This window comes from Haemaphysalis longicornis, unplaced genomic scaffold (genome assembly GCF_048455015.1).
Source record: "Haemaphysalis longicornis isolate Haplotype H1 unplaced genomic scaffold, Haemaphysalis longicornis Haplotype H1 scaffold_2, whole genome shotgun sequence".
NCBI classification, from domain to species: domain Eukaryota; kingdom Metazoa; phylum Arthropoda; class Arachnida; order Ixodida; family Ixodidae; genus Haemaphysalis; species Haemaphysalis longicornis.
In genome coordinates, this window is record NW_027526295.1 from 249315613 (window position 1) to 249435368 (window position 119756).

At 48.0% G+C, this 119756-nt stretch overlaps 1 protein-coding gene across 1 annotated transcript; it reads right to left on the reverse strand.

Annotated features, from left to right (window-relative positions):
* Window positions 1-44646: 44646 nt before the first annotated feature.
* On the reverse strand, window positions 44647-111987 carry LOC144170362 (polyamine deacetylase HDAC10-like). The gene is made up of 18 exons (XM_077700123.1): window positions 111795-111987; window positions 105257-105332; window positions 100528-100615; window positions 100390-100430; window positions 99366-99465; window positions 95035-95106; window positions 89577-89707; window positions 80450-80518; window positions 72934-73057; window positions 67720-67785; window positions 66548-66607; window positions 64900-64989; window positions 55871-55974; window positions 54538-54605; window positions 54061-54101; window positions 49758-49883; window positions 44961-45089; window positions 44647-44863 (listed from the first exon to the last, which is right to left on the reverse strand). The coding sequence occupies exons 2-18, from the start codon at window positions 105316-105318 to the stop codon at window positions 44828-44830; spliced, it is 1407 nt and encodes a 468-aa protein (XP_077556249.1). The 5' UTR covers window positions 105319-105332; window positions 111795-111987; the 3' UTR covers window positions 44647-44827.
* Window positions 111988-119756: the final 7769 nt, after the last annotated feature.

The following is a 119756-nucleotide window of genomic DNA, read 5'->3' on the forward strand; positions in this document are numbered from 1 at the left end:
CTCCATTTCGAAATGGTCGAAGCGAACGCCCAACCGCAGGGGCTGACTAGCGCCGTACACCCCAAACCCAACCGTTGAGCCTACGGAGTGCGCACCCGAGCCTTGCTGTGGATATTCCAGAAAAGTGGTGCGTACATCCAGATTAACACATACTCGCAGGATTTACCAACGAAAGAATCCATAACGAGAAAACTTCGCGTTCGACCATTGTCTTCGTTAAGCGGAGGGGTGCATCATTTTGTTCAATGCAGTAGTCCCTCGCTAACTCGAAGTCGTAAAATTCGATGAAAATTTCGAGATAAGCGGAGTTTCGAGGCAATCGAAATTGCCAAAATTTGTGGCCTGGTAACTGAAATGAGATTGTCTTATTTGTTCTTTTCTAATGCCGCGGTAATAAACACTCCACCCCACAAGTTGCTTTCGTAGCGAAGACTAAAAAGTTGGCAGGAAAACGAATTTTTATTATTGCGGAAGCAAGAACTGCGTGATGCTCGCATGTTTCGCCTACGCATCTGGTCCCAGAAAATCGTTTTCGAGCTGCTCAATGCATCGCATCAATTGTTGGTCGCCACCGCAAAGCAGGCGCGGCATCTTTGTGGTATCTGTCGTTGTAGGCACTTCTCGAGGCTCCTCTTCGTCCTCATGATCAGCTGCATCGTCCATAGCGCTCTTCATCGATGTAGGCGTCGGACAGCATTCCGGTTACGGGAACATCGGCCTTGTACAGGGCAAACTAGTGCAGCGTAATGCTAGGGGCACAGCACCTCAGCGCCCAAGAACACAGCCTCCCCTCCCACTCACCCACACATTTGTCGAAATTCTCCCAACTCGCCGAAACCGGCCCGGTGTTTTTATTCTGAAAGTGAAAAGTCCACCTCTCAGCCATGTTCAAGCAATCGACACCCCCGTGCGCGACGCCAGCCAGGCAGCGCATCAAAATCCTTTCTTTCTGCTCGGCGGCTTCAACCCCCCTAACGACTCTTGGAGATACACGCAGACTACAAAAAAGGGAACAGCTCTTCTCCACGCCACCCACAGTGACCTGCAGTTACTCCAACCAGACTGGGGAACAGTGTATTACGTAACATTCTATCCCCCAGACCTCACATTCGCTGCCAACGTAGGGCATTTAACGTGGCAAAGGACTCCAGACAGCCTCGGAAGTGACAACTACCTCATTCAAATCGTACTGTCTCAACTGCACACAGCCCGAAAATTGGAACCACGAAGATCTCTAACTGGCCTGCATTTCGCGAAGACTCCACCACCCTCCCTCCCATCACTGACAGCTTAGACGAGTGGACATTGATCCTTCAAAATCTCGCCCAGAAGCATACCGAAACTATTCCCCTCACCGACAAGAATGCCGCCACCTACACCCATTTGTTCCATCTCTGAGCAGCACGCCGAGGGCTAGTCCAACGATGGGAACGACAAAAGCATAACCGCACCCCCAAGAAACGTATCGCGGCAATCACTCTACAAGCGACCCAGTACGCCCAAACATTACACACTCAAAACTGGCACTCCTTTTGCAATGAGCTAAGAGGCACTCTCATAACCAAGCGCACCTGGCACGTGCATACCATGTCCAAGCGCATGCCATGACTGCAAGGCTCTCTGCTCGCTATGCGGGGGTGGGGCACCTTACGGCTACTAAGGGCTGCCCGAAGCGCTTCCGGGAGCCTTTCATCCTTCGTCAACGGCAGTTCGAGAGGAAGAGGATAGAGGAGCGAGCCTTTCGGGTGGACTAGCACTCCAAGCGGATCAGCAAGCATCGCAGCAGGGCCATCCAGCCTCAGAACCAGACCAGCAGGGGCGGCCCCGCGACCGATCCAGAACCCCATCCGCGAGGAGAGGAAATTCGAGCACGAGTTCCAAATCCGGGTCCCGCAGCCGTGCACGAAGACCGGGAACGACGGGAAACAGGTGAGCTGGGCTCGCGTTGTGTCTCCCACTGCTCGACTCGACCCCACACCCACACCACCAAAAAACACAGATTCCCGCCCATGTCAAGAATGTTCAACCTTTAAAGCACAGTTGACGCAACAACAGACCATAATTGCGTCGTTAGAAAAAAGGTTAGCAGAACTAGAAAGCTCGCGTGACGATCGGCTCCCAGACAAACGCAAACGCCCTTCACGCACCGCCGGAGCAAATTCGAATGCCACGGACACAGCTCCCTCCGTCCCTGCTGCTCAGGGTGAGTGCGCGAGTTTCTCTCCGCAAGCTGAAGGCGAAGCGTTAGGTGGAAACAAGACTTCATTGGAGCACACCACAGACCCCTCCTCGCAACAAACCCAGTCCCAAGGACGCATAACCTCCCTCGAAGACCTACTCAAAGCGCTCTAGACCCAGATACAGACCCAAACTGACCAATTTTACCGACAACTACAGCCGCTATCCGCTCAAGTAGCCCAGAACGGCGTCCAAATCGATCAAGTTGTAGGTCCGGTCGACCAACTCGGACTTCGCATCGACCGGCTAGAAGGCAGAATGGAGACGGTTGAAAGCAGCAGTCTCCGCAGAAGGCAAGCTCCGTATTACCGCCCTCCAGCGTCCGAAAGCAAGGATTAGGTTTCATTCCCCGATGAGTAAGCTACCACAAAGGCAGGACGTCACCGCGTTGCGCCAATGGGATTGCCACGGAAATAAAGACAAGTCAGCAGCGCTAAAACAGTATCTCGGCACACTCTCCCCCCCACCTGATATCATAGCAGTCCAAGAGACGAATGGTCCAACCAAGCTCCCAGTATACGTTACTTACACGGATCCGTCTGGACGACCTACGGCAACCTTGGTCAAGGGTAACATAGCAGCCACGCAGCATTTTATTCCACAAAGGGAATGTGAGCACACTCTAGTGGTACTCATTCCTCGGACAGCAAAATGCAGAGAGAGCATCTTTATTCTTAACGTCTACTGCCGACCTTCGAAAAAACGACCTGGTATAGAAGATACTGTGTGCGAAACCCTCCAACTCGCTGGTAGCTCTCCTCTCCTCATTTTTGGGGACTTTAGTTCCATTTGACCGCATCACTTGAATGCTAACGTGCAGTTAACGCACTGAAAATTATGTTTTATTGTTGGCCCGTATGACGTCATTCTTGCTCATAACACGTCACTGTGGCGCAAAATTTGAAAGTTTTTAAATACTCCTTGCTTTTTTTTGTTAAAAAAACTTATTTTGTGACTGTAATGAAGCTGAGAGAGATACTTAATCCTAGCTCTTTCAAATTAAACGAACTTGTATTTTCTTTTCATGGCTCCTTTAACCAACAACGTTTAAGTGACTTTTCAAGAAAGACATTCTAAAATAAAATCGTGCTGCACATAATCTATTTATGCTGGCAGTGGTATAAAATAGAAAATATTCTAATTTCAAAAGGCCGGGTCCGTTTACTTTTCGGAGCACCTGTGCGTACCCGAGCTGCCGAAAGCAGGCGAGTTATGAGCATAGTTCACGTACATTGCATTGTAAAACTGTAGATGTCTTGAGATTTGCGTTTATAAATGGTTTCAGGGTACACGTGTCTAATGAAGTCATTTTTTTTTCGTCTCCGGAGCCACGCCGCAAAGCCAAACAACAGTAAGCCACAAGAGATTCCAGAAACAAGACGGCTTGCGCGTAAACTTGCTGGCGGCAGCTTCACTTCGAACCGTAGGGTTTAAGGTTGAAAGGCCAAATTCTGTGTTCGATGGCGGTTCGCGTCGGGCAGGATCTTTCGCTTGTATTTGCTCGACAGTGCGGGCAAGTGTAGCCACCTTTTTCTTTGGGCAAGCCCCGAACGACGCGGCATGTGGGCCATTGCAATTCGCACACTTGGGTTGTTCGCGCGAAGTAGAGTCCTTGTGGGTGTGGTCCCCAGAACATATTTTGGAGCGAAGATTTTCCCCCTGCAGTTCGTGGTGATGTGCCCATTGACAATTTACACTCTAAACAATTAACTACACAGTGACGCCCCCGTTCGAATCTCAGTGTGCTGATACAAAATCAATTGTTGTACAAACGGTATGCGCCAGTCAAGAGGGCATCACCAGCGGGGAGCAAACGGCACAGTAAAATTTCGAGGACTTAGCACTCTGCTAACAGTCGGTACAAATGCATGATGATAATGATAATGATAATAATAATAATAATAATAATAATAATAATAATAATAATAATAATAATAATAATAATAATAATAATAATAATAATAATAATAATAATAATCAATCATGTTTATTTACGTGCCCAGGAACAGCCAGAGGCCTGAGTGCTGGCGCACGGGTAGTTACATGAAAACAAAATACAAGAAACATATAGCAAGAAACAAACAAGCGACAAGACACACACAAATTGAAGTAGTGAAAATGACAGAAATAAAGCACAGGCGGAGCCTGGATACAGGTAAAAAATAAAAAAAGAAGATGCCTATGTTGCTCTGCCCGTCGTAAAGGCCACACGACAGGCAGAGCAACAAAGTTTGACAGTAATACAACAAAAACAACGGCAAGAGTGTAGAGACAAATGAAAAAACGAACAAATGACAGTAAACAGTTTCAAAAATAATAATAATAATAATAATAGTGTTTATTGATTCCATAAAACAGGATTCCATAAAACATAAATATAGCGAACCTGCAGTTCAGGCTTACTGAGCCAGCCAGTTTCCTGCGGATGAGCCGGTCGTTGGCACAGGCATTCTCTGATACATTGTAGAACGCAGAAATCGTTCGCTCAAGCGTTCGTGGAAAGCATTGATATATGCGACTGCAGCTTGCCGAGCGATATTTTTTCATGGCCCACAGGCCTTGCTGGTTGAAAAGATAGAGGACAGGAAACGCAAACTACAGCAGTCGGAAAACATTGCCGGTGTATTTACTTCCTTCATTGCAATTCGCGTCCGCTTATTCTAGGTAACGCCCTTCCTCGTCCTCATATAGTTAACCTTCCCATCCGCTTCCCTTTGCCCCTCCCTCCTCCCATTTTCCTCCCCCTTTCCCATTCTTAACTTCACGCTTCCTTTCCCCACACCTGCGCACCCTCATGCCCTTCACCCCCCTCCCTCCTCCTCCCAATTCCTTCTCCCAATCTTCTAGTCTATCTCCCCTCCCTCTATACTCCAACTTTGATTGATTGATTGATCGATTGATTGATTGATTGATTGATTTGATTGATTGATTGATTGATTGATTGATTGATTGATTGATTGATTGATTGATTGATTGATTGATTGATTGATTGATTGATTGATTGATTGATTGATCATGGTATCCCCTTAAAATCGGGGTGATGATACGTGTCATTACACAAAAAGGTTACAGTAAACGTTATACTACTCGTTAAATTTTTTGCACTGCTCTTAGCGCTAGCCGCAACTTGAAAGGGCCATGAAGACAAAATACAAGTTTGTTTTATTCGAAAGATCTGGTGTTTCACAGTGCCCCCGGCGCTTGTCGGGCAGCAAACGATGCTTCATCGAGAAATTAAGCAATTCAAGCCGAAAGTTTAGTTCTCCCGCTTCATCGTGTGTTTGGTGCGTCAACGATGACGTATTCAGAAAAGGTTCTTAAAACGAACGGTAGTATGTTAAAGGGGCCATGCAGACAAAGCACAAGTTCAGTTGATTCGAAAGATTGCCTCGTTAAAATCGTACTGACACCACTTTTAACGTAAACCTCGTTAAAATAAGCTACATAACCAGGAAAAAAGGCAACAGCCATGCCTGAGCCCGGCAAAAGCAGACGCAAATTAGGCAGGGCCTATGGGTTTTCCGAGCGAGCTATTTGCGCTCAAATTTAGGGCACATTCTTTTCATAGCAGTAAGTATTGTGGGCTGAACAATTAAGGTTACGAACGCACACGTAAACACCGAAGCAGTTAATGCCGCACTTTGCCGGCTGACACCCCTAACACAGCCGTCGGAAGCGCTGGATTTTTCTCAAACGACATTAACCAACTGACACCAGCGGCATATGGTCGGTTTCGTCGAGTCATAGCTTATGTTTTAGGAAAGGATTAGTATGAAGCGTCATAAAAATACGGCAGGTGTAGAAAGTCCGGCCAAAAGCAAAGTGCGAACACTGGCACTTCAGCAGTGCTGCAGCGCAATCTATGAAAGTGGGCGATAAATAAGATAATCAAACGGGAAATTTTGACTGAAAATATTTAATTTCTCAGCGAATAAAGCATCGTTTGCGGTTGAACAAGCGCTTAGGGGTCTACAAAACACTAAATATTTCGAATAAAGCGAACATTTATTTTGTATGCACGGCCCCTTTAACTAAGGCTGCTGATAACGGCGAAATGTCGGTGATTTTCTTGCCTTCTTTACCATTTGCCTTCATAGACGGCGGGACAATACCGCTCAGGACCGCTGCCGGCACTCGCTTTGTTTTTGACCTGATTTGTCCCTGGCTTATTTTTGTAACGGTAGACAGTAACCGTTTCGTGAAACATTGGATGTGCTCAAAAAACAGGGTCACGTAAGACAATGTCACTTATGTAGTCGCCCATTGTCGTATCACACGAGCGCAACGCGCCGGGGCGGCTGCGCAGCTATGCGCTGGCATATAGTTAGGGCTCCGTGTTTTCGGTGTTTATTTTTCTTAAAAATCGGCGGGTGTTTATCGGAGTTTATATTTTTGGCGGAAATTCGGCGTTTATCGGAGTTTATTTCCCTTAAATCCCCGATTCTCCGATATTCGGAGTTTTGCATTATTATCAAAACCCAAAATCTTAGATCAATTCATATCTGAATACTAAAACGTGAAAACACACGAAGCACATTTTATTTTTTCTAGAAGGTTTCAATGCACAAAAACATATACGCACAAGCGAAATACTTGAACACACAACACCTGTATTTGTGCGTAAAACAACTGTAGAAAATAAAGGTGGAATGGGCGGTTGAGACAAGCGAAGGCAGGGGGCGTGGCACGATAAGAAGAAGATCGGCCGCGCTCGCGTGCTCGAGCTTGACAATCAGAAAGGAACAACAACAACAACAACAACGAGTGTTCCGTGACCACCACGAGAATCGGACGTCTGGGTCCTGCTTTCCTTGCTTGATCCGCCACACGCTGGTGCCGAAAACCCGCCCAGGCTCCCGGTTCCTTCCTTCATTAAGCACGAACGCCGAGTTCAGGACTACCCGCGCGCCGCCATAACGAAGGCGATCGCCTCGCTTGACGCTCTCCTCGAGGATCCCACTGCCCCGAGACCCGATTTCAGGGCTACGTCACCCTACTTACTGAGAAGCAGACAGAGCTGCGCGCCCTGGACGCCAAGATCCATTCTCAACTTTCGGACGAGGCCTTTCAGGCGGACTATGCCACAGCATGGGACTACGAGCACAGCATTTGCGAAATTCGGGCCCGCGGGCACACCGCCCGATCATCGCCTTCTGCCGTCTCCGGTCCCTTGAGCTCCGCTGCTGGTGGACATATACGCAAGATCGAAGGGTGAGCGAATCCATGGCTCCTCCAGCCGTGCCAGTTCCCCGCGTCGCCCTCCCCAATGGCAGATTGCACCATTCTCTGGGGACCGTCGTGATTGGCACGGATTATGGGAACAATTCGACGCCACCATCCATGGAAACCAACACTTGACGAAATCGATAAATTCAAGTACCTCCGCTCGTACATGACCGGCCCCGCAAAGACCGCGATTGAGGGCATCAGGCTTGCGGAGGATGGATACGACGCTGCGATCAAGATCCTTAAAGACCGTTTTGGCCGCAGAGACCTATTGATGGCGGATCATGTGGATGCCCTCCTCGCCATAACTCCGGTGAAGACCTCTACGGACGTCGCGGGGCTGCGGCGCTTGCATGACGACATCGGCTTTCGCCTAAACGCTTTGGAGGCACTAGGCATCGCGCCCGACCGGTACGCCGTCATAATCCACCGTGTCCTGAAGGCGTTGCCGCATGACATCGCTCTTCTTTACCGGCAACGGATGAAGGAATCAGCCGCGAATGAGGTGACCGCGGGGATGCCAAGCAAGTTTAGGAGATCTTGGATTTCCTCCGTATTCAGGTGGAAATTCGGAAAGAAGGGCACATGGACAGCACCGGTCCTCAGGTTCGACGCCCTCCAGCACCCCGGCCGACACCGCATGAGGAGTTTTCTCCACCGTCAGCCGCAGCGCTATATGCGGAGTCATCGCCGCCTCCTTGTCGTGACTGTTGTCCCCTTTGTGACGGGCCATGGGATCGCGCGACGCACCGCGAATGTGCCACCAGAGGAGAAGCGACGGCGACTGCATGCAGGAAGACATTGCTTCCGGTGCGGCAAGCAGAATCACGTTGCACGTGCTTGCCAGACTGCTAGAACGTTGTCCTGCAGCCGCTGTTCACGCCGGCATCTAACGTCACTCTGCGACGTGGCTCAGCCAGGTTCCGCGCACGCTACCAGGTCTGCCCACTCGGCTGATTAAGGGGGCCCGCCCACAGTGCCCAAACCGTCCCACGCGGCATCGTCGGTGGTTACAGCGTCAACTACAACCACGCGGCCCACTCCAGTCTACCTGCAGACTTGCCGCGCATGAGCGACGGGTCCCAACGGTCAGCTTCTGGTGAGGGTTCTGCTGGAACCGGGCAGCCAGCGGACGTTCGTTCGGCGGGACGTTTCGCGCGCTCTGGGCTGCTCCGTTGAAGGCCTTGAGTACCTCAAGCTGGTCACATTCGGCAAGAGCCACCATGAAGCAGCTGAAAAGTATCCTCGAGTGTCAGTCACGGTGGCCAGCCAGAACAACGGCAAGCAGGTGGCCATCAACGCCCTTGAGGTCCCAAGTATCTGCGTCGTTACGAGTCCCCCAATCACCGATGACACGCTTAGACTGATGCACGACCATGGTCTTTTCGCCGCTGACACTTCGCCCGCGTCGGCTTACATGGACGACCACATCAGAATCCTAATTGGGTCAGATTTCTACTGGCAAGTTACCTCGGGGAACATTTCACGGCTGACTCAGTACCTGACCGCCGTCGAAACAATGTTCGGCTGGACTCTCCAGGGTGCACACTCCGACGAAACTGGCTGGATTTCGGGATTATCTAGTGCTTTATTCCTGGCCCTCATGGACCCCTCGCTGGATGACGCAGCGGCAGATAACGAGTTATCGTCACTGTGGCGACTGGATGCTATCAAAAAGCCATCTCGCGCTCCCGGGGCCAGTGCATTCGTTGACCTGTTGACGTCTCTCGCTTCGTGCACGACAATGTCGCTATTAAATATGCGATGGTTGCGGTCTGCGAGATACTGTCGACGCGCGGTAAACATTCCATCGGTCAAACCAGAGGTTGTATCAATGAGCGCTTAGAACTTGCCCTTTGGATAAAGAACGGAACCAGGTCATTTTGGCCCTTGAAATCGGAGTTTATCGGATAAATCCGAATTGTCGAAAATTTTACCGGCGAATGTTTACCGGATTTTTTCGGATAAAACCGAAAACACGGAGCCCTACATATAGTGCGAGCAGCACGCACTGGTGCTTGTATGTTTACGTGTTCGTAACTTCCACCGTTTACCCTACCATTCTTACAGCTATAAAAAGAATGGGCACTAAATTTGAGCGCAAATATCTCGTTCTGGAAGATTATAATGCCTGTTTAATCTGCGCCGGATTTTGCCTGCCTCAGCCAATCGCAACGAGCTGCCTATAAATACGTCGTAAGTTTAGTGCGGAAAAGAACCGGGTGAGTCGCATGCCCGATCTCTGCATTCCTCATTATACAACTTCTTTGAGTGAAAGTGGTGTTATAAAAGGTGTCATTGTCATTATAACGAGGCAATCTTTCGAATAAATGAAACTTGAGTTTTGTCATCACGGCCCCTTTAAATTTTAGCCGTTACAGGTGGTAGCTGTTCTACGTACGTTATATTCTTGTCTCGGTCCTCCCTCCCCAATCACTCCCTGTTTCTCTATTTCACTTCCTCCTCTCTCCATCTCATCTTTCCCTCCGCCAGCTCCCTTCTGCTGGCCAATGGGTAGCTCACTAGTGAGCCACCGGAGGTCACTATGTGTGTCTCGGGTTACCGACAGACAGACAAACAGACAGACAGACAGACAGACAGACAGACAGACAGACAGACAGACAGACAGACAGACAGACCAAAGTGTCAGCGTTTACTTAGCAAACCAAATGTCGTCTTTCTTAGGATAATTAAAATGCATCTACAATTCACCCGCCGCGGTGGCTCAGTGGCAAGGCTTCGTGCTGCTGAGCGCAAGGACGCGGGTTCGATTCCCGGCGGCGGCGGTGGCCGCTTATGTGATGTAGGCGAAAAGCGAAAACGGCCGTGTGTTCGAGATTTCGGCGCATGTTAGAGGTCCTCAGGTGGTCAGAATTAATCCGGAGCTTTCCACTAAGGCGCGCCTCATAGACCAGGAGTAGCTTCGCAGCGTTAGAACCCTAGAATCACAATCTGCATCTGCATTTCGTTTTTCAATAGGATGCGTTCTCAAGGTAAATGCAAATTCAAAATAGCAACGATACATATTTCAGCACTGTTCGCTTGTGGAGTTTGAATGCGAATGATTTTTTTAAGGTGAACGCGACTGCAGGCGGGCAACTAGATGTGGCAGCGGCGTTGGCTTATGGAGTTTTCGCAGGGCACCGCCTCCTGAAAAAAAAAAAAAAAAAAACATACTGGAGGAGCAAAGATGCAGTTCAAAATACACGTCCCTGAAAACTTGCCGTGTTTAATTTCATACATCATACAATCGCTAATAGTGGTCTGCATGGTTGGCTTGTATCGGCTCCTACATGTTAATTATGTTAAAAATTCCACTGATAGTTATCTATGATACCAGCTAAAATAAAGCGTTTGTGGTTATGTTAGTCGTTTTAGCGATTCACAGTGATATAATCTGGTAAAACATAAATTCCAGCTGTGTTCTGGAACCATACTCCCCCCGCTCCTCACTGATGGCAGACGGGAATTCCGAATCATTTAAAACTCCCAACTGAACTAATTATGCATTGTTAATGTAACACGGCCTAATAATAGAGTCGTCCTAGCGGCCACTTTTAATACAAATCATTTTGGAATGGATCTGAGAGAGAGAGAGAGAGAGAGAGAGAGAGAGAGAGAGAGAGAGAGAGAGAGAGAGAGAGAGAGAGAGAGAGAGAGAGAGAGAGAGAGAGAGAGAGAGGAGAGAGAGAGAGAGAGGAGAGAGAGAGAGAGACTTTGAATAAACTTTTATTGAGACACAGGACATCTGGTGTCGCTGATGGGTTGCGTCGCTAGTCCAAGCGCCACTGAGCCTTGCCTTCTACCGGGCCAGGTTGGCCTGCAGATGGATCTGGTCTTCCCGGCTCGATCTGGCCAGGGCTTCCTCCCACAGCTCGATTTGTTCCCCTGGTCTCGAGTCTGCACTCCCACGTGATGTGGTGCAGTGTGGGAGTGCTGCTGCAGGTTGGACCATCTGGGCGGTATTTTCCACGGTACATGACGCTATACCTGCGGAGGTCTGGGCAACTGTTTGTTTGTACCCGTCTCCAGGAGGTGGCTCCCATAGCGCTTAGCCCCATGTGTGTGTGTGTGAGGGGGGGGGGGGGGCGGAGGTATAGTGACCTGGCTGCCCTGATTGAGCGCGTGTAGCCTTTCCTCGTACCCGTTGGTAAATAAGTTGAAAAGCGGCGTGTTGTCATCTTGCCGGTTTGTCAATTCACGGGCAATGGTTTTAGCCTCTTCGTTCCCCACCGGTTCCTCGTATGCGGGAGTCCAGGTCAATCTGTGCGTTCCATGGGGTCTTCCTTTGGTCTTGTTCAGCAGGTTTGCTGCAAACTTCTTTAGTGACTGCAATGATGTTCTCGCGGGAGTGGTGCCCTCTTCATGGGTATCCATGCACTGCCTTGGATGCAACCGCTGTCTCATCCAGCGGAAGCAGTCGGCGAGATGGGAGCTGGACATCAGCGTCTCTCACTGCTCTGTTACTGCCGTTCTCTGCAAGCATACTCCTCCCGTTCGAGCCGGTGCATTGACAGCCCATGAAAATTTAGAATTGTTTACGAAATGAAACTCCCCGCAATGACTCAGTCTGAACAAAGTGCACTGATGGGCGAGTCGGTGGTTGGCTATAGACAGTCTGTTTGCCGGCCAATTGCAGTAGGATTTTTTTCAGGATGTCTACTGTTGCGAACCAGGGTAGCGTGGTTGATGTGGGCCGAGGTTGGTGTAAAGCCGGGGCAGTCATGATGGTGAAGTTGACGGTGAAGAGAACTTTATATACAAGTATTTACATCTCGGTATTAGAGAACGGGCAGTGCGCTCCTGCGCGCGAGAGATTAAATAGGCGCGTCGGGTCCATTCCCCTTCACCCTTTTTCTCGGAAGGCGTCAGAACGCCCCAATCACCAAATTCATGGCACTGATAGCAGCGCCCCCACAAACAAACAAACACGCACGAGAGACCCGCTCCTCTCCTGCGCCGGTGAGCGCTAGGTTGCCGCCACCGTGGCAATCCGCCGTGGGTCAGAGCCCCCTTTTGTCCTGGGGATGTTGCACAACTAGCGTCGCTAAGTAAAGGCTTTTAGAGTATCGGCACTCTTTTCTCTCATTGTTATGTGCCGCCAAGATTTTCATTGGTCGGTCGGCACCACGTGATATTTGTTTACATATGGGCGCAGCCATTTTGTTTCTGGGTGCCCCTCCCCCCTCTCTCTCTCTCTCTCTCTCTCTCTCTCTAGCTCTCACTGCTGCGACGACGCTAGAGCGGCCGGTCGCACTCTGCCCGTCACAACCAGCTGCGGTTTCGCTGGGAGAGATGGCAACACCGCAAGCCAGAAACAAAATGGCCCTCAGATGCTTATGGGTGCACGAAGGGGCGGTACTCTTAAGCGTAGCTTATTTAGTGACGCTATGCACAACCATGAAGATGTCTTGCATCCCTCTGACGTGATATTCGTCGGGTGGCTGGTAGGACCACCGCTCCAGCGTCGTCAGACACCCCACAAAAGGGCATGACAATGAGGCGCGGGCACGCCGCCGAAGCTTGCAGTGCGGGGCGCCAACCAATGCCATTGTGAATATGTAGTTTTAATGCTTACAAAGTTTTCCTGTTTTTTGTACTTTTTTCACTATTGTACATGGCTGTGTATTTTGCTTATGCATTTCAATTGCTATTTCTTTTTTCATCTGAAGTCGCTTTTTGTTGTTACAATGGCATACGTGCTTTTAGCGTTTTTACATTTCTCCTATCTATAACATGCATGCAATTGCCAATTGCACGCGCAGTGCTGACTGATGTATCTTTTTTTTGTCACCAGCGTCTGTACAACGACGAAAGGAACCACTCGACACCTGGGTGAGCCGCATTAGACCCCTGCTGCCCAAATTATCACCGACCGAGATTCGCGACCTCGCCGACTCCGCTAGGCCTACATTGTAGGCCTAGCTACATCGTTTCGAACCAGCGCCGGTGCCTCGGGCCCGAGATGAACGACGCGCTTCCTCCACACGTATCGCCAAGCACCGACATGGATACTGACCCTGACAGCGGGCGAACCCTCCCGCCAGACAACCCATGGATTACTGTTCTGAAAAAACGCGCAAAGAAGACCACTGCTACCGCCACGACGTCAAGCCAAGCCACCGGCCAACCCCAAGTACCCAAAGCGCCGACCCCCAAGCCCCCACCCCGGGAGCCTCCGCCACGTCTACCGCCTACCAACTACACGGTCATCTTCCGCCCACGAGCCGGCCTCAACGTTGCTACCCTGACCACCGCTGCACTGACCGAAGCTCTGTCAACCAAATGTGAGCTGCCGCTTCCGACTTTCTACCGAGCCGTCACTCTCTTGGTACAACCTACTCCCAATGTACTCGTCGCAAGCACCGCGGATCCCGAGCTGGCCGTAAGGCTGAGTGAGATACAGCAACTGCAAATTTCAACTTTGACCTACGACCCGCCGCGGTGGCTCAGTGGCTAAGGCGTTGCGCTGCTGAGCACAAGGTCGCGGGTTCGATTCCCGGCCGCGGCGGCCGCTTTTCTGATGGAGGCGAAAAGCAAAAACGCCCGTGTGTACGAGATTTCGGCGCACGATAAAGATCCCCAGGTGGTCAAAATTAATCCGGAGCCCTCCACTACGGCGCGCCTCATCGCCTGCGTTGCGTCGGCGCGTTAAACTCCACAATCAATCAAACTTTGACCTACGAATTTTCTACGTATATGAAGCCACCGCCGGGAACTTGTCGCGGGGTCATCCATGGCCTTGACTCTTCGATAAACAAGGACAACCTAGGCGCCTACCTTCAAGGCAACTACCCCACCCTCCTCCACGCGCGCATCATGGGCAACACCCGCTCCGCGCTTCTCACATTCCAAGGGACTCGCGTGCCGTTCTACGTGAAGGGGGGCAGTATGCTTCTCCGCTGCCGGCCTTTTCGCCGCTCCGTGCAAGTGTGCCGCGTCTGCGGTGAATTGGGGCACCGCATGGACGTTTGCCCTAACCCTTACAGCCCAAAATTCCTCCACTGCGGACAACCGACTCCGTCAGCAGACCATGTGTGTATCGCTAAATGCCGATTGTGCTCCCAACCCCATACCACGGCGGGTAAAGACTGTCCACGCCGCTTCATCCCCAACTCGCCGACCAGCAAGACGTCCACGCAAGCCGCCGACAAGGTAAGCTGGTCTGCTCTTGCCTCTCGCGCTCCCACTGCTCGACTCCCTCCCCAACGCGACACACAAAACTATCCCCCGCTATCACCACTCACGCCACTTCCCGCCACCATTCCCCCCGCACTCCTTGACCTGATCAAAAACCTGCAACAACAAAATGCCGACCTCCTACGCCGGGTAGAAGCCCTTGAAGCAGAGCGAGCCCCCCAGTCCGAACCACCCCCGCCCGTCCCCGTGGTTACCCCTCCCCTCACACGAGCCGACGTAGAAGAAATCATCGACGCACAATTTACGGCCCGCAGCATCCCACAAGTTCAGCAGCTGGTACAGCAGTCTACAGAATACCTAAGCAAAATGATCACCGACTCCACCAAAAGTATCTTCGATCTGCTTTCAGAACGCATTTCCTTGCTTGAACGCGCCCTAGTTCCGGACAACCCACCTCAAGCCAAAAAGTCTAAACCTGATGACCAATAGACCCGCAACGCAAGTGCCCCTTACCATCTACCAATGAAATTGCCGATCGTTTAAAAGCAAAAAAGCAGCCCTCGAACTATACGTTTCCCCAAACCCGCCGGATGCCATTGTATTGCAAGAAACTGACATCCCATGCCCCAGCCTTCGCGGTTATGATACTTACACCAATCCTCCTCACAAGCGCACGGCCATCGTTATTGCCCGGTCACTGACAGCCCAGGTAATACCGATTACGTCACCCATCGATCACGTCCTCGTTGAAATCCTTCCTCATAAGCCACAAGCACCAAGCTTCTACATACTGAACGTCTACAGCCCGCCCACACAACCCCTATCCGCAATCGAAGCCCTCCTCAGTTCGGTGGTGCGGCACACTCGCAACAACCCATGCTTACTCCTGGGCGATTTTAACGCACCTCACGTTACATGGGGCTATCCCCACGCGTCCAAAAAAGGCACGGCTCTGCTACAAGCAACACAGCACCACCACTTCACCCTGCAGAACGATTTGACTCGGCCAACACGTCTAGGCACTAGCGTGACCCGAGACACCATACCGGATTTGACATTCAGTCGCAACACCACCGACCTTGTATGGGATCTGCTGCCAGATACTTTAGGCAGTGACCACTACATCATTGCTCTCACTGTCCCACTCACGAGTATCCGTCGCAAGATGGGCACGGCGCAGCTCACTGACTGGCAAGCCTTCCGCGAAGCTCCACTTCCAAGCATACTGCCGACCGATAACCTAGAACAATGGACGCAGCAACTCATTGATCTACAAAACTCACACACCAAGAAAATCACGCTCACGCAGGATCTACCGGCAGTAGACAACCATCTCGACCATCTATGGACGGCACGACGTAGCCTACTCAACCGATGGCGACGAAATAAACACAATCGCAAGCTTAAACGTCGTATCGCCCAGATTACAGAAGAGGCTCTTAAATACGCCAAACAACTGCAAGCCCAAAACTGGCGCGGCTTCTGTGACCAAATGAATGGCACTCTTACAACCAAGAAAGCTTGGCACATCCTACGCCACCTCCTGGGTGACGCCCCTAGCAAAACTGCCACTTCGCAAAACATAGCCCGACTTATACACAACCACTCTCAACCGCCTGATCAACTACTCTCCCAAATCCGCCACAAGTTATTCGGACCTGCATCATCCCAGACAACTTCCTCGCACCCGGACTACGTGGGCACTCCCAATCCTCAGCTCGATGGCGCTTTTACCATGGACGAGCTCACGCAAGCACTAACCCGGCTAACCCGCACAACAGCACCCGGACACGACTTAATAACGTACAAGCTACTTCGTAACCTTAACGACGACCACTTAGAATCCCTGCTTGCCTGTTACAACCATCACTGGACTAACGGCACAGTACCGCCCCAGTGGCGCCACGCAGATATCACTTTACTTCCCAAGCCTCACAAACCCATCACTTTTGACAACTTACGACCGATCTCCCTCACATCCTGTGTGGGCAAACTTTTTGAACATCTGGTGACTCGCCGTCTAACGGACTTCCTTGAAGACACCAACCGGTTACCTCACACCATGTTCGGGTTCCGTACTCACCTCTCGGCGCAAGACGTCCACCTCCAACTCAAAGAGCGGGTTCTCGACTGCCTCAGCAAAGTACATCCCAGTTCCGTCCTCGCTCTCGATATACAAGGCGCCTTCGATAACGTCACTCACACAGCCATTCTCCGCCAACTACAAAACACGGGCTGCGGATCTGCCACATATAACTATGTGAGAGCCTTTTTGACAGATCGAACTGCCACTCTCCACATTGGCCCTCACCAGACAGAGACCTTTCACACACCGGCAAAGGGCACTCCCCAAGGCTCGGTTGTCTCACCCCTACTTTTCAATATAGCGCTCATGGGACTCCCGACAGTACTTGAGCAAATCCCCCACGTGTCGCACGCCTTATATGCAGACGACCTCACCATATGGTCCAACACAGGCTCTCCCGGACAACAGCAAGACAGTCTTCAACAGGCAGTCGACACTACGCTCCAATACCTCCAAACCTGTGGTCTCTGCTGCGCCCCATCAAAATCCGCCTTACTCGTCCTCCGAGCACGAACCCGGGGCCGCCCACCAAACCCTACCCCCGACCCCTCACTCACTCTCAACGGGCAAGCAATACCCACCGTCAAGACCCTCCGCATCCTAGGAGTCCACTACCACCACGACGGCTCCGGGGCCGCGTACCTCCCCAAACTTATACAGACAGTCTCCCAACTTACACACCTAATTCAACGAATATGCTCTCGCCGACATGGACTCAAGGAAACAGATAACTGCCGCATCATTCAAGCAATGCTGATCAGCCGCATCACCTACGGGGCACCCTATCTTACCTTAAAACCACAAGAACATGCCAAGATTGATGTCCTAATACGCAAATCTTATAAGACAGCCCTCAGCCTGCCTACCTTCCCTTCTACCGACCGCTTATTGAAACTGGGTCTACATAACACCCTCTCGGAAATTATTGAGGCCCATCTCCAAAACCAACTACAGCGCCTACAACTCACACCCGCCGGTCGTCATCTGCTCAAAACGCTAGGCCGGAAGGTGGTACAAACTCCGGACTCGCCGCAACGCATACCTCCATCAATGCGACGCAACATCCATGTCCTCCCCATTCCGCGCCATATGCACCCTACATACAACGCCGGCCGTCGTCAGCATCGTACACGCCTCCTCATCAGAAAATACGGCAGTGACCCGACCACCCTCTATACGGACGCCTCTCCCTATCCTCAACGACCAGCTCACGTCGCCACTGTTGCCCGCTTCGACAATGCCTTCCTCACCTCGGCAACTGTCTGCACAGCGTCTACTACCACGGCCGAAGAAGCAGCTATTGCCCTCGCAATGACCCAAGCCATGAGTCCCAGCATAACGATACTGTCTGATTCACAAGCTGCCTGCCGTCGTTTTGCACTCGGACGAGTCTCGGCTCTTACCCTGGCCATCCTTTCTCAATGCCCCACCCTCCCTCATGCCCGCAGAGTGTGGACACCCAGCCACACTTCCCTCCCTGGGAACGAGGTGGCACACGCCACCGCCCGAGCTCTCCTTCACCGGGCATTCCCAGAAGAGGGCAACAATGCAGCCAGTATTACAAACTCCTTTGCGCCCCTCTCCCAAACATACACCGACATCCTCTACCACTACAGAGCAACCCGACGCACCTATCCCCCTCCCCACCCTTCCCTTTCTACCGCTGACGCCTGCATTTGGCGCCGACTTCAAACCAACACTTATTACAATCACCTCCATCTCCACCACATATCCCCTACTAACTACCCACTCAACTGCCCCCAATGCGATGAACCTAACACTACAGCTCATCTCGTCTGGACGTGCCCCACCAACCCTCCACCTCCCAGATCCCCTACCCTTGAGCAGTGGGAGTGCGCGTTGCAGAGCTGCCAGCTCGAAGACCAGGAGGCCCTGATCTCTCGGGCGAAGATGGCAGCCGCGGCACGCGGCCTACCGGAATAGGATGGCCGCCCACAGCTCCTAACTCTTTTTCTCCCCTACCCCGTCCCTGCTTTTCAATAAACGTTTTCTCTCTCTCTCTCTCTCTCTCTGCCTTGTACTGGCTGTCTGGGCCCCCGTCAAGCTGTTCCCACAGCTTCTAGCCCAGGAAGCCAACCAGTATTATCTGGTGAATAAAACGAATTGAATTGAATTGAATTGAATTGAATTGTTAGCACCGCCGCTGGCCTGTTGGCGCTTGAGGGGCCACGAGGTCGCTGAAAGGCTATTTATTGTCAAGTAGCCGCATAGTTGTGAACACGCCGGGTCGTGGAAAGTCGATGAGGGAGGGTCTACGGCAGGTTTTCGGTGGTTCACCCGAGAGCATAAAACGGGTTGCGTAACAGCGTCGCAACACTACATAAGCTTCAGAACTGCAGAGCATCCGCTGGAAAGTTGGCTCTGCCGCAAAGCACATTCCGTCAGCGGACGCCGGATGTTATTGAGGCATTGGAAGGTAGCCGCATCCAGCTCCGTTGTAAAAAAAAAAACTGTAGGGCTACGGTCACTTTCGCGCTTACGCTTAGGAAATCTGTCGGGCTTCGGCCGGGCTGGGGCTAATTTTTAAAAACCTCCGAGGATATCTAAGCCCAACCTGCTTGCTGTTAATTGGAAGGAAAATATCGTCCTGTCCCAGGATTTTTGTTCAACTGCGAAGTTTCTGAGAAAACTGCATAACTTTCCTTTGAAGCTGTGAGGCTGAATTTCAAGTGAAATGTCAAAATTCCCCTTCGCAGAAACTTGTTCCACCTTTGGGATTTCCCCCGACCTGGTCGATTAACGACGTGCAAATAACCCGTTCGGTTTCGGAGTGCTATCTTCTTCACAGCAATCAGAGCCTACACAGGAGAGTTGACCCGTCGAGTCATTTTGGTTGTTGTTGAATGGAGCATGGGCTCCGCGTCGACACAATAAAGCACAGCCGATTTGTAACAATGTTTACCGAGGTTCGGTTGGGGCAGACAGGGGGAGACTTGAAGGTCGTCGGGCGCTTTCGAAGCGCTGAGCACGCCTGGCCGCCACCGCCACGCTCGAGCCGTTAGTAGACCACGGAGAAGGCCCGCTTCTTGGAACTCTACCCTGATGGGACGAAGACACCGGACATTCCCGCGCGGTGCATTCGCCTTAAAAGGGATGACAAAACAGTTTTGTTCTCTCTCACTCTTCTGTAATCCGTGTGTTTACAACGTGTTTTAGCTGACGACGCACGTGTGCATTAGGGCTGAACGTACCATGCTTTGCCTATATTTTAAAGACGATAGTCTTTACTGGGGTACTTAAAATGAAGAAATTTTGGCCTGTCTGTCTGTCTGTCTGTCTGTCTGTCTGTCTGTCTGTGACTCGATTCAGCCACACGGCCAAAGTGAAACAGTATCTGCGCAATAGTCTTATATACCCGCAGCCAAACCTAAACGTCTAAGTTCGGTGGCAACCTTCATACTTGTCAAAATTGTTGAACAAGAGCAAAACATTACGCAAATGTGAGGAAGAAAATCAATACATAGGTGATATTTGTGGTGTTCCTTTATTAAAAATTCAGTGCTTGGTTTTTGCGTTATCAAATGAAATACTACATCAACTGCAGAAAACCGTCGCCGGCTGTTTCCCGCGCCACTATATCTTTTGGCGGAATTCTGAGTGATCAAACAGCGACAGTAACGAAAGGTTGAACTAGATAGGTTCCACGTTCCGCTTGGAATGGACGTGGAGCAGGACAACGTAGTTTTATAAACATTGAAGTAGGGTGCCTTGAATCACGCGCGTCTCCGCCGTACCGCAGCGCTGGAATCGAGCAACCCGGCCTGGAGCAGTAGAACGCGGTAAATTGAAATTAACTTGAGCAAACCTCTAGCATGTTATCTTAGAAGGAACGAGTCGGGAGAGGTACAGCATGAGAGGTGAACGGGAAAGAGAAGGGAGGCGTTTACATGCCAAGGGCGCCAGTCGGCTATCGTCTTTCGTCGACATCTGCAACGAAATGAGCAGACACCCTGCTATTTTTGCACTTCTTGCATCGATTTTAATTCATCTTTAATGACGAATTACACCATTTGTGCGTGTGTAGGTGTATGCGAAAAAGCTTTCCATAATTTACTGCATTCGCATCCCTTTCGGCAATTTAATTTAGGCATTGTTTCGACTTAGCAGGTTCTGATAATGTTAGGCATTGTTTCGACTTAGCAGGGTTCTGATAATTCTGATAAAGAAGATACTGAAGTTATGGCCAATAAGTGACAACATTTCCGAGGCACCCATTAAGCACCGACCTGCACTTGGCTGTAATGGACATGGGAGTTCTGAGACACCAAAACCCGGCGGTACAAGCGGTCGTCGGAAATGTCTTTGCATCGCATCAGGCAAACTAGTCAATGCGAATGCAGTTAAGAGTTTTTTGCGACGATAAGGAACAAATTTAAATAGCGACAGCCAAGCTAAGTGGAGCTTTTACTGCTTAATACCATTGCCCTCGGGTTTTCAGATTTTCAAAGAGACGCCAACCTAGGCATCCGAAAGCTCACATGAGTAACCGCCTAATTAGTTCGGACAGAAGCTTACTGTAGCACAATAAACAGATATTTTTCACTTTCCTCGGAGGTTTAACGTTTACTAACAAATTAACATAAGGAGACCAAAACTCTGCTACGAAAGAAATCACCGATGCTTCTCGGCTGCCGAGTTCGTGCTTCGAACACTCCTCATTATTACTCGAAAACGAGGAAAGAGAGACCTGGGTCGTTACCACGTACATCTATAGTAGGAAGCCATATCGTCGTTTCTCTCTCTTTCGAAACGGAGGTTCACGCGGTTTAAGTCCCAATAAACAAATTGGTGGCCTGCGCGACGGAGAAGCATGGAAATGCACCTCATGGCAAGTAATCGACAAGAAAAGCAAAACAAGGCAGATGTTTCGTTACGAAGCCGTGAAGCCAGCGAGCGGGTGATGCGTGTGGGGAGAACACATCGGACCACCCGACGGCGTGTCAGAAACAGAAGCAACTCTGAAATAACTCCTGCAGAAACAACTTTAAAAAATGTCATAACATTACCCGAAAACATAACGTTCTGGGGTAACATGAGTGCCTTTGTCGAATTTTATTTTTTATTTGTACACAAGCCTCCCACGACCCCGCAATTTTTTTTCAACGCTTCCTAAATTACCTCTGTCACACGCGTGACCATATCGAGTTTTCTAAAGCGCGGATGGGCAGACGCGGATAGGCAGAAAAAGCATACGAGAGAAAACCAGAACATCGCTTCCTTTACCTTTCAAACCGTGTCCCAGCCGCAACAGCCGGAAAAAAAGTGCTTGCTGTTGCAATAGTGCACAGGTGCCGTAATAAGTAACTGGAGCACGGGAGCTGTGGCCGAACTGTATCGGAGCGCCGTGTAGCTGCATCGGCGGTAAATGAAAGGACAAGAACACGCATGCGCGACTGCCGACGACGATAGCCCATCTATACCTCTCAAACCACTTTTTAAATTTGGCTTCGAGCATTGCTCGCACCATAGTGCTCTCGGCGACGCGCTGATAGCAGAGACGATTCTGGCAGCGTCTCAGGCGCACTTCCAGCTGCCGGAGAAGCGGCGCTGTCACAGGAATTTGCAGCGAGTTTTTCGTTCAAATATTTTTACGTGTGTACGCTATCAGCGCCATCGCCGAGACCAGTATGCTGTGAACAATGCTTGAAGCCATTCTCTTAGGCAAAAAGGACTAAAATAGGGACTAAAATACAGCCGTTAGTCTTCGCGGGCGACCATTCATCTTCAAAAGGAGTATCTGCGGCAGAGTACGTGCCGTGTGCATAAATGCGGACTAACTCTTCGTCCCCGCCGATCTATAAGGATTAACGGGAAGACGAAACGCATGCAGTTAGTCTCTTTGCTGCGTCGTTAATCCCCTAATGGCGTCGTCGTTGCCCTTTCGCGCATATGTCTGCGAACAGTTTTATATTTCCAAAACACAAGCCATTGCAGTCACTGGGTGCTTTAGATGGTGCCACGGGAGAAAATATTGATGTTAGTTATAAGAAAATCGCCTAGGGTTAGTAGAGCGGCGGGTAATGGCAAGGAGCGGCGAAGCGCGATTGCCATACGCTTCTCGGCGAGGTTATGTTGATACGCTGTGGTGCATACGATTCGTGCGAGGTAATAACGGCCAATGAAAGCTTTCAAGCGCCTTAACAGTAACGCAAAAATTAGTGACAATAGCAAAAGTGGATTCCTGAGCGTAATGAATATGTATATGTTTAACAGACGAGAAAAAACGCATATGTTGCTGATGACAACTGCAAAACCAAAATGCTCGCTACAGGTAAGCGTCTCGAAATTATCTTTTACACTCGGTACATAATTTCCTTGGGCACCAAAGCTATGACAATGCTGCAACTGCTGTAAAACCCGCTTGCATTTCCCAGTCGCAATAGTCTAGCGACGCGAATTTGAAGAATTCAGGCTAAGCAACACCGAATTCGCTTTCGCCGATGCAGGAAAATATGGCATGTTTGCTTATTCTGACACTCACACAGACGACACCTTTCACATACGTTACATAGAGCACTTAACATATGTATCGAACACTAATAAAGCACTTAGCTTGCGCTCATTTGTGCGGAAACAAATGAGTCGTCCGATCGCCCAGCTACTTATCTCAACTAGGCGACGACGAGTTGATTGTTATTTACGAGAAAAACTATGGTTGTGAGACTCTACTTCGAATGGAACTGAGCAATAGTCCCTAAACCTAGCAAAGCGCTAAGCGCAAGGCGCAAAACGCGGTCACGTTCGCTTGCACAGGTAGAAATTCGGGCACCAGTTGCAATGGATCAGTTGCGTTATGCACAGAACTACACGCTGTACACTTGAATATTATCTACCGCACCTACCACCCGGTGGCGTGGATAGCGCGTCAGGTTCCTTGTGTATATTTCCGGGCGTCAGGGGTTCGATCCCTGCCGGTGCCGGCGTTTTTTTTCTTTTTTCTGCACTCTACGCAGTTCGTCCTTGGGGAGTATCGGAACGGACCATCCGGGTGGGGGACTAACCGTTCGTCCCCTCGCTGTTAGTCCCCAAAGGGACTAATGATTGTGGCAGAGGCCGTTAGTCCCCAAAAGGACGAACTTTTAGTCCTTTTTGCGTAAGAGTGCAGGTTAAAAAAAGGGGTTTGAGAGGTATAGATGGGTTATCGCCGTCGGCAGGCGCGCATGCGTGTTCTCGCCCTTTCATTTACCGCCGGTGCAGCTACACGGCGCTCCGATACAGTTCGGCCACAGCTCCCGTGCTCCAATTACTTATGACGGCACATGTACGCCGAAGTTTTTGACATCCCAAGGAAGTCCCGGCCTCTCCCCACTTACTTACGTAGGCAGGACGAGGCCGGGGCACCGCATCCTCTAGCACACTTGCACCCTAGCACAAGCGCACTAGTTTATTTCACGAGGACGGGGAAAAATGCATCTACCGCTACCAGCCACTGCTTCCGGTGCCAGAAACAGGTCGGCATTCGCGGGACATGAAAATGCGAACAGCAACAGCAGGAAATACAGCGAATCGTTGAAGATGTACTGCAGGGTAGACGCGACTCCGGATGTTAACTCCGGATGTGTGCTCCACACATGGCCCTGTCTGTGGCAGCACCGACCACCTGCAGTTGTGCCGGGTAAAGGTACGGGTACTTAAAAATCCGAAATTCAGAGAAAACAAAAATATTTAATAATAAATGTACGTGACTCTTATAACCTTGCAGTGCAAGTTTTTTTTTTATTTCTTATCCTGTTCTACATGTAATCGTTGCTTAACCAAATAAGTTGACCAAATTTCAACACAAAATCAGAAATGTGCATCTTATGCATCTCGCCAAAACTCGAAAAATACGCGAAAAAAGTCTGCAAAAAAAATGTTCAAAATATGAACTAAAAGTTGAAAAAAGGTGAAAAACCGCGTAACGCCCGGAATTCCCGTGAGAATACAGATTTGGCGGAAGTTCCACATTTAGTCGTAATAATAGCGTAAATTGTATCTGTTTTATGGCGCAAGGGCAACGATGGCCAAAGAGCGCCAACGCAAATGTTGATCATTTTGAATAATGTTTTAGTAAAATTGTGCCTGTAAATGTGATGATATTAAAAGAGGTTAGTGTGGGGGTGTATACAGCCCCTCATTTAAAACAACAATAAAAGTGGGGATGTGGGGATGTCAGGGTAAGAATGTAAAGAATAAATAGACACTCATAGCTTCCTCCCACTCTCAGGGGCCCTGAGGTTACACGTGGTATGATATGCGGTTTAAAAAGCCAATGTCTCCCAGGTAAGCAAAAAGGCGTTTACTTGGAATTAAGGGTTGATCAGCTAAAAACATTGAGGAATGATAGCGTAAATTGAGATAATTGGTGGGACAGAATTTTGAAAAAGCTAAAAAATAGGAAAAATACAAGAAAATATTATTTTAACAAGAACGATCTGACGAAATCAGAAATATGCATCTGATGCATCTCACCCAAATACCGAATAATAAATGAGACAAGTCCGCAAAAGAACGTTGGAAATACTCATAAAAAATAGCGTAAACGGATCAACTCTGCAGTACACCTTGTATATTCGAGAAAAAAAAACGTACTTAGCGAAGTAAAGGCATTTCATCTCTATAATAGTGTAAATTTACATCATTGGCGAAAGGAAACAAAAGGAAACACAAAAAGAGAAAAATAATACAACGTCTTTCGATACTTACATATGGCTGTGAAGAACTCCCACTCTAGACAAGCGGCAGAAGAATGCTACGCATTAGTACACTATTTTCTGAATTTTTGCAGATTTTTTACTGGAAAAGTTGGACCTTTTAACGTTTGACGATACGTTTATCGTGCCGAATTCCGCAGATATGTTGCACTTCTTCCAATCAATTCCCTAAAAGTGTTCTGAGCTTTATCGTTAGATATTAAAGACCTATACGAGTACCTGCCACATGAGAAATTGCTTAATGTTATTCAAGAAGACATTGACGAGTTGGGAAGCGTGTCTTTTGAAAATGCAGCGGGTGTCACAGTTTGCAGTTTTTTATAACATTCAATCGATTTATTTCGGGTCCACGTACACTGAGTATGATGACAAGCTGAATCTTTAAATTTAGGGAATATGCACTGGCTTATGTATTGCCCCAATACTTAGCGACTTGCTTTTATCTAAACTTCACAATGGGGTTTCCGGCCCCTTCGACAAGATGTATGTAACCCGAGACTTTCGCTTAGTGGAAGAGGAGGACGAGGAGGAGGAGGCGAAGAGGAGGATATACTTTTATTCGGATTTCTGAGCGGCCCAGGGGAGTGGTTCCTTCTTCACGGTTGCCCATATGCAGTCCGTGCCACCTGTGCTCTGTCCACCAGCTGAAGCTGGGTAGGCAGAGACGATCTGAACAGCAACAACTCCCAATGTTCTACTTGGGAAGTCGGTGGGATAAGGGGAGGGTGTGCAGAGCTAAAGTTGCACACCCCGATTATGTGGCGGAGTGTTCCTACTTCTGAGCAGAATTTACATTCAGCGTCGTAGCGGTTCGGGTGCATTAAGTGAAGACGCGTTGGGTGTGGGAAGGAGCCGGATTGTATGAGCCGTAGGGTAGTGTGTTGTTCCCTGGAAAGGAAAGGTCGGCGGGCGGGGGGGGGGGGAGGATGCGGGGTAGGGTCTGTGTCTGAAGGCAATAATGCTGGGTTATGTCCCTGAACGTGACAAGTGGGTGACTGTCCTCGTGCAGCTCTATAGCCTGGGGAGGTAAAAACGCCGGCTTGTTGGTGGGCGTATTCGTTGCCCTCCATAGAAGCGTGAGCGGGCGCCCATACGAGCTGAATGGAATCGGCTGGGGAGTGGGTTTTCAGCACACACAGCGCAGCTCGAGACACCCTCCCCGGCTGGTAATTCCGGTAGGCTTGTTGGGAATCGGTTACTACCTTCCGAACCCCTGGTTGAGTGAGAGCAAAGGCGATGACTGCCTCTTCTGCTGCCGTCATGTCTTGGGTCTTGAGTGAGGCACACGCAAGGAGGTTGGTTCTGGTGGTAGCCACGATGATGGCGTGCTGCCGCCCTCGATGTTGGGAGGTTTCGGTGTAGATAACTGCATGATCCCCTCCGAGGGTGGTGTTGAGTGCTTGAGCCCGTGCTTGTCGGCGACCCTCGTGGTGGGAGGGGTTCATATTTCGAGGTAAAGGGAGCATCTTTAGTTCTTGTCGCCAAGAGACCGGGAGTACATCACGCGGAGTGACACCCTGTGCTGCCCAGCCAACCTGGTGAAGAATGCGCGACCCACTGCAGTTCTGCTCATTCAAAGCTTCGGGTTAGAAAGACGGCCCTCTATCAGCTCTTCCACCGTGTTATGGAGGCCCATCCTAAGCAGCCTCTCCCTGGACGCACTCATGGAAAGACGGCTTGCTTAACCGCCTTTGTAATCCTTATATTAAGCATCTTTATGCCCTCTTTGCCGAAAATAAGATGCGGGTGACGTAAGGGATTCTTGAGAGGCGAGAAAGAGAGAGAGACACCTTAATTGTGCAACAATGTGAGAGTAGTTCATCAGTCCAGGAGCCCATGTGCTGTCCAGGCTGCCGTAGCCCTGGTCACAAGCGGGAGCTGGTCCTCAGGTCGACAGCTGGACAGTCGTATCTCCCACTGCTCAAGGGAAGGAGATGGGTTCAGGGGCGGAAGGTCCGAGTTTTTTGCGCAGTCGAATTATTAATATGTGTGTCAGAGTTCCTGGTTCCTGGCAGAATTTACACTCATTAGAGTACTGGTAAGAAAGAGTAAATGCATAGGGATGGGGTGGGAAAAAGTGCCTCCTCGAATTTGTCTGAGCGTGATTTCTTGGCTTTTGGTCAAAGATGTGCGAGGACTGGGAAAGGACTGTCTCGTGGTTCGGTAGTATTGGGTGACTTCTTGGTAGGCGAGGAGAGGTGCGGAGACAGCCCCGGTCTCAGCGGCTTGGTGGATGAGGTCTCGAGCCTGTCGATGACCAAAATTGTTGCTCGTCATTGCACAGTGGGCGGGAGTCCAATCAATGTCCACCCAATGGGCAGGCGGATGTTCTTTCAAAAATCGGCATGTGGCGGGGACCACCTGTCCCGACACGTGCCTGCGGCAGGCAGCTTGCGCATCGGTCAATGTAATCTTAGAGGTGGTTTGGGTGAGGGCGAGCGGAACAGCTAATTCTTCAGCGTTCAGGGAGCAAGTTGTCAGGATTGAAGCAGTGGTGATGAGGGCGTTCTTAAAGGTTACCACTGCCACCATAGTTTTGTCATTTGCGTAACTGGCCGCACGGGAGGTTCCCGTTGGAACCCATTCCCATTTCATCCTTCCCGCTTGTTCCCTCCCGTTTCAGCCCAGCGCAAAACGACCTTCCCTTTTCACCCTTTCCCATTCCGCCTGTTCCCATTTGAACCCGTTACCATTTGAACTTTCTCGTTTGTTTCCTGCCGCTTCAACCCGGTGCTAAACGCCCTTCCCGTTTCGTATTTTCCTATATAGCCCCTTCCCGGAATAACAGACCCAGTTTCGACTCGGGTGACTCGGACCGAGGTGTGCGATTTTTTAAATTAGATTTGCGTGCGACTGTATTTCAAACCTCTTAAAAGACGTTACGGCTGACGGAACCAAAGTATGCAGACGCCCTATTAACCTACAACCTTTTTGCAATGGTCCGTTTTACGATAAGCGGCGCCAATTAAAAAAACAACACGTAGGTTCCTGCGTTGCGTCCGACCCGGTACAGCGTTGGTGAATTACAGCTGAAACCCCACCCTTCCGTCTGCTTCTGCGTCCGTAGCGTTGTTCGAGCGGTCTGGAACGTGTTGCTCGCATGCGTATTCCGCGGCAGCGGTGATGGTTCCAGTCTCTACGGTTTCATATACGAATGCCCATGCACTCATATGCAACACACACACAAAAAAGAAAGGACAAGAATTAACCAGTGTGGCGAACCGCAAAAATACCGGTTCGGTTACGGTTCTGGTTCAGGCGAAATCATATCGTTCCGATTCAGTTCCGATTCGACAAAATCACGTACCAAGCCGGTTCGCGAACCGGTTCGGCAGCTTGAACCGGTTCGCGAACCGGTTTGATGAGTTGAATCAGCACTGAAATTAAAAAAAAAAACATTTAGTAGTTTAAAACGACAGTCAAATCAGAATACAAACAAAATTTCAAAATGCTGCTGTTCCCCAATGGCAGTGGCGCAATTGCAAAGCAAACTTTCAACGATTACGAGATATTAGAAAAACAGATGAAGTGGCGACGAATTACCACCTACTTGCTCGCCCAGACTTGATGTTGTCCTAGCGACTATTCATAAAGCCACCATGACATATGATGGTGGGATATATTTTCTGCCCTTTCCTTTTTTGTTGAAATCGCAATCGTCGCTATGGAATCGTCCATCATGCTTACCTTGAAGCCTTAAATTTAGGCCTGCGTACTAGCGCATTCAAATACCAGGGCTTAATACCAATGGCGCACATTTTTTATATTCGTAATAAAACAGAAAAATCTACAACAGGCAGGCACATAAGTACTGCCAATGAATTAGGTTATTTGGTCACCCTGATTAATTGGTTAGTTGTCACCTTATCGAATGTGTTAGCCGCACTTTTGTTACAAGTAAGTTTTAGTTAATTCTCAGTCACTGCATTATTGCCCTGACCACTGCAATTGCTTTTGCGATAGCTATACCTGATGTGTGCATTACAATCAGCATGTCATCGTATCGCCTGACCCCCGGCCATCGTTCCGTAGGCTACATTGCAGAATCTTATAACAGATTATGCTGTTACAAAATGAAAGGGAAATTTGAGGAGCATGGGATGGGACTTTTTCGGGTAGACGCTCTTTAATTCGTCCACAGCAGTACTCCCCTCCGGAACGAGTAGCAGTAGAAGTAATGTAGCGAGTTGGGCAGTCAGCACAAGTGCACCATCGAAAAAAAAAGCAAACCTGAAAGAGACAAAACTGCAGAACAAGCAGAAAAGATGATTGCTGGGCGAATGGGACAGTGTGAGGTACAGGCCTGTTGATCTGCACGTGTCATGTCCTTTATTACTGTTTCTGCTTCCAAGACAAGCTCGAGGGCTGCAATTTCTTGCCAAGGGATTAAGTGCGCACCTTAACAGTTTTCCCTGACATTTCTGTTGTTATTTGTATCTGTAAAAAACGGAACTTGTCCACTGTACTGTCCTCAAAAACTGACCACGGAACTCACTTTCTTCGCGTTGATGACACATTTGGTTGTAAAAGGCAGGGCAAAGAAAAGTATAGAGCAATATCCACGTTTTGGTGCTTTTTTTTTAGTTATTCCATTTTACTAACTTTTTGCGTAATATTTTAAAACATCGTGATTCGCCTTTTATTTTTGTTGTTTTCCGTGCATAAACAGAATTAAAAAAAAACTGGCGCATTTGATGCCCCGCGCTATATCTCTGCTCCGAGGCGCAGCTTATGTTGCAGGCCGGCAGACTTATTTTAACCAGCTGGTGATATTAAACGTGGATCAAAATCTCGATACACGCACGTTCTCGATTTCCATCTACTTCAGAAAAACAGTCTTGGGGAAGGGAGATCGAGGCAACTTATGGTCAGCAGCAAACGGCTTAGCCACTGAGCAGCTCCTGCGGTCACACTCGTCAAGTATTAACAATTTGCCGGTGTAGGACCATTTAAACAAATTATGAAATGCAAAAAGTCTGCACGCATCGGGTGTGGGCTTTCGCTGTTGCGCAGTGGAGCACTCCTGCAGCCTGATTGCTCCAATAAAGTCGAAGCTAGGGAAGGGCGAAGCCGTTTTATATCCCCTGCAAGCTGCCGATAATGACATTTCGTTTGGTCAGCTTGCACTGCACTCGCGCTTCCAGCAGCGGCAGACCATTGCTACATTGGGGCTCATTCATTTCCCCTGTTGTTACATAGAGCGTGATAGTGTTCATTTGTCTGGAGGGGAAAGTGCGCGAGCGGGTACGAAGTTGATGGTACGTGAAAGAAAAAAAGGCCTGAATTGCATTGACTGTGCAATATCAACAACGGAAGGTCGAACCGTTTCGGCATGAACCGGTAACCGTTATTTCTTTTTTCGGTTCCGTTCGGGTTCAATGTGCTAAAAAAACAACGGTTCGGGTTCGGGTTAGGGTTCAGTTCCGGCAAAAATACCCGTTCAGTTCCGGTTTCTGGTTCGGTTCGGTTCCGGTTCGACACCCTGGAATTAACAAAATAAAGCCTTTCCGCGGTCGCAATGCCAGTTTGTAGCGACCGGACCTCCTGCCGAAAATGAAGTTGGGTGTTTTAACAAATGCGACTATTAATTTATTGGCGGTAATACAGGGCTACTGTTTTTTTTTTCTACGCAGGAAAAAGATCTCGCGAAATATAATTACCAAATCTAGCTAGAAAAAACGTATGTTATGAACGCGGTAACTATTATGGACCAAGCCAGTGGTACGGTTTATTTTAATGACTGGCTAAGGGTCACTTTATATGCAAATATTTGTAAAAGAATGGCCATTGAAGTCTAAAGCTGAAATTTTTGCTTGGATGAAATGGTTTGCCCACATTTTTCATCCAGGCGTTAAGGACACCCCAAGCTGTATTCGCTTGCGTGTACCTTTTACGGATAATACATAGGCGGGCAAACAGTACATGGAGAAGCAAAAGCAAACATTTATGTAGTTGTTCATCCATATTAGAGAGTTTTCGCATATTGTTATCGTGTTTGCGTCACCACTTACCGTGTTACCTGTTAGAACAGCGTTTGCGGATTGCGTAGTCCGGCCGCCGCGGCGCAAGTAGCGACATCTATGAATTAGTCTCAAAGCAAATCACGCATAATTTTGTTGCTCATATCTAGTTGCTTTTGTTTAAAGTAGCTTGAATATTTCACTTTTTCGAGTGAAGTGTTCGCAATAACTCTAATTGTTTTGAGAATGCTGTAGCCATCGCCTGTAGCGCTTTAAAAGGAAACCGTGTTGGTGGCGCCATCTACCGAGTAGAGTAAGAGACAAGGTAAAATATAGTTTGCCTCCGCGCTAAATAATTAGGTAATAAATCAGTAAAAATGTTGTATTACCTACTCAATAACCTACACTACCTTACCCAGCACAAGTTTGGAGGCTAAAAACTCACTGCGAGCTCAGAAACTTATCTATTTCAGGCGGGCGTTTTGGGAGCGAGTTAAAACGGGAAGGGTGTTTTGGGAACGGGTTGAAATAGAAAGCGGTCAAACGGGAAGGGCGTTCTGGGAAGGGGCGTACACGGGATGGGCCAAACGGGAAGGGTGTTTCGGGAAAGGGTTCGAGCGGGACGGGTTCAAACGGGAACGGGTTGTTTCGGGCTACACCCGGCCGCACCTGTGTAGATTACGTCGGATCGCCTGCTGTAAAGTTTTTCTTGGGATTTTCTTCGGGCTTCCCTACGACCAGGGTGGAAGTCCAGATGCATATTTGTGGGAAGGGGGCGCACAAAAATGAAGTGGCACCAAGCGTCGGGGATGGTCACCAGGTGGGTCTGGTAAAGGCATGAAGGCCCTCAGCGAAAGCGGTGGTGGGACAGGGAAATCAAAGAGGCCCTTGAAAAGCGGCGTGCGGCAAACCGGGCACACAGGCATGCAGTGAAAAATCTCACAGCCAGTGAATGCCTCCTAGCCTGGGAAGAGTATCTGCGCTGCAAACGAGCAGTGCAACAGCTGGTCCAATGCAAAATCGCAGAAAACGACCAAAGGCGACTGGAGGAGACCACTGCAGCAGGCCGCAGCAGCACCCGGAAGTTTTGGACCTATGTTTCCTCACTCGACCGCAAATCGCCACTGCCAAAGCTCCGAGATGAAATGACGGGTGACACAGTGCTTGATATACGTCGGCACCTCCAATCGCATCTTGAGAGAATCTTTGACCATACACCCAACCAAGGTGACGTCCAGCACAAAGCCAGCCCGGTAGGAGAGCCGCCAAGTGAACAGGACTCGTAAATGGCTGACTGCCAATGGGAAGTGACACCGCTGGCTCTCAAACGTGCTCTTGCTCGCATTGGGGCTCACACGGCAAGCGGACTCGATGGCATCCCTGCGGAACTGGTCAAGTGTCTGGGGGAAGTGGCGCAAGCACACCTTGCAGCAATCCTCACCGGCATAATCCACGACGACCCCATCCCAGAGGCATGGCTACTGGGAAAAGTGTCATTAATACCAAAGAAAGGCGGTGGCAGCAGCCTTCTCAGGGATCACAGGCCACTCACAGTCACCAGCGTACTGTATAGGCTTTTTGCCCAAGTGCTTAAGGCCTGGATGAGCGCGTGGGCGGAGCAAAGTGATCACCTGACGGAGCTGCAAAATGGATTTAGACGGGGTCGTCGGGTGGAGGACAACCTGTTTGTACTCTCCCAGTGCATAGAACTTGCACGGAAAGAATCCCGCGGCCTGGTGACATGCTTTCTCGACGTCACTAAGGCATATGACAATGTCCCACACGGCCGTATGCTGCAGCACATGAGCGACCTGGCTATGCCATCCAAATGGATTGACCTTCTGCGGCGCTTATACACCAGCAACAAGGCAGTGGCATGCTTCGGAGAGGTCCACACGGAGCCAGTGGCAATACACCGGGAACTGAAGCAGGGGTGCCCGCTCTCCCCGCTGCTATACATGCTGTATGTAGCGGGGCTAGAGAAAGTCCTTATTGCGTCGGGACTTGGTTTCACGCTGCCCTATTCTGAAGATGGACTCCCGCAAATGTGGACACTACCGGGGCTGGTCTTCGCCGATGACCTTGTCCTGCTCGCTGGAAGTGTGGCTGAGCTACAGGGACTTGTCACCGCCTCGGCTGAGCATCTGTCAACACTGGGACTGGCCTTCAACACGCGCAAGTCAGCGGTCCTGTGCTTCTCCGACCCAGAGGACAAAGCTCGCATTGTGCTGCTGCCTGGCGGTGAAGAAGTTCCACCGATGCACAGCTATTGTTACCTTGGCATCACTTTCAACACCACTGGCGACAAGTATGCTACACACGAGGCTTTACTGAAAGAAAGGTCGAGACGCGCCAGCTGTATCCTGCGCAGACGGTTCTTATGGGGGTGCAACCGATACCTGTTGGTCCGTGACCTGTGGAAGTCGGTGCACGTCCCATGTCTCACCTTTGCGAACGCTGTGGTGTGTGTGTCGGCGCCAAGACGGGGGTGGCTCGAGCGTGGTCAGCGAGAGGTGGGCCGCCTTGCCTTGGGCTGCCATGGCCGAGTGGCTGTGGAGGCCATACAGGGTGACTTGGGATGATCAACATTTGAGGCTCGCGAGGCCACCAGCAAAATTGCATTCGAAGAGCGACTCCGAGTCATGAACGATGAACGCTAAGCGCGGCGACTTTTCCGCTACATGGCATTCAAGGGTGTTCGCACACAGTGGTGCAACCGCCTCTACCACCTCCGTCGAAAATTCGGCTTCACTACAAGCCCGATCGAGGTGGGCCCGCCGCACAAGATCACGGAGAAGGTGCGCTCCAGGGTGAAAGAAGAGGAACGCGCTCACTGGCAGACCGCAATGCACCAAAAGTCTACCCTGGAACTGTACCGCAACCACAGGCAAGATATAGGCCGGATGCGTGTCTACGACAACAGCAGCGGCAGCACACTCCTCTTCGAGGCCCGTGCGGGGGCACTGCGCACGCTGCTGTACTGCCGGCACTACGACAGCACACCAGAGGTTCAAGCAGCAAAGTGCAGGGCATGCGGCGACCACGAGGAAAGCATGGAGCACCTGGTGCTGCACTGCCACAAGCTGCGCCCACCCGCCAGAGTCAACGCCACTATACAACAGGCGCTAGGGTTCGAGGAGGGCGTCGACAATGCCATGGACGTACACACGACGAAAGAGCGACTGCAACTCTGGCAGCGCTCGGTTCGGCTGGGTGCGGCTGTGGTGACGGTGCAGTGAACGCATGAGTGAACTGCAGTGAATGGTGACAGTGCAGTGGACGTACATACGCATGCAGTGTACCATATGCACAAGACTGCAGGAAAACTGCTACCTTTAGTTTTCTCGCTGGTGGGGACGGTGCAATGACTTTAGGCATTCAGCCGGGTTTTTTTCTTTTTATATGTATTTTGTTAACTTTTTCAACTGGCTTGGACATTTCGGTGTCCGCCCGATACAAAGGGTTTCTGGCCACAACGATCATCATCATCATCACCGTTGATTATTCTGAAGGACCGCGCGGCCTGACTTGGTTTGGGCAAGTCGAAGGTGTTGGCTTGAAAGGTGTCCTTCGATGAGCTCATCTGTGATATTGTGGAGCCCCATGCATGCTAGGTGGTTTGGCCGTGGAAGTTCATCGGGAGGCCCAAAGCTTGTTTTGTTGCTCTCCGGATGAGGCGATTGCGTTTGTCGGTGTCGGTTCGAGTTGAGACAATGTATGGCGCGACGTAAGTGAGGCGGGAGATGACAGAGGCCTGAAAGAGCCGAAGAGTATCTTTTTCTTTCATGCCTTGGTGCCGGTTGGTAATGCGACTGATCATATGTATAACCTGATCAGTCGCTTTACTGAGGTTTTAAAGTGTTTTGCCATTTCTGGCGTTGGCTTGGATAGTGAGACCCAGGATCTTCAGGGCTCTATCCAGTTAAATAGTGTGCTCATAGAGGGTAACCAAGATTGTGTAAGGGTCAGAGTTGAGGCTGTGCTTACAAACTATAATTGATTCTAGCTTTTGACTAGAACAGCGGATGCCATTGGCTTGGGCATACGCGTTCACTGTGTCCGCAGCACGTTGGAGAGTTTCTTGAATGCCCCCGAGAGAATCGCTCCCCGCCTACAGGATAATACCATCCGCATAAAGGGAATGTCAAAGGTTAGGTATTTGCTCTAGGGCAGCGGGAAGGCCAATAATGCGATATTAAACAGGAGAGGAGACAATACAGACCCCTGGGGCGTGCCGCGACTGCCGAGTTGGATTGGTTTAGAGGTGAGATGCCCTAGTTTGAGGATGGCTCGGCGATCTGTGAGAAAATCGGTGATGTAGCTGTAGGTTCGTTCTCCGCAGCCAGTCTGATGAAGGCGACCAAGAATCACCGCGTGGGTCACATTATCAAATGCCCCTTTAAGATCCAGCGCAAGGATGCCTCAAGGGGAGTGACGGGGGGCTGGTGCGATCATTTCTTCCTTCAGTTGAAGGAGCACGCCTTGGGTGCTGGGGTTGATGAAATCCATACATGGAGTCTGGAATCTGTCCCGTATCTTTTAAATTCGGCTGGAGTCTCTTGAGGATAATGCGCTCTAGTAATTTTCTAATACAGGAGGTGAGTGAAATCGGTCTAAGGTTGTCGATATATGGGGATTTGCCTGCATTGGGTATGAAACGTACTTCAGCACTCTTCAGTTGTGTGGGAAGCTTCCCAGACGACCAGAACTCATTGAAAGGAGTGAGCAGGCTCGCTTGTGCTGCGTCGCCACTGTTGGCGAGGACCTTATAAGTAACCTGGTCGGATCCAGGAGCGCTGTTTTTCTTGCATTCCCCCCCAGGTGGTCCAAATTAATCCGGAGCCCTCCACTACGGCACGCCTCATCGCCTGCGTTGCGTCGGCACGTTAAACCCTACAATCAATCAATCATTCGAAAGTTGTACACGTTGTGGTGCTTAAAACGTATTACGGATGACAGCACACCGGCTGCCGCACGCAGAACGACCCATGTGTTTTTATCCTTACTCGCGGTATCAAGTAATGCTACCATTGCCACTTCTGTTTGTTGCAATATTGCTCTAAACACGAACTAACGATGACGCATCGGTGGTCATCAGATGGAAGAAAAATATTTAGAGCCCTTTCATTTCTGGGAAGACGGAAGGCCAGCGAAGCTGCATTAGTAGATAACTCTATTGACTTATGCATGGTGATTTACTATATTGGTTAAATAGAAGCGCGTGCTCATGACTTCCTTAGAATTATTTCTAAATGAATTCTTGTGTAATTTGTTTCGGGATAGTTTCGGTTAAGAAAGTGTTAGAGCCGTTTTCTATAACCATACTCCATTTGTCGACGACCATGCATTGACAGCGGACGGGAATTCTGTAACATTTACAACTTCACTGTGAACTAGAGTAGCCGACCCATTTTTCGGACCTGGAGGAGAACGAAAAAGAGCAGCCTTGAAAATCCGCGAGTCACAAAAACGAACTCTATTTTGTTTAATTAATACTGAAGAAGTCGCGAATGGTTCCTTGGCCTTAATGTCCTCCTCCATCTGAGAACGTCTGCTGGCATCTCTGAAAGCGTCACGTTTTTTGGATAAACATACAACAACGCCAAAGCGTTGGCACTGTCTTGCGTTAATGGTTGTGGGTGGTCGGGAGTGTCTTCGTCTTACTCACATTCGCTTTGCGGCAGCGCGGTCACTTGGCGCACGATCTCACGAGCTCATAGAATTGGTACTTCAACTACGGTCATTGTGCTTTTCGAAGGACACAAGGTACCGAACTATGTTAAATACGGCCCCTTATTGCTCGAACGCAGCCTATACCAAAACATTTTGATGTCTGCAGGCAATGCGGAAAAGTAGGCCATAGAAGCGATGTATGCCCATTTCCAGACACAAAAGTTTGCATTGCCTGCGGTTTAGAGAACCCTAACAGTGAGCATGCCAGCCATTGCCAACCCAAGTGGAAGTTATGTGGCGGAAGTCACATGACCGGGGCTAAAGCATGCACCAACAAATTCAAAATCCCTTACGTCGTTAAAAAAACACAATGGGCCCGCAAGTTCTCGGATGGTCAACAGCTGCGTCAACAACAGCTGCGCGAATTCAGCGAACTTGACGCAACAAGCTTCCCGCCTCTGAAATAGCACTCAACTGAAAAGAACAGTAGGAGTAGATCTACGACCAGGAACAATAGCAAGAAAAGATATGGTACCAGAGCACCAGAAGTGCTAGTAGGCAACCCTCTCAAAGACGAGAGAGAGAAGCCTGGGCAGGCCCCCTTAAAACCCCACCTAATAGAATGGCCCCAAAAGGTTCCGACGTATCGGCCGTTCTTAAAGCCCTTAGAGCCGAAACTGAAAAATTGAAGCAGAGAATCGCAAACCTCGAAATGACAAAACAGATCAATTAACGAAAAGTTAGATAGACTCCTGGCGCGTCAAACCCGCGAGCAGCAGGCGCCACCTGCCCCACGTCCTGTTCCAGAGCAGGCGCGCACTACTGAAACAGAGCCGACTAGCAAGCGCAAGGCTGTTGACCCAGCCCCATCGAATGGTGCTATGTCTACCCAAGACCGTAAGCTGCGACTCCGGCAGGATAAGCTCGAGGAATGACAGGCAAAGATGGAAGATCAGCTCGATAAATTCATCAAGACCACAAACAAAACGCACCAACAAGTACAAAGTATCCTCGTCCAAATTCAAACACAGCTGGCCGCAGCTACGGAAAGACTCAACACCGCCGCCCAGGCAGCAGAACAGCACATAGCCCAGGACCACCACCACTGTCGGTCATCCAACAACCACAGCCACTACCCATCGTCTACCAGTCATGGTCGCCCCAGTAATAGATCTCATATGTCAATGGAATTGTAACGGGTATCAAAGTAAGAAAGCGATCATACAGCAGCATCTTAAGAACATCAATCGCAACCCGGGCGTTATCATGGTACAAGAAACCCTCAGCGATACCCCACTAAAACTCTGGCTACCGCACGTATACAAGCCCTCCAAGCGCCCGTGCGGACACCAAGGGAGTAGGACGTGGGGTCTGCATTTTCATACGCAAGGGGATCACCTATATAGAACACGACTTACTCGGAAGTGCCATTGAACACTGCGCAGTAGAAATTGTCACCGGAAAGAAGCGTAAGGCCAGCACCTTTCTCGTCACCTTGTACAGTAACCCTGCACATCACCAGCAACGTTTTAGAGCGCTTATGCGCAAGGCGTCGCGATTGGCCCACGATAACACACTAATAGTCGGGGGAGAATTTAACGCTCCGCACCAGGACTGGGACTACCCGACATCGACCGCCAAAGGCCGCTTCTTGATGGAGGATGGAACGGAAGCCGGTATGCACCTGATCACAGACAACACTGACCCAACACGTTGTGATACATCTGTAACAAGGGACACGAGCACGGACCTCACTTTCGTCAAGAACAACGCACGGCACATCCAATGGAGAAACTCTCAAGAAGAGTTTTGGAGTGACCACTACGTCCTGGAAATCGTCGTCCCCCTTTCTGAAAGGACGCCAGCACTTCGAAAACACAAGATCATGGACTGGGTCGCATTCCGCTAATCCTTACCCCAAGAGCGCATGGAAATCGACGATATTGAGTGGTGGGCGAAAGCGGTCGTCCAAACGACCTCGAACGTAACCAAAGAAATAGAGACTGACGATAACATCACACAGATGGACAGCCACCTGGCCCATCTACTTGAGGCCAACAAATCTATAAAGTCCCGCTGGAAGACGCAGCATACTAACCGTATACTCAGCAAGAAGGTGGCACACCCAGCAGTAGCACGGAGTCTGCAATGCAGCCGACGGGCAGCTCCACATGAGCAAGACTTGGAACCTACTTAGACACCTCCCGGACGAAACCCGGACAAAGTGTCACCATCACAACACGCTCAATCGAATGCTGCACAGAGCCGTGGTAGAAATGGGAGAAAGTGAAGTGGAACGCCGGCTGGACGAAAAGTACCTGCCGACAACACCTACCGACAATCCCCCGGAATACGCTGGAAACGTCAATGAGGACTTAGATCGCGATATAGAGGTCTGGGAAGTTCGAGCGGCCTCACAGACACTGAACTGTAAATCGGCAGCGGGACCTGACCGGGTCACTAACAAGGCACTCACAAATCTCAACGACCCTGCGATCGAGGCTCTCACGAGGTATTGCAACAAGTGCTGGCGTGAAGGCTGTCTCCCATGACAATGGAAGACTGCTCGCACCATCCTAATACCGAAAGCCGGGAAACCGCCCCGAATCGAACATCTCCGGCCTATCTCTCTTACCTCATGCGTCTTGGAACATGTATTGCTGAATCGTTGGCAATGCTACTTGGAAGACAACGCACTCTATCCCAATACTCTTGTGGGCTTTCGAAAAAAGCTAGTACCCAGGACGCAATGCTGCTCCTCAAGCACGAAATAGTGGATAAAACCTCCACCAGAGACAATAGAGCAATACTAGGACTTGACCAAGAAAGTGCATATGACAAGGTTCGACACTCTACAATCCTTCACCAGGTGTCCAAACTGAACATGGGCAAACGCACATACAATTATATCCGAGACTTCCTCACTGAGCGCTGCACTCAGATCTGCGCAGGTCATCTGGAACTACCCGAAAAGCAACTGGGCAGCGTGGGGACCCCGCAGGGGTCTGTCGTCTCCTCGCTTCTCTTTAATCTGGCCATGATTGGCGTCGTCTACCGTCTCGAACAAGTGAAGGGTGGTCGGCACACCATCTATGCCGACGATGTCACCCTTTGGATCTCGGGAGGCAGCGATGGTCACATTGAAGGCACGCTACAGAAAGCGGTCGATACAATAGAGGAAGAACTAGAGGGTTCGGGCATTGTCTGCTCCCCGGCTAAATAGGAACTCCTGATCATATCGCCAAAGGGTCGGAGAAAGAAAGACTATGCCCATGACATCTAGGTGCACACAAAGGAGGGGCGAGCAATCCCAGAGGTCTCCAAAATCAGAGTTCTGGGGCTTCTACTGGAGCGCGGCTGCGATAACAGCGCCACGGTCACCAAGATCACATCAAAGGCAATATCTGCATCCCACCTCATCCGACGCGTTTCAAACAGGAAAGCAGGCATGAAGGACAAAAGTTTGCTACGACTTATACAATCCTTTGCCATGAGTCACATAGCCTACTTAGCCGCGTTCCACAACTGGAGGCGGCAAGAACAGGACCGACTCAATGCAGCAATCCGTAAAAATACAAGCCCGCATTAGGCCTCCTCCAGAGCGCCAGCACTGAACGGCTTCTCTCCCCAGGTGTACACAACACTCTGGAGGAAATTGCGGAGGCACAACGAACTGCGCAGCTAGAGAGGCTATCAGCAACACGAACGGGTTGATACATTCTCCATCGACTGAACTTTGCACCCACGAGAGAAAGAGAGGCAACTAAGAATAAGACACCGGAGGAGATACGCTAACACTTAGTGGGGCCCCCGCTCCCGCGAAATATGCACCCAGAGCACAACCGACAAAGGAGGTTGGCCAGGGAAAAAGCTCTGATCGACCTTCACGCCAACGACAACGGGGCTGTATATGTCGATGCGGCCCAGTATTAACAGAGAAATGCCTACGCAGCCACGGTGATCACGGCAACGACAAGCAACGTCAAGATCGCAGCATCCATCCAGGCTCAAAATGCAACGCAAGCAGAAGAGATGGCTATCGCCCTGCCCATCACAATTGGCATGACCACGACAATCCTCAGCGACTCCAAGTCAGCGATGACGAACTATGCCAGGAGAAATGTGTGCGCGGATGCCGCCCATATTCTCTCTCGAATACAGGAACGCAACCTCGCCATCTACCTCAAGTGGTTCCCCGCCCACATGGAACCCCACATCTCTGGGAAGGGGAACACCAACCATAATGAGACTGCCCATGCTGCAGCGAGATATCTTACCAACCGCACTGCAGCAGAAGTCGACACCGATACTTCGGAGTCGTACAACGCGGGCAAGGAACCCCTGTCTACCTACAGCGAGATAGTCACCTGGTACCGACTCAGCAGGCGGACCATGCCTCCTCCACACCCTGGTCTAACTCGAGCGGAAGCAGTCCTCTACCGACAACTACGAACACACTCGGTCCTTACACCGGCCCTTGCTCGATACGTATGCCTCGAGGTGTACGAAACGGACATCTACCGCCTATGTCAAGACCAGAGAGCTACACTGGTTCAGATCTTATGGCAATGCAACAACGCAGAAACGGGAACAACGCTTCCTCAGGAAACAGAAGACGCCAAGTGCAGCGCTAACCTAGACACACAGCTCCAGGCGGTCAACACTATCATCGCAGCACTGGAGCTACAACGGCCGTCAAGTCAACGCCAGGAGGAGCCCACCAGGAGCAGCGCCAAGGGGATCACCGGGAGTGTCCGGGACTTTGATCGAGTCGTTCCTGGGATGTCCATGGACCCCTCTACCGAAGACTAACCATCAGCCTGTATTGGGGCCTTAACAGGTTGCCTCCTCATGTACTTTAACATGGGTGTTCAATAAAGTTTCACTTACTTACTTTAAAAAAACTGGCCACGTATCACCCATTTCCCGTTTTCGAGATTGCTTCCGCCGCGGACTACATGCAAAATTATGGACTCCAAGATCAAAGTTTGTTACCCCGGCGGGGGTCACGCCAATCCCCATTCAATCGGATGCAAGCCAGGTGGCTTAGTATTCAAGATAGCGTCGTCCTGAAGTCGCACTGTGGCTCTGTAGCGGAAAATTTTGTCCGGCAAATCGTACTTTTATCTTTTTTTTTTTCGAAATACTTACTCCTATGGGAAAACTGGCGGTTCCTCGGGAAAGCCCGGAATATCCAGCAAGTCCGAATTTTCGCAGTCCGAAAAAACGGTCGGCTACTGTGATTATGACAAGCAAATGAAGCTCGGCGTAATCATGAAGTTCCCTCAGCGCCAATTTCAGCCTAATGAGTTCCAAGACACTCAGAGCTGCGAAGCATTTTACACTATCTCTGAAGCGAGCACGCGCGATTCTTTGCCGACGCGACCCGATAGACGCCTAGCGCAAGACAGCTTCCCTGTAATGACACTAACGCGTTGTGTCCAGAATTAGCACGGAATCTGTTCTTAGCTATTTGAGGCAGCCTATAAATTTATTTAAAGCTCATATTATCGCGGCTATGGCCACATGCGTAGAAAAAACTTCACCACCCTTTCCGAAAGAAAGTTGAGAGAAGGGCGAAAGCTTTCTGACATCAAAAGTGCGTCAAAACCTTCGCTAAAGTGCGTCCAACCTTTGCTGAAAGTGCGTCCACTTGATCGCCAAGCCTTCAAAGGCCTAAATCGCCAACGAAAAAGGAACCCTTTCGACGATATCTCATGCACCAAGTAAACGCACCTATACGAACCATCTAAACGTATAGCGATACGTGGTTTATAAGATATAGGTATACTATTGCACTCATTCTTCGTTCCTCTAAGGCAAGCTAGAGGTCTTTTCCCGAAACTCACCACCCTTTTCTGTATTATATAGACTGACCTGAGAATGAGGCTCCCAGAACGAATCCCACGTCGACTTGAGACGCTCTACCATCGGCTGCGCCTCAACGCAGCACTTAAAAACTCCTACCGACATCGCCTCGGTCAAACCACAAACCCTTACTGTGATAACTGTGGTTTGCCAGAAACTGCTGAACACGTTTCATTAGAGTATCCGGCGTACAACCAGGAAAGGAACCACCTTGCCAAGAAGATCGAGTGCCTCAACAATGGACTTTTATCATTGAAAGCTCTTCTTGGACCATGGTCATCGCCATCATCCCAGCGAAAAGTGTTAGATGCACTGTTCGATTATTTACACGACATCGGCGTCGCGGAGACACTGTAGAACTCTACATCGTCATCCTGTGAGACCACCTGGACTTTTACACGACCCACGGAACACTCCATGTTGCCTTCTTTTTTACCTCTTCCTTTTTTCCCCTCTCTTTCGCCCTACTTCCTTTAGGGCCTTTACTCCCTCCCCGCCATCCCCGCAGAGTAACACCGTTCTGCACCCTTGGAGCACCAGCGACCACAACCGCTACTTGTGAATTCACTAAGCTGCTATCTTTACTAGAAACCAGTCGCTCTTACCTGTCGCTAAAGTGTCATTAGCAAGTTGCTATCACCAGTATTTCCCTGTAGTCAGTCAGTCATTACAGCTGTTTGTTTCTTGTAGCCCGTCTGGTAGCACGTGAAAGGTGGGCAGAAATAAAACACTCTAAGCGACGTCCGACGCGCTTGACAGATTGAGTTTGACGCCGACGCCGGACAATTTTCGACTTCTAGCAATGCTAATTCTCCCGCGTTAAAGATAAAACGCCGTTAAAACTATAGCTCCATAAAAAGTGTAGCAGACCAACCAATTTTCTTTTCAATGCGAAAGCATCAGTAAACTCATTGAGCGAAAATACGTGTGTGCACGTGTCGTGTGCATGTTGTGCGTATGCGCGTGTGCGTGCGTGCGTTCGTGCATGCGTGTGTGTGTGTGCGTGTGCGCGTGTGTGTATGTGTGCGTGCGTGTGTGCGTGCGTGCGTGTGTGCGTGCGTGCGTGCCTGTGTAGCGACAGTTGATGGCACCAAAAAAGATGGCGGACGTGAAGGCTCTGTGCTGTCCAGAAAAGTGGCCTGCCCGCCAAAGAGGCTGCCCAAGGATGCATTATTTGGAGACAAGGTGCTGCCCGTCACTGGTCGGTGATGAGAGTGGAGCACAAGGCGGCACAACGGCGTCTACTAAAATCCATTGTTGTTGTTTTCCTCAAAAAAGCAACTACGGTCTATGAAACTGCGGGTTTATGAGCCAAGAATAAAATTGCACGTAACTGTATTAATGAATTATAAACTTGCGGCCATAAAGAGCAACGCTTTCACACTCACACACGTAAGCAGCCTTAAGTGTCCCTGGGAACCTTTTATTTGGCATCAGTTAGTGTCGTAATCGCTGGCTTCCCATGGAAAAAATTTGCAGTGGATTGTAGAGTCAAGTTGGCCAAGTCAACATTTACAAAAACAACCTGCATTATAAAATTGTGTTTATGCCGACGTGACAGAGAAACGAAGAAACAAAAATGCAGCACTAAAATAGTTAAAAAGAAAAACAGTCGTTCTTTTGTTCTCCCAACCCTTTTGAAACCGTTTTAACTGGTTCGCACCGGTTCGAACCTGAACAGAACGTCGCTCGGGCACCGAACCCGGCACCGAACCCGAAAGGATTGAAGCTGAACCCGAAGTGAACTAAAAAAATTCTTGTTCGACACCTTGCTATGAAACAGAAATGAATGCAGTAGAGAAGAAGGGCAGGTATGGTGGGGGAGCAGCGGGGCTGCAAGTCGGCCATATATGGTTGGGTAGATGTGCGGTGGTAGACACGTTGTGCATTACCCAGAAGCGCCTTTTTTTCTGGCAGAACGTCTACTTGTGGAGTTGCGCCAGAAAAGGTATGGCTGCCTGGAAAGCAAACAGAGAGCGAGAGAATTCCAAGATTAACACAAGAAGTCCAGCTATAATGTACTGTTCGAAAGGAATTTCTGCCGTGCAGTGTCACCTTATGAACCACCCCTCGGGCGCAAGAATGACAGCGCACGTGCAGATTGTGCGTGTTGACCACGACGAAGTGCTGGTTCTTGACGGCATGCTCCACCAGGGCCTCGCTGTTGCTCTCACCTTCCAGGACCTTCGAGGGGCCAAGGTTAAAAGGCAACGTGAAGACAAAACACAAGTTGGGTTCGTTAAAAATACCGGTTTGTCCCCATAACAATGATTGCAATTTTATTGCAAACTACGAACAACTAATCGAGATATGAAATAAAACATACGGAGCGTTGGCGGCTCCCCAGACACTTTCCATCGATTTCTATGACGTCACGGAATCTTGTTTGTAAGATTCATGGCTGCCGATTCAAGTCACCGCCAAAAAACACGACTGGACGATTGTATTGGGCATCTAGTTCAGTTTGAGCGTAGCAATAGAATGCTACATGGCTGTCAACATACTGGCAGCCATCTTTTTGGTACCTCCCCAAACACTTCCTCCTGTCCCTATTACGTCACTATGGCACGAAATTTGAAATTTGTTCAACATCCCTTGCGTTTCCTCATTAAAAAAATTACCCCACCTTCCCGCGAGGGGAACCCTGTGGAGATGCGACGCATCTTGGGGGTCACTTGGTGTTTCCGTTGGGTCGCGTTGACGCCGTTTAGCCGAAGCTTCGGCCTGCCGAACGGCATCAGGCTTCGCTGCCCGCCGCTTACGTTGAGCAGCTGCTTCGGTCTGACGAACGGTACTTGGATCAGCAGTTCGGCGTTGGCGCTTAGCAGCGGCTTCACGTTGACGAAGTTCAGCATCGGCCGCTCGCTTCTCGCGTACGGCAGCGGCTTCACGCTGACGAAGTTCAGCATCGCCGCTCGCTTCTTGCGTACGGCAGCGGCTTCACGTTGACGAAGTTCAGCATCGGCTGCTCGCTTCAACCGTTTGCGTTCGGTATCACGTTTACGAAGTTCGGAATCGGCTGCTCGCTTCAATCGTTTGCGTTCAGCATCACGTTCACGCCGCTTCGCAGCCTTGTCTTCAGTGGTGCTAGTATTCCTGTTATCACAGTGATCGGTGCTTGTTACGGTTGCGCGGGCGATAGCAGAATTGTTAGGCTCCATTCAACGCATCGATGGAAATCGGAACGCCGGTGCTGGAACGACCGCGCCTATGACGCAACGTGGCGCGGCTATGACGCAACACAATCCAACACAATCCACTTTAATCCAATCCAATCCAAATCCAATCCAAGCGAAGCCAAGCCAACCCACTCGAATCCAATCCAATGCCCCTCGCGAGAGAGTGTTCGCTATCGGAGAGGAGAGGGGGTGAGCGGCGGAGAGCGCAGCTCGCGCGGCGAGGAGAATGGGGGAGGGGTGTGGACGGACAACAACAACACCGTATGGAGGAACAAGGCGAGTGAATGAGATGCAGTCGCATCTAAAAAACGTCCTTCGCGGCTACAATGAAGCTGAGTAAGTTTATAACGGGCAATTCTTTTAAATTGAACAAAGTCGTCTTTTGTCTTCGTGCCCCTTAAGTAGGGCTAATTCGTTTCGCGCACATACTAGCGAACTCGTCCAAGGCAGTTATCGCAAAAAAAGCACGTTCGGATCAGTCACAGACACAGATACGCACGCTATAAAAAATTTCGTTAGCAGAAACGCCAAGATTAGATGACTGTCAAATTGCATGTGCCTAAATGAATGTCTCTATGCTCCGATGTTAGGTTTGTCTGGCGTTTAGAACGTACAACAGCCATTTGCGTAAAGAAACTTTTTTCTGCGCTGTTATGGGGCGGTTCATTGAATCGTTGAAAAATTACAGCCACCTTGCTGCAGCCAGTACACAGAACATAGCTTGACAATTCAAAACGCTCGATGAGGCACAATTACTATATAGGTCGGGTCGTATAGTCATTAATATGTCCATTCATTGCCTAATGTTGTTCACGATCGTCAGGAGAGAATACATCGCGTGCCTTAATAGCTGATTCATGCCCGTTATCACAAAACAGAAATAGCTGTTTCCTTGAGCACGTACTGGAAAAAGGCAGTTTCGTGTAGCTCGTGCGGGTGACAGTGTACTTTCCGGCCTTTCGTATTTGCACCCTATGACAGCTCTAGCAGCAGAAAAACTCGGGAACTGTGCGGGTGATCTTCATCACATCACGTCCCTGCTTTCACTGAGGCTTGACCGTGAGGCGGCGCCACTGTACATCGGCGGCTGGCCCCTCTTAGTGCGTTCATCAGCAGACAGCACGGCTGGCGTGATTTCTGTTAAGGCTCGGTCGATGTTATTTCGTTCTTCTGCCTATATCGTCTGTTACCTATGGAATGAACAACGTACGCTTTGCTCCGCGAAAACCGGTACGCTTGGACTTGGCGCAATGTACTGCTGGCCGCAGCTAAGGACGCAAACACCGCAGACCATCATGACAAATGGTCTGCATCACCGCCGCTGCAATCGGCATAGAAACAACCGGAATAACAAAATTATTGCGACACTTTGATTTTTCGTGATACGAACATAAACGGTAATATAAAGCTATAGCAGAGCGGAGAACCGGTCGCAGTACGGTACCCGGTAAACCTGCGCGTGCGCACAACCAGTTTTGCCGTCTCTGTGCAGGCGCAGTTGCGCCGGTCGCCCACCGGGTAATGCACCGGGACCGATTCTTCGCTCTGCTATAACTCTCTATTGTTCGAAACGGAGAGCGATTCACCGAGAGGACGTAGTTGTGAGTCGGTCGAGCTTCATACCGTCTGCACTGACTGTTTCATCACAGCCAGAAACGCAAGCGGAGCTTGGTTTCAAGCGCGGCTTTCAAATCGCAGGCTGACCTCATTTCGCACTGGCCGCCGATTGAACTCGCTTGTCAGGCAGTTAAGCGGCTTCATTTCGTAAGCTTCGTGCAGCACGGTGGACGCTACATCGTTCCCTACGATCCGTCCACTGAGCACGTCTAATTCCCCGTGAGATTCGACAGTGACCCGCTGTAGAAAAGCGACAACAAGCGTTGGGGCCTTGCTGTCCCCTTTCCCAGTGGGGGGGAAAGAATTTTCCGTCCAAGACCTCGACGCCGGCTGTCGCTTTTAATTTGTAGAATTCTTTGCCGAGTGCCCAGCAGTCTTCGCCGTTTACCGCCCTGAGTTTGCACAAGAATACATAACTGGAGAACTTAAATATACTTAACTTAAGGATACCTAACTGGAGAACTTAACGCATTTACTCTCTATAATAACGTAAATGGTGTATTTCGTGGAAAGGTAGTAAAATACAAACATAGAAAAAATTAAGAAATATATAAAGATGAATGAACAGAATAAAAAATACGCATCTTATACATGACCCTTACAGCACAAATACAAAAATAAGAGGGCCCCGGAAAAAGGAAGCGGAAGGAAAATTAAAAAAAACGTTATAATAGACATACCAAGAGAAACGCCATGTATTTACACAAAAATGCATAATGGGAGAACTTCACACACTTGGTCGTTATAATGGTGTAAATGATGGCGAAAATTTGTAAAACAATAAAAGGATAACTATAAAACAACACAATAATGGAACTTATCTGGCTACGCAATTGAAGAAATCTGCACATAAAAAGCTTACAATGAAAACAAGCAGTGCAACAATGCTAGCGCATTAGTAGACAATTCTTTGAACTTTCTTCAGCCGGTCACTGCAGAATGTGACGCTGAGTTAGAGGCGCACCCAGTGGGTGGATTGTTGAGAGCGATGCAGCATCCGTGCACCGTGCCGCATGCAGCTCGTGACACGAACTGTAGTTACCTCATGCACTTGCTTATTTGTTTCATGGTAGCTATTTGTTTCGTGGTAGAAAGGCGTATACTTGTTCTTATAACTAAAGCTCTTTCCTGCATTGCCCTTCGAGGCTAACAGACTAGAACGTCTGTTTGTTGTCTTTGATATCTCTCATTATGCATTATGCCTCGCAAGTGGTCTCTTTCGATTGTTTCTCTTTTCTTAGTTTTGGCGACATTCTTCACGCGCCCTTCACCCAATACTGTTTCCGCCTAATTCTAGAGCTTGGCACATCCTTCTTAACTATACGCGACTTCAAAAAGGGGATTCACACCCTGCGGAGGAAACGAAAACATTGTCAGTACTAAGAGTAATCATGTAATCTTCCTTTTTGAAATCAATGTTCCGACGGTAAAGAGAAAAACGAGCATACTAGCCCCTATCGCCAGGCCTTCTCGACCACAAAGAATTCCAAGAATCGGTTTTACCTTTAAATGTGACAAAAATATTTAAGGCAGTAAGAAAGAAACGTGTTTTCTCTATAGCTTTCCTGCATAAAAAGTTCCAGCCTCGCTCGAAACGTAAGCTTTTACATTGAATTTTTTTTTGCAGCCTGTGCGTTTCCGGCTTGGCCCACAAAATTTTGACAAAGACTGTACATCATTGACTTTGCTCAGCATCTCACTGTTCCACACCAAAGTGTACCAGGTTTCGGGGAGAAACTAAAACAGCTAGTACGTACGGTAAACCGTCCTTACAACGAAGCCCTTGCTAGAAAACTTGCTTCGTTATATGCGATGCATCGTTAAAAGCGGGGATGGTTTGCTCTGAAAGCACCATCGAACACTTCGAAAATAGTGATATTTCAAATAAAGCGACCTCGTTATAACTAGGATCTACACGCATGCGTGCGTGCGAGCGTGAGTGCGTCGACATGGTTTTCCTAATATTTCCTTAAAAAAGGGGCCTATATGAGCCATTAGTTCTTCACGGCTTCCGGGGCCACGTAGAAATTACCGTGTCTCAGGTCTCACAGCGTACCTCAAAGCACTTCAGGCATATCCACTTGCCCACATCGTCCAGGCTCCTCGCGGTCTCCGTAAGATGGCCGTTGGGTGGAGTGCTGATCATGTCCGCGTGAGGGCAGTCCAGAATAGGAATCTCCCACTAGAAACAAAACAGTGCCAGTGCGTTAACCGACAAGGTGACGAGCTAAGACAGTACAGCGGTCTTCTACTTTTATATTGGCACCATCGAAGAAGATCAATCCGTGAGGTGGAGATTTTGGTAAAGCGAATCATATAGCTATAGAGCGACTAATGTTGACAGAAACAACAACAACAAAAAAACACTCGGATGTTTCGTATGAGTGAAGCATACTATGAACCTCTCGTCACAATATTACGCCAAAAAACTTTTTCAAGCAGAAGGATATTTCGTGGTCTTGGCCTTAATCCAGATGGTAAAGGTACGTGGGCGGAAGCTGTCACGCGAGCAAACGGGGTACTCGGTTCAGTAACGTCGATGTCAAATTCTGCACCCTTTTGTTTTTTTTTTTTTTTTTTGGTGCGAAATTTATTTTTGTATATTTTAACTGTTCCAAACTTTCGTTGGGGGGTACTCATTATTGATTAATAATTTCTGTTCCGAAGTAAAACGACATAAAGCACACGTCCAATACAGAAGTACCTCTGTAACTTTCTGCTTCACAAAACAGGTCGAAAAATCTGAGTTCATAGAACCTGCCATGTGTTTTGATGTTAAACACGTGGCTCTCTCACCGCGCCGAAAGTCATTTCCCACGAGTAATATAAGAAGGTCACCCGACGGGCAATACACTTGGGACAGAACAACTCTGCCGCGACATAAGGCCCAGTTTTATATTTGATCAATGGATCAACGACGTTGCCCTAAAGAAGCTTTCAGCCTTTCCCTGATGATGTTCGTACGAGAAAACGCACTGAAGCAAAGCCAACTTTCTCTGACGATGATGGTTATCGTGGGTGAAGTGTAGAAACATTAAAGCGCTTCCCTGCTAAGCTTGGCGCCAGCTCCGTTCGGCCCCCGACGCTAAAAGTTGGTATGCAGAGAGCGTGGAGGGGACGCAGGCGTACAACAGCGCGACGTATTAGGCCTAACGACATTGTCTGGGGGAACGTCGACAGCTGTTCACCACAGCTTGACGCACGACGAGAATGACGTTGCTCTGCATGTCGTAGGGTTGTTAGCCGCAGTACGTTAGGCAAAACGTCGTTTTTTGAGGTTTAGGAAATTATGCCTAACGTCGCATTTTGAGGTTTAAAATCTTGAACCTGCACCCACTCGAAGTACTCACGTACGCCAAGCAGCAGGTACTCATCCACGCCGTAGACCCCAAACCCTAGCGATAGGCCTACGGGGTGCATACCCGAGATTTTCTGAGCTTATTCTATAAAGGGGGTGCATACCTCCAAAGTAGCACATACCCGCAGTGTGGGTTTGGCAGATGAAGGAATCAATCACGAGATAGCTTCGCGTGCAACCGTCGTCATCGTTACAAGGAGGGGTGCATGCTTTTATTGTAATGGATCAAACTCACTCCTATTTTAGTGTACTCCGCTTATTTTGCGCGCAGAAAATATATGTTCTTCATAAACACGCTGCATCGCTTTCTTGCACCTAGCGCACCCAACTAACCGAGCTCCATATACGGATCAAAGTATTTCACAACGTCCGCTGCATTGTTAATTCTGAAACTGCACCTTCCGGAGAGAGCCCATCCTGTACTATTTACGGAAATGCGGCTTATCGGCCCGCCACAAGACCGCTCTGTAACAGCTATAGTTTCGCTGTACGTAGACGTTGAGTGGAAACACGCTGGCAGTATACAGGGTGTCCCAGCTATCATGCACCAACATTTAAAAACGAGCGATGGCGTTACTCGAAGAAAACCTAGTGCGTAATGTTTGCAGTACTGTGGGGAAGCGGGCAGTAATTTTTACGTTAATGATATTTAACTAATTAATTGTAATTAATTATCTAACTCGAGAATTACTATCCTAATCACTGAAGTGTCAATGAGGAACTTGTAGGTACCCACGAGGGGCATCTAACTGCGGTATTTTCAGCGACGAACTAATTGCGTACTCATTTATTCTGACTGATAAACAAAACCCGCGAAATATGAAAAATAGCACGCGACGGCGCTTCTGCGCGCATTGCAAAGCAGCGTCCCCAAGTATGCTGATTGAAAGCAACTGCTTCGCCTGTCACCCGCCCGAAGAGACAGCGCGTCACCTTGATAATGGCATGCATGGAAGGAGCAGCAACAGCAAGATCTGCGGGGCGCGTTTGCAGATAAGGCAGAAACTCGGTGGCGATTTCTTCTTTCTTTCTTTTGTTTATTTCATTCTGGCTAACTCAGAGGCAGCCTGTTTGAGGGCATTGCTTTACGGTGCGCGCGGAGGCACCGTCGCGTGGTATTTTTCGTATTTCGCGGGTTTTCCTATTGCCAACAAAATCCTGCATCAGATCTCCACACTAAATTATAGCGGCATCCATCTTCGCATCGACTGGTCGCCTGGACACGAGGGGTCCTCACCGGGGAACCAGGCAGCTCACTCGGCTGCACGGGGGTGTATAACCTCCAGTCCTCCGCTGCTACCCGACTTGGCCCCTCCGCCTCCTGAGTCATTACCGCCAGCCATACAGATTCTACGGTACAAAAAAGACAAAAAAGACCGCCTCAAGACCCTCACTCCAACCGGCTTTTTGTCTGCTCTACTCGCTGTTTGTATGCTCTACTCCCACTCCCAAGATCAGCCGAAATTTTTATGAACAAATATTTTGGCAATGCTAGCTTAACCCCAGAGACATTCCGTAAATGGTACACCCCATCACTGCCGCCTCGATGTCCCTTCTGCGCCTCCCTCACACCCGCCTATCTCCAGCACCTAATTTGCCACTGTCCGAAATTTACGCGTTACAGAAACCCTCCTCCAAATGCCTCCTTCTCATACATCGACCTTCGAACACTGGAACCCTTCACGCTGACTTTAATTGCGCACTACTCTCTAGAAAGCGGTCTAGCGCGAACAGTTTAGAGCCGTGAGCCTGCTCTCCTCAACCCACGTGGCCTCTTCCGCCTTCGTAAGAAGCCAACCAGCTTCAACTTGAACGGTTTATTTTCAAGATGTCCCAAGCTACGAATATCCCACCCTCTAGTCCCTCTTCCCCCACTTGACCTAGCGACTTCCTGACGTAATAAAGGCTATCTCCTCCTCCTCCTTTATCTGTCAGAATAAATGTGTACGCAATTAGTTCTTCGCTGAAAATACCGCACTTAGATGCCCCTCGTGGGTACCTACAAGTGCCTCATTGACACTTTAGTGATTAGGACAGTACTTCTCGAGTTAGCTAATTAATTGCAATTAATTAGTTAAGTCTCATTAACGAAAAAATTATGCCCGCTTCTCCACAGCACTGGAAACATTATGCACCAGGTTATCTTCGAGTTGCGCCATTACTCTTTTTTAAATCTTGGTGCATGATAGCTGGGACACCCTGTATGTATATAGGGTTGGGGTAGGGAAACAGCCCCGCCGGTAGCGTAGTGGTCATCGCCCCAGACCGGTATTCTAGAGGTCGTGGGTTCGGATTCCACCGGGCGGGCATATTTTCACCACTTTCTTTCTGACTCAAAAAATTATTCATCTGTTTCTATGGCCTACCGCATTCCCCCCTTTGCTTTCCGAGATTTCCTTGACTGCCAACCCTTATTCTCTCTCTCTCTCTCTCTCTCTCTCTATATATATATATATATATATATATATATATATATATATATATATATAAATATGGGTTCGGCGTGGGTTCAGTCCCCACTCTGGGCGCGTGTTTTTCTTTCTTTCTTTCTTCCTTACTTATATTTAAAAACGTTAACGTCACTAACCATAGTAAAAAAAGAGCCTAACGACACCCCTATGCCTCCTTTGGCGTTGTAGACTGCCGCCCTATCTTTCTGTATTTAATCAACGAGCCCCTCATTTCCCTACTATACATACATCATATATATATATATATATATATATATATATATATATATATATATATATATATATATATATATATATATATAGAGAGAGAGAGAGAGAGAGAGAGAGAGAGAGAGTATTTGGCTGTAAAGAACTCGCACTTTAGGCAATCGGCATAAGATAAGGTATATACTGCGCATTATTAGACCATTCTCTGTATTTCTGCAGATTATTTTATGTGCCCGTGCCAGCTTCTCCGGTCTTCCTTGCTCGCATTCCGTTTCGTTCGTCTAATGTATTTCAGCACCTAACGTCAAGCTACGTACACTTACAGTTTCGATGTCAACTTCAGGTTCAATGATAATCGGAGTTTCTGTAGGAGGAAAAAGAAATCACAACGTCACACGATGTCACGAATGGTAAATCTGCGTTGGTAGTGGGGAAAAAAGTAGCCGAAACTGTGAAGCAAGTAGGCAGCAGCCAGTAGAGGTCAGATGATAGAAGAGTTCATTGTAGAGCAGTAATTGTAAATTTAGTGAACTATATATATCGCCGAAAATTCGAGATATCGAAAACAAATGCACTTTTTTTTTTGCAATAACAACAATCCCCATGCGGTAGAACTGACGCCTAGCACCCAAAAAAGATATCCCCTCGCACACATGCATACACACGTGCGCGCGCACGCACGCACGCACGGCGCAGCATGCGCCCACACGTGCGTGCGCGCGTTGGACACCTCAAACGCATTAAGCGGCATGCGTTCCACGTTCATCTTACTACAAAAAAGGAAAACAAAAATAACATACGGTCCTCAGTAAGGCACTTCCAGTACGGCAACAGCGCAGCCCTGGCTCTTGAGATTGAGTGCAAGGCGCTGAAAAGAACGTATAAGTACAATCAAATCCACCAATAATCATCATGGACATTTCACCAAGGCATTAGCTAACGATCACTGCAATGTGTACCTCGATGGAAGCGAGAATGTAATGTCCAGTCAACTAATAACATCATAAAGGAAGGTAATAAGTCGCGAAACTGGACTCCATTCCGCACCTTTTTGTTGCGGTTTCGCTGGTCTCTATAGCCTCAAATATGGCATTATCATGGCTGTATATTTTGGGGTAGCTGCCGTGACACTCTCCGGAAAGCACGGGTGATATAAGCGTTGGGCTGGTCTAACTATGTTCACCTTACAGACAACGTCGCACAAAAAGACGGGGACATGAACACAGCATGACAATACAAGCGCGGGTCTAAGTAGGTTGTTGAAAACTACGAACTGTCGCTTCTGTTTTGCAGGTCCGACGTACTATATAACAGCGGATACCCCGCGGGGATTTCATATTCTCAAAATAAAGTATGGTCTTGCAGTGTCAAACGGTTGTATAATAGCGGATACCCCGTGGGGATTTCATACTCCCAAAATAAGGTATGGGCTTGCAGTGTCAAATGGTTTTAGGCGTTGTATCCTAGGCAGGAAGGCCGGTTTTGTATTACGTCCACACGGGATCCTGCTCGATCGACGTTTCCCTTCAAGTGTTGCTCGCCTCTCTTTAGCAAAGCCAATCTCAAAATATGGTAACATTCCAACGTGTCTGCTTTACACCTTAAGTGTACAAACAATGGTCTTATAAGCCTCCGACGACATTTGGCCTGTACCACGAGGCTCTTCTGGTTCCCTCCCGCCTTGTCGTTGAACACTTACAGTATGGTTGCACTAGACTTAGCACAAAAAGGGCCACGTTCAGTTTGTCGCAATCGCATTTAACTCAGGAAATGATGACATCACTTTTTTTTTTTAATTTTCGAAGCAAAGTCTGAGCAGGTTCAGGCGCGCCAGTGCATGAAAAGAGAGCACAATCCGAGACGTTCAAAAAGGCAAACCCCTGTTATAACGAATTGTATTTGAGACAGGAAACTGACTTCGTTATAAACGATACTTTGTTAACAGCGGGTATGATGTGCTTTCTATGCGCGAGGAACTGGAAACGCTTCGAACAAAGCAAGGTTTTCGATAAAGCGATTTCGTTATAGCGAGAGTTCGCTGTACATTGAATGCTCTTCAAACGAAGAAATAGATCTAACTGAGCTGAGTTTCCACACTAGCGATCACGTTTACGTATTTGCAGTCATTCCCACCTGGTAGATGGCCGCATGTCGGTGACAGGATCGCAGGGGTCGCCAAGAAGCGTCGACATGCAGGCGGCCAGGGACTCGGCCACTGCGTCGACGTTGTAGCCGCCCTGTCGAGAGACGCAAGATCCGCATCAGAGCAGCGACCATTGGCGCCAAATCGCGAGGGTATGAAGCGGACGCAGGGAAGGGGAATCAACTTTATTGTTGTTTTTTAAAAACACTTCTCCCATATTCCGACGTTCATAATAATATTGCCAATAATGTAGCATAAGGAGGAATGCAACGATTGTAAAGTTGACATTTTTTTTTATTGAGAAAGTTTGCTCTGCAGCAGAAAACGGCGGGGACGAGTGAGACTACATGAATTGAAACAGGAAGTCTTCGCTGTGGAAGTCTAAAAGTGAAGTTGGCATTTAATTGTTCTTTCAACGCTCTACTACTGCCGCCTGAGTGTGGTCGCAAGCAAAAAGAAGTAATAACAATAGCGCTTATTTTCCCGAAGCTCTCCATTATGGAGTCCTACAAATTAAGCTAGTCGGGCTTATTAACTAGTTCTATAACTAGTCATTTAGCTCACCAAAACTGTTTTTAAATATAGTGTAAGTCGGCCGGTGTCTGCCTTTTAGTGATCCGAAGTTTCCCCTGCTTTTTTTTTTTATTTTTCTATTGGGTCACACAAGATGTGCGTATTTATTTCGTTTCGCAGCACTCAGTCACTCCACCTTCTACTCTGTTCAGAACCAGTTTTCACGTACTTATGATACAATTGACTACGTTGCTCTCTTGAGGAGGCCTTTTTGAAGTTTCTTCCGCGGCGCTGAAGCATCAGTGCTTTAGTCGTTCCTCTATCTCCGCTGTTGCCTCTGTTGACCCGCCATGACCGGAAACGCCATTGATTATGTGCCTGATGTAGCTTAGTCAAGTTCATGAAGAGGTTACGCGGTTACGATCGCTGAATCTGTCACGAGTCACATTTTAGCGCAAATCAGCACTTTTCCGGTCCACTAGTGATACAGGGTGATGTTTGTTAGGACCCCACGGATGGTAGCGCATGGAGCACCTGGCCGTGGTCAAATGGCCCGGGGATTCGCTCACAACCGTACTGTAAAGGGTTTATAAGCGGACCGGCTGACCAACCGACGACGCCAAAGTTATGCTTCCCAATAAAAACTACCGGTATTATTTTTGCGTGTATTGGCCTTGCCACTTCGGTCACGTATCATCAGACGTGACCAAGACCATGTATCTGCCAGATGCTTCCTTAGCCCAATTATAGCTGCTCTGATTCAAAGGCCGCGGTCGTGCTACGTCGACCTTTCTTGCTTCGTGGTAAAGCACACCCCCTTGAATTTTCCCTGGTTGTGAATTCAGCACACGCTGCCTAAACGAAACGCAGAGCCTTGCACTGAACGCTTCGTGGCCTGCAAGGTATACCTGTCGCAGAGCCTGTGACGCAGATACTAAGCATTTGGTGCAGAAAATATAATCAAAAGCAGCCCATTGATAATTACGCCTCCAGGCGCTCCTCTCTTTTTATTCTTTTTCCTTAATTTTCTCCCTGCCTACAAAAAATGTATTTACAGCCCGCTCCTGCTTTTAATTTTGTGGTCTCTCTGAACCTAAATGATACGGTAAAAGACGCGTAGGCGTCTCGTTCAACAAAAAAAAAAGTAGAAGAAAGTGAATATGGGGAAAGAGATCAGGAAGGCCACTCAGCTATCTTCTATTTTTTTCCATCCCCGCGTATGTGTTACTGCGTCCGCACCGCGGAACTGGAGGGAAGAACGCTGATCAAAATTCCGGCCGTGAAACTCGCTTTGCTTTGTTTCTTGTATCATTAGACACACGCGCTCGACAACGTCGACGAAACAGCGGTCGATGGATTCAAGCTCACCGTGAACGAACTAAAATTGCAGCTTGATCTGACCTTTATTTTTTCTTTAATATTTTTAAATTGCTGTTTCTTTCTGTGCGCGTGTTTTGTGCACAGGTCACGCAGTGGCGCCCCTTGCTCATTTTTTATCGTGTCGGCGCTGTGCCTTCCGCAAAACCCTGCGTTTTGATTAACGAGAATGTATGGTAAACAAGGCTCCTAGCAACAGGCCTTTGTGGTTTGCACACTTTTTCTCATTCAAATTTTGAGGGCTTGACGCCCCGAACTTACGCCTGGGGCGGCAGTTGCGTTCTTTAAAAAAAAAGAATTAGGGCATGCACTCACGCGCAGGACTTGAATTGCGAAGCTGTCGTTGGTGATCATTGCCGGACACGAAGTTGAGTTTTAGTGTAGTGTCGCGGCTGACGTCGGCGGCGTGGCGTTTCAATGACCTTATGTTGAGCAAGGCCAGAGTGAGCTCGTAGTTTTGGCCGACGTTTTCGTACGTCACTCTGCGAGCGCGACTTATCGTCTCTAGTGGATGTTTTGCACGCCGAGCCTTTCGAAGCGCGGCCTCTTCCTCGACCGTATGAACTATCCGCGGCCGGGCCATGTGGAGTCACCGATCACCTACAGCAGCTTCGACATTCTAGTATACAGAGCGCATTAGCACGAAAACACGAGAACGAACGAATTTTTTTTTTTGCCATTGTTGGCCGATCTTCCTAAGTGGGTATGCTTGGCTTGACGAAAGTGCGCTCGAAGCCCGCGTGCATGAAAGCTCGGCCTTTTTTTTTTGTATTTTTAGCTGCGGAAACCACACACAAACAATTTGCTCAACCGCTTCGCTGTCAAAATATCCATTTGCGTCCGTTTCAGCCGCGACGTAAATGGACTTACGAGGCTTTTTACCAATGATATCGCCTTGGCTGTGCGGCCTCGCAGCTGTTCGTCCGTTTTCAGCCGGTCAGGGCCGGTCAGGACACTCTGAAATGGACTCATGTCCTCAGCCCAGGGCAGGAAATATCAGTTTTGTTCATTTCATAATCAACAAAAGCGGGGATTCTGGTCCTGGGCTATGCGGCGCGCTGTAGTAGAAAGCTCAGGAATAATACTGACTGCCAAAAATCTCCACACACGGGCGTTTACGTTTTTTGCCTCCATCTGGCAACCAGCCACCGCGACGGGGATGGAACCAGCGCGTTCTTGGGCTCAGCTGCATAAGGCCCTAGCCAATAAGCCAGAAACAAAACAAAATGTCGCCCAATGCGGCTATTGATTGCTAAATCTGGCAGCCACCGTCCGTCGCAAGAAACTAAGAAAAAAAACTGTGGTTGATTGCTCTGTCATAAGAAACGGTGATACACGAAAGTGATATGTGCAGCGAAATCTGCAGCTGAGCATGCTTTGCGGGTCGCCGGCTGTCCTGTGGGTGTGCTTGGCGAGCGACGTCCTGCTGGCGGGTCGCTTCGGCAAAGGTATACTGGCGTCATTTGCGTGACGGATATGACGTCAGTGAAATCTCGGTGTATACCGGCATAAAACACTTTCGTGTTAAAATATAAAACCCGAAAACGAACAACCCCAAGTATAACGTACTCTTTAGTAGTAATGGATATGACGACAGTGAAATCTCTGTGTATACCGGCTTAAACACTTTCGTGTTAAAATATAAAACCCGAAAACAAACAACCCAAAGTATAACGTACTGATGATGATGATGATTCCTATTGGTTTCCCCTTTGAAGCGGGGTGATGACATGTCATCTTACCAAAAAGGACTAATATAAGCATATTTTACACTCTTGGTTTAATACTAGCGCTGCTTAGGGCAGGCACTAAAGCTTATTAGGCCCGAAAGAATTTCTTTTCCCTGTTACAGGTGGTAACTGTCCTACGTGGTTGCTTTCCCGCAAGAAGACTTTGTGTGCAGGGGTGCACCCTTTACAGGCTGCTTGCTCCGTTGTACTGGCGTCATTTTTTTGGTGGATATGACGTCAGTGAATTCTTTGTGTATCCGGGAATAAAACACTGTCGTGTTAAAAAACGAAAGTGGGAGATCAAAATAGCGAAGGTCTACCTAATCCAGCATGCTCGCCCGAATAACTAAAAAGAAATAAAGAAAAAGGCGACGTCTGGATTGGCGTGTTCCTGCAATGCTGTCAAGGAAACGTAAGGTTCCTGAAACAGAGAAGCGGCGTCAGAATGCTTATGCATTAGTCGACAATTCTCAGAACTTCTGCAGCCTTTTTTTATTGCCAGCTTATCTTGGCAAACACGGGCGCGCTTTTCGGCGTCGATATTTCGGCGCGGCATTCTTAAAGGCGTGTTCAGCTCCAGGAAAACCATATACCCTTGCAAGACAGCTTTTCAGGAGCAAAAAGTGTCTTAACAGGAAGTATAGGCAAGGCCTTTTCAAACTATCAGCCCTGATGGTGCCACTACAGCATGTCACCAATGTTCAGCACAAAAAGAACCTTTGGCATGCTTTGGAACAAAAATTTAATACAGAACCAAGAATAGCAGTGTTCCCTTAATAAAAAATTGATATCGAATTGTTTCTTAATAAAATGGGTTAGAAGGCGCGGCGCCAAAAAGTGACGAGATGTTCACGCCATCCGCTTCAGAGAGCATGGATCTTTCGTTTTTGGTAGAATAAAAGATAGGTGTCACGCCATAACGGAAGACGACACCTTGGGACGCAGACCAGCTCGTATAGGCGGTTGAATGGTGCTATAAAAGAACCGCTACAGAAACACATTAAGTATGATGCGCACTATACGGCAATATCCCAATGTGAATTTTCGGCCATAATTTTAAAGACGCGAACCTTTCATGGGCTACTTAACGCGAAAATCTTGGTCTGTACGTCTGTCTGTCTGTCCCTCGATTCAGCCGCCAGGACAAAAGTTTAAAAAATTCTTAAACGAGTCGTTTACATAGGCAAATTAAGCATTTCTAAACTACTAAACCTGGCGGCAATGTCCATACTTGTCAATATTGTTGAGCAAAAACAAAATATCAGGCACATGTGAGGCAGGAGATCAAGCATAAGTAATATCTGCATTATTCTTTTAATTAAGAATGCATGGCTGCTTAGTTTTTGTGATCGCAAATAAAAAAATACGCATTGAAAAAATGTTTTCACCTCAATATATAAAAAGCGCCCGCGACGCCTCCTCGTGGCAGTGTTGCAAGTTCAAGGGTAAAAAAGGGTTCCAGTAGCTGGCGCGAGCAGTAAAAGGCGGCAAAATTGAATTGACTTGAGAAAACCTTCCCTGTATTTATCGTGAGGAGCGAAACTAGAGGGGAAGAGCTTGAGAGGTGGGCGGGAAATTGATTGATTGCAGGGTTTAACGTGCCGACGCAACGCAGGCGATGAGGCGCGCCGTAGTGGAGTGCTCCGGATTAAATTTGACCACCTCGGGATCTTTAACGTGCGCCGAAATCTCGTACACACGGGCGTTTTTGCGTATCGCCTTCATCAGAAAAGCGGCCGCCGTGGCCGGGAATCGAACCCGCTTCCGGGTGGGCGGGAAAGAGAAAGGCATTCTCGCGGCAGGAGTGGCGGAGGACTATCCTCTTTCGAAGATATTTGCAGCAAAGCGAGCAGACGTGAGGCCATTTTTTTTTTTTTACATTTAGGTATTGGCACATGTGCTTTGGCCAACGGAGCTCATTTTGTCAGTGCGATAAGCTGAGACGCGGGACGCTTGTTAAACTGTAGATTTAAAATGAGGTAGTATTAACATGACGTGCATTACCAAAAGCCTACAGGTGTTTACATGACGTAGCTTGCACAGGGCAGCTAAGACATCTGTGCTTCTCAACCATCGCACAGGGCGTATTCACCATGTCCATTTATCCTTTTTCGAACTTATCGACTGATCTGTACCTTTCTGTCATTTTTGCCTGGCTACGAACGTATGGGCTCTTTTTCAAAAGGTGACCTCGTGGCCAGCATTTGCAGTACGCCACAGAGCGCTCGCTTTGTAAAGCCGTGAGCATTTGCATATTTTTTTTTTAATCGAGAAGTGGTTGGGACATTTATATCGCTAGTTTTTTTGTTTTTTTTACGATGAATAATTTGTTGATACTGCGTAAGGCAGTAATAAAAACCGTATTAACATGACGTTGCTCTAGCTTTTGTGGTAAGCGTCTCTTTTCTTGCTAGCAGTGTCAGTGAAAAGATTTTATTCAGCCAAAATGACAATTCCTGGGGCACTTAAGTCTGCGTACGTGCTTTGAAGGCGAAAGCCTGGCGATACTCGCTAACAACTTCTTTTCGGCTACACCATGTTTGCACCTCTTTCTTTGCTCTAATTTCTTCGTTTTGCGGAGTGAATTGCGTCAGAAAGCAGAATTACACACGCCCCAGCTTCCTTAGAACCGGGGTTCCGGCCGCGAGGCTGGAGTACATGCACCTGTTTTACTCATGTGGCATTACGTTCAGGTGTCAAATGCACGCGCTATTCTCCAACTTTTACGTTTCCCATTCATAGCTTTATGAATTCTGTGACATGGGCACATTAGCCGCATGAAGCCCCCGATCCCTGTCCGATCCCTCATGGGGTATACGTTCCACGAAGAGTGGAACAACAAGCACAACTTTTGCTCTACCGCTGGTAGCGTGAGGACTCATCATGAAGAGCCTTTCATTGGGAACTCGGGTACCGGTGGTGTGCCTGATTTTAGGCCATTCCTCGAGACCTTTCCTAAGCCCACTGAGGATGAGCGGGCTCTGGTTGAGGGACCAATTACATTTGAAGGTGTGAAGGCGGCCATTTCAGCCCTGCAAACCCACAAATCCCCTATACCTGACGGCCTTACTTCGGAGTTCTATCAAAGATTCTCCGATACTCTTGCACCCGCAATAATTAGGATGGCATAAATACTCGACGCTCTACCACCTACATTTTACATAGGTCATGCCGTTCTGATTCCGAAGAGCGAAAATGCAGCAAAGTTGAAAACCGTGTGAGGCTACAGACCGATTTCATTGTGTAACGTTGATTACAAAATATTCGTCGAAGTATTGGCACACAAGCTGCAGCTCGCAATTACAAGTCTGATAAGCTCATTCCAAACCTGTGGGATTCGAGGGGATAGCATCCAGACGAACATTCACGTTGCTCGTTGAATACTAGACTGCGTAACAGATGGGGTTATAGGCAAGTCCAACTTCTTCAAATTGACTTGGCTAAAGAATTTGACAGGGTCAGCCATCGTTTTTCATTTGCCGTTCTTGAGGCCGCTGGGATTTGGAACACTTTACACAAAGGCATATCTTTACGTTATCAAAGCTGTCAATCGTAAACCGCGAAATCTCTAATCCTGTTCCTTTTCAATCCTCAGTACACAAAGGCTGCCCCCCTTATCACTTCTTTTATTTGGTTTGTACTTCGAGCCGCTGTGTGCTTTCTACGAAGCAGTATCATTCGTGGGTATTTTTATCACGTAATGAAGGTAGAGTTCTAGCCTTTGCGAGTGACCTTGTATTTTTGTGTTCGGACCAAAAAAACTTTTTTTGGAGGTCACGATGCTACTACAGCGGTTTTGTAATGCATCTGGAGCTGAGGTAAAGCTTGTATAGTCAAGAGGATTTTCGATAGGCTGGTGGGGTTCGCCGCCACACCACTTCGGAGGCATAACATCGGATACAGAACTTATAAAGTACCTTGTGGTTCTTCTACATCAGTACCGCAATGCGGACCTCATTGGCCTGCGGCGCTTGCAATTAAAGCGCAAAACACAGACATAGATGGGGCAGGAGCCCCATATACTATAAAGCTTTTAGACAGCAGCTGTGTTGCAGCGTGTCAACCGCGTGTGCATTCAAGCTGCGGCAAAAACTTTCTTTTTTAAGTTGCATACATCTGCATTGACTGTCAAAATGTGGCTCAATAGCAAAATGGTATTTGTTCGATGTTCTGTTGACACTTTATATGTTGACGCTTGTGCAACCAACCCGAGACAATTTACCATTTCTTTGTTTTGTCCCGGGATGCTTCGTTGTTTGCGAAGTTCTCTAGCCGACTCTTAATAAAGGTGTAGACATTACCCCATTTAGCATTCGATTCTTTCCAGCGACAAAAAACTGTTCTGTGCTGTACGATCTTCTTGTGTTGATTGGAACGTTCAGCCCCCGGAAGTGCCGCATGACTGATCGCAATGCGGAGGAACCTCGGAGCACGCCGTAAATTTTCCGCGAATTTTCCGCGAATAAATGTCCGCGAATAAATTTTCCGCTTGAGCATAGTGTCTATGCCGCTAAACCACGACCGCCCGACTGGTCGCACCTCCTCCAAGCGTTCGTGTGTCTGCCTGACTGTCAAAATATGTACAGGTGAACCTACTGTTGCTAACGCATGTTAGTGAATGTGCTGCTATTGTAGATAGCCTGTGATTTTAGATCTTTGAGGGGCAGTTTTCCGTGTAATAAAGAAAAATGGTGCCGAGACAGCACAGTGGTAGGTCATAGGGTTACTACTATCGAGACCCCGGTTTAAGCCCTATCGGATCACACTTGTGTTTTTTCTTTACTGTTTACAGTGGCGGAAATTTTCTTGACCGGTTAAGAACAACAACGAACACGACGGTTTTTTGCAGAATGGGGCACTTAATGCTCTTTCCTTAAAAAGGATTTAAGCAAGTAAAAAGACTTCCCATTGCTTGAGCAACATTATATTTTATCAGCTTTTTATGTGTCCCTTCACTGACGGCTGCATATCTGGTACAAAAGTGAAGGCTAGTGACTTCTAGCTGCGCCTGACCCTGACCACTACAGGAAGGTTTAGGGTACGAAGCTGACATAACCTCATGCTCTCACGATGTCGTGTCACGCCATTAGAAACCTACCGTGCAGGAATTCTGCTTAAGTAGCGAAGCACTGGCTCTGACCATGCGAAGTCAGAATGCGAAGTCTGAAATGTCGCGGCGGGTGTGCACGTCAGATCGCGCCAACCCCTCAAGAAGCCCGCGCGACTCGCGGAACGCAAGGCGAGATGTTATCGACTGCAGGGGCGTCTAATTACGGCGATGGCTGGGCATGGGCTCAAAGACAGTGATGCAACCAGGCCGCATATCGAGTTCGCCAAAGACAAACTTAGAAACAAACACATCTGTGCTGGTCCTCGGCGCAAGCCAGAGGCCGCTTTACCTCCAGTTGAACGATCAGCTTTCCGCGGGCTAGGGTCTGCAGAAGTGACGTCATCTGCTGATAACCGGCCGGCGTGACGCAACAGTCTCCCTGCAACGACGTCAATTCACTATCTCAGTGCACTGAAATTACCAACGCGGTAGAGTCTGAGGCACACTCGTATGTTATCCCTCGATAGAAATAAATGCGCAGCAAGACTCGTTGAGCTTTGTGTGCCGAATTTCGCTGCAGAAGCAGCGTTTGGTGCATAATGAAACAAGTTAAAAGCGCGACGAACTTTTTTTTTATTCAGAATTGTTTCCACGGATGCTATCTGTAAGGGGGGCACAGATATAGGCGGGATGCCTGGCAAAGCTGCCCCCCTACAGTTCAGCGTAGCAGGCAATACATAAAAACGTATTCTCAAACACGCAATGAAAGACACGCGATACATAGTGCTCAGAATGGAACATTCAAACATTTAACATAACGTTAAATCGAACTCAAAAGATATTTTTATAAAACCCAAATGATGCCGTGTCATGCTAACTGATGCCGTGTCACGCAAAGAGTACATTCAAAGTAAGTAACAAAAGGCACGGGTTACATAGCATTTAAAATAAAGCAATCCGATGCATACATTTAAAATTTACACAACATGTCACACAATGCCCAAATTTGTGCAGACACACAGGGCACATTTCTAGAACGCTGCCGTGTATTGCGGTGCAATGCTGCCTCGTTGTGCTTCATTTTCGTTCCTGGTAAAGTGGTTTGACTGAAAATTAAAATAAAAGAATGCTGAAGATAGAAACGTTAAGATTACAATAAAAAAAAAACAACAGAAGGGAACATAACTAAGCGTTCTCCTCGTCGATCGCGATTCGCTACCACTCACATCTAACTGAGGTCATCCACAATCATTAGCAACCCCGCCGCACAGATCACCCGTCACTTGCTACCAGAGAAACCGTAAGAAGTGCAGCCACAGAGGATCTTGATTATGTGGTATGGTACAGGAAACCGGTAATCCCTTGCATCTTACAGTCGCGAAACCTCATCGTGTATGTGCGATATAAAGTGAGTAAACAACCGTTGGAAAGCGGGAGCAACATTACGTCACGGACTTTATTTTTAGTGCACACAAAAACACACTCGACTTATTTAAGTTATCGCAACTTTTCTAGCGCTATTACCGCCTGTGGTGAAGTCGTGAGGTCTCATCGCGGCCTCAGAAAAAATATGCTCGTTCATCAATGATCGCCTACAACGGAATCGTTCTGCCGACAGCAGATGCTGCGGATGATCGCGTATCAGCTTCTGCGCCAGCAAAGTAGTCCTCTGCCCAGAACGGTTTTATGACCAAATGACCTTGTGTAAACAACTGGGCAATAAAGAGATCTCGCTTCTCACAGCTGCGCATTGAGCGTTCTTTCGTTGCCAACTGAGTACTTCGAGAACATATCAGTAGTATGGCTAAACTCAGGCTCAGACAAACTTTAAGAGAATCTGAAAATATGTTTGTATTATCAGAACTTTTAGGCGGATGTTCCTTGAATTGCGTCTGCTATAAAATAAAATAAAAGAGTCAATTGTCTTAAGCGTTAGTTCGTTTCAACCGTGTTCGTCTCAAGGGAGGTCTACAGGATTGTCACACCAGGAAACTTACCAGTATGTCTCCCAAGGCTGAGTCGAAACCAGCTGACACGATAACCAGTTCAGGATTAAACTGCAAAACAAAAGCGGCTGATATTACTGCGTGCGTACGTATACCGTCGAAACTATTCTTTCTGACCGTTTGTTCATGATGTTTTCATTTTTCAGTTCCTTGTGGGGACCATCTCGTTTACCCTATAATTGCAGCTGCCCCTGTTTTCTCCTCTTTTATAGTCGCGCAATCTCATATGATGGTCATGTGGTGTAGCAAGCCCTCGGGTTAGTGGTGCTGACCCCCTACCTCCATCTACCACCTCTTTCTCTCTCTTTCTCTCTCTCTCTCTCTCTCTCTCTCTCTCTCTCTCTCTGTTCATGTACCTGCTCTTATATATACAGGCATATATGAACACAAAACGGAAAGTCAGACAGCCATTGAACACCAGGTAACAGGGGAAGTAGTTCTTTTTGTGCAAGCATAGCAACTTCGGCATGTTTGTTAAAAGAGCAGCATGCACCCAGGCAGAGATGCGAACCCTTAACTTTAGGATGATTCACGCACAAATTTTAGTGGGAAAAATAAGAGCAAAGAAATGGCAGCGTATCTGCTCACTTCACGGCAAATTTCGTCACTTAAATGCCTCCCTTATCTCCCCAGCTCACTTCTCATGTTCTACACCTCCAGTCTCGCCCCTCCCAAGATAAACACGGGAGAGGCTTGCTCAAGTCGATTCAATTTCCCGGAGGTTCACTGCTCGCTCGTCAACCATTGGAACCTTACGTTACTATTACTATTGCACTGGGAATGCCGCCACGAGGCCCAGGGTCGGGCGCGAGGTCTTTTTGTATTTTTGGGTCAAAGCATTGTTTTTAAATAACGAGTATTTCCTTTTTCTATCCAAAATATCGAGTGCACATGTATTTTCAATTAATAGAGCACTGCCAGTACCAGTTATGTATTCAGGTTTTGCCACAAATATGCCCAATGTTTTCTTTTTCCTCGACAATGCTGACAACTATGAGCTATGTTTCCAGATTTAGTGGTTTAGAAATGTTTTGACTGTATAAATTTGTTGTTTCAGAATTGTGTTATCTTTTGGCAGGAAGCCTGAGTAGAGGGACAGGAAGGCAGGTAAAAAAATTCGGTCGTCTTTAAGATCATGCCATCTTAATGTTATCTTAACTCACCTCTACAGCAATAGGCATAACCAGCTGATACATCGCAGTGAGGTAGTCGGCATCAGTCATGGCGGGCTGAAAGGCAACCGCCGCAAAACAGTAATGCACCTCAGCATCTAAAAAAACTGACAAACGTATTAGCTGAATCGCACTCAACAGCCCATAGGTAGTGCGCGGTTTTTGTAAATGACAGTAGGGTTTCCTTATGGACCAGTTAAGGCGCGTTTACACTCCGACGTTGCGTAGGCGCGCGCGCGGTACGGCCAAGCTACGTCGGTGAATGCGAGGACCTCTACACTCCGGCTTCATATAACCGCCGGAGCTTTCGGCGACGAGATAGGCCATGTCTATTCCGCGCGCAGCGCGTCGGTCACGTCAGCCCCGTTTCCTCGGATGTACTCCATGACCTCGCCAGACCGCCCAGACGGCGCGCGCGCCCGCTCGCTCGCCCACGCCCACCCACGGCAAGGGTAGAGCGGAGGCTCGACCGTTTCGTGAATTTCACGACAGTCGGTGCACTAATCTCAAAGCCGTCTGCGCATGCACCATCAGGAAGGCGCGCTGGCTACGCTATGCCGGCCTAGCTGGAGTATAGTGCCTATATTCTAGGCACTATAGCTGGAGTGTACAGAGCTAGAGAAAAAATGTCGTCGGCACATCCAGAGTCCTTCGCCGACCGCGCACCTCTCCGCCGGAAAAGTCGGAGTATTCGCCGTGTTACGCGAACTACGCGACCACAGGCGGCGCAGCGAAGCGCGTCTCCGTGACGTCGGATTAGGTATTCTGGTATTTGCCGTCTGCTTCACTCGGACTCGCACTTCCTGCTGTTTCTTTGCGCTCGGTTGACTTTCGATGCTTGTCCGCACCAGAGTTTGCGTGTGCGTCACTTTTCATTATAATAAAAGACTTAAAATTGTATATACTAGCTCAAGGCGTGATTTAACGTATAGTTTTTTATTCCGCTCCGGAAGAAACATCGCCGGCTCCGCCCCATTCCTTGCGAAGCCGGCCCTGTGCGGAGCACGAAGAGTCGGAGCTAGGCGTCAGCTTCTGCATTCAGCAATCTTCCGAACAATGGGAACAGCCAGCTGTTAATAACCGACAACAGTGAAAATGCAAGACGAAAGCAGATTCCAGGCCATCGGGGCTGTCGCCGTTGGCCAACGGCACTAAGTTTCCGGGTAATCGTATGTAGGGTAAAACAGTTTTTACAACCTTTCCGAACGCTCTAAAGTATTGTATGAAAGTGCATGAAAGTATGCCGACATGCACTATGGGCCACAAAAAAATTAGGTTGAGTTCCAAATAACCTACAGTGTGTATAGGCGCCTGCTGGTTTTATACCGTTCTAACCAGTATGGAGGCTTATATGAGCAAAACGAGTCACGTGTACGGTAAAAATACAGCAACACTATGTTTGTTCAGACCTGGAACGATATTTCAGTGCAGTTCCTACAGCCGTACCTTCCCAATATTCAGCTACGCGTTATAGTAAAGCTGCACTCAAGAGGAAGGCAAGAAAGAAGAGGAGGAGGAGAAGGAAAAGCTTTATTTAACAGTAAAATCGAGCTGGTTAGTGGGAGGGGTTCTCAGTTCAGGGCAAGAAAGTAAGAGTAACTTTCTTCAATTCATGAACGCCATCCCGAGTAAGCCATAATATGTTCTTTACGCCTGAACGGGTTCGAAAACAATAAAGAGCTGCTTATACATATTCGTCGGTTTCGATTGTTGTATATTATTGCGTTTATTAGCGAGTATATCAAGCCTTCAATACGGTACTCATGTCATAACTGTCCGGGTTCAGAGCCAGTTCGTTATGATAACGATGGTTATGATAGAAATTCGGGGCACAAAAGCCGGAGCGGCTTTTGTGCCCCGGCTTTTTAATACTTTGGGCAACGAATACTTCTTTACTTTAATACTTTAATACTTCTGGGCAAGTACTCTGGGCAACGTTGTCTTCCCCGTTTCACGATGGCGTAGCACAAACCTTCTCATTGCATTTGCACGTGCATTTGCACGTCTTTGGTGGCAGCTGCTGCACCTGGGGTTACTGCAATGCCTCAATCGCCTTTTGCCTCAGCACCTTGGCAATTTTATTCTCAGAAGTTCGATAAATAAACAGCTCACGCTCCTGATATCCACTTTCTTGCTCGCAGCCATAACCAAAGCCCATTTGCGAAGAAGGTATTGCATGCCTTACAGTTTGAAGAAAATATCCAGACGAACTTCGTGAGCCTTAGGCTTCCAAACATCTCCAAACCTCCTAATAAGACCATTGTGACGGTGCAGAAAAAAATAATACATTGGGAACAGAAAAAACATTCACTTCATACAAGTCAACAATAGCGAAATAAGTAGGAGACAGCCGTTTTATTTCCTGCTGCTTGATGTCCGTACAGGGGCTTGCTTCTTGGTGCGTAGCATTAGACTGCTGAGTATTAATAAAAGAATATCAGAAACACTTTAGGGAAGCATATGCACTTGGATACTTAACGAGGAGCTCTAAGCACTGAACCTCGCAAATGAGCTAGAAAGGACGGGTTACACACGATCCTCTGACTGATGCTCTGAAAAAGTTATCTCTCTCCTCCAATATCTCCAAACCTGTGGTCTCTGCTGGGCCCCATCGAAATCCACCTTACTCGTCCTCCGAGCACGAACCCGGGGCCGCCCACCAAACCCTACCCCCGACCCATCACTCACTCTCAACGGGCAAGCAATCCCCACCGTCAAGGCCCTCCGCATCCTAGGAGTCCTCTACCACCACGACAGCTCCGGGGTTGCGTACCTCCCCAAACTTATACAGACAGTCTCCCAGCTTACGCACCTAATTCAACGAATAGGCTCTCGCCGACACGGACTCAAGGAAACAGATAACTGCCGCATCATTCAAGCAATGCTGATCAGCCGCATCACATACGGGGCACCCTATCTTACCTTAAAACCGCAAGAACATGCCAAGATCGATGTCCTAATACGCAAATCTTATAAGACAGCCCTCAGCCTGCCTACCTTCACTTCTACCAACCGCTTATTGAAACTGGGTCTACATAACACCCTCTCGGAAATTATTGAGGCCCATCTCCAAAACCAACTACAGCGCCTACAACTCTCACCCGCCGGTCGTCATCTGCTCAAAATGTTAGGCCGGAAGGTGGTACAGACTCCGGACTCGTCACAACGCATACCTCCATCAATGCGACGCAACATCCATGTCCTCCCCATTCCGCGTCATATGCACCCTACATACAACGCCGGCCGTCGTCAGCATCGTACACGCCTCCTCATCAGAAAATACGGCAGCGACCCGACCACCCTCTATACGGACGCCTCTCCCTATCCTCAACGACCAGCTCACGTCTCTACTGTTGCCCGCTTCGACAATGCCTCGCCTCGGCAACTGTCTGAACAGCGTCAACTACCACGGCCGAAGAAGCAGCCATTGCCCTCGCAATGACCCAAGCCATGAGTCCCAGCATAACAATACTGTCTGACTCACAAGCTGCCTGCCATCGTTTTGCACTCGGGCGAGTCTCGGCTCTTACCCTGGCCATTCTTTATCAATGCCCCACCCTCCCTCATACCCGCATAGTGTGGACATTCAGCCACACTTTCCTCCCTGGGAACGAGGTGGCACACGCCACCGCCCGAGCTCTCCTTCACCGGGCATTCCCAGAAGAGGCCAACAATGCAGCCAGTATTACAAACTCCCTTACGCCCCTCTCCCAAACCTACACTGACATCCTCTACCACTACAGAGCAACCCGACGCACCTGTCCCCCTCCTCACCCTTCCCTTTCTACCGCTGACGCCCGCATTTGGCGCCGACTTCAAACCAACACTTATTACAATCACCTCCATCTCCACCACATATCCCCTACTAACTACCCACTTAACTGCCCCCAATGCGATGAGCCCAACACCACAGCTCATCTCGTCTGGACGTGCCCCACCAACCCTCCACCACCCAGATCCCCTGCCCTTGAGCAGTGGGAGTGCGCGTTGCAGAGCTGCCAGCTCGAAGACCAGGAGGCCTACCGGAATAGGATGGCCGCCCACAGCTCCTAACTCTTTTTCTCCCCTACCCCGTCCCTGTTGTTTCAATAAACGTTTCTCTCTCTCTCTCTCTCTCTCTCTCTCTCTCTCTCTCTCTCTCTCTCTCTCTCTCTCTCTCTCTCTCTCTCTCTCTCTCTCTCTCTCTCTCTCTCTCTCTCTCTCTCTCTCTCTCTCTCTCTCTCTCTCTCATCGTGTGTTGCCAACTTGCGCGGGATACAGCTTGAAATTATTCTGGTGTATCAGAAGCTGACAAAATAAGTGAATTACTGGAAATACGCATTAAAGAGGGTGATTTCTAGCCTAGGCACTGCTGCTCTTCACAAGCAGAGTGTACCAGACTACAGCGGCGCGAGTCCCTAAGCTGACGTCAGAGTCAGGGGGCGCCACTTCATCTCACCTCCAATAAACGCGCCTTTAGTATGCGCACGTTATTTCGCAGAAAATATCGCGAAGAAGACGGGTCGGACGGGAGCCACAAAACCGCCGGGGTCGCTTCTGGAGAGGAAGATTGTGTACGTGTCGGATTAGTCCCGCTGCATCGACACGCGACTGACCATATGATGTCACTCTAGTGAGAAGCTGTCATATGGCGCGTAGAGGCCTTTGTGGGTTTATGAAGCGCTTTCATTATAGCATACTTCGTCCACCTGTAATGGCGCGACACCTGGTTATCCTCTATTATACCAAAAACGAAAGATTCGTGTGCCCTGAAACCGATTGAGTGCTTAGTTATTCTCTTTTTTTCTAGCCTATTTTCGTGGCGACCAGCTCAATGTGCATTTTGATTAGAAGAACACTGAGAGGCTCGTTTATACAGTTGTGTTTTGCCTTAAAAGAAGGTCAAGGCTACATGTACGCTAAACAATTTTGACGGGAATTGGCCGTGGAACCATGGGGCAGCAGTTTGGGAAGGTATTATATACCTCGTCTTCACTGATCGCTATTGTGGAAGAAGTGTTTCTTCATGCGACAGCACTTACGCCGACGTTACCGTTGAGGTACTGGCACCTAGAGGGCGCTAGTGGTATTTTGGAGCACCAACGGGCACAAAAATTTGGGTCGACCAGCCGAGAACCACAGGTCGCTATCCAAATAATGCTTGCTACGCAATCAAATTTCTCCACCTACCTAATTTTGATATTTTAGCATGTGAAGGGAACCTACCTTTGTCCAGGGTATGTTGACGTTGTATCCCTTCCCAGCTCCCCGTCCAATGTACGTGGCATCTGATATTTCCAGGCGTGGGAAAATCTTCATCGAGAAGCGGTGTATTGAGATGTATAGAACACTGAAAAATTTACGAGGTGCATCAAACGAAGCGTCTGCCCACTGGCACAAGTAAGACCATTAAATACATGTTCGAAGGTTTAGAGCATGTACAGATAATTTTTACCGACATGAGAGTAAATATTTTCATTACCTAGATTCCGTTACGTATTTCTGTTACCTAAAGTAAATGTTTCCGTAACGCCGCGACCTGTAGAAAGCGCTCCTTCAGTTTTCCTATCCCTTCGTCTTACGTGATGACTAGTTGTCACTTCCCGCGAAACGTCCACGAGAAAGATACTATCGCTTGCTTTTAGTGTGCAGCACTTTTGCGGCCGATGCTTTGGTTTGGCGGCGGCTACGGCGTTGTAACCGAGGGAGCGAAGACAGAAAGAAAACTCTGGCGGAGAGTGTGGCAAAAGTGTGAGATTGGCAGTATGCTGTGCCCGCACGAGACGCTCGTGGGAGCGCCTGGCGAAAGTGTGAGGGGGGCGACACGCGCTGCTATGGCGTCATCTCGTACACAGCTTCCCCTCACATTGTTGCCATGCGTCGCCACCGAGGAGCGCCCTCCCCCTCACTCTTTTGCCAGATGCTCCTTATTCGTTTGTGGTTCATCCGAATCACGTGACATTTGCGCGGGGGGGGGGGTTCAAAAATGATTTGCAACATGCTCGACGGCAGCGACGCGCTGGGAGATAACAGCAGAGTAGTGCGCGCCGCCGAGCGTTCGCTGATGACGCGATCACTTCCTGAGACGCAGCAGATATGCGTGGTGACTGAGAACACTGCAAAATTTTGCATTAGGCAGATAGTAATCGTTGATGATGATGATGATTGCTATTGGTTTTCTCTTTGTAGCGGGGTGATGACATGTCATCTTACCAAAAAGTACTAAGATACCTATGTTTTATACTCTTGATTTAATTCTAGCGCTGCTTAGGGCAGGCACAAAAAGCTTATTAGACACAAAATACTTTTTTTTTCCTGTTACAGGTGGTAACTGTCCTAGGCAGTATTCCCCTCTCTGCTTTTCGTCCACCAGAATTCTAATCTTCTTTTCGTCCCCTCGACAGCCTTGAAGTTAACTTCCTTTGTGCTACCCTTAAATCCTAGGGCTTCTGGAAGCCGAATATTTCCCTCATGTAGATTTGGATGGATACCCTCACATTCTAACACAATGCGTCGCATAGTTTGTTTCTTTTCCGCAGACCACGGAAACCCCATCATTTTGTGAGTACTTCCTCACAAAGCTCTTAGTTCGCAAGCAACCTGCTCTAGCCTCAAAAAGCAAAACACTTCCCTGGGAATTATCATAAAAATTTTTCTTTCTGATGTTCAATTTCTTAGCCCTGTACATCTCTAACAACGTTTTAGCTTCAATTTTTTCTCTCCATTTATTCGTTTCAATCTGCTTTGCCTCTTTTTTGGTTACCTTGGCTATTTCGGATTCTCCACTGTTCTTTCCGTGCTTCTCGTCTTAACATTGACACCTTAGCGCTGTGATGCTTATTAATGGGGATAGGCCAGCCTTTGTAAGCTGTACTCAAGATTCGAAGTTTTGGCAAACGTAAGTGGTAAATGGCAGAGTGGTTCGACAAGGAGTTGAGTGGGGATAAGTATACTAATAACAATGACAATATTCAAACATAAAATAACGTTTCGAAGCAAGGCGACAGAAAAAAGCAAAACAAACAATACAGTGTCTCAATAAGACAAACAATAAAGCTACTGCAATGTAGCGCTTTGAAAGGGCAACAACACGCACTATTTGTGCTGCCCTTCAGACCTTTAGACCTTCAGACTTTCAGCCTTTTAAAAGGGCGTCCCAATAAGTGCTCGCACGAATAATACCCGTGCCACACTTACACAAAAATTCCATTAAGTGCTTAAGGCTCTAAGATTCCTAATGACAATAATTGGGCGGGCCGTGCTGCACGTGAAAACGCAAAGCCATAAATGTTCTAGGCATAGTGATCATGAACAAAAAGCGAAATTCACTCATATTTTAGAAGTCTTTAACGTAGACAAAAACGTCTTACAAGGGCTAAAAATGCCTTTTTGTTTGTGTGAAAGAAAACGTTAGGAGAAATGGTGTTTTATTAAAAATGACTGGAGCCGTTTCCAGAAGTGGCTTCAGCAGCTGCCGTCGCCTGCCAGCGGTAGCCAAATCCGAAAAATTCAACACGACGAGTAACACGATGTTTTGCCTTTTTCGGCTGTTTGAGTGAACTTCGTCCTTTTCAGAATTTCGTGGCCAAGAGTGCGCAAAAAATCGTCTTATATTGAAGTTCTGCTACATCTCCGCGTCAACACTCTGCTGCTGAGAGTTTTGTTGGTTTCATTTGGCGCTCGAGAGTAGGCAGATTTAAGGAGTTCGTGAAGTTGAATGAGCTGTGCGGAACTCCTAAAAGAAAAAATGACACGAGCGAATGAGACATTAGATTTTCGCGTGTAGCAGCGAAATAATGGCATTAAAATTTAAGGCATGTTGATCACTTAATGTCATTTTTCGTGTACGTGTGGCATGGGTATAAAAGGGACTTCTCTCAGTTTGTCTCCCGTGACAGCAGGCCGCTCAGGCACTATTTGGGCCCTTTTATAAAGTTTCCTTCTCACCACCCGCGATTGATGCCAGCTGATTCGAGAAAATTTCACTCGCAACGAATGGTAATCCGAGGATACAAAGGGCGCAGAGGAACAGCATGTATGTATGTATGTATGTATGTATGTATGTATGTATGTATGTATGTATGTATGTATGTATGTATGTATGTATGTATGTATGTATGTATGTATGTATGTATGTATGTATGTATGTATGTATGCATGCATGCATGTATGTATGTATGTATGTATGTATGTATGTATGTATGGTATGTATGTATGTATGTATGTAAAGTAGATAATAAGGTGTTACGAATAGCCCCGCCGCTGTACTTTCCCGTATCACTCCTCGGCTGTGCGGCGAAGCCACTGCGTGCGCCTTTGGAAACAGCCCCATCTTGTCGGTGACTCATGTTTTCATGCCGGGACAAGCTGGGGTCTCCGTTTCAGAACTTCGGCGGCTGCCGGCGAGGCTCGTCTCAACGCTCTTCAAGGACACAGAGGCCCCGCGCGCGATCGCAGCGGAGTCCTCCTCTCTCCCCTCTCTCGGACTCAACCTGCGCCGCTGCTACTGACTGCTTACGAACTCGGGAAACAGCGTTGTGTGTGTCTGTGACGATTCGTGGCGTGGGCAGAAATCTAGAGGGAACGCTGTTTTGACCGTTATACCGCTTTTGGGTATAAATAGAGGTCCGCAAGCGCTATAACCCATTCCTGTTTGAGCAGTGAATCCATGCTGTCACTCTGCTCGAGTCCTGTACTGTTAGCTCGCCCGTCGGGGCATTGTTTTTTTGGCTTCGGCTCACCTCTCGCCATGAAGTAAACAGTTACGTTAGCCTACGGCTTCTGGACTTCTTCACGGCTGCAACAGCGGCTGGCCGCTCGCTTTACACCACGCTACCACTCGTATGTCGGAGGCGACAGAGCTCGGCTCAGCTCGGCCCACACGGTCGCAACAAAGGCGAAATGCCGAAAACTGAACGAGACGAGTGTGCGTATTATGTCGGAATAGGTTATCAGAATCACCATCACCATCAGCCTACTTAGGTCCAATGCAGGACGAAGGCCTCGCCCATTGACGTCCAATTGCTCCTGTCCTGTATGTATGTATGTATGTATGTATGTATGTATGTATGTATGTATGTATGTATGTATGTATGTATGTATGTATGTATGTATGTATGTATGTATGTATGTATGTGTATGCATGTATGTATGTATGTATGTATGTATGTATGTATGTAAGTATGGACACGCGAACACGCACGCATACGCACACGTTACGAAAGAAATAACGCGGGCGTTACGAAAAAAAATAAGGGGGCGAGGAAGACGTTCCGAGAAGAATCGCCTATTGATTTATCGATTCGGAGAAATCTGTTCCCGTTCCAAATAAAAGCAGCAGGTGCAAATGATAAAGGACTAGAAGCATCCGAAATTCGGGGGGATATTTTACTGCTGAAACGGCTCCGGTAGTTGGATTATCACTTGGCAAGCAAACAAAGGACAAAAAAGGTATGCGCACACATGTCAAGCACGTACATCGATGACCAATTTTGGGGTTTCCCGATACCACCAGAGGTTCCACGAAGATAATGACATTCGGGAAAGGAAGAAAACGGAGTAGGATTATATAGAACACAAATGAAAAGCGCCGGCTAGTTAGAAAGGAAATTAGCTCGGAGGCTTCCTTTATATACTTCCCGATAAACCAAACAAAAAGTAGTACCTGTGGAATTCCGCTCTTAGAAGGAAGCAAGCGGTCGAGCGGCACGGCAAGTGAACACGAAGGTTGTTTATTAAGTGTGGTAAAGACGCAAATTGAATACATTTTTTCGGGATAATTTTTTTATTTATTTCCTAACATAGGCTCCATTGACGCTTACCCACTTGGTACATCGAGAATCCATTTTTTTCTAATCCCGTCATCAAATTACAAATTGTAGTGTGCAACGAAATAGGCATCGAAGGCTGTGATGGCGTTTTCATTTGACGGAAATCTTCTCCCGCCTAACAGTGAAAAAGAATAAATGGAACGGTGCCGGATATTGTGGAGGGTGAGAAACCAATTCAAAGCCATGCAGTTTTACCATTGTGACTGCAGATGTGTACGACGGCGCATTGTCCTGGGGAAACAGCTGTCTTTTCTTCTTCTGTCGCCAGTATGAGCCCGTTTTTTTAATACGACAGTGTTTTATGCTTGGGCACACAAAGATTTCGCTGACGTCCTATCCGTCACGGAAGTGACGCCAGTACAACGAAGCAAGCGGCTTGGAAAGGGTGCACCCCTGCACAAAGGGTCTTCTTGCGGGGAAGCAACCTTTAGTACTAAAGAGTACGTTACATTTAGGATTGTTCGTTTTCGGGTGTTATATTTTAACACGAAAGTCTTTTATGCCGGGATACACCAAGATTTCACTGACGTCATATCCGTCATGGAAATGACGCCAGCGACCCGTCAGCAGGACGTCGCTCTCCAAGCACGCCCACAAGACAGCCGCGGACCCGCAAATCATGCTCAGCTGCAGATTTTGCTGCACATGTCACTTTCGTGTTTTATTGATTCCTATAGAAGAGGAATTAACCACAGTTTTTTCCAGCAGTATTTTAAGCATTCCAGGAACATAGCTGAAGAATCGCCTGTTATTGGTTTTCCAGTCTGCAACTTTTCCATAAACATCATTCCACTACGTGTCTGGTCCAACTTTTCCTCTTTTTTTCCTCTCTCTTTTTTGCCCATTTCCCCTTTCCCACGTATAGGATAGCAAACTAGGCTCTAGCCAGATAACTTTCCTGTCTTTCTTCTACATTCTTCCTTCCTTATCCCCCCCCCCCCCCCCCCCCCCCATTCTGACGATGACGAAATGGCCACCACAATTTTTAGCCGACAAAATGTTCTCTGCTTCCTTTGGGCCACTTTCAGATGGCGCAGTCCTGCACTCTGACTGCTGGTCATACTAGTGGGTGTTGGGGCAAATTTACGCTTCGTCCACGTCATGAATCGGCGCGAACTGCGTGGTCAAACGTTGCCAGACACTACGTGGCAACGTCCTTTCGCGTGAGCACTTGGTCCGCAATCAATTATCGGGCTACCCAATGCGCGCGTAATTTTTACATGTGCAATCCTTCTGGTAGGATTTTGTGCACTCCTACAGTTTGGTCCTACCGTGTCGGCAGTTTCGCGTCCTGTCGTTAGGCATTAGGCAATGCTGCTTAATAGCATCAGCTTTTTCCGCGACGTCAGCAGTGGTGTGCTTCTTCACTTTGAGTTTTCATGCGGCCGCGTTTGAATTTCTTAATTAAAAATAAACCGTCTTCAGCGATGGCGCGCAGACCAGGTGGACTTCCCCTTACTCGGCTTTGATCTGCGCCCCCCCCCCCCCCCACCTCCTTTTTTTATTATTTCCTTACTGCTCAGTATTAGTCACATTCCATTTGCGGGACAAGTGCTGGTATGCTCACATCCAATAGCAGAACGCAAACTTGGAAATTTTGTGGGCACTGGTTCACTCCTCCCTGGAGGGCGATGAATTTAAGGCCCAAATCTTCACAGATTCGGCCACGGAGGAGACCACCGAGCTCGCATCATGAACGATAAACAAAGGCATCAAATGCTATAGACTCAGCCGCAGGGCGTTCCCGCTACTGAATCCACAGCTCACTACAACGCAAGAAACAGCATCCGGACTGCTCCTATCTAACACTTCCCGGCATTCAATGTGACAGCAGCTCCGGTTTCTTAATCAGTCAGAAGCCCCATGTAAATACTGTACACAATCAGGAACACTCAGACACATCGTCATAAAGTTCGGGCAAAATCGAAACCTACCACCCGTACCATGCCCCTTCTCCATACCCCATAACGGTGAGGAGACGCTGTCATCCAGCTCCCGTCAAAACGACCAGCTAGATCCTGCTGGTTGAGAAAGTGGTTGCACTCAAAACGACCCGTACCAGTGAGGTGGGCAATACTCCCGCAAGAGCATCATTGATATAAATAAAAAAACTTTCTCTCTTTCTCCCTTTTTTTAAATTCTACTACGCTGCACGTCTAGATGATATTGCCAGCCAAGACGCCACCATATAAATTGTCATAACATCTAGAAATTCATCAAACTTATCGAACGATCTCCATACCTAGAGGGGGAAAAAAGGAAGGGGCGAGAAGTTGGCGTCCCGTATGATGGAAGTTTGAGAAGCATTGCTTAAGATGCGTCCAAACTCTTTTCCGTTTCTTTTCTGTCGCAGCTCGAGCTCTTAACTTTTATTATTAAAGAATGAAGATGGGTGTAGGTATGGGCACTGCAGAATTATTTTTCTGTCCAGTATGCAATTTAATTTCATTCAAAACTGGCGTATGGACGCCAGCAGTTGAAGAGCTAAATCTGCAGTGGAATCGTAGCGTAGCGGTCGAATAAATTCAGCTTCGAAACCTTCGGGGAGTACAGTTAAACCTCGTTTAACCGCACCTGACGGGGACGCGAAGAAAGTTTGTACTAGCCGGCACTACGGTTTATCTGAATGCACTAGGTTAAAGAGATACCAAGTCGGGAATTCGGCTTAGCTGCGTATAAAAGGAAACTTCGGCTTATGCGGGTACGGTTTAACGAGATTTCACTGAAGTTAATATTCAACATTGCACACGTAGTTCCCATTCACGCGGGCAAGCAGGCGTGCATATGAATTGGGTAGCGATAAAGGCATTTCTTGTCTACGATTAAAAATGGTTCGCCGACGTTAGACCCTCCTAATCAGTCGGCAGCGCAGCTAGATTGCTCTCAACCAGCGCGAGCATTGAGGTACTCACGAGTTGCTCTCATAAAATATCTCTTGCGTGCCGTTGCCGTGATGGATGTCCCAGTCGAAGATAAGGACTCTGAAAGGGACAGAGAGTAAACAGAAAAGTCTACAACAATGCTGAGAATTGTCTACTAATGCGCAAGCATTCTTACACTGATATTTCGCTGGGTATATATTTAGGCTAAACAAACGGGACAACAAAGGCACTGGGGCGCAGACGAAGCGCTTCGTCCTAGTCCCTTTGTTGTACCGTCCATTTAGTCTGAGTATTATACCCAGCGCAATTTCAGCATGAAGCAGTAACAACCAGCCCCATTCTACGTCCTTTTGTAAGCATTCTTATGCCACTTTGCCATTTCAACAACAATGTATACGTTTGTTTGGTGCAGTGTGTCGAACCGAAAAAAATACCTACTCGGTTACGGTACAAGTTCCGAGGAATATATTTCGTTCCGGTTCAGTTCTTATTCGCCTAAATCCCGCCCCGAACCGGTTCGCGAACTGGTTCAACGAGTTTAATTATCAGCGATAAGAGAAAAAAAATGTTTAGTAGTTTATAGCGACCACAAAAACAAAATGCACACGAAATTTCAAAATGCTGCTTGTTCCCAGTGGCAGTGGTGCAGTTTCAGTGACAAATTTCATCAATTGGGCCAGATATTACGGAAAATAGATGAAAGAAGTGACGATACAGCAGCGCCTTTCTTGCCAAGCCCTTACGTAGCCCTACATTAGGACTAGTCTGAGGTGACTTCACAGAAGGTGGGACGGGTTGGTGCTGTTAACATTTTTACTTCTGACGGAAAATTTATTTGAAGTATCTTGTGCACAGTGAGCTATATCCGAAGTTTGCAGGATAAAATTTTGTTTTTCTAAATGAAAGTCAGAAAGCCGGCTCAGGTCACAGGTGCGCGTGAGACGAAATTTAACTAATCGCGCAAAATTCGAAATATTCACCTCCGTAAAACACTGCAGCTATCGCCACCGATCTTTTCTGTAAATAATTTGCATGCTTCTGATTGACCTCACACATTCATTTATGGTTCTCAGAAGCATTTATCTTTAGTAAGAATTAAAAACATTGAACGTTTTTAAAAATAACCGAAATGTCGGTCCTGTTCTTCTGCATATAAAGACACCAAGGAGTTCAATTTTTTTAGTATTAATCCTCCGCCATTTTTTTTTGTTCGTGTGAATCCTTGTTTCAGTAGAAAAAAAACTGTTCAATTTCAAAAGTGCAACTTATTGCAGGTAAGTCCGGCATTTTGCTATACTTTTAAAACCAACATTAAAAAAGGCTAACTCGTTTTTTTTTTTTTAACTTTCGCAAATCGAAGCCCAAGTTGTTTTTTACCACACGCTTCTTAAACGCGTTGCATCATTTTAATACCTTTGTAGCTAAATAGCCCGAAATATTACGTCTTCAGCTGCATTGCCGCGACATACTAGAAAGGTTTACAACAACCTTCTGACGATAACGTACGACGAGAAATATCCGGTACAATCTTGTCCGCTCACCGCACACTGAGAAACTAACAGTCATACCAGCCACCACGACGTTCGCTCCCTTCGCAGTGATGAACGGTTCGGTGACAAAAGAAGGGGCATCTACAGAAAAATCAACCTCTTGGTTTTGTGCTTATTGTATTGCTGAAGACAGCGAAGAAGAGCAGAAATTATTCGTGTATTAACTCTGTCCGGAATAATTGAAAACCATTTTATGATATTTTCCTTTGGTTTCCCCACGAAAACACTCCTGAAAAAAATTTTGGCGCATTTTCTGCTTCGAAGCTATGTGTTTGCTGTGAGGCGCAACGTGTATTGCAGGGCAGCTGAAATATTCTCACCACCTGAGAATTTTTAACGAGCGTTCAAATAACGACACATGGACGATTTCGGATTTCGGTGTCGGGGCGCAGCTTTCTGGCAGCCGTTACCTGGGTATCGCGGCAGCGGCGTCCACGTAACCGAGTGAGCGAACGCAGCAGCGACGGCAAAAGAAAACGGCCAGGAGTGTCTCACGAAGGGTAAGCAGGAGGGCGGCACACGCGGCTACGGCGTCATCTCTCTCACTGCCTCCCCTTCACTCTTGCTTCATGTGTCACCGCCAAGGCCCTGACACTCTCCAGACGCTGTTCCTTTCGCCGCTAATCCAAACCACGTGACATTTGCGCGGCAGGTTCAAGCGCGATTTGCAACGACATGCTTTCTGCTCCCCCGTACGTGGCTAATCCTAACCACGTGACGTTTGCGCGGGAGCTTACAACACGATTTGCAACAACACGCTGGCCGGCAGCGGCGACGCGCTGCGAGATAGCAGCAGAATAGGGCGCGCCGCCGTGCGTTCGCTAATCACGCGATCACTTCCTGAGACGCAGAAGATACGCTCCGTGATCGAGAAGACTGCACCTCGCCCTGCGACCAAATTTCGCATTAGGGAGTATAGTAATCGACAGTGCATTTTTTTGTGTGTACATCAAAAACACAGTCGCCGGGAGCGGTGATCGAACATGCATCATAGCCAGCGGATTAGCCACTGAACCACTTCTGCAGATAACACGTAAGTATTTACCCTTTCCAGGTGTGCGTCCTTCTAAACCTCATAATGAAAGGCAACATGGAGGCACATTTCTGGTGTGGGCCTTCACCTTTGCGCAGGGCAGCAATCTTGCACCCTCATTTGCTCCAATGCAGTCGAAGCGAAGAAAGGGCAGAGAGAGAGAGAGAGAGAGAGAGAGAGAGAGAGAGAGAGAGAGAGAGCACAGGACCAGCAGCAACATACCATTAAAACATTGGTGGGCAAAGTTTGCCCCATGTTGCGATCACGTATAGAGCGTTGTTAGTGTTGTGGTTGCTCTAAAGGCGAAAAGTTTGTGAGAGGTTACGAAGTTGGCTTTGCGTGAAGAAAAGCCCCGAATGACATTGACTGCACATTTTCTACAACAGGTATTGAAACGTGAACCGGTATATGTTATTCCTTTTTTCGGTTCAGTGCCGGTTCGGGTTCGGCAGGCTCAAAAAATAACGGTTCGTGTTCGGGTTCAGTTCCGGAAAAATACCGGTTCAGTTCCGGTTTTCAGTTCGGTTCGGTTCGGGTTGACACCGTGGTTTGGTGGCGTTGAAGGAGCACGTCACTCCAGACACCGTGTTTCTCTCTGTATTTTCTATTTAGCTAATCGCAAGAGGGTTCCAGATTAGATAAGCGACTTATGATTTCGTGAGTTCATTGTTAGTTTCCTGTATTTCTTGTACACATTTGTCAGCTAATGACGTTCATGAGGTAGACCTTTGCGATTTTGTATCTTTATTTTGAGTTTTTATTTATATAATTTTTGTTTTTCGTGTTTATTTTTTGCGGCGGACAATGACTGCCGGATTTGGCTATGAATAGCCAAATTCGGCGAATTTTGGATTTGCCTGGCTCGATTTTTTGTCATTTCTTTTTGTTGTTTTCTTGTTTCCTTATCAATTCTACATTTACACTATTATATCCATTAAATGTCAACTTCACCATGTACGCATTCTTGCGCAGGTACAAGGCTTTACAATGTTTACGCTCGGATACTCGGCAAAGAATGCCTACAAGTTAAAACACGCTTTGTGTATGCATAAGTGAACAAGTTTCTACGGAAGGCTGCACGAATCGTGCGTAAATTCAATATGCTTTCTCGCATTCATAAAGCTGGTGCAATCGCCCATCTCGTTGGGCGTTCTCGCCTAAAGCTCGGAAAGGAACTATAAAACGTCAAGAGCAACGTTTCTTCACATTGAGTTTCAAGAGAAAATCGTGTGTATTCTGACCACGTAGCTGGGTAAACATCATTTGGCCAAGAGCCCACTCGTGATCATTTGGTGTCCCAGCGGACTTCCTAGGTGGCATAATTTTCTCCCGGGTGGCTGGCCGAGTGTGTCGTCAGGGTTTCGGGCGGTTGCTACGACTCATTGGTATGGCTATGGCATAACACCTGTTCTGAGAGCTTTACTTTGTGAACTTGAAGCTGCTGGTAGGGAAGATGACCAGAAACTTTACTCAAAGGGGCCCTGCAGCCAAGGGCGTCCGCAGAACTTTTTGCAAGGTGGGCATCCATTAGCTGAGGGGGCGGGGGGTGGGGGGGGAAGGGGTGTACGGTTGGATAGCACCAAAGAGGCGCTATTTGTGGTTACAAAAAGTGCAAACAGCGAATTAGAACCAGACTTGGAGGATATACATTGGATTTTATTACCGAACAAAGAAATAGAGTTAAAAAAGAAAATGCGAAAAGTCACTTTGTAAAGGAGAGTGGCCAGTCTCGCTGCGTGAGGGTTCTCGACTTACGCCAACTGATCACCAGCACACAGTACAATACATTCACATACATAGAACTGTACTCCGTCAATCTTCCCTGAATAGAAGCTGCAGACGCCTCGGGTTTTTCTGGGCAAATTGCGAGATGACACGCGTGATGATTTCTGTTGTAATGGCTCGCGCAATAAAGATACTACTCGCCTCCCTGGCTTTCAATGCAGTACAGGCGTACAACCGTTTTGAGGGGCTGATTTATAGGTTTTGTTGCGGGGCTTGGGTGGTGCCGACATTTCGCAGTTTCGAAGGAAAGGGTGTACAAGGTGATGGGACGGCACGGGACGATGTTACACTCTCCCTAGTAAAAGTAGCGGTGAAGATTTTTTGCTAGATATACCTGCAACTTTGTCCGAAAACTGAAGTTCTTGCGGAAAGCGGCATAAATCTAGAGTTTAGACAAAAAAACAAATAAAAAAAACGTCAAACCTTTCAGAATTGTTCCCTATCTTCAATAGCCAGCACAGACACTCTGTTTCACTGCCGTCAAATTAACGTCAGTGTCTAAAGTGCAATGTTGACCGCAGTCCTGAAGGGCGTTCCATACGGATACGCAGGACCTCAGTGTGCTAATCATTTGAGTGGCGTGGATTGTTGCGCTAGTTCGTTCACGTACATAATTAAAAACAAAATTCCGCTAAAGGACGGGACAAAGGAGAAAACGTCGGTGTCATTCTCTCCTCTCTTCCGTCCTTCAGTAATTATGGGCCAACCAAGCTATGCAGCTTTGTTGTAGTGCATAAAGCATCCGAATTTCCCCTCGCCCCCCCCCCCCCCCCCCCCCCCCCCTTCCGGACGCCCATGGCTGCAGCACTTACCATCGACTACTAGGAATGTATTTTGGGGTAACGTCTATTGTCCCAGCAATCTCCTCCCGCAATAATTATAAAAATCCGTTCACTATCACCGAGACTAATGAGAAATCGCGCATAATCGTTCCATCTCAACTCGACCGCGGATAAGGCGACGAAAGCTGCGTGCTCTCTCCCGGAGAGGGGGGCGCCCCGCGGCGTTCTCTTCCGCGGCCTTCGCTATGTCACAGGCCGGGGAGTTTTCTCCTTTTCTCTGCAACGTGGAGGGGTCTATTCCCGGTCTGGTGCCACAAAAAAGCAGGCATGGGTGCCTGCTCGCAAGCAAGCGCTCGGGCTGGTGGGGCGTTTTTCAAGCAATAAACGTTTGTTGCCGAGTATCCTGGTTGAAAGGGAACTATTGAGCTCATCACTCAAACTCCGAGCGCACTCAAAACACTAAAAAAACGGCAAAACTGTGCATACAGGTTCAGGCATAGAAGAGGTTCGTACACAGCACCGGAGACGGCGGATCGCCACAGGAAATGCGAGAAATTAGCCGCGAAGTTGACCAGCGACAGCCAATAGGACAGCCATGGCCTCAATGACGTCGTTTAGGCCATGCCAGATATGCATAATGAGAACTGAAGATAATGCGGTTGGTTTTTCCGCGTTTTTCACAGCGATTTGCGCTCTCACCGCTTCACGTGCACATGTAATATTTGGCTCAGGTATTTCTGGTAGTGTAAGATAAGCGTCGCGCAGGTTTACTTGCACTGCTCAAAGAGTGTTGCAGGGTCCCTTTAAATCATGTACTGTTAAATATGACTCAATATAATGCAATCGTCATATACAGATTATTGCAATGAATCGTGCAAAAAATGGGGCCAGCGGCTGTCAGAAACACGTGGCTCTGCGCTTAGGCGACCCTCCAGAGCCTGGCGAAAGGGCCGCCTAACCTCCGAGCCGCCTAATCGACGGGCCGCGAATCCTGCGGACCGCTGTCGCTGGACTCCGCCTGGTGGCCAGCTTGTCAGAGGCGCTTTAAATTACGCGGCTTCCCGCGTGCATGCGTGCTGCGTGGCCAGGAATATACTAAAAGTGTAGGTACATTTAAATGCACCTTGAACATTAGCACCTATCTACCTCACTCGTTAGAGCAAATGCCTAGTCGTCACTGCGATGAGCAGGTTCGCACACAGTAAACGAAAACAAGCCGGATAGGTAGTTCCAGTGGGTGAATGTTCCGTTAAATCCTCCAGCAGTAGAACGTTTACTCCCTACTGCGGAGTGCATTAAGCAGTATACGCCTAAACACTCCGACAACCAGGTGACGGTGTAAATACGATGAACATATTTTAATGCGTAGCATTCTTTGCCTAGTACCCCCCAGCCAGGACCGTGTAACTCCTTGCATTTCCACAAAAATGCTGATATCGCGGAAGTTCCACCTGTAATCGCTATAATAGCGTAAATAGAGATAACTGGCCGCACGAAATTTTAAAAACTAAAAAATAAGGCAAAAACAAGAAAATGGCAGAAAATGGCGAAACGTGTAACGCCCCGCATTTCCACAATACTGCAGATTTTGCGGAAGTTCCGAATGTAATCGTCGAATTGGTCGAACGAAATTTTGAAAAAAAAAATTAAAAAAAAAATAAAATTATTACGGAAAATGTCAAAACGTAGAACGCATGGCATTCGAATCGTTATAATAGCGTCAATGGAGATAACTGGTCGGACAGAATATAGAAAAACTAAAACCTTTGACTGTAAAAACTCACACTCAAGACAAGCGGCATAAGAATTCTACGCATTAGTACATAATTCTCTGAATTTCTGCAGAATTTTTTACTCCAACCGAGGGCGGAGTAAAAAATGTTTCTTTTTCCCGTTTCTTGTAATGAAGATTTTGTGTGTGGGTGGCGTTGCTTTTTGTACACTTTTGTCCTCCGGTGGCTAGTGACAGCATTCTTCTTATCAACTCGTAATATGTTACAAACTTGGTAACAATGGTACTTGCCAAATAGGGTGCCGAATTCTCATTTTTATACGGATACCATATGGTTTAAGCAGGCACAAATACTACTTCCACTTCACAACATCTAGTCGTTTTCTTTGACATTTGCTCTAACGAGTGAGGTAGATAGGTGTAAACGTTACGCTGTTTTTTTGTTTTGTTTTTTTTTTTTTTGAGCTGAATATAAAATAGCTTGGGGTGTTAAGAGCTAAAGCTACATCTTGATATGTGAGACGCGCCGGGATGGAGGGACTTTGACCACCTGAAGGTTTTTAACGTGCGTGGAAATATCGACACTCGAGCATGTTTGTTTTTAGTCTCCGATAGAAAAAGTCAGGGTAGCTTGCACTCACGCGCAAGACTTGAATGGCGAATCTATTGTAGCTGGCTGATCATTGACGGACACAAAGTTGAGTTTTAATATCGTTGTGGTGTCGTGGTTGACGCCGGCGGCATGTCATTTCAATGACCTTATGTTGATCAAGGCCAGAGTGGGCTCGTAGTTTTGGTCGACGTTTCCATCCGCCAGTCTACAAGCGTGACTTATCGTCTCTAGCAGATGCTTTGCACCCCGAGCCTCTCGAAGCGCGGCCTCTTCCTCGGCTGTGCGAACTATCTGCGGCCGGGCCGTGTGGAGTCAAGAATAACCTACAGCAGCTTCGACATTCAAGCCGCGCCTCTTCTATGCTACAGAGCGCATGCACACGACGACACGAGGACGAACAAAGGAGCCGGGGCCTACGCTCTGACGTGTTCTCCTCGTTCCGAGCAAGTGTTACCATGATACGGCAAACGCTGGAGTTCTTTTGTCGCCAATGTTGACCAATCTCCCCTAGTGGGTATGCTTGGCTTGACGAACGTGCGAGGCAAGCGGTGAACGGTCTTTTTTTTGAAAAGGGGGCATTATTGGCCAATCTCCATAAGTGGGCTTAGCTTGACGAACTTGCGCTCGAGGCACGCGTGCACAAGCTCTCGGCATTTTCTTTGTATTTTTAACAGCGGGCACCATGCACAAACGATTTGCTCAACACCTTCGCTGTTAAGCTTCGCCGCCATTAAACAGCTTCGCCGCCATGCCGGAATCGAATCAATCACTGGGATTGGTAGCAAGACCCCCCTGAGGCTGATAGCTGCATATATTTTCTACCATATTTCGCATGTGCTCCAGTCAGTGTTTTAGTCTGATGTGACTGATATACCGGAGCACGTCACGTTTTTTTATCGTATTGAGGGTCAGAACATTTATTTTTGAATGGAAATAGGTCTGTCTATTTCATTTGAATGCCTACTGAAGAATTTTTTTGTGCAATGACTATTTGATATTTGTGGTGTTCACGTTGATGTGCTACGACTGGAGCGATGCAATAAATTTGTTTCATATTTTGCAAGTCTCGATACTTCTCTGCTCAACAGGATTCTGAAAAACGCAAAACACTCCACTAGACCAGTGCGAAATACTCTTCTCCGTGGCAGAGATTTGGCTGAAATGAAATACTCCGCCAAATTATTAAAAACACACCTTCTTTCAGCAGTGTTCTGAATGACATAAAATACTGCGCTAAATGCCTGGCAAAATCTCCTCCCCCGCGGAGTACTGCGTATAATAAAATACCTCGTCAAATGGTCGGAAATACTCTCCTGCACTGCGGAGTTTACGAAATTCCCTTCTCTGGCGGGGGGAAATAATACTCCGTATATAGAGCGCTTTAGAGGACAAGCCACTTACTCCGTATTTGGAGTATATGCGTTTAGTATTCACAGGGGTGAACATCACTTTTAGAATACCTCCCACACGCCATTCATTGGATCTGTTGCTCTAGAAATCCTAAACTTCCCTTTATTATTGTAGTCTACAGCACTCATTTAAATGAATAATCATTTAACAGGTCCTGTGGGCGTAACGTTTCACTTCGCCCGGGACGTTTCTGAGTGTCCTTTAGTGGGTCAAATCACACAAAAGTCGTCCTGGAACAGGCCGAATGCGCACCTCTTCAGGCCGTGTCGCTCCATGGCGTAGCGGGCGGCGACGGCGGCGTTGTTGAAGATGCAGAACCCGGACACAGTGTCGGCCCCCGAGTGGTGGCCCGGAGGCCGAATCAGGGCGACTCCGTTCCTGCACTGCGCAAGTCGCGGGCTCAGCGCGGGCATATATACTGTACGGTGACTTACTGGGCAGACATTTCAACGCTGCCACCTATCACATCTACGTCCCGCGCATTGCGGGACGACGTGCTTCCAACCCCTAAAAACGACTGATGCCAACATTAAAACTGGCAACGAACTAGCCACGCCTTTGTTCCTAAGTGGCGTAAACGACCGGCTTTATGTATACAGAGACCTGCTCATGCTCGCCGATTCCGCGTGCCGAATTTGTTATTGCTTGATTATCTCTTTTAGATGCGAAGCATCTCATGCTCGGGGCTGTGTGCCTCCCTCCCTCGTTGTCGTTGTCTGCCGTCCGCACTCTACTGCGCATGCGCGTCTCTTCAGCCCCGTCAGCGTTTGGGCTGACGTCAGCGCAGTCCACTATCCACTATAAAAAGAAATAGTTAGGCGGCGCCCGGTTTCGATCCCACGACTCTCTGGCCGCAACGGGAGGTACGTGGCGCTCTTCCCACTGCGCTACAAACCGAGATGGGAGCATGTGCTACGAACGCGCCTTATGTCCTTCACTCATTCAAACTACGTCAAGAAGCTACTGATACAACGAAGGCACGCGAAGCTTGACGTCAACGGAAACGGCGAACTGAAAACTAATGGGAACGTCAGTCGACCCCATGGCTGCTTCGCATACTACTCAAAGTTCCCCTACGGGAAGATGGTGTAATTTTTTTAGTTCTTTCCGACGCCGCTACACCGGCTGGCACTGCATTTAATCCCCATTTCTCGGCGTCATACGCTTTTGCTCGGCTTAACATAATTGTTATTTCGTCCTTTTGTCGCTCCGTTGTGCTCAGTCTTTGCCGATTCACACTGGGGGAAGTGCACACTTCCTGTGGACTCGACGATGTGCTCAAATAAGAGTTTTTTTTTTAACGCCAAATAGTTTCTGGCTAGGCTGTCAAAAGCGCGCACTCGGCCGGCATCCAGCGAAAGCATGTCGTCAAAAAAAGTGCCCACAGCTGCTATCCCTGTGCTAACGCGTTCCATGGCCCGGCACGCATGTGGTAGTGCATGTACATTCACATGAATAAAACCAAAAAAAATGTGCAGCGCGTTTTGTTCTACAGCATGAATCAGAAAAATATACACAAAGAAGCATTTTCCGCTCACCGTTTCAAATAGTGCAGCAAACGAAAAAGCGAAAACAAAAAGATACACCCGGCGCGCGGTATATTCCCGTTGGCTTACGACGCATTGCACGAGTATAACACACGCACAAAAAAAAAAAATAACGAGCTTGCGTCAGAAATTTCCGCGCAGGCTTGGTTGGTCTTCAGCATCTGTGGAGGCAGTGTGGCAGCAGTATTTCATTTCATTTATTTGTTCCTTAAGGGCCCGAAGGCATTATTACATAAATAGTTATTCTTGATAAAGTAGCTGGAATGATTCTGATGCCGGGGTTGTCGGTTATAGTTGACCTAGGCAGGAGGCTCGGCGACAAACCTAGCCAAAAGAAACGCATTCGCGGACTAATACGCTGAAGGATACTGCAATATTTTCGCATTTAACTTTCAGTGAACATATCGTTCGCGGTGGTATTTGTTGCGTAGAGTTGAGCAAGCCTGGCAGGCGCACGGTAAAGCCAATTTGTTTTCCCCAGGTTTCGATCACTTCGTCACAGGAGCAAAGGCTCAAAAAGATATCTCCAAGATGACTGCAGTTCTCCCGCTGCCTTAGTCCCCCTACCCAGGACCATATTCTGTGGGAGTGCCCTTAAAACCCTACACAACCACACAATTACACCCGAGAGTGGCTGGCTGTTGCGGCGACTCTCCAAGAGCAACAGGAACTGGCGGCCCACATCATCATTGCCCTCAGCGGCTGCCTGGACCTAGGCGGCTGATTCGTCCTCACCATCCCATGAACAATAAAGTTTATATCTATCTATCTATCTATCTATCTATCTATCTATCTATCTATCTATCTATCTATCTATCTATCTATCTATCTATCTATCTATCTATCTATCTATCTATCTATCTATCTATCTATCTATCTATCTATCCATCCATCCATCCATCCATCCATCCATCCATCCATCCATCCATCTATCCATCTATCCATCTATCCATCTATCCACCTATCCACCTATCCATCTATCCACCTATCTATCTATCTATCTATCTATCTATCTATCTATCTATCTATCTATCTATCTATCTATCTATCTATCTATCTATCTATCTATCTATCTATCTATCTATCTATCCACCTATCTATCTATCTATCTATCTATCTATCTATCTATCTATCTATCTATCTATCTATCTATCTATCTATATATCTATCTATCTATCTATCTATCTATCTATCTATCTATCACCGCAAGGATTGACCGGGGTGGCTGCCATTACAAACTTTGCCTTGTGTTGGACTTGTAAGGCACCCCGACGGAGCTTCTAAAAACGTGGCGCTCCAGTCATGGTGAAAACGCCGCAGAAGCTGAAAAGGTGGCCGTCGACTAGTGCTTCCTTCGCTGGAAAAAATTGGCTGCGTATCTGCTCCTTTCGTTGCAAATGTCGTCAAAAGACGATAGTCTTTGTAGAAATTTGCCAAGGAAATGCCCTCCTTTGCTCTCTTGCTTTCCCTCTCACCTCTCATGCTGTTCCTGTTCCGTCGCGCTCATCCAAAGGTAAACACACTAAAGGTTTGCTCAAGGCGATTTGAATTTACCGCGTTCCACTGCTACAGGCCGGGTTCCTCGATGCCAGCACTACAGTACGGCGGAGACGCGCGTGAATCGAGGCGGCCTACTTCAAGGTTTATAGAACCGCGTTGCCGTGCTCCCGGTGCGTTCCAAGCAGACAGAACGTGGAACCTAGCTAGTGGAACCTTTCATTGCTGTTGCCGCATGATTTCTCATATGCCGCCAGGAGGTGGCGCGGGCAACAGCAGGCGGCGATTTTCTGCAGTAGATGTAGAATATCATTTGCTATCGAAAAACCACGCATCCATGAATTTTTAAATAAAGGAACACTGTAAATATCCCTTTGTATTATTTTCGGTCTTATATTTGCGTAATGTCTTGTTGATGTCCAACAAAGTTGACAAGTATGAACATATAAACCGGGCTTAGACGCTCACATTTGGCTGTGAGTATATAAGACTTTTGCGCAGTATACATTTTACTTTGGCCGGGTGGCTGAATCGAGTCCCAGACAGACAGACAGACGGACGGACGGACGGACAGAAAGACAGACAGACATACAGACAGACCAAAATCTCTGGGTTTAAGTAGCCCAAGAAAGGCTATCGTCTTTAAAACGTCATGTTTTAAAGACGATGCTCTTCCACGTCATGTTTTAAACGTCATGTTTTAAAGAATGATGCGCTTCCACGCTCAGAATTGGAGTGTTTACACGAAGTCGCGCGTTCCCTGTGAACTTTTGCACGTGCCTATACACGAGCTTCACGTCAAGAGAAAGCTCCTCGACGTAAAGCGAAAGTCGACAAAGCATCCGCATGTATCATCATCATCATCATCATCATCATCGTCGTCGTCCTATCCACGCCCCCTTAAAAACAAAGGCCTCTCCCATAGATCGCGAATTATCCCGGTGCTGTGCTAACTGCGACCAATTAATCCCCGCAAACTTCTTGATCTCATCTGCCCATCTAACTTTCTGCCGCCCCGTGCCACGCTTGCCTTCTCTAGGGATTCACTCTGTTACGCTTAATGACCAACGGCTATCTTGCCTTCGCATTACATGCACTGCCCACGCCCATTTCGTCTTCTCAATGTCTACTAATATGTCCTTAACTCGCGTTTGTTCCCTGACCCCTTCCGCTCTCATCTTGACCCTTAATGTTACACCTATCACCTTCCGTACCATTGCTCGCTGAGTCGTCCTCAATTTAAGCAGAACCCTCTTAGAGAGCCTCCAAGTTTCTGTCCCGTAGGTGAGCACCCGTAAGATGCAGCTGTCATACACTTTCTTCTTCAGGGACAATGGTAGGCTGCCATTCATTACCTGAGAATGCCTGCCGAATGCATTCCACTTCATCTCTGCCTCGTGGTAGGGATCCGGGGTCACTACTTGGCCTAAGTAGATCCGCGTGTTTAAATGAACGAAAAAGCGCGAAAATAAAGAATGACAGCCGAGCAGGCGGATATGGTAGCAGGGTGGTTTACTTGTGTACGTTAGCGTTTGCATAGCTAATAAGCTGGTCTAGACTTAACCGTGAATTCTCGATGCTGGTCGGTATTATAGGTAGTGATCGGTACGATCGGCATTGATTGGTACGAGCGCTACTTTTTATGTGAGCAGTCACAGGCCGCACTGCAAGCGAAGCAAATCTAGCTTATTTGGGGATTACCTTAGCCATACCTGACCGAATGCGCCGTCCCTACGCGGCAATTTTCTGGGACGCTGGCTCCCATTGTCGCCGGCTGTGATCGGCAAGTCGCTATATAAGGCCGGTTGTGAGTGGCGTATACGAGTTCCTACCATCTTTCCACATGCAGCACCACCTTTTCGCCCGGACCCAAGTCGGCAGTCACTCGCAGCCGCACTATTTCCTCGGCCACGCGTCGCGCCTCCAAGTTCGTGGTACTGTCTGGCAACAACGGGCGAAAGAACCAAGGGGGCCGGCATACACGCGCTTGTTGTACAACTTTCCTCCGCTCCAGGGCTGGGATTTTAGAGGCGGAGCCCTTTAGGGGCTCGGGCTGTAGGCGTCGTCATTTCATGTAGTCACGGAGTGTAATTAATATTAAAAATTCACGCGTCTCCACGAAGTGAATCATGACGAGTGGGCGAAGCACTGGGTATTGTTCTTACCGTAAATCACCCGTGGCATTGCCCACTCGCGCATGTAGATGAGTGACAACGCGTGTGTACAGTATATACAATTCCAATCTAATCCAATCCAATACAATTCAATTTAATCCAATCCAATCCAATCCATTCCAATCCAATCAAATTCAATCCAATACAATACAATACAATACAATACAATACAATACAATGCTTCTCGCGCATGCGCAACACTGTGCACACGGACGCCAAGGGACAAGCCATGGACAAAGCGAGGTCCTAAGGTGCTTTGCCCCTAAAACCGTCACTGTTGTAGTCGTTGTCCGCAGGAAAATGTCGCAGGAAAAATACGGCATCGCGGGTTACCAAGTGGGCACCTGTAAAGCTAGCCGTTCTATTTACTATCTCGCCTTACGATGCAAAATCTTGCCCGAAAATTGAATTTTCTTGCCAACATTTTCTGTTTCCCTGTTCGTCGGTGCACTGACGGCAGAAAAAGAAAAAGATACCGGAAACGGTTCTCACTTGTCCTGTGGCGACAGCGTCGACAACTTGAAGAAGGCAGCCGCATGCTAGTCGGGCGCACTTGTTCGTGTCCTGCGCAATGACCAGGGGACAAAATGATTAGAGCTTCCGGCGGAGCCAACTAGAAGAATTTGAAACATATCTGGTTCAACCTCGTAGAAGTTACTCCCTTTGACAAGCAGTTAATTTTTCTTGTTTTAAACAAAAATTGTTTTTAAAGCTAAGCTTTGTGTGGCTACACGAAACAAAAATCTGGCGGCCCCATGAACGCAGAAAACTCCTCCGTGCGAATGTGAGGGGGAAAAAACAGGTTGGAGAAGAGTTATAGGATAGATATTTTGGCTGGGTTTATAGATGACGTAGCTACACTACAGCATCTACCGACACCGGTAGGAGGAATCGACTCATCGGAGGGGGCGAAAGAGGTTCTCTGTCGCAGCAGAGCGCGCGCGCAGCGAGCAATTGCGTGAAGCACTGCCCAAGTGACAGCGGCGGGCAGGCGCGGTGGCGGTGAGGGCCGAACAGCGTCAACGTGGCAATGGCAGACACCGGCCTCAGTCTGCCCTGAGTTAGTTGTCATGACACTGCCCTTGTAATCGTAGTTGGTGATTGTAATGGGGGTGCGTCGGCACAGAAAAGGGGGTGGCTTCGTGTTGGCGACATTTGGCCTTCGATGCCGCGCCGAAAAGGCCCAACCGACCACCTAGCAGCTTAGTACATACTTGCATCGATTTGACATTATCCAAGAACGTGTCTGCAGTAGCAAGTATGCTGATCAGTGTATATCACAGTCTAAAATCACAAGAGGAATACCTTAAAAAACCTAACAAGAATTCGTACGACAAAAAAAGTTTGTTGTGACAATAGATGGTTGGTACGACAAAGTCATCTGTTGGTACGACACACATTTCTGTCGTAACGAGAAAGTATTTTTCTCTACGACAAACATTCCTGTAGTCACAACAGAACTGCCTTTTACGCTACTCGTCACAATGGGCAACAACGTTCAAACCATGTGCAACTACTGGTGGAACATCAGGATCACGACAAGACAGGAGTTCGGCACGACTGAACATCAAAATCAGGACAGGAATACGACACACGACAGAACACCAGAATCTCGACACGACCAGAATACGACAAGATGACAGTACGACACACGAAAATACGACAAACTACATCAATTTTTTTTGCCTTTTGCGACCGTCGCTACTAAGTGACAATGACTTCTACAGCTCCGCTGCTCATCCCCATCAGCAGAGAGGAATGACCTTGAACTGCTCTGCGCTGCTTCACGCTCAAATATATGCCAACCCGCCCGCCTACAATCCTGGTTGCTGTTAATATAAACAAGCGGGTGGCACACTGTTCTATAGTAATATATTAGTACGAACATCTCTAAACTGGATACAAGCAGGATCCTTCCCGCACCCCTATCTCCAAAGCAGAACGTACCCCGAGAGATACGAAAAAGAGTGTAGCTTCTGTGGGCAATTGGGCAGGCTCCGGCACGTCATCGGAGAGTGCTATTTCACCGAGACCATCCCCCCACCACTTACCCAACCCTCCACCACCCTTCCCACACCCCTTAACGAGCAATGGGAGACCTTGCTAACCAGCCCCGCCTTGGAAGGCGAGCTCGTCCTGATCTCCAGGGGCCAGGCAGCCGAGGAAGCATACGAGTCCCGTAAAGAGGGAACCACCCCACCCGGCACGTAGTCGCCGCAATTTTGTGTGGCTAAATAAAGTTGTTCTCTCTCTCTCTCTCTCTCTCTCTCTCTCTCTCTCTCTCTCTCTCTCTCTCTCTCTCTCTCTCTCTCTCTCTCTCTCTCTCTCTCTCTCTCTCTCTCTCTCTAAACTGGGCATAGATGAAGGCCATTCTCTGCGGATGCGATGTTCTCGCAGGTGGTTTGTTACAGCTTCGTGGTTGTGGTTCCGCATCTTCTTTTTAGTTTATACTTCACGCTGTTTGGTGACTTCCCTGCGATGTTTATGTTGTCGCATCAAGTCGCGCAGCGAATAACATAGAGCAGATGGCTACCGCTGCTTAGTCACCGCCGAGATCCTGCTTCGGTTGGCTCGCGCCCGGCGCCGATTGCTGTGTTGTGTGTGCCGTATGGTGCTGATCTTTCTTATTTATGTGCACTTCTTTTTCTCGCCATATGTAGCACAGTTGTGCGCATCATAGAGTGTTGCAACGCACAACCCGTGTTTTTGTACGTGCACCAGAAGTGGCACCGAGCGCAAAGAACATGAATTCAGGGAACTATGTATGAGGTAGCGCCCAACGTGTATAGAAGAGGAACTACCGCCGATTTTCCGGAAAATCGCACGCTGTACCTAAACCCTTGGCTGGGCGTCTTCTGCGGTTGCTTGACGCTGCAAAATTTCTACGCTATTTCATTACAGCTTTTGAAGAGCGACTGGTATCAAACACGAAACGGGTGCGAGAAGGGGATTTCGCTCAAGTTTGGATAGCTTCTATTCGAGCGAAAGCGTTCAAAGCATTTGTCCCGCGAGTCTACTTTTAACCGCGACAGCTGTGATGAACCAATTTTGGCGACAATGACCTTCAGTGTACCCTCCTGTCTAAGCTAGAGGTTTGATGTCATTTCGGCAATGTTGTTATTTGCGCAGGCGACGTGCTCGCACGCCATAAATACGGAACTGGAGCGTGCATTTGTTCCGTTTAAACGTACACTCATGTGGGCTCGTACACATTTTTAAGGGGGCAGATCTCATGGGCTTGCATTCCTGGCGTTGCTCTCTGCGCCATCCTTTTGAGAAGTTTCTCACCGTAGATACGCCAGATGTTTATTTTTATTATTTCTTGTATTTTGAAAGTTTGCCCTGCTAAAATCACGCCAGTCGTCAATCTCGAGCGGAGCAGCTTTGAACGCCAAGTCGTAAGAAACAGTCAACAGATTTTGGCTTACGTGAATTAGACCGTATTTCTACTTTGTTTGCATTTTAGAGCGAAGCTCTTACACCTCGTTGGTCAGGATTTTTCTTGTCCGTGTGCAGAAACGACGTGGACGCGACCTGATACCCGGATAGCCCACGTGCCGCTCAAGATCAAAGAGAGCTCTTTTCCTTTGGCCTGCCGGGAGAAGACCACTTGAACACCTGAAGCACGAAAATTTCAGGACCCCGCCCCTAACATATTTTCGGGCGGCCGCCGATCACGTGCACACCGCCGGCTGGCAGGAGGCAGTAGGTGGAGCACGAAGAAAGAACTGGAGACAACGCGCAGCTTGGCACCTCAGTCTGGTCGTGAAGGGTGCCATCTGCCATGCACAATCTTTCAAAGACGGTTGCAATTTAGCTTTAATGGTAAGTTGCAAAGACAAGTCTTGCGTGATGCTTAACGTTGTTAATCTGCACATAGTGTATAGTTACTGAATCGTGTTAATTCCAACATCTTCTCTGGCCACTTACTTCTGTAGGACATGTTGGCTCTTCATTTTTTAAAACTAAAATGGCATTAAGTTCCGTCAGTTTGAAATGGGTGCAAAAAAAAAAGACGATTTGAACAACCTAGACAGTTTGAGCGATGGTCACTACATTGATATTGTTGCTTCCGGACAGTGAAAGAGAGAGAGAGAGAGGGAGAGAGAGAGATAACTATCGACTAAAAAACTAATGGTAGGGCTTGCTACTCCAGATGGGGTGAGTGCAGTGAGGTGAAAGGGGGAATAGAGAGAGAGAGAGAGAGAGAAGAGTTAGCGATTGCAAGGTCAAAGAATAGCAGGTGAACAGAAACGAGCGATGACAAACAAAAATTTCACCATCTTCCCGTAGGGGTACCCTGAGTAGTATGCGAAGCAGCCATGGGGTCGACTCAAGTTCCCATTAGAGTTCGATCGCGGCGTTGCGGGAGGAGAATGAGGGGAACAGAACGCGCGCGCGCGTCATTTATACCGCGGAGCTACAGTGGCACCCCCAGCGGAGTATGCAGCGGCTACCGTCGCGTCTCTAACCCAAAGCTGCTTCGCATTATCGCGCGCGGAACCGCAGATGTTGCCATTCGTTGCACAATCCCGGAGAGGAGAGGAGCTTCGGAGAGGAGAAGAGAGGAGATGAGACAAGGAGAGGAGAGGAGGGGAGGAGGATGCGCATGCGCAGTGGGGGTGTGGACGCAGCACAACGGCGGCCGCACAACGGCGGAGGGAACAGGCGCGACCATAAGCTGCTCCGCATCTAAAAAAGAACTGAGGCCTTTGTTAACTTTCCCAAGCGATTGACATAAATAAATGAGCGTGGAACGTTTTTGTGTGAATACACTTCATTTTTTTTTCACTCGTCAATAAGTGCGTTATCGGCATTCCCACCTGGGAGACGCTGGTCACCGGATCGAGGCTGTGGTTCTCCAATGTCACATCTTCGAGGTTCAGCTTTTCGGTATCCCGGATCCGCTGAATGTGCTCCTTGCTGAGGAACAAAGCAGAATAAATAAGGGCGCGGGGACTTCTTCATTGCTTCGCTCTTGCGATTGTTCCTTCTTATTTCTGTGCGTTTTCCATAATAACGTGAGCAAGACAAATCGTGCTAGCAACGTGAGTATACCGTTATTATAACCTCATCATACATTTACAGTCTAAAATAAACAAGCATATCCCTCTTAGTTCTCCTAATTATCTGCGACCCAAACCTACGTGTCATTTTGCTGTAATAAAGATGTCCACATGCGTACGCAGCCAAACTCCACTTTGATGAACTCAATGTCCTTATGAAACAAAATTACGCTTAATTTAAGGAGTAACTTAAGGAAAACAGAACAGATGGTTTATATCCGGACGACAGTTATAGCGCCTTCTGTGACACTTCCCATTGTTAAAAGAAAAAAACGCAGCGTTAATGTCTTTGAAGAAGGGGAAAAAGTGTCCGAAACATTACAGATAAGTAATGTCACGATGCCATTAAATGTCAATACCTTCGCTGGTAAATGTGTTTTTCGCTTTCATATATTGTCCCCTATGAGCACATAAATATATCGCCCCAGTCATAAATTTGGATGCTGCTCCCACGCAGGCGGCATTTTGTCTTAGCTGCGCATCATCCTATCTTCACCCTCCCTTGTAATATCTAACATGAGTGGGCCCCCACACCCCTGAACCGACCGGTGGTGACAATTTCGGCTCCCCAGCTACAGGTGAGCCATATGTAAAAAAGGAAAACGAGTAACATAACAAGTGACATATTTTTTAGCAAAGCGGGAATGCTATCAACGAAAGTTTTACTACAAAAAAGGTGAATTGACTGAGTTCGTGTCGTTGAACCGTTCAAAATAATAAGAAACAACAAGGGAAGCCCAACCAGCCTTCCCTTTCAGTAAAAAAAAATAGTAATACCCACGTGTGTACCAGGGCAAGTTCCTCGTCGGTGGCGTAACGAGACTGCAATAGAAACACGTTAGAAGAGAAGTTAGAGGCAGGGCGCCAGACGCGGAGGGGCGCACTACGCAGTGGAACAAGAAATATTATTTCACAAAACCTTTAAAACGAGTGCTCTGTCCACGAGGCCCCTACTCTGCAAAAGCTGGCTCGCCACTTGAAGTCTCTTAGGTCTTTCGGGCATCCACCTGTCAAAGAATGAAGAAAGTGAAGCTAACAAAAGAACAGTTCTCGTGTATCAGCTGCTCCCGCACCGACTTTACGGAGTCACCCATGACTGCCTAGCAAAGAACGATCTTTACTTTTAAGTATAGTACGCCCATGAGCTGGGCTGCAAGTTTCATTGTTGCGTAACATATCGGCCGGTCACTCTCGGGATTTATTGTCTGATTATTAAACGTTGCATAGCGACCGACCACGGCAGCGTGCAAATTTATCACTTACTAATCACCGCGCAGGTATACGTTGCCATCAACATGTGTTAAAATGCTTTGAAACTTTAAACCGAAATTTTATTTGTCTATTTATTTTGTCACTTTCTTTGCGGCCGAAAATGCAATAGTACGTGACGTTGCTAGTTGGATAGTCCTGGGTTCATAGCTAAGGAACACCTAAAGCTTTTTTTGGCTGGTCGCTTTAAGAGAATTCAATAAAAAAATCTAACGCACCTTACTGGAAGAAAGATCGTTGAAACGGGAAGCCTTCTCCGTTACAAATGCAAAGTCCCCAATTAAAATAGCCGAAGATCAAATCTACGACATCACTGAGCTAACCGAATGTGATGTTATGATTCCGCCTCTATTAGTTTGTGATTGGGTCATCTGAATGTTCTATTCGGTCAGCTCAGTACGGCCTTTGATTTGGGCTTGCCATTTGTTAAGGTGATCGACGCGTCATCTGTGCGCCTTTTAAAGGATGCTTTTATCCTCATCGCTCAACCATCTGACGCTAAACTGGATTCGTCTACAACAATGGAATCCGTTATGCATGTAAAGACATCCCATTGTTTATGCGGTGCATGGTCGACGTGCCCTTCGCGCAAACACATTTGCAAAGGTGGCTTTCCTGCAGTATGGTTGGCTTTTGTGCAACGAGTTTTCTTTTCGACACCTCCACAAGACCTATATAGAAAGTTTCGCTTTAAAATGACGTATCAAGGAGCAGCGACTAGGGATAACAGCGCTGGCCCCAAATATGGGAAAGCATATCTCGCCTGCCAACTACACAATTTTTAACACCCTGTTCTTTCTTTTAAGTGCGAATGCACTTCTTAAGCGACCCTGAACCTGCGTCCACCGGCGATGTCCGCGCACGTGGAGATGGGCGCGCGCAGCCTGGCCGCTGACATGGCACATACCCACGTGGGGGATTGGCCAGGAATCTCCTCGTCATCCTTGGCAACGGGGGGAGATGGGCGCGCGCAGCCTGGCCGCTGACATGGCACATACCCACGTGGGGGATTGGCCAAGAATCGGGCGTGAGAAGGGCTAATGCACCTGCTTAAAGGAGTACTGACACGAAATTTCAAAGCTGAGATCCGCTCTAGCAATCAAGTACAACGACAACACAAATAGGTGTCTGTGAATAAATGCATCTTTCTTTCTTTGTAGTTGTGTGTGTGTGTGTGATCTCTCTTTCGCGAACATTACCGAACCGCGCAAATTCAACTCGTGCATTCGCACTTTCACATTCTTCCCCACGGGGAAATGCGGGGAATTTTTGCTATCGTTACAACCCATCCAACATGTATTTTAAACTAAAGGCCGCTAGGGCTTTTAAAGCAAAGCTTTCTAGTTCTACCAGCCAACGGTTCTTTTGTGGCCTGCGGGACAACAAACTGCCAACGCGGCGGAGGCGGTGGCGAGGGGGAGGGGGGCGGAGGGGTTTCACTCATGGAGCACACTTCAGAGGGCGAGGCGAATAATCGGAATTTACCCAGCGTTCCCCGCGCGGAAGTACCTGCTCGCCGGCGGCGGCGTTTGCAGTACGGCTTTGTCATCTGCTTTAGCGACGGTTGTTTTGGGCCTGTTTTGCAGCAGCTTCGCGTACATTGCGTGCTGCTTTCGCACGGCTTGGTTAACTTGTTCGACAGCACCTCCAGGGTAACCCGCACCCGACGGAATTAAGTGGTCGTACGGACACACGTTAAGGATTGGCTTGCAGGGCGGGAAAACAAAATGTACAAACCAAATACAGACATCCAGGAAAACAAAATGTACAAACCAAACACAGATATCCAGAGAAACGCTACCTTTTGCGCACTGCTTGCCATGAATGGGACTCCGTTTTCTAGATTGGTGAATACCAATTCGGTTATGTTTTAAGACGTACAAACGGCGAAAGTATACTGGTTCTGATAAATAGCGATTATAAAAGTTCCCTCATGCTCTCTCACAATTCTGAAACTTACTAAACTAACTAGTTTAAATCGGTACAAATGGGAATCACTAAGCTCACATGACGAATTGTTTCGGTATCTGCGCTTGTGTCGCGCGGTGGTGTGGCCACACGCTAGCACATCAGGACGGCTAGGTTCCGCTGTCTCACCCTTCGAAAGACGTTTTTCTCCGTTTTCTTTCTCCCGGCCGTGGCCGACGCTGTTGTTGCATTCGGGATGCCGCTCCCGCGAACTCCAGGTAACGGCTGGCAGAATCTCTGGTTTCACTCTTTGTAGTGCCACGTGTGTGAATTCAAGTGACGTCGCATGGGCAAATGTTGTGGGTGTCGTTTAAAGCTTTGCTTTCCAACCACCTTCACAGCGTGGACTGGAGCCAATTTTTTTGCTAAGTGCTTGCAGTTTGCCTCAAATATGCCTGAGATCCCTTTCGCACTAAATAATGCGGACGTGTGCGAGCCACGTTGGTAGTTTCAGTAACTTAAACTTTCCTTGTTATATGCGCTACGTATTCAAGCATTCTTTCACTTTGCCCGGCCGGCTGAACCGAGTGATAGAACGACAGAGCAGAATTTTTCCGTTGAGTGTCACCTTTAAAAACAGGCCGACACGCACTGGCCGTACGAGTAGGCCGCTAAGAAAACTGCCGAGTTCCGGATGAGTCCTTCGTTTAACTGGGAAAAAATGAAATTAATAGGAGGGACTACGCGCATCTTGCATAGGCCGCGCTGTAGTCGGCTTCCCACTTCTCCCGTATACTTGGGCCACGTCACAGTTGCCAATAACTAACACAAGGTTTGCCTGTTTCGGCCGCTATGGTCGGGTTCGCCCTTTTGGCTGTTTACATCTTGCCCGCGCATCCTCCTAAGTTGAGGCTAGTGGCAATAGACCTGCACTGGTCGCTTCTCACAGTCTTACCTCATCAATTGAAAACAACCGCCCACGCCGAGTATAATTACGAGATCCGATAAAAATATGCTTCGACACTCCTGAGCTACCCTCTTATTATATTTCTCTCTCTTTTTTTCGCAAGTGACAAAATGCAAGCATTAGGCGACAAAACAAACGTATTTCGAAAGAACAGCGTTAAACTAGTCTTTGCATGGAGGAAGACGAAGAAAAATACTAAAAACCAGTTCCACCCAGTGTGAAATCTGGTGAGGCAGCGGAGGTGTGGTTCCCTTGTGGCGGCCGGAACGTCAACGGGCGCTCGCCCGAGAACTGCAGCGCCGTCGCCGCGCAAATTCTACGGTTCGCGTAAAGAAACCCGCCAGAGGCGGGAGGTAAAGGAACCCGCCCCTGCGAGACCACTGCGCCCTCTATGAGTCTGGGAACCTGCTCTTACCCATGCGTGACGCACGACATACAGCAGACGGACGAAAAGGCTCAACCCACTACAGATACACTATCAAAAAAGGGGAGGAGGGACATTGACTGAAAAAACGGCGCATCGTGACTGCCGATACGTGCATCAGCGCGCGCATTCGCCCCTGATAATTAAAAATGAAGTGGTCCAGGCCCCAGACAACATACCAAACGCTTTTTTTGAAAAACATGTTTAATGGGCAGGCAAATACGCAATGCTCGTTTATAAATAATATTTAAAAACAATTGAAGTTCCTGAAGACTCGAAAATTGGTAAAGCTAGTAGTTCCTGCTCCGCAAGTCAGGAAATGAAAACCATCTTACAAATCACCGACTGATTTTGGTCGCTTTCACAGCCTGTACAATTGTTAACACCTCTAAAACCCTAACCACTGTTGTTACAAAAAAGGCCAGCGTGGATTCCAAATAAAATTGCTCAACTACTACTCAATTGCCAGGAACTCATTAAACATTACATTATACATTACATTACAGTAGCGGCACAAGCAAATTAGTAATGTCATTTTCTTGTCATGATTAGTTCCCAATGACGTTGTAAACGTTACAGAATCCCGTCAGTTGTCAATCGGCGGGATTCTACTGGAGGGAAATGGTTTAGCCCCGTGTTTGTTTGCTAGGATAAAAGTATGGTATTTCCCAAGTTGCATTAAGTAACCTACAGTTACCCAATGAAGGGGTGACAAGGAAATGTGCATTCTCTAGCCGCGTGTGGGACGTGCCTTTCATACAGTTTCGCCGGTGATGCACATCCACACAGTGGAATGGTCCCTAATTTTAATGGCGCGGCTCCCTGCAACCTGTTGCGGTGTCTCCAAGTTTACGCCTCGAACTGTTGTAGTAAACAAACGAAGAGCGCATACGCACACAGCCACGAAGCGCGACTAATGCCTGCCCTCGCTTCGCCTCTGCGAGAGCGCGCGAAGCTCCTCTCCGGCGTCAACTGCGCGAATAACGGCCTCGAGAAGCACGTTTAAACATACACTTTGAACTTTGAACGCTTCGTTCCTAAGAACAGATTCTGCATTAACAAGAAGAGTGAGGTGCTCGCCTTTTCAAAGGGTTCCAATGCTGCAACATAACGTCGTCTGTTACGTAGCACGTAGTCGTCATCTTGAACCCGGCCTCTGGGCGAACGAGGAGTAAAAAACAAATAAAACATGGGTATGGAAACGAGGCGGGAGGATACGAGGCGGAAAAAAACGCGGCAGTCTCTTCGCGCATTCAGTATCCAATGAAAGTAATGCGATTCCGTGTTGCTTGAGCTGGTGAAGTTCTACTTAATTCAGCAAAATTGATTAATGTAGTTCGACTCCTGATATACAGGGTGATCAAAGTTAAGTCGACATTTTATCAAAAAATTAGGCGTTTAGATGTACGTGAAGATTACCGCTACAGTGAGGTTATGCAAAGAATTAGGTGGCTACAATTGATATCGGTGGCTTAATTAACTAAAATTGAATAATTAACTTTTCAGTGGCTACAGTAAGTGGGCATGTTTGTATTGAAAAGTTAGACGCAATCATGTGTCTACGCAGTTTCATTTGCAAGAATTCTTCTAGCGCATCCGTACTCCGAGATATCGAACTGCAAAGTTTAATTGCCCTTGGAATGATTACGTGTGCAAGGCGGAGGACCGGCGTAAAGCTCCTCCCTTTTGTGACGTGCCGGCTGTGGGGGCGGAGGGGGGTGGAGGCGCAGGCAACAGTGATAACTGGTACCATTTCAGTCTTGGCTGGCGTTATCGCAATCTGCAGTAGGCGCGCGCTCGCGCGCGCACGCACGCACGCACGCACGCACGCACGCACGCACGCGCACGCACACACACGCACACGCACACGCACACGCACACGCACACGCACACGCACACATATGCCATAAGCTCTAGACTTGCTACAACAGGTAGCCATGACATGACATCATCCGTAGAAGGTTGCCAGCAGTCAAGAGCGCTAAGAGGAGCGTAGCAGAGGCAGTTTGTGTCTTTTTCCGTGTGGAAATAGGAATTTCGAAATGTCGAAGCAAGTGTAGAAAAGCGTGCGCTCCATGTGAGATCTGAGCCCACAATGACCGGAAAATGCGTCCGTCGCTTAATTCAGCTATAGTAAAATCGGGACGGCTGTATTCCCTTTTGCGATGTTGTTATGTAATTTAACACCATGCAGCCCTCCGTCTAACGACAACGATGGTTGAACGCGAAGCTTTCTCGTGATAGATTCTTTGGTTGGCCGATCCAAGACTGCGGGTATGTGCTACTCTGGAGGTACGCACCTCTTTTTAAGAATACCCACAGCGACTCTCGGTTGTGCACTCCGTGGGCCTAACGTTTGTGTTTGGGGTGTACGGCGCGGATCGGTACCTGCTGCTTGGCATTCGCTTCGACCATGTCGAAATGGAGCGATCGGATAGACGCCGGCTTCAAACGCGGGGGCCCCAGGTTTGCTTCTGGCCAACGGAAGCGTTTTTTTTTTAAATGCAGAGCATTTCTTTAACTCACGATGCCACCCGGCGTTGTCGGCGTTGGCGTGCCTCGGCGTCCGCAACAGCCGTTCCAGGTGCGCCCTCTCCCCCACTCCTCCTCTCCCGCATCACGCTACCCTCCTCGCTCTCAACAACAGGTCCGCACACCTCCCCCTACACTATATAAAAAAATATTACTTACCGGCGCCTGGTTTCGATCCCACGACCCTGCGGGCGGAACGCAAGGTACATGGTGCTCTACCCACTGCGCCACAAAGCCGACACAGAATGGAAGGCTACGAACGCGCCTTATATCCGTGACTCATTCAAACTACGTCAAGAAGCTGCTGATACAACGCATTCACTACCTGTGGGCGGAACGCGAGGTACATGGTGCTCTTCCCACTGCGCCACAAAACCGACACAGAATGAAAGGCTACGAACGCGCCGTATATCCTTGACTCATTCAAACTACGTCAAGAAGCTGCTGATACAACGCATTCACTACCACCAACTCCCCAAACACTAAACGTTAACGCAATACACCCACCCCCTATGCGACGCATTTACTCGAGTCCCCCACGCGGGGAGATGGGCCCTTTTCTTTCACTTCCCCCACGATCATTCATCATCATCGTCACAGAAAGTTGGCTTTCTCGCATGGCTCGTGGGCGTACAACGGCATTAGTGACGACACTAAAGCTTCGCTTTAATTGTACACCTGACGACGATGGCTACGACGACGATGATGATGAGGATGACGATGACTAAGGGGTGCCGGCACACACCATCTCGCCTGCGTAAGCTACTTATCCGCAACAGTTTAGAGTAAAACCCCGTTAAAACGAAATGGGATATAACGAACTAATGGATATAACGAAGCAATTGTAATATTTCTGGAAATTCTCGATGACGCCCATGTATTTAAGAAGTCGTTTTAACGGAGCTAAATTCCCTCGAAATGGGTATAACAACATGTTTTTTTCCTCAACGGGCATTTGTGGACCATTTTGGTGCCCGTCAGGTCAATGTCTTATGGCGCGCGGCGGTTTACGTAGCATCAGAGATGCGGTAATTGAAAGCTCGCTCTTGCTAGGAGCCGACAACTACAGCGCGCTAAAATGGATGCGAGCGCCCATGGCAACACGCGCAAGGGTGCGCGTCTCCTCCGGGCTCCCGGTAGGGGTGCCTTGATGTTCCTCCAGTCACTCTACCGGGATGCGGCAGACCTGCTGCGCCGCTTCTTTGGCGCTCACCATGACGGCGAGGACGGACTCGAAATCGCGGCTGCAGCTGTAAAAGCCATCATTCGCCTGAAGAAGACGCGGCAAAAATCTATCAAGCGCTCTTTCCCTGCGAAGTGAGCCGCCAGCTAGTGTGCTGTTGAATCATCATGGATGAGCAGTTGGGCGTGAGTAAAGTAATGATTTTTTGCTGCGTTTTTTTTTGCTTGTTTTTCTTGTTTTTGCGGGAACTGGCAAATTTACACTAGCTATAATGAAGTAATAGTTATAACGAACTGATTACGACCCCCCCCCCCCTTTTTCAACTTCGTTATAACGAGGTTTTACTGCATATCTGTTTTGAAACTCCGACTCATACTAGATTCTGTTCGGATGATACAATTGTGATGCCTTTTTATCGACCCCTCCCCCCTTTTTCTCCATCAATATTTAATCGCTTTATACTGATGTCCACTGCAGGCCAATCAATGCCTCCCATACCGGCTAAACCCAGCGCCTCAGGAATCCCACTCAAGAGATGGAAAAATAACTGCACAGCCAACAGCCAAGTTAATTTGTGAAAAAGTGTCGTGTCCTATATTATGGTCTATAGGCTGTTCCTTATTGAAAAGCATGCTCCCAACGAGAATTTTTCAATCAGGCGACCTCGGGCACGCGCCTCAGGTTCGCCTACTACTATGTAAAGTTCAGGTGGTTCATCTATCAGAGCTTCAAATTCAGAGCTCGATATTGGTAATCAGGATGGATGTATAGGGAGCACACCGTTAATAACCTATTAAAAATTATTGTTCGAATCGCGACAGCTTCCAGAATAGTGTTCAGATTGATGGTACAGGCTAAGGGTTTTCGAGCTATGATGACTACACCCCCTGAATAGTGCAGTCAAACCTGGATATAACGAAGTTAACAAAAATTCGCAATTTTTTGTTAAATGCAGGTTTTCCTTACATGCAAATTTAGAGCTAGGGCCCGCCTGAATGAAGCAAAAACGAAACCAAAATGCTAGACATCAGCGATGGTGAACTCGCCCTCAAAGTATGCATTTCACAGGGAAGAACTGCGTGATTTGTGCCTGCTACTTTCCCACGAACTTAGACACTACACGGCACTCCAAAGAAACGAGGTCACTTACCCCCGTATTCAGAAACGTTACAGAAGTATCACTTTTGCGTTACCACACTTTTCGGTGCTCTAACCCGTTTCAAGGACCGACTTTATGCTGAAAGAGTGCCTTTTCCCGAACTCGATGCTCTTTGCCGCACTCAAAATTGTTGAGGGGGCGCTAGCTGAGATACGGTACTGGGCGGCGACGTTCTTCTTTCTTGCCGGGGGAGACGGCATTTAATACCGCAAGCTTGTTTCCAAAAGACAAAACTTTTCGTTTTCTGGAAGCACTCATCACCGCCGACCAGAGTCTACAGGAAGCAGTGGAGACGCGAGACTATACACGCCGACAGGCAGGCCTAGCACCTAACCGTCACCGCACTCACAGTGGAAACGCACGGTAGTTTGCGCTGCGGGCGAAGTTCACCAAATTAGTGCATTTCTCCAGCCTATTTTTTAAAGAAAAAGTTCCAAAACAATGGTGATCAGCGTAGTGAATTCTATTACATCAAGGTTAACCGTCGCAACGGCTTCGTTACATAGAGGTCGCAAACACATGGGTTTCAATGAGGCTGAAAATGGGCACTTGAAAAACTTCGTTAAATCCAGGAATTCGCTACGTAGAGGTTCGTTACATCCAGGTTGAATTGTATGTGCAACCATGTCTGTCTTTTTGGAATACCATGTAGCTTATCTATTTAAGAAATTTGGATGCTTGCTATTCGGGTGTGTTTTCTGAAGACACATAAAACTTGGCTGGTTGGAATGCAATATCTCGTACCCATTATATAGATTATTTATAAGACCTCGGAAGCTCTAGTGGATTATGTTTTCTATTGCCATTATTTACATTTCATAACGAGTGGAGTGTCCGTGTGCATTTTAGTTCATGTATGGTCTTTCGGGACAGTGACTCAGCTTTTTTGGCTTCTCTGTAGGCTTGAAAGACGAAACCCGTTCCTCGCGCTGTGACGCAGGCCGGAACGGTTGGACGTCTATGTCATCGTCGGACGTCCTCAGACTACCCGACGGATCGGACTCCTTGGACCGTGTCCCTTACGGGTGCTGTTAGCCACAACTTCCATCGACGAGGGGGTCGGGGGTGCCACAGGCGGCACAAGCGGTGCAGCAGGTTGTTGGCCGCTGCGGGTGCCCCCGTATCCACCTCCTCCGTGCCCTGAGCTGTACCGGGGATCGGTGGAGTGGAAACGGCGGGAGCAGCATCGCTCCCGACACAAGCGGTTGCGACCACAACCGGCTCGGCAAGCGGTGCGGGGATGGGTGTGGCTGCCATTAGCAACCCGGTGGGGGGCGCTGGCGGGACCAGATCAGTCTCGCTAACATGCGTCGCCTCCGAAACCAAGCGCCGCTCCACTCCCCGGCGAGCTGCGTCGGCGTACCTCCCCAGGGACCCGCCGCGGTGGCTCAGTGGCTAAGGCGTTGCGCTGCTGAGCACGAGGTCGCGGGTTCGATTCCCGGCCGCGGCGGTCAGTTTTCTGATGGAGACGAAAAGCTAAACCGCCCGTGTGCACGAGAGTTCGGCGCACGTTAAAGATCCCCAGGTGGTCAAAATTAATCCGGAGCCCTCCACTACGGCGCGCCTCATCGCCTGCGTTGCGTCGGCGCGTTAAACCCACAATCAAGTATACCTCCCAAGGGAGAAAGAGCCGAACCTTTTTCGAGCCTCTTGCCCGTTCTTCCGGTGGTTTTTTTCTTACCGTACTTAATCTGCCCGCCCACACAAAAATAATCACTTCGTCTGGAAACCCGGCTGCCTTGAGGCGTCTAACCTGGCCGTAAGAACTGTTTTCCACTACGTTCTGACACGACTTTTTTACCGTGGATCCAAGGCTTGGCATGGCGATGCCCCTCCACTATTCTTGAGTGCCCAGCTGAGCAGTTAGGAACCGATTTCACTGATCTGGGGTTGTGCCTCCAACAGGTATGGTTCTCGGCAAACGTCATCCTTGGTCCAGAAACTGTTTGCCCCCTTATGCGGGAAGCTCTCTGGTGAATTTAGCTAGAATCCCTAGTCAATCTGCTTCACTGTTGCTACTAACACCCCCACATCTGAACTGGGACTAAACGGTCTCAATGCCGTAACTTCTAACCAAATTAATACACGCCAAAACAAATACCATCCGTTGTGCGGTGAAAACCGAGCTTAAACAAGGAGAGGGAAAGAAGTACATAGACCCGAGTACTGTGTCTGTGTACTTCTTTTCCTGTCCTCGTATACGCGCTGTTTTCGCTGCACAATGAAGAACTAACTAGCCCAAATTCGAACCTTAGTTAATACCATCCCTAAAATCCTCGCAACCACGCGTACGTGACCACGCCAACTACGCTATCAAAAACGCACGCTTTTCACCTGAAAAGCACAACTTAAACCAGAAAAAACACATGGTCCGTGACAACGTTTCTTGTTGTTCCGTGCAGAGTTGACTCCGCGTTTCCCAGCTAGCTCAACGTAAATACCTCCATTGTATTCTTCGTTGGAGGAACGAAAAGATTTATGGGAAAAGCATGACGGGGGAGTGGGAGAGCAGAGCGATAGAAGCTCGGGGAGGGGGGGGGGGGGTATTTTGAAGGAGCGGCAAAAACGCTACCGTCTTTTGGCATCATTTGCAGTGCAGCAAGGAGACACGCGGTCACATTTCAGTCTCTACCCTGCCATCCTCATTCCGAGTTGCGCAATTTCCTAATTATTGCTACCTAGTTTCCTTTCCAATATATCTCGACTGCGCTGAAAAACGTCGATGTTTTCGAAGTAGAGCCTACCTTGTAGCTGCACCTTCCCACTTGGCTTGTGTGCTCGTACGCCGTGTCGGGCTTCTGGTATACCAAGCACTCCTCCTGCGAGAGAACTTTGCCCTAGCGTTTACATACGCCGTTAAGAACGCTCTTGCAACGTGTACGCGCGCGAATCCCGCCTTATCGTTCGCGCTATCGTCATTCACGCGAAGGCTTTACGGCGTCGCTCTGACTCCGGCTCATAAATGGGTGCAAGGACGTCACGCTATCCGGCAGGTGTGTGCGTTTTGTATGATGCGCAATAAATATTCCAAAAAAACTGCAGCTGTTGGCAAACCGTCCCTCGTGCGCCGTTATTTTATTTTTTGCCTCGTATGACTCTTTTTACCTTGATTTCAAGCACGCACACGGCGTTTTAATTCACCGGAGCAACGATTGGGTAATGAGGTGGGCCGAGTAGCGGTAGGTCCGGGATCAAATTGGGAGATAGAGGTTGATGTTCTCACTACGCACGCCATGGTCCGGCTCTTCCAAGAAGCTGGCCCCTTTCTAGACCTAAGCCGACGCGTTTTTGACGGGTTGAATGAAACCCGGGAGGAGAACGTGCTCGGAACGGGTACGTGGGGTTCCTAGAGGGGATTCGAGCATTGCCATAGGCAACGTTCTGAGTGGCGGGTATTCAGAGCAGTATGAATTTTTTGGAGTCCGGGAAGGCTTCGATTGTAGTGGGGAGCATATGGAGGGGGGTGGGGGGCACTGTGGGGTTGCTTTTAAAAACGTCTGCTTGAGGTACTGAATTTCTTATTGAATGGTGCAAATGATAGAAACACCATTAACAAGGCTCCTACTTTTGGCGTTAGAATTGGCAGTACCGTTCTAGACGTCGCATATACATATACTTGCGGTTCCGACGTGAACACCGGGGTAGGGGTTGTGTCGTTGCACCGAACCGTGTGAGAGTAGGTGGTTGGCAAAGATTGTTGGAAACGGTGCAACGGTTGAAGGGTGTTGTGAAAGTCGATATGAGGAGGTGGACCACTGGGCCTCACGGGTCGCTTGTGCCCTTACAGAGTGGCGGAACGTTTCGCTGCCTTGTTTGCTGGGCTCTCACCTTGACGCTACTTTCTCTGTCACTGTTGCTGCGACAACGAATGCAGCTGCGCCTGCAAAGCGGTCCGTAATGGTTAGAGGTGGCCACGACCGGCTTTATAGATAGCGACCTGTCCACGTTCCCCGATTCTGCGCGCCGAGTTTGTTATTGCTTGTTTGGCTTTTTTTTTTTTTTTTTTTTCGATGCCACTGCACCGGCTGGCGCTGCAATTGATCCCCATTTCTCCGCAATACAGGCGTTTGCTCGGCCTGCCCTCATTGTTTTTTTGTCTTTTCTCGGTCCGTTGGGCCCAGTATTTGCCGATTCAGACAGCACACCTACTGTTGACTCGACGGTGTGCTAAAATAAGAGTTTTTACCGCAAGAAATGTTACTCGGCTAGGCCAGCCTAGCTAGCGTAGCTAGGCAAGCTAGGAAGGTGGAACACGCACCCACCCGAATATAGTCCGCAAAAAAGTGTCCAAACGCTGCTTCCCCTTGCTAACGCGTTCCATGGCGTTCCACGCGTTTGAAAACGTACATAAATTCGAAAGAGTTGAACCCAAAAAATATTCAGCGCGTTTTGTTCTATAGCATAGACCAGAAAAAATGTCGTCGAATAGTGCTTCCCTGCTCTGGAAAAGCGTTCTGTATTCGCGCAAGAATGACGGCGTTTACATGTACAGAATGTCCGTGTTGGAGCTACTTTATACAAACTCGAGCCTTCCCTGTGAATTTTTGGATGTGCATAGACGAGCTATACTTTTAAAAAAAGCTCCTCGACATAAGGCAAAAATCGACAACGTTTCCGCATATTTAAATTAACTAAATGATTCAAAATAAAGAACGCTAGTCGAGCGGGCGGATATGTTAGCAGTGTTTACTTGTGTATGTTGGTGTTTGCATAGCTTAGGAACGGGTCAAGGCTTAACCATGAATTCTCGTTACTGGCCGATTATAGGTACTAATCAGTACGATAGGCATTGATTGGTACGACCGCTGCTTTTTATGCGAGCAGTCACAGGCCGCACTGCGAGCGAAGCGAAGCTGGCGAGTTTGATGATTATGTTTGTGGTTATGGTGATGATGATTATGATTGATAGATGTATCCCCTGATACCAAAAAAAAAAAACTAGTATACCTAGTTTTATACACTTAGTTTAATACTAGCGCTGCTCTTAGGGCAAACACAAAGTACTTATTAGGCACAAAATACTTATTTTTTCTGTTAAAGATGGTAGCTGTCCTACGCATTATTCTCTTCTCTACTTTTGTCCACCCGCATTCTAATTTTCTTTTCGTCGCCTCGACAGCCCTGAAGTTAACTCCCTCTGTGCTACCCTTAAATCCTACTGCTTCTGTAAGCCTAGCATTTTCCTCGTTTAAATTTCGATGAGTGCGCTCGCATTCTAACACTATGTGCCGCATGGTTTCTGTTTCTTTTCCGCAGACATCGCATATCCCATCATTTTGTGTATACTTCCCCACAAAGCTCCTAGCTCGCAAGCAACCTTATATAGCCTCAAAAGGCAAAGCACTGCCTTTGGAATTATCGTAGAAATTTTTCTTTCTGAAGTCTAATTTCTCAGCCCTGTACATCTCTAACGAAGTTTTAGCTTCCATTTTGTCTCTCAATTTATTCGTTTCTATCTGCCTTGCCTCTTTTTTAGTTATATTGGCTGTCTTGGATTCTCCACTGTTCTTTCCGTATTTCACCGTTAGCCTTCTAGTCTTCCTTAGCCACTGCATGTCCACGCTTTTCATGTATAGGTACCTAAAAACTTTTGCTGTTCACTACGTTAATCTATTGCTCTAAGCCTCCTCTCAAGACATATTTTACTCTGCGCTTCTCGAACTTTAAACGACGCCCAGCCCATACCTACCTGAACTGCTTCGTTAGTTGTTTTTCCATGCGCCCCAAGGCCAGACCGCCTACCGTTCTCTGGTTTACTTGGAGGCCTGCTAGGGCGTCTGATTTTAAGCAGAGTACAGCATTCGCAAATTTGAGACCCAGAACCATCACTCCCTTCCACATTCCTCTTACTACTTCATATTAGTTATGCCCCCACAGAGCTCTATGCTTCATTATAGCTGCGTTTCGCTTTCCCTTACCCTTTCCCTTCTGACTTTCATGTTCTCTGTGCTGTAGTGGTTTCTTGTCTGTAAACGGTGCCTTTCAAAACAGTTGTGCGTGTACGTATCGTGTTCTCTCTTATGTAAACATTGTTGCCGGGTTTTTTTTTCGTTTTTCTTTGTTTTTTTTTCTCCGTCAGGGATGTGTAAACGTTTTTCTCCGAGTACATTTTCTTTTTTTTTAAGTTATTCCTTGTATAGCAATTTTTGTCATCGTGCCGTGTTTTTCTAATTGCAAATAGTTGTTCTCGGCTCACTCTTCTGCAGTGGCGCGTTAAGTGTCATGCGCGTAACATTTCTGTGCAGGTATGCGCTTTCTCTGTAGTGTTTTCTTTTGTTTTCTTTTGTTCTTTGACAAATGTTGTCAATGAGTGTCGTGTTATTTTTTTCTGTGTTGTATTAATATGTACCGAGTTAACTATTGCATCCTTGTGAATGTAAACATGTAATCCCACCCTGCCCAAGGCCTGGCTCTCAGGCTGGCAGTATTCAATAAATAAATACATAAATAAAGTTGCTGCTCGGGGGTTCTTAAGTAGTTATCCCCTTCGTTTATCCACACTCCCCAATACTTATATTCCTTGACTCTGGGTAATTTGACATGGTGGACTGACACTGTGTCAGTGCTAATGTCACTGAAAATTATTATTTCCAATTTTTCTGTTCTAAAATTTAACCCGAGGTCTTGACCACTAAATTTATGAGTCGTTGCATATCGGTGTGGTTATCAGCTAAAAGATCAATGTCGTCTGCGTATAAAATTCCCAGAATATGCTGTTGTACCCCTTCGCCTTGCAACACATGCTTTAGATTGAACTCTAATGGCCTTTTTTTTTAGTTTCTTTTCTAGCCCTGTCATGTAAAGCATAAACAGTATTTTGCTCAAATGGCAGCCATGTTTCAGTTCCCGATGGGTGTTGACCTGCTGTGCGCATTTCCGCCCTTCCCATGTAAGGTGCACTCCATTATATTTATAGATTGCTATAAGGAACTGCATCACTCGTCGTTTAATCACTGGAGTTTCAGCATTCTCCACGGCAGTTCTCTGTTTACGTTGTCCTATGCCCCTTTAATGTCTAATAACGTAATCCATAATGATCTATTCTGAGTTTTCGCAATTTCAATGCACTACGAACAAATTATCATCCAAGCGCCTGTCTTGTCTAAATACATTCTGCAGTTCTCCAAGGATTTCATTTTCTTCCACCCATGCTTGAATTTCTCATTTTATTGCCTGCAATACGAATCTATACACCCCTGACGTTACTGTGAGTGGCCTGTATAAATCAATACTGGCTTTGTTGCCTCTGCCTTTAAATGTAAATTCACCCCAATTTCTAGCCAATCCTCTGGTATCTGTTTGGTTTGTATCACCTTATCTATTACTCTCATAAACGATGCCTTACTGTCTGTTCCAAGCAGGTTTGTCAGCTGCATTGGCAATCCGTCCGGGCCCACTGCCATGGAGAGACATGGAGAGACAAAAGAAACCTTTTGCTCTGCTTTTTTCCAATAAAGGTTGCTCAAACTTATTTCCATTTCCGCAGTCTTCTGTGGCGCTAATGTTACTAATGCAGTCTTCCCTACCTCTGTTTCCATAAACTTCTCCCTAATCACTCGATGAATATGCGCCAACGCCTGCTATCCTTCTAAATGTTTCTCCTCATCATCAATCGGGAATTTTTGATGGATATCGTTTTTTGAGCTCAGTGATCAGGTATTTAACTTAGCGTCACCTGACGAGTGCGCAGTCCCTACACGGGAATTTTTTTGCACGCTGGCTCGCATTGTCGCCGGCTGAGATTGGCAGGTCGCTATCCATAAAGCCGGTCGTTGTGGTGGCGAACGACGGGTCTGTCCTCTGTTCTTACTGGTTATCATTGAATTTTGTTGTCGCTCGTGGTACGGTAATTGCGGTATACTATCTGTTCAGTGGCACTGCGAAACTGCTGCTGTCTGCAAAACCTGTAGCGATGCCATGCGGTGGATTGCAAATACACGATGTAGTGGGCTTCTTGTTCTTTTGCCGGGGAGCCATTTCAAGCCGGAAAGCGGCTTCAAAATGAGAAGCGCTCGTGTGTCCTGGGTTATGTTTTGCTGTAGTGTATACTCGATTCGGTTAGGGCATGTATTTAAATGTATTTAAACGTGCTGTATTTAAACGTGAAACAGTGCAGGCAAAAGGAGCCCCGACGTGCTGAGCGACACAGTTGACGAAAGCAAAACGCGGTAGGTACACGCGCCTTATACCGTCACCTTCAGAGTGTTGAACGATATCCGATTGTACAGATTGCTCAGCTTCGACTACAAAATTCGAATCGGATGAGTTGGTGGGGTCAGTAGCTCCGTAAGCTTCCATTTTAGTCTTTGCTATTAACGGTCGGTTCTTGAGGTCCAGTATTTTAGCTTCCAGTGAGGTGAGACAGGTGTTGATGACCAGTATGTTTTGCGTGGTGCTGAAATTCATGTATTTGTGCACTTAGCTCTTTGAAGTTGAGCCCTGCAGTCGCGTAGGCTTCAACACAAGGACTATAGTAGGTCACGAAACTCGAGGTTAAGTCACTCTGTGATGTATATATACGATTACGGCTGCGCGGTTAATAGGACTACGCTGACTGTTTGCTATCCTGAGTTGCTCGAACGCCGCAAGCGCACGCAAACTGTTGGCACGGAGGCGTCGGTGTGCAGTTCAGGTTCCCGTAATCGAACCGTAGGCGGAGTCTGGCCAATTCGGCCATAGCAAATAGCCGACCCGGCAACCGAACAGGAGCTTTCACCGGCGGGCGACATGTTAATCCTCCTTTGAGAACAATACATGCCTTCGGGAGAGGTATTTGAGGCTGCCAGGCCAAAATTTATACAATTTATGACGCTCACTGTGGTGAGAGTGGATAAGAGCTTTCCCGGCCTGAAATTGAGACCACCTGTAGTTCCAGCGTCGTGCGCATGAACTTATTTTGAGCGAGCGGCTGTTGACAGTTAACTGTAAGGGGGGCTACAGGTGCCATCGGCTTTCACCGCGATCTGGGCCGTATTCCCCGCTCGCTCACTGCACAACGCATGTGCACAAGCCAGCTGACACACACATGACGACACAACGCCTGACCCTCCCCACCACCACGCCGAGAGATCGCTGTGAAAGGATGTACACGTGCCGTGCGCGGACTAACAAATAGAACCTTATTACGCAGAAAGAAAAATATTATATAATTACAATACGTTTTTCTTGCTGCTTATTACATTCTCAGTTTTTGAATGAACAGGATGTTCTTGGTTTGAACAGAATAATACTTTGCTCCATATGGTTTGCTTGCAGGTTTGTAAAAGCAAGGGCAGTAAATTAGACCAGTCTCTCTGGCTGGGGTTCTAAAGATTTTCACGAGCATGCCCATCAATAGCCTATTTAAAAAGACACTGAAGGGATTTGTAAAAATTGTGGGATTACTAGCGCAAATTGTATACTCTGGAGTCTCTATGTTTCGACCACTCTCGCTGCGTTTACGCGACTCTATTCAGCAGAAAAATCAATTCGAAAGTGCTTCCCTCCTCTCTGCATCCTCCTTGCCGATTTCCTATAACGTTTTGTATGACGTTAATATGAGAAGGCTTGGCTTGGCTGCGCTACTGCACGGCTCGCCGACCCTCCGACAGAGTCAGTCGGCGGCCGCCGGCAGGTCGTCGCAATTTGTTCGCTCAGTTGAAACTAAGCCACGACACGTTTGTGACTGGAAGAATGTGTTTTAGTTTGTTAGTTTGTAGACTGTATAAAGCTCCAAGTCCAAGTAGCTCCGCACAAGTGCACGTGCGACGCTTCGCGACTGGTACGCGAGAAGAAAATCTAAGAGCAAATAAAGATGGCAGAAGAGTCAGCGAAGTTTATATAGGTACTAAGGAATTAAAATCATCTGAAACCTTTGTTTACAGCGTAAAACCAAGGTGCGGGAAGCATTTTTTTTCGCTGGGTTAACTAGCACAGTGGCCAGCAGCACGACCACCCATTTGCGGTCGCTTTTCTAAAAGCCTAAGGCGTGTAGTCGCTAGAGGTAAGATATTCGTGGAAATTGGGGGACGCTTACTGGACAAGCGTATTCAAGAAATAGTCATCTAAGCTGTTGGGAATGCTGAAACTAAATAAAACTGGAAACAGGCTATACAATATATACGTCATATTTCCATTCATAACAGCATGGCTTATGGCCCAGTGGTCTGGAGACCTTCGTCCGTTGTTTTACAATTCGCGAGTTAGACTCCCCGACAGCACACGTTTCTTTTTTTAAAAGTGGGTTTATTGTTTTTGGGCAGTGTTTTCTGTACTGAATTCACCATTTTGGCGCTTTAACGTTCACTGCTCCACGAGCGAGTTCGCGAATGCGTGCAGACTGACACTGACGCGCTGGCAAGGTATGTTGGCGTGGTGTTTCCATAAGCACCGACTGCTTGCGGGCACAGTCTCGAATGGTGCGAACACGCTTATTACGATACAGGCACGAGCCAGGCAAGCTCCAAAGGTGGGGAAAAGCGCATCGTGTTGGAGCGTCTCCGGTGACGATGAGGGCTTCCATCCACTGCGTACGCCTCGACTAGTGCTCGTCACGATTCCAAGCCGTGCTGGCAGGCTTATCTGACGCATTTTACAGCTGCCAGCATGACAGAAGCGCGGTATGCCTATTACTGAGATATCGAGAATGCTCAGCCAACGATAACGTCGGATGCCAAGCATGTAATAGCCTTTCGAAAAGCTGGAACAGCCATGCAGCGCGCTTATGT

Excerpts from the sequence above, each read along its gene's own strand:
- LOC144170362 (XM_077700123.1), bottom strand. The coding sequence starts at position 105,318 with ATGACGACTACGTGCTACGTAACAGACGACGTTATGTTGCAGCATTGG. Across the intron at positions 55,975-64,899 it reads AGCTGATCGTTCAACTGGAG|GGCGGCTACAACGTCGACGC; the intron begins GTAAAGCGGCCT and ends GTCTCTCGACAG. Across the intron at positions 44,864-44,960 it reads CCCGAGGGGTGGTTCATAAG|GCAGCCATACCTTTTCTGGC; the intron begins GTGACACTGCAC and ends TTTGCTTTCCAG.